Here is a 136357-nt window from a genome sequence, read left to right as displayed (position 1 = left end):
GTCCTAAAGATGATCTCATAGTTGCCGATGGTCAGGGAGTACTCGCCCGGCTTATACACGTGCAGCACCAGCCCATTGCTATGGGATCTGGTTGCGTAAGAGAAGAGACTATAGTCTCGCGGGAGGTCGGAGAAGGCCTTCATGCAGAGTGTGAAGCTGTTCAGCGGCTTCTGCCTTCTTGGTGTCAGCAACACGTAGTCGGTGACTGACGGCCGTGGGAAGAGGAGCGACCGCCCCCCCAGGTCTGCAGGAGACAAACAGAGGTGCCCGGTAGCGCCCCTGAGCCCTGGCTTGCACCCCACATCCTCTCCTCCCTGCACACTGCCTGGACTCTGTTTCTGAGGGGCCCACCCATCCCTGGAATCGCTGACCACGGGGGCCTCCTCTGAGGGCCATGAGAGAAGAAGCTGCGTATGAAATCTTGGGGGGAGGTCTTCCCTAGGAGGGTTAGTGCTCCCAGTCCTGACTCGAGAGAGTGCTCCCCCGGAGGGCGAGAACCCCCTAGAGGGCGCGTGCTCCCCAGGAAGGCAAGTGTTCCCAGTGCTGACTCAAGAGAGTGTTCCCTCAGAGGGGAGTGCTCCCTAGAGGGCGAGTTCTCCCTAGGAGGGTTATTGCTCCCAGGCCTGACTCCCTCGGAGAGCGAGTCCTCCCCAGAGGGCGAATGCTCCCCAGGAGGGCGAGTGCTCCTGGTCCTCACCCGGGGCGGGGGATGAGGCACTGTCGTCGACACCACACTAGCTGCTAAGTCGGAGGCGAGCGAGGGCTTGTGGGGTCCCGCTAGCCCCATCAGCGGCAACACACCCTGGGAGCCGCCCATCCCCAACTCAGCACCCACTTGTAGTCGCCGAGTCCACGGAAGGCAGGGGCAGCAGCAGGGTGGTCAGCAGCGGCCTCTCCATGGTGGCCTGGTCCGTCTTGGTCAGCCGCAGAGGGACAGCGTCGCCGTGGGCCGTGGCTGCGTGGCGTTGCTTAGATGGTCTCTCGGGCACAGCTGGCAGAGCCGGAGAGGGTGAACGTTAACAAGACCAGAAGTGCCCTCGAGGCAGGAGTGTTTGCTCCGGGGATGCGGTCTCTGACGCCACTCTGCGTCTGCCAGGCGACCCCCCAGGAAGGAGGGGAGCAGCACTGTGGGTCCCCTGGCCAAGGGAAGCCACCAGGGGAGAGTGGTGGCGCCCGGCACGGGACGGGGGTCTTACAGGGGTGTGTGTGTGCGAGCAGTCCCCTTGTCTGGGGGTCTGGGGCAGCACAGGCCTTGGGAGGGAAGCAGGCCAGGGCCAGTCTGCGGGTCCCCGAGGCCGAGAGAGAGACAGAGGGAGGCAGAGAGCCGTGTCACCAGCCGGAACCGAGGCTCCCCCTCCAGAAAGAAGGAAACTGAGGCCCGTCTCCTCTGCTCTGAAACCCTCCCTCCCTGGGGAGGTCACCGGGGCCAGCGGTGCCCGAGTTTCCAGTCCAGTATGTCCAGGAGAGACCCCCCACCCTGGGGAGAGGCATGCGCTGGCACCAGGGGCCTGTGTCTAGAATGGAATCTGCCTTGCTCTAGAATTAGCAGATCAGGGTGTGCGTGTGGGGCGAGAGCTCTCTTCTCACTGGAGATAAAAACAGGGAACTTGCTCGAGCCTTCCCAACGCTTTGCTCAGGGTCGAAAAAGAGGTGGCGTAGCCACCACGGGAAAAGCCAAGTCCCTTTGCCTCGGTGGCTGAGCGGGAGGTTGACTTTGAAAAAATATCATTAGTGGGGCTGGAGCGATAGCACAGCAGGTCGGGTGTTTGCCTTGCACGCGGCCAACCCGGGTGCGATTCCCAGCATCCTATAGGGTCCCCCGAGCACTGCCAGGAGTAATTGCCGAGTGTGTGAACCAGGAAGAAGTTCAGTACAACGCAGGGTGTGAGCCAAAAGCAATATGTATCTTTATCTGCATATATATGTTTATTTACAGATATAGACATATATCAATAGTAGCTTTGGGCTTGGGTTCACACTCAGTGGTGCTGGGAGCTTACATGTTTCAAACTGGGGTGAGACTCTTGCAAGTCATCTGCTTGCACCCATGTCTGGCATCTCCAGCTCGACAGAGACACGAAGGTCATATCAGAAGTGCCCTCTGCCCTTTGACCTGCACACATACATAGAAGGGGGGGCCGGGAACCTGCAGATGGGTGGGTGGAGGCCGGCAGCAGGTGGGGCAGGGTCCTTGCCTCCTGGGCACCAGGGGATGAGTTGGCTACCCTCGTCACTGTGTGGGTTCGAGCCCAGACTCACCGCTGAAGACGTCCAGGTGCACGGGGCCACTGGGCTCCGAGTCCTCCCCCCAACACCTGTACTCGCCGCTGTCCAGCTCTCTGGCGCTTGTGATGCTCAGACTGGACGTGCTTTCCTTCAGTGGGCGGCTGTTGTGTGTCCAGTGGGTGGTGCCAGCCAGCAGGGACCCGTTTCCATAATGACAGGTGAGGGTCACGTCCTCGCCCTGGAAGATTCTGTTCCACGGGGGGCTCAGGGAGACGCTCGGTCTTGGGGTGTCTTGCGGACGGTCAGATCGTGGCGAGAGAAACAGAAAATGCGGACTGAGAAACTATGTTCCACGTTCCCTGGCGTGCACCACCCTGGCCAGGGACAGCCCCCCAGAGAGAAGGTGGCAGGACACTGCCATGGTCGGGCGTGGCCACAGAGGCGGTCAGGGCCCTGAGCGGGAGACCCAGGGACGAGGGGGCATGGGCATGGGCGGTGTCTGGGCTTCTGGCTGGCCCCTGCCCAGCACCCAGCAGCTGCCAAGCTCCCCTGAGGGGAGGGAGGAAGGTGCAGGAGACGGGGGGGGGGGGGGGTTGTGGCCCAGCTCTACACTGTCACGACTCATGGTGGTGAGTGACGGGTTTGTCCTGCGGGGAGGGACCCCAGAGGCGGGCAAGGGGACAGCCCGGTCCAGGCCTCAGCAGCTGATGCCCTGGTCACCCGGGTTGGGCCAGCACCGTCCATGGGACGGAAGTGACAGGGAAGGGTGAGGACTCGCAGGCAGAGATGCTCCGCGTTCAGCTGACGTGGTGGATGGAGGGCTGGAGGGTGCGAGACGCTTGTGTGTGGGGGGAAGAGGACAGGAGCAGGCCACTGCCCTGGGCCACGGGGGCGGGACGGACACAGGGGAAGACGCACTGCCGGGCTGGAGAGTCACCTGCTGCCACGCTGCTCATGCCTGTGAAATGAAGAGAGGGGTCAGTGTGTCCACCTGCCGGGCCCTGGGAGGCTGGTGATGCCCCCGAGAGCTGCAGCCTCTCCCCTCGCCGCCCCTCCCTGCCCTGAGCACAGTCCTCCTGGGGCTGGTCCCCACTCCCCAGGTGCACGGTATAGTCACCCGGAATGGCCCCCTCTGCCCCGAGCCCATGGCGGCAGGGCTCCCCGACTCACAGAGGAGCAGCAGTGCCCGGCCGAGCAAGTTGTGTGTGTCCATGGCAGGAGCTGCTGGCCTGGAGCCACTGGCCTCCACGTCCACACCGAAGGTAATGAGGTGCAGAAAGAAGGAAGCTCAGCCTTTATCTGGGGGTTAAGCCTGGGCCTCTGATAAGGGCGGAGCCTCTCGGGGGCCTGACCCCCATGCCCACCCCCCACTCTCTCCAGGGCTCTGCCTGGCCTTTGTACCCCCTTCGGAGCTGCCCCACTCTGGGAGAGTGGCTCTCTTTGCAGGCGGCCGGTGGGGAACCTCCAAGAGGGGGGGCAGAGGTGGTGCCCTGTCCCCTCCTCCATCCCGGGACAGTGCTCAGGAGCAGGACTTGCTTCGGGGCTGTTCTGGGATAATGGGATTTGGGCGCCCAGACCGATGGTGGTAGTTTTGGGGGCCTTCTGACTGGAGAGGTCCAGCCTCTGCTCCCAAGGGGCCCAGTTTGGTCGGGGGGTCTCTTGGCTGGGGTGCTGTTCCAGAAACATTCTGTGGGCTGAAGAAACTTCGGCCACGACACGAGATGTCAGGAGGGGCAGTAAACTTCCCACCCCTGCGGCCGCATGGCCCGTGCTGGCTTCCGGCTTTGGGGCCACACTTGGTGGTGCTCAGCATTGCTCCTGGCTTAGTGCTCTTGCAGAAGGACCCCCAGACCAAGCCAGGCCGGGATTAAGTTTGAGACTTTCACGTGATCATCCCCTTCTCCGTTTTTGTAACAACAAGTCTCACAGACCCATGCCTCAACCGAGCTGACGTGTGTACATGCCTGATGGCCGGACGCCAGCTGGTGGCCCCCCACGTGGGTCCCCACGTCTGTTAGAGACAGAATTATCACCCAGCAGAACTGCTGGGCACGTTGCAGCACTCAGAATCAGGTGGGCCCTTTACAAACTCAATTTATTTCTCGACCACCAGGGAAATAAGAAGGGAAACCAGGGTCTTATTGAGTGAGTTCAGGTCACACCCTGAATTGAGAAACAAAAACTACTTATCCACGTTCGAGGGACGCAGCAACAGAAGCCATGATCAGAGGCAGAAGGGGATAAAAAGGCATGAGAAAGCCTGATGCCAGCTCTTAGGAACGTCCACCTCAGGAAACGGGAACGGGAGAAGGGGGAGAACAAACTATCCAGTGTAAATGGGCAGAAGGAAATACCAGTTAGAGGAGCTATCAATACAATGGGAAAGAAGGAATACATGTCTATCAAGTCAGATTGGTGCTTTGACAAGATCCATTAACTTGGTAAACCACTAACGAGGCTTCGTCCAGAAATCCCGGGCTCAGCTGCAGCCTCTGTGCACCCCCGGAGCGAATCACCCACAGGTCCTCCACACGACATCAATAGGATCCATTAGATCACGGCGATTGTCGATTGATCAGCCTCCGGCCCCGTCCTGCAGAGACTGGAGGCACTCGATCTTCCAGTGTTCGGAGCTCAGTTCCCGGATCTACGGCTTCTTGCCCTGCTGAGAACGGCTGTGGCCTCTTGGTCTGGGCTCTCTGTGCCGGAAGTCGCTTTTCAGAGCATCTGGGACTCTGCTGCAAGCTTTTAAAAATTTTTTAAATTTATTTAAGTCATGTAGGAGTACTGCTATTTGTTCAGCCATTGATGGAGCTGATTGAATTGGGCATGAGCTGCTCGTTACTTTTTTTTTTCTTAAATTGTATCACTGTGAGATAGAGTTACAAAGCTTTCAATTTTGAGATTCAGCCATACAAGGATGGAACACCCAGCCCTCCACCAGTGCTCATTTTCCACAACCCCCATCCCAGTCCTCACCCTGGCTCCATGCCAGATAATTTCCCCAATACCCTCTCTCTCATTTTGGGTATTATGTTCTTTTTTTTTTTTCATCTTGGGTCACACCCAGTGATGCTGAGGTGTTACTCCTTGCTCATGGACTCAGGAATTACTCCTGGCGGTGTTCGGGGGACCATATGGGAATCGAACCCGGGGCCGGCTGCATGCTAGGCAAACGCCCTACCCGCTGTGCTTCAGCCCCAAGCTCCCTGTGAAACAGGAGACTTCGCCTTCCTCTCTGAAAGCATCCCGCTGACTGCAGCTGTGGCTGGTGACCACACTGTCCCTCAGTCTAGCAGACGCTTGTGTCCACCCAGGCAGAGAAGCTGTGGATTCTAGATCGCTCAGCTCACTCAGAAGCAAGGTCAGACACGCAGAGCCTGATGTTCGCTGGCACTGATGTGACTCCGTTCAGGTGCTGCCGAGCATGGCTGTGAGGGCCTTGACGGCCTCTGCTTTTTTGGAGTTTATAGGATAGCACCTTTGTGTTCTGTGAGGGAGGTTGTTATGCCCAGGTTTTCGGATCTCGAGTAAAATGATGGACAGAGGCACACACAAGTCAATGCAAAAGCAAAGGAGTTTTATTCTAGTTAACTGGGGTCTACGGTCTCACCCATGGAGAGATCTCTTGCGGTTCATACAGGTTTCAAAGTTTCAAAGTTAAGCAAGCATCGTGGTAATAGTGGTCAGGCAACAGTTAAACAGTAGTTTCCGGTAACAGTTTAGGGTTCCATCAGCTACTCATTCTTTTTTTTCTTTTGCACTCATGAATGACCTCTGGCAGTGCTCAGGGGACCATATGGGACGCTGGGAATCGAACCCGGCTCGACCTCGTGCAAGGCAAATGCCCTACACACCATGCTGTCGCTCCAGCCAGCTTTTGAATTGTTTATTTCATTTGGTTTTGTGCTCAGGTGTTGTTCCTGCCTCTGCGCTCAGGAATGCCTCCTGGCAGTGCTCTGGAGACCAAAAGGGATGCTGAGACTCGAACCCAGCTTGGCCACCTGCAGGGCAAGTGCCCTCCCTGCTCTCCTGTTCCACAGGCCCCTGCCCTCCACCTTTTCAAAGCACCGTGGGTGCCTAGTTAGCAGACATAGAATGCAGGTAGGCAGAAGCGTTTAATTTGGAAGAGGGGGCTGGGGTGGGCTGGGGTCTATGACCAAAGATTGGGCTTGCTCACCACGTCGCCGTAGGACTGGAAGGTGAGCGACTGCCAGTTGATAAGGTTGCCACTTTGCCAGCTGAGCCCCATGTGCTCCACCGGGATAATCTTGTCCCAGAAGTGCACATCCCACACCTCGCCCACCAGGGACTGTCTCGCATCGAAGCCACCCCCGAATGAGTCCTGGTCCTGCCCCAGGATGATCTTGGCGTCCGCATCCAGAAGAAAGCCTTTGCGAACGCCTTTCCTCCCCTGGGGCCTCCCGTCCATCCAGAGGGTGGCGATGCCCGTGGCGGATTCCCAGCTGACACACACGTGGAAGTGGCCCTTTGAGGGCGGGGGTGTCTTGAAGATGATCGCATAGTTGCCGATGGTCAGGGAGTACTCGCCCGGCTTATACACGTACAGCAGCAGCGCATCGTTATAGGATCTGGTTGCGTAGGAGAAGAGACTGTAGTCTCGCGGGAGGTCGGAGAAGGCCTTCATGCAGAGTGTGAAGCTGTTCAGCGGCTTCTGCCTTCTTGGTATCAGCAACACGTAGTCGGTGACTGACGGCCGTGGGAAGAGGAGCGACCGCCCCCCCAGGTCTGCAGGAGACAAACAGAGGTGTCCGATAGCGCCCCTTGAGCCCTGGCCTGCACCCCACATCCTCTCCTCCCTGCACACTGCCTGGACTCTGTTTCTGAGGGGCCCACCCATCCCTGGAATCGCTGACCACGGGGGCCTCCTCTGAGGGCCATGAGAGAAGAAGCTGCGTATGAAATCTTGGGGGGAGGTCTTCCCTAGGAGGGTTAGTGCTCCCAGTCCTGACTCGAGAGAGTGCTCCCCCGGAGGGCGAGAACCCCCTAGAGGGCGCGTGCTCCCCAGGAAGGGAAGTGTTCCCAGTGCTGACTCAAGAGAGTGTTCCCTCGGAGGGGAGTACTCCCTAGAGGGCGAGTTCTCCCCAGGAGGGTTATTGCTCCCAGGTCTGACTCGAGAGAGTGCTCCCTCGGAGGTCGAGTCCTCCCTAGAGGGCGAGTGCTCCCCAGGAGAGCGAGTGCTCCTAGTCCTGACCCGGGGATGAGGCACTGTCGTCGACACCACACTAGCTGCTAAGTCGGAGCCGAGCGAGGGCTTGTGGGGTCCCGCTAGCCCCATCAGCGGCAACAGCACCCTGGGAGCCGCCCCTCCCCAACTCAGCACCCACTTGGAGTCGCCGAGTCCACGGAAGGCAGGGGCAGCAGCAGGGTGGTCAGCAGCGGCCTCTCCATGGTGGCCTGGTCCGTCTTGGTCAGCCGCAGAGGGACAGCGTCGCCGTGGGCCGTGGCTGCGTGGCGTTGCTTAGATGGTCTCTCGGGCACAGCTGGCAGAGCCGGAGAGGGTGAACGTTAACAAGACCAGAAGTGCCCTCGAGGCAGGAGTGTTTGCTCCGGGGCTGCGGTCTCTGACGCCACTCTGCGTCTGCCAGGCGACCCCCCAGGAAGGAGGGGAGCAGCACTGTGGGTCCCCTGGCCAAGGGAAGCCACCAGGGGAGAGTGGTGGCGCCCGGCACGGGACGGGGGTCTTACAGGGGTGTGTGTGTGCGAGCAGTCCCCTTGTCTGGGGGTCTGGGGCAGCACAGGCCTTGGGAGGGAAGCAGGCCAGGGCCAGTCTGCGGGTCCCCGAGGCCGACAGAGAGACAGAGGGAGGCAGAGAGCCGTGTCACCAGCCGGAACCGAGGCTCCCCCTCCAGAAAGAAGGAAACTGAGGCCCGTCTCCTCTGCTCTGAAACCCTCCCTCCCTGGGGAGGTCACCGGGGCCAGCGGTGCCCGAGTTTCCAGTCCAGTATGTCCAGGAGAGACCCCCCACCCTGGGGAGAGGCATGCGCTGGCATCAGGGGGCTGTGTCTAGAATGGACTCTGCCTTGCTCTAGAATTAGCAGATCAGGGTGTGCGTGTGGGGCATGAGCTCTCTTCTCACTGGAGATAAAAACAGGGAACTTGCTCGAGCCTTCCCAACGCTTTGCTCAGGGTCGAAAAAGAGGTGGCGTAGCCACCACGGGAAAAGCCAAGTCCCTTTGCCTCGGTGGCTGAGCGGGAGGTTGACTTTGAAAAAATATCATTAGTGGGGCTGGAGCGATAGCACAGCAGGTCGGGTGTTTGCCTTGCACGCGGCCAACCCGGGTGCGATTCCCAGCATCCTATAGGGTCCCCCGAGCACTGCCAGGAGTAATTGCCGAATGTGTGAACCAGGAAGAAGTTCAGTACAACGCAGGGTGTGAGCCAAAAGCAATATGTATCTTTACCTGTATATATATGTTTATTTACAGATATAGACATATATCAGTAGTAGCTTTGGGCTTGGGTTCACACTCAGTGGTGCTGGGAGCAGACATGTTTCAAACTGGGGTGAGACTATTGCAAGTCATCTGCTTGCACCCATGTCTGGCATCTCCAGCTCGACAGAGACACGAGGGTCATATCAGAAGTGCCCTCTGCCCTTTGACCTGCACACATACATAGAAGGGGGGGCCGGGAACCTGCAGATGGGTGGGTGGAGGCCGGCAGCAGGTGGGGCAGGGTCCTTGCCTCCTGGGCACCAGGGGATGAGTTGGCTACCCTCGTCACTGTGTGGGTTCGAGCCCAGACTCACCGCTGAAGACGCCCAGGTGCACGGGGCCACTGGGCTCCGAGTCCTCCCCCCAACACCTGTACTCGCCGCTGTCCAGCTCTCTGGCGCTTGTGATGCTCAGACTGGACGTGCTTTCCTTCAGTGGGCGGCTGTTGTGTGTCCAGTGGGTGGTGCCAGCCAGCAGGGACCCGTTTCCATAATGACAGGTGAGGGTCACGTCCTCGCCCTGGAAGATTCTGTTCCACGGGGGGCTCAGGGAGACGCTCGGTTTTGGGGTGTCTTGCGGACGGTCAGATCGTGACGAGAGAAACAGAAAATGCGGACTGAGAAACTATGTTCCACGTTCCCTGGCGTGCACCACCCTGGCCAGGGACAGCCCCCCAGAGAGAAGGTGGCAGGACACTGCCATGGTCGGGCGTGGCCACAGAGGCGGTCAGGGCCCTGAGCGGGAGACCCAGGGACGAGGGGGCATGGGCATGGGCGGTGTCTGGGCTTCTGGCTGGCCCCTGCCCAGCACCCAGCAGCTGCCAAGCTCCCCTGAGGGGAGGGAGGAAGGTGCAGGAGACGGGGGGGGGGGGGGTTGTGGCCCAGCTCTACACTGTCACGACTCATGGTGGTGAGTGACGGGTTTGTCCTGCGGGGAGGGACCCCAGAGGCGGGCAAGGGGACAGCCCGGTCCAGGCCTCAGCAACTGATGCCCTGGTCACCCGGGTTGGGCCAGCACCGTCCATGGGACGGAAGTGACAGGGAAGGGTGAGGACTCGCAGGCAGAGATGCTCCGCGTTCAGCTGACGTGGTGGATGGAGGGCTGGAGGGTGCGAGACACTTGTGTGTGTGGGGAAGAGGACAGGAGCCGGCCACTGCCCTGGGCCACGGGGGCGGGACGGACACAGGGGAAGACGCACTGCCGGGCTGGAGAGTCACCTGCTGCCACGCTGCTCATGCCTGTGAAATGAAGAGAGGGGTCAGTGTGTCCACCTGCCGGGCCCTGGGAGGCTGGTGATGCCCCCGAGAGCTGCAGCCTCTCCCCTCGCCGCCCCTCCCTGCCCTGAGCACAGTCCTCCTGGGGCTGGTCCCCACTCCTCAGGTGCATGGTATAGTCACCCGGAATGGCCCCCTCTGCCCCGAGCCCATGACGGCAGGGCTCCCCGACTCACAGAGGAGCAGCAGTGCCCGGCCGAGCAAGTTGTGTGTGTCCATGGCAGGAGCTGCTGGCCTGGAGCCACTGGCCTCCACGTCCACACCGAAGGTAATGAGGTGCAGAAAGAAGGAAGCTCAGCCTTTATCTGGGGGTCAAGCCTGGGCCTCTGATAAGGGCGGAGCCTCTCGGGGGCCTAACCCCCATGCCCACCCCCACTCTCTCCAGGGCTCTGCCTGGCCTTTGTACCCCCTTCGGAGCTGCCCCACTCTGGGAGGGTGGCTCCCATTGCAGGCGGCCGGTGGGGAACCTCCAAGAGGGGGGGGCAGAGGTGGTGCCCTGTCCCCTCCTCCATCCCGGGACAGTGCTCAGGAGCAGGACTTGCTTCGGGGCTGCTCTGGGATAATGGGATTTGGGCGCCCAGACCGATGGTGGTAGTTTTGGGGGCCTTCTGACTGGAGAGGTCCAGCCTCTGCTCCCAAGGGGCCCAGTTTGGTGGGGGGTCTCTTGGCTTGGGTGCTGTTCCAGGAACATTCTGTGGGCTGAAGAAACTTCGGCCACGACACGAGATGTCAGGAGGGGCAGTAAACTTCCCACCCCTGCGGCGGCATGGCCCGTGCTGGCTTCCGGCTTTGGGGCCACACTTGGTGGTGCTCAGCATTGCTCCTGGCTTAGTGCTCTTGCAGAAGGACCCCCAGACCAAGCCAGGCCGGGATTAAGTTTGAGACTTTCACGTGATCATCCCCTTCTCCTTTTTTGTAACAAGTCTCACAGACCCATGCCTCAACTGAGCTGACGTGTGTACATGCCTGATGGCCGGACGCCAGCTGGTGGCCCCCCACGTGGGTCCCCACGTCTGCTAGAGACAGAATTATCACCCAGCAGAACTGCTGGGCACATTGCAGCACTCAGAATCAGGTGGGCCCTTTACAAACTCAATTTATTTCTCGACCACCAGGGAAATAAGAAGGGAAACCAGGGTCTTATTGAGTGAGTTCAGGTCACACCCTGAATTGAGAAACAAAAACTACTTATGCATGTTCGAGGGACGCAGCAACAGAAGCCATGATCAGAGGCAAAAGGGGATAAAAAGGCATGAGAAAGCCTGATGCCAGCTCTTAGGAACGTCCACCTCAGGAAACGGGAACGGGAGAAGGGGGAGAACAAACTATCTAGTGTAAATGGGCAGAAGGAAATACCAGTTAGAGGAGCTATCAATACAATGGGAAAGAGGGAATACATGTCTATCAAGTCAGATTGGTGCTTTGACAAGATCCATTAACTTGGTAAACCACTAACGAGGCTTCGTCCAGAAAACCCGGGCTCAGCTGCAGCCTCTGTGCACCCCCGGAGTGAATCACCCACAGGTCCTCCACACGACATCAATAGGATCCATTAGATCACGGCGATTGGCGAATGATCAGCCTCCGGCCCCGTCCTGCAGAGACTGGAGGCACTCGATCTTCCAGTGTTCGGAGCTCAGTTCCCGGATCTACGGCTTCTTGCCCTGCTGAGAACGGCTGTGGCCTCTTGGTCTGGGCTCTCTGTGCCGGAAGTCGCTTTTCAGAGCATCTGGGACTCTGCTGCACGCTTTTAAAAATTTTTTAAATTTATTTAAGTCATGTAGGAGTACTGCTATTTGTTCAGCCATTGATGGAGCTGATTGAATTGGGCATGAGCTGCTCGTTACTTTTTTGTTTCTTAAATTGTATCACTGTGAGATAGAGTTACAAAGCTTTCAAGTTTGAGATTCAGCCATACAAGGATGGAACACCCAGCCCTCCACCAGTGCTCATTTTCCACAACCCCCATCCCAGTCCTCACCCTGGCTCCATGCCAGATAATTTCCCCAATACCCTCTCTCTCATTTTGGGTATTATGTTCTTTTTTTTTTTTCATCTTGGGTCACACCCAGTGATGCTGAGGTGTTACTCCTGGCTCATGGACTCAGGAATTACTCCTGGTGTTGATCGGGGGACCATATGGGATGCTGGGAATCGAACCCGGGGCCGGCTGCATGCTAGGCAAACGCCCTACCCTCTGTGCTCCAGCCCCAAGCTCCCTGTGAAACAGGAGACTTCGCCTTCCTCTCTGAAAGCATCCCGCTGACTGCAGCTGTGGCTGGTGACCACACTGTCCCTCAGTCTAGCAGACGCTTGTGTCCACCCAGGCAGAGAAGCTGTGGATTCTAGATCGCTCAGCTCACTCAGAAGCAAGGTCAGACACGCAGAGCCTGATGTTCGCTGGCACTAATGTGACTCCGTTCAGGTGCTGCCGAGCATGGCTGTGAGGGCCTTGACGGCCTCTGCTTTTTTGGAGTTCATAGGATAGCACCTTTGTGTTCTGTGAGGGAGGTTGTTATACCCAGGTTTTCGGATCTCGAGTCAAATGATGGACAGAGGCACACACAAGTCAATGCAAAAGCAAAGGAGTTTTATTCTAGTTAACTGGGGTCTACGGTCTCACCCATGGAGAGATCTCTTGCGGTTCATACAGGTTTCAAAGTTTCAAAGTTAAGCAAGCATCGTGGTAATAGTGGTCAGGCAACAGTTAAACAGTAGTTTCCGGTAACAGTTTAGGGTTCCATCAGCTACTCATTCTTTTTTTTCTTTTGCACTCAGGAATGACCTCTGGCAGTGCTCAGGGGACCATATGGGACGCTGGGAATCGAACCCGGCTCGGCTTCGTGCAAGGCAAACGCCCTACACACCATGCTGTCGCTCCAGCCCCCTTTTGAATTGTTTATTTCATTTGGTTTTGTGCTCAGGTGTTGTTCCTGCCTCTGCGCTCAGGAATGCCTCCTGGCAGTGCTCTGGAGACCAAAAGGGATGCTGAGACTCGAACCCAGCTTGGCCACCTGCAGGGCAAGTGCCCTCCCTGCTCTCCTGTTCCACAGGCCCCTGCCCTCCACCTTTTCAAAGCACCGTGGGTGCCTAGTTAGCAGACATAGAATGCAGGTAGGCAGAAGCGTTTAATTTGGAAGAGGGGGCTGGGGTGGGCTGGGGTCTAAGACCAAAGATTGGACTTGCTCACCACGTCGCCGTAGGACTGGAAGGTGAGCGACTGCCAGTTGATAAGGTTGCCATTTTGCCAGTTGAGCCCCATGTGCTCCACCGGGATAATCTTGTCCCAGAAGTGGACATCCCACACCTCCCCCACCAGGGACTGATTCGCATCGAAGCCACCCCCGAATGAGTCCTGGTCCTGCCCCAGGATGATCTTGGCATCTGCATCCAGAACAAAGCCTTTGCGAACGCCTTTCCTCCCCTGGGGCCTCCCGTCCATCCAGAGGGTGGCGATGCCCGTGGCGGATTCCCAGCTGACACACACGTGGAAGCGGCCATTTGAGGGCGGGGGTGTCTTGAAGATGATCGCATAGTTGCCGATGGTCAGGGAGTACTCGCCCGGCTTATACACGTACAGCAGCAGCGCATCGATATAGGATCTGGTAGCGTAAGAGAAGAGACTATAGTCTCGCGGGAGGTCGGAGAAGGCCTTCATGCAGAGTGTGAAGCTGGTCAGCGGCTTCTGCCTTCTTGGTGTCAGCAACACGTAGTCGGTGACTGACGGCCGTGGGAAGAGGAGCGACCGCCCCCCCAGGTCTGCAGGAGACAAACAGAGGTGTCCGATAGCGCCCCTTGAGCCCTGGCTTGCACCCCACATCCTCTCCTCCCTGCACACTGCCTGGACTCTGTTTCTGAGGGGCCCACCCATCTCTGGAATCGCTGACCACGGGGGCCTCCTCTGAGGGCCATGAGAGAAGAAGCTGCGTATGAAATCTTGGGGGGAGGTCTTCCCTAGGAGGGTTAGTGCTCCCAGTCCTGACTCGAGAGAGTGCTCCCCCGGAGGGCGAGAACCCCCTAGAGGGCGAGTGCTCCCTAGGAGGGCGAGTGCTCCTGGTCCTGACCCGGGGCGGGGGATGAGGCACTGTCGTCGACACCACACTAGCTGCTAAGTCGGAGGCGAGCGAGGGCTTGTGGGGTCCCGCTAGCCCCATCAGCGGCAACAGCACCCCGGGAGCCGCCCCTCCCCAACTCAGCACCCACTTGTAGTCGCCGAGTCCATGGAAGGCAGGGGCAGCAGCAGGGTGGTCAGCAGTGGCCTCTCCATGGTGGCCTGGTCCGTCTTGGTCAGCCACAGAGGGACAGCGTCGCCGTGGGCCGAGGCTGCGTGGGTTTGCTTAGATGGCCTCTCGGGCACAGCTGGCAGAGCCGGAGAGGGTGAACGTTAACAAGACCAGAAGTGCCCTCGAGGCAGGAGTGTTTGCTCCGGGGCTGCGGTCTCTGACGCCACTCTGCGTCTGCCAGGCGACCCCCCAGGAAGGAGGGGAGCGGCACTGTAGGTCCCCTGGCCAAGGGAAGCCACCAGGGGAGAGTGGTGGCGCCTGGCACGGGACGGGGGTCTTGCAGGGGTGTGTGTGTGTTTGAGCAGTCCGCTTGTCTGGGGGTCTGGGGCAGCACAGGCCTTGGGAGGGAAGCAGGCCAGGGCCAGTCTGCGGGTCCCCGAGGCCTACAGAGAGACAGAGGGAGGCAGAGAGCCGTGTCTCCAGCTGGAACCGAGGCTCCCCCTCCAGAAAGAAGGAAACTGAGGCCCGTCTCCTCTGCTCTGAAACCCTCCCTCCCTGGGGAGGTCACTGGGGCCAGCGGTGCCCGAGTTTCCAGTCCAGTATGTCCGGGAGAGACTCCCCCACCCTGGGGAGAGGCATGCGCTGGCATCAGGGGGCTGTGTCTAGAATGGACTCTGCCTTGCTCTAGAATTAGCAGATCAGAGTGTGCATGTGGGGCGAGAGCTCTCTTCTCACTGGAGATAAAAACAGGGAACTTGCTCGAGCCTTCCCAACGCTTTGCTCAGGGTCGAAAAAGAGGTGGCGTAGCCACCACGGGAAAAGCCAAGTCCCTTTGCCTCGGTGGCTGAGCGGGAGGTTGACTTTGAAAAAATATCATTAGTGGGGCTGGAGCGATAGCACAGCAGGTCGGGTGTTTGCCTTGCACGCGGCCAACCCGGGTGCGATTCCCAGCATCCTATAGGGTCCCCCGAGCACTGCCAGGAGCAATTGCCGAGTGTATGAACCAGGAAGAAGTTCAGTACAACGCAGGGTGTGAGCCAAAAGCAATATGTATCTTTACCTGTATATATATGTTTATTTACAGATATAGACATATATCAGTAGTAGCTTTGGGCTTGGGTTCACACTCAGTGGTGCTGGGAGCAGACATGTTTCAAACTGGGGTGAGACTCTTGCAAGTCATCTGCTTGCACCCATGTCTGGCATCTCCAGCTCGACAGAGACACGAGGGTCATATCAGAAGTGCCCTCTGCCCTTTGACCTGCACACATACATAGAAGGGGGGGCCGGGAACCTGCAGATGGGTGGGTGGAGGCTGGCAGCAGGTGGGGCAGGGTCCTTGCCTCCTGGGCACAAGGGGATGAGTTGGCTACCCTCGTCACTGTGTGGGTTCGAGCCCAGACTCACCGCTGAAGACGCCCAGGTGCACGGGGCCACTGGGCTCCGAGTCCTCCCCCCAACACCTGTACTCGCCGCTGTCCAGCTCTCTGGCGCTTGTGATGCTCAGACTGGACGTGCTTTCCTTCAGTGGGCGGCTGTTGTGTGTCCAGTGGGTGGTGCCAGCCAGCAGGGACCCGTTTCCATAATGACAGGTGAGGGTCACGTCCTCGCCCTGGAAGATTCTGTTCCACGGGGGGCTCAGGGAGACGCTCGGTTTTGGGGTGTCTTGCGGACGGTCAGATCGTGGCGAGAGAAACAGAAAATGCGGACTGAGAAACTATGTTCCACGTTCCCTGGCGTGCACCACCCTGGCCAGGGACAGCCCCCCAGAGAGAAGGTGGCAGGACACTGCCATGGTCGGGCGTGGCCACAGAGGCGGTCAGGGCCCTGAGCGGGAGACCCAGGGACGAGGGGGCATGGGCATGGGCGGTGTCTGGGCTTCTGGCTGGCCCCTGCCCAACACCCAGCCTCTGCCAAGCTCCCCTGAGGGGAGGGAGGAAGGTGCAGGAGACGGGGGGGGGGGGGGGTTGTGGCCCAGCTCTACACTGTCACGACTCATGGTGGTGAGTGACGGGTTTGTCCTGCGGGGAGGGACCCCAGAGGCGGGCAAGGGGACAGCCCGGTCCAGGCCTCAGCAGCTGATGCCCTGGTCACCCGGGTTGGGCCAGCATCGTCCATGGGACGGAAGTGACAGGGAAGGGTGAGGACTCGCAGGCAGAGATGCTCCGCGTTCAGCTGACGTGGTGGATGGAGGGCTGGAGGGTGCAAGACGCTTGTGTGTGTGGGGAAGAGGACAGGAGCCGGCCACTGCCCTGGGCCACGGGGGCGGGACGGACACAGGGGAAGACGCACTGCCGGGCTGGAGAGTCACCTGCTGCCACGCTGCTCATGCCTGTGAAATGAAGAGAGGGGTCAGTGTGTCCACCTGCTGGGCTCTGGGAGGCTGGTGATGCCCCCGAGAGCTGCAGCCTCTCCCCTCGCCGCCCCTCCCTGCCCTGAGCACAGTCCTCCTGGGGCTGGTCCCCACCCACTAGGTGCACGGTATAGTCACCCGGAATGGCCCCTTCTGCTCGGAGTCCTTGGGGGCAGGGCTCCCCGACTCACAGAGGAGCAGCAGTGCCCGGCCGAGCAAGTTGTGTGTGTCCATGGCAGGAGCTGCTGGCCTGGAGCCACTGGCCTCCACGTCCACACCGAAGGTAATGAGGTGCAGAAAGAAGAAGCTCAGCCTTTATCTGGGGGTTAAGCCTGGGCCTCTGATAAGGGCGGAGCCTCTCGGGGGCCTGACCCCCATGCCCACCCCCCACTCTCTCCAGGGCTCTGCCTGGCCTTTGTACCCCCTTCGGAGCTGCCCCACTCTGGGAGAGTGGCTCTCTTTGCAGGCGGCCGGTGGGGAACCTCCAAGAGGGGGGGCAGAGGTGGTGCCCTGTCCCCTCCTCCATCCCGGGACAGTGCTCAGGAGCAGGACTTGCTTCGGGGCTGTTCTGGGATAATGGGATTTGGGCCCCCAGACCGATGGTGGTAGTTTTGGGGGCCTTCTGACTGGAGAGGTCCAGCCTCTGCTCCCAAGGGGCCCAGTTTGGTCGGGGGGTCTCTTGGCTGGGGTGCTGTTCCAGGAACATTCCGTGGGCTGAAGAAACTTCGGCCACGACACGAGATGTCACGAGGGGCAGTAAACTTCCCACTCCTGCGGCCGTATGGCCCGTGATGGCTTCTGGCTTTGGGGCCACACTTGGTGGTGCTCAGCATTGCTCCCGGTTTAGTGCTCTTGCAGAAGGACCCCCAGACCAAGCCATGCCGGGATTAAGCTTGAGACTTTCACGTGATCATCCCCTTCTCCGTTTTTGTAACAACAAGTCTCACAGACCCATGCCTCAACCGAGCTGACGTGTGTACATACCTGTTGGTCGTCCAGAAAACCCGGCCTCAGCTGCAGGTTGTGCACCCACAGAGCCAATCACCCACAGGTCCTCCACACGACATCAATAGGATCAATTAGATCACGGCGATTGGTGATTGATCAGCCTCCGGCCCTGTCCTCCAGAGACTGGAGGCACTCGATCTTCCAGTGTTCGGAACTCAGTTCCCGGATCTACGGCTTCTTGCCCTGCTGAGAACGGCTGTGGCCTCTTGGTCTGGGCTCTCTGTGCCGGAAGTCGCTTTTCAGAGCATCTGGGACTCTGCTGCACGCTTTTTAAAAATTTTTAAATTTATTTAAGTCATGTAGGAGTACTGCTATTTGTTCAGCCATTGATTGAGCTGATTGAATTGGGCATGAGCTCCCCGTTACTTTTTTTTTTCTTAAATTGTTTCCCGGCGAGGGACACCCAGGCGCGGGGGCAGAAGACTGCACTGTTCTTGTCCGGGATCTGGATTTTATAGTCTCTGAGTCTTGGCCGCTGATGGGATTACACGGCGCCAGGGGGCCAGGTAGTGGGTGTTACCCCCGCCTGCTGGAATTTGGAGGATCTGGATGGAAGATGCTCGACTCCAATCCGAGTAGGCTTGGAGGTCTCGGCCCCGGAACCCGCGTGGCTTTGTCCCTCTTCCAGTACCTTCATGTGTGCGGAGAGTGGTCTCAGCATGGTGGTGGCTGGTCCTGGAGGTCTTCGGCTGCCGGAGCCCCGGTCGGGGCGAGGAGGAAAGCTCAACCCGCTCCCCTCCAAGGGGTCCTGGCGAGGGACACCCAGGCACGGGGCCAAAAGACTGCACTGTTCTTGTCCGGGATCTGGATTTTATAGTCTCTGAGTCTTGGCCGCTGATGGGATTACACGGCGCCAGGGGGCCAGGTGGTAGGTGTGACCCCCGCCTGCTGGAATTTGGAGGATCTGGATGGAAGATGCTCGACTCCAATCCCCGGACATCTTATCAGAACTTTTTTTTATGACATCTTATCATCTCATTCCTACTTTGGACAAACTTGCAGGCTATCGAATGTAGCCTGCCCACAGGGCAGAGTCTGGCAAACTCCCTGTGGCGTCCCCAATATGCCAAATACCAGTAACAATGATGGGTCTCATTCTCCTAAAGAGCCTTGAATATAATCTCAGGGCTAGGATGAAAGAGACGTTACTGGGGCCTGCTCGAGGCAATCGAGGATTAAATTGTATCACTGTGAGATAGAGTTACAAAGCTTTCAATTTTGAGATTCAGCCATACAAGGATGGAACACCCAGCCCTCCACCAGTGCTCATTTTCCACAACCCCCATCCCAGTCCTCACCCTGACTCCATGCCAGATAATTTCCCCAATACCCTCTCTCTCATTTTGGGCATTATGTTCTTTTTTTTTTTTTTGCATCTTGGGTCACACCCAGTGATGCTGAGGTGTTACTCCTGGCTCATGCACTCAGGAATTACTCCTGGCGGTGATCGGGGGACCATATAGGATGCTGGGAATCGAACCCGGGGCCGGCTGCATGCTAGGCAAACGCCCTACCCGCTGTGATTCAGCCCCAAGCTCCCTGTGAAACAGGAGACTTCGCCTTCCTCTCTGAAAGCATCCCGCTGACTGCAGCTGTGGCTGGTGACCACACTGTCCCTCAGTCTAGCAGACGCTTGTGTCCACCCAGGCAGAGAAGCTGTGGATTCTAGATCGCTCAGCTCACTCAGAAGCAAGGTCAGACACGCAGAGCCTGATGTTCGCTGGCACTGATGTGACTCCGTTCAGGTGCTGCCGAGCATGGCTGTGAGGGCCTTGACGGCCTCTGCTTTTTTGGAGTTCATAGGATAGCACCTTTGTGTTCTGTGAGGGAGGTTGTTATGCCCAGGTTTTCGGATCTCGAGTAAAATGACGGACAGAGGCACACACAAGTCAATGCAAAAGCAAAGGAGTTTTATTCTAGTTAACTGGGGTCTACGGTCTCACCCATGGAGAGATCTCTTGCGGTTCATACAGGTTTCAAAGTTTCAAAGTTAAGCAAGCATCGTGGTAATGGTGGGCAGGCAACAGTTAAACAGTAGTTTCCGGTAACAGTTTAGGGTTCCATCAGCTACTCATTCTTTTTTTTCTTTTGCACTCAGGAATGACCTCTGGCAGTGCTCAGGGGACCATATGGGACGCTGGGAATCGAACCTGGCTCGGCTTCGTGCAAGGCAAACGCCCTACACACCATGCTGTCGCTCCAGCCCCCTTTTGAATTGTTTATTTCATTTGGTTTTGTGCTCAGGTGTTGTTCCTGCCTCTGCGCTCAGGAATGCCTCCTGGCAGTGCTCTGGAGACCAAAAGGGATGCTGAGACTCGAACCCAGCTTGGCCACCTGCAGGGCAAGTGCCCTCCCTGCTCTCCTGTTCCACAGGCCCCTGCCCTCCACCTTTTCAAAGCACCGTGGGTGCCTAGTTAGCAGACATAGAATGCAGGTAGGCAGAAGCGTTTACTTTGGAAGAGGGGGCTGGGGTGGGCTGCACTCAGGAATAATTCCTTTTTGGTTCTCGGAGCACCATATGGGATGCTGGGAATCGACCTGGGGTTGGCCATGTCCAAGGTAAATGCCGTACCGGCTGTGCTATCACTCCTGCCCCTGGGCATCATGTTTTGCTTGAAATTTCCCACCACCATTCAAGCCTCCCTGTCAGGGGCAGACGTTAGATCATTTATTTTCCATGGCTCACTTTGAAGATGATGAGAGTTTGCATGGCTGCGATTATCAATATAAATTCCTAGACTGTAAATGGTTGGGTTCCAGAGCGATCTCTGTATGGCATTAATCCAATTTGGGGTTCAATTGGGAGTCTTTGGGCCAGGGCTGTTGGTGAGGTAAGATGGCACCTGGCGGCAAATTGTGGGCATGACTGTCAGTCTACTGGGTGGGCGGTTTCCTGGGAGGGGCAGCCCTGGTCCTGGAATCCCCATACCATGGGTGGGGGAGGGGGGCTTGCTTGTGAAAGCTCTTGGTTACTGGGATTCAATCTGGAGTAGGCGCTGCTCACTTTTAAAACATGCTTACTGAGGGGGTATGGTGCCACCATCAGGTCAATCTGTACCTGTGAGGCGAGTGCATCAGCAGCCTGATGGCGCCTTCAGACTTCCAGATACCCCAAAATTGCTGCTGTGCCTTTGGTCAGACCCCAAAACTTGGGACAAAGTTTACCAAGAAGTTAACGGCCAAGAGTTAGGTATGTGGGAAACACACCCACAAACCACCTCCGGCTCAGCTATATAATTGTTGGCAAGGCCTCTCTGGTTCCTGATCGAACTGCCTGTAATGGCCATGATCCCAGAGATTCAGAGACAAATCTCAGAATCCAGTGGCTTTTGACTGAGATGCATCCGGTCCCCTCAATGGGTTACTGGTACCAGGCCACTTCAGGGGGGAAGGGTGTTGTCCCTCCGTCTGCTCCCCCTTGGCAGTTGGTGGCCGCCATCTTCCAGAGGCCATTGCACAGTCAAGTTTGGGCCCAGAGTGACGAGACACGTGGGGCCTCACGAGATGGGTTGGAGCCGGCCCATTCCTACCTGCGCCAATGAGACCCCAAGTCACCACCCACAAACGGCCTCTCTGGCTCCTAATCAAGCTGCTTAATGGCCATGATCCCAGAGACTCAGGAACAAATCTCGAAACCTAACGGCTTTTGGCAAAAATGTGTCCAGTCCATGCAGTAGGTGACCAGTGCCGGGCACCCCAGGCGGGAATAGGTTTCGTGCCTTGGCCTGTTCCCCCGGTGAATTGGTTGTGCCATCCTCCAGAGTCCATTGGACAGTCAGGTTTGTGCTCTCAGTGATGAGACACGCAGGGCCTCACGGGATGGGTTGGAGCCGACCCTTTCCTCCCCGCCCCAACGAGACCCCGAGTCGCCACCCACGAACGGCTTCTCTGGCTCCTGATCCAACTGCTTAAAAGCCTTGATCCAAGAGACTCAGGAACAAACCTCGGAACAGAGGTTTTGGCAGAAATCCCTCCGGATTTAATTGTTAAAATTTCAGAATTCCAAAATTGTGCGGCCATTACTGTGGCTGCATGACAACATATGTTATTCATAACCAGCAATAGACAACAAATTGTCTCCTCTTGACTTTTCAGCAGATCTGAGTATTGGGGTAAAATCCCAAATTATAATGGCGGGTCTGGTGTTGAAATATTGAATGTATTCAAAGTAGAGAGAGAGAGAGAGTAATGTGAAAATCACCTGCCTCACAGGTAGGGGGAGGGTGTGGGATGGGGGTGATACTGGGCTTTTTGGAGGTGGAAAATGGGCACTGGTGGAGGGATGGGTGTGTCATTGTATGACCGAGACTTAACCCCTAAAGCTTTGTAACTGCTCTCCTGGTGATTCAATAAATAAATTTATAAAAAAGGAATTAAAAAAGTTAAAGTGGAGTTCATGCCCAATTCAATCAGCCTAATCAATTGCTGAATAAATAGCAATACTCCTACATAAAAAAAAAAATAAAACATGCCTGCTGGCCCGCGTGTCTCTGAGCAAGGTCTGGAGATGTACAGTGTGTTTGAAAGGTGATTACAACTTATTTCCTTCATTGTCAGTTTTGAGTCACGCCAGGCGGTGTTTAGGGGACCAAATGGGGTCAGGACTGGAACCAAGGCCTGCACTGGGCTCTTTGAGTCCCTGCCTGCCCTGCCTGGGTCCTTCCATCATAACTATTTTGTTCTTTTGGGAGTGAGATGCGTGTGGGTCCACACTATGGATGATGTTGAATCCACAGAATAATCAGGTCCCTCCCTGTACTCCCCAGGGCTGCCTCTGTGTCCACTACGTTTGAGGACCAGGCAGCTGCTTCCTGTGTCCTTGCCTGGCCAGGGGTAGGTGGACCTCTCTCTCTGCCTCGGGGTGCCTGTGGGAACCCTCCTTGTTGGTGTGGACACAAGGTGTCATCCTGACACCTTCACTGAGTCACATCTGAATGAAGGCAAAACGTGGGGCTCTGGGAGGGACACAAGAGGGGGGGCCCAGGATGGAGCTGGACCTTCGCGTTCTGTGAGGGAGGTTTTCGGATCTGGAGTAAAGAGACGGACAGAGGCCCACACAAGATGAACGAGGCTATGCACATAAGAGGGACAGAGGCACACACAAGTCAATGCAAAAGCAAAAGGAGTTTGATTCCAGTTAACTGGGGTCTACGGTCTCACCCATGGAGAGATCTCTTGCGGTTCATATACGTTTCAAAGTTTCAAAGTTAAGCAAACACCGTGGTAACTGTGGTCAGGCAATAGTTAAACAATAGTTTCCGGTAACAGTTTATGGTTCCATCAGCTAGTTCTTCTTTTTTTTTTCTTTTTGGGGTCACACCAGGTGATGCACAGGGGTTATTCCTGGCTCATGCACTCAGGAATGACTCCTGGCGGTGCTTGGGGGACCCTATGGGATGTTGGGAATCGAACCTGGGTTGGCTGCGTGCAAGGCAAATGCCCTCCCCGCTGTGCTATTGCTCCAGTCCGCTGCTCATTCTTTATGGTTAACAAAAGACAATTTCTGGGGCATTTTGATTGATTGAGCCCCCTCCCTGGGCCCAGGAACTTTCCAGGTGGGTTCAAGTTGGCTAGTTACACATTGTTTCATTGCTGGGAAACTGAAACTGAGGTCTATCTGATTTTTCTCATTTTTGCTTGTGATGGCGTCAGTTTGGCTCTTACAAGGTGGGTGAGGGGGCACTGTGACTGGTGTGTGTGCGTGTGTGTGTGTGTGTGTGTGTGTGGTCCAGGGTCCTCGGGATTCAGTGTCTGCGCAGAGACAGACGGGTCCTAGAACCATGCTCTTGAATTGAGAAGCAGGGCCCGAGTGATAGTACAGTGGGTAGGACGCTTGCCTTGCACGCAGCCGACCTGGGTTCGATCCTCAGCATCCTGTACGGTTTTCTGAATATCACCAGGAGTAATTCCTGAGTGCAGAGCCAGGAGGAGTCCCCAAGCATCACCAGGTGTGGCCCAAACAGAAAAAAAAAAAAAGGAAAAATGATGGGGCCAGAGAGATAGTGTATATAATGGGGAGGGCGTTTGCCTTGCATGTGACTGACCGGGGTTTGATCCCCGGCATTCCATATGGTCCCCCAAGCACTGCTAGGAGTCATTCCTGAGTGCAGAGCCAGGAGTCACCCTGAGCATCGCTGGGTGTGACCCAAAAAGCAAAAGACAAAACAAAACAGTATCTAGAGGCTTCTGGAGACACCTCAGGTTACTCTCTTGTTCATTCCCTGCTAGAAGCTTCTTTCAGGGAACACCCGGCTCCACAGGGCCCCTGCGACAGGCCTCACGCGCAGCGCATGGAGGCAGCCATGCATTTTGTGTATAAAAATACCTGCTATGTGCTGCACCACAGAATGTTTACATTGTAAACCAGCTAATCAGCTGTCTGTGACTCAGAGTCAGGCCCGGTGACTCCTGTGGCTGTTCTTTCCTGAGACGAGAGTGGGGAGACCGTGCCCATGACCGAGCCCCTTGCCACGAGGACCACAGGGCTCAGACGGGAACCCCACTCGCTGCTTGAACACTGTGTAGGTGCCAGCCCCATCCTCTGTCCTGGGGAGTCAGCACCCCAGCACCGGTGCCGCCCCGCTGCCCCTCGAAGCCTCTGACCGCCACCGCCGGCAGACGTCCAGTCGTCCTGGCCGGTCACTTCTCCTCAGCCCGGCAGGGCTTGGCGGGAAGCGCTGTGCTGCTTCCTCTTGTTCTGGGCTGGCGGGAGGAGGAGGAGCAGCGGATGCCGGTGTTAATGAGGAAGGAAAAGAAATGTTTTATTTCTTCCCTGATGAGGCCAGAGTGGAAATAAGGGGGGAAAGTCCTCATTATTCTCCACCAAGAAGTATTTGTTTGAACAAACGTTAGGAGAATAATTGCTCCGCAGTCAGCAGGACCTCAGCAGCCCAACACCCCCGGCAGCCCTCAAGGAGTCTGAAGTTGAAAGTCTCCTGTGAGAGAGAACAAAAGGGAATGCCCTGCCACAGAGGTAGGGTGGGATGGGGGGAAGGGGGGTGGGAGGGATACTCGGATCATTGATGGTGAAGAATGGGCACTGGTGGAGGGATGGCTCATTGTATAACTGAAACCCAAGCACAAAAATTTGTAAGTCTACAACTGTACCTCATGGTGTTTCACTAATAAAAATTTAAGAAAAAAATTTAAAAAAGTATCTAAAGAATAAAGCACAATAATAATAATAATAATAATAATAATAATAAAAGAAAGTCTCCTGCTCTGGCCCTGATCAGACGTGCTCCCTCCTTCCTCAGTGATCCTCCCTCTAACTTGCTTAGCCATGCTCCCTCTTCCCTAGGTGATCCTCCTGCACTGCTCATTTGTGCTCCCTCTTCCCTCGGTGGATCCTCCTCACACGTGCTCCCTCCTCCCTCTGTGATCCTCCTTCTCTGCTAGGCCGTGCTCTCTCCTCCCCGTGGGTCCTCCCCACCCTCAGGAGGAGCTGAGCAGGGCCTGGGGGGCACAGGTGTGAGTGAGGTTCCAGTTTCTGGATACCTTCACCCCATCTCATTCCTGCCAAAGCCCGTCTCTGACTGCAGACTTATTTTTATTCCAATCTTGGTGTCACGCCTCTGGCTGCCGTGACAAATGGCTGTTAACGCAAGCATTGAATGAGTCTCTGAGAACCGTGTCTGGCAATGGAGGTCTGCAGTCCTCCGGCTGTGACCCTTCCTGCCTCAGCATCCCTCCCCTTCTTGCCGGACCCCCGCCTCCCCCGAGCACTCAGTCTTGTGTGGCCTGAGCCTTTTCTTAACGGTTCATGCTCCAAAGAAAATGATTTCTTTTGAATAAATACAAAGTCTCCCTACGTGGAATTTTGAGAAACGTGATTCCTTTCGCTTCATCACACAGAATAAATTGAATAAATCTGAAAAGTAAAGGTTTTTACTGCTACGGAATTTGGTAAACGAATCAGGTGCTTTCCCTCACCCAGGCCAGGAACCTGGGGCCACAGCCCCACTCTTCCCGAGACCTGGGCCCTGTTCTGTGTGTCCACCCTCATTTTTTGGTGAAGAAACAGGTGGACACTAGCTGCCAGTTCCCATGAGATTCAGATCTGACTCTCGAGTCCTGGCTGCTCCCAGCCTGTCTTCTCTGAAGACTAAGGAAAGGGTCTTTTTTTTTGGGGGGGGGGTCACATCTGGCAATGCACAGGGATTACTCCTGGCTTTGCACTCAGGAATCACTCCTGGAAGTGCTCAGGGAACCATATGGGATGCTGGGAATCGAACCTGGGTCTGCCGTGTGCAAGGCAAATGCCCTCCTTGCTGTGCTATCGCTCCAGTCCCATGCATAGGCAAACTCAATATCGACGCGCTCACTTTAATTCACAAAAAAAGAAAATTGTGTAGGGTGTGAAAATTAGGTAAAGGTAAAGGTAAAGGCCCTCCCGTTGTTCATCGATTTGCTCGAGCAGGCCCAGTAACGTCTCCATTGGAGACTTTGTTGTTATTGTGTTTGGCATATCGAATACGTCACGGGGAGCTTGTCAGGCTCTGCCGTGCAGGCGAGATACTCTCGGTAGCTTGCCGGGCTCTCCGTTAGGGGCGGAGGAATCGAACTCGGGTTGGCCATGTTGGCTGCGTGCAAGGCAAACGCCCTACCGCTGTGCTATCGCTCCAACTTAAAATTCACAAACAGCATCTTCTCTGATGAGGGGATGCTGGGTCTGGCGGCCCGACGGTGGCAGCTGCTGGTCTCTGGTCTCAGAGAGGCTCGGGACGCAGCAGCTGGACTCCAAAGAGTCCACCCAAACCTGAGGCAGGTAGTCGATAGTTAAGAACGCGGGCTGGCTGGCTGGGGTGGGGGTGGGGGTGGCGGGGGCGGGGGTAGAGGCCGGGAATTAATGAGCGAAGAATCTCTCCTGAGAAGCTGCAAGGAACAAGCTGGGAGAAAAGAAATGAGAAGCCAGAAAACAAGAATCTGATGTTGGTGATAACAGCAGGATGAAGAAGAGACGGAGTCGAGGATCCTAACCTTGCAGGAAACGGCTGGGGAAGCTGACAGAGAGAAAACACAGTGACACATATAAATGGACTGAGAGTTCACAGTGGGGGAGGAAAAGCAGCATCAGGGCAGGGCTCTCCTTGGCGCCGCCATTTCAGTGAAGCGCCTACAACCCCAGGAAAGACGCGTCCTGCTCACTAGCGAGGAGGGTCCCGCAAGCAGCTTGGACCAGAAGGCACAGGAGTGATGCCCAGGGCTGCAAACCTTCACCCAAGTTGCCGGCGTGTGCCTTGGGGAAGGTGTGAGCTTCCAGGTCCAGAAAACCACCAGGTAGCCAGCAGGGGCAGGGTGGAAGCCCAGCGAGACAAAATCTGTTCCTGAGATTTTTTTTGCTGCGAGCAGTCCTGTCTTACAAAACTGGAGAAGGAGAGGGGAGACATTTTCAACATTGCTGCTGCATCTGAGACAAAAAAAAAAAACAAAAAAAAAAACGGAGCAACTGATGGGATTTTCCCTCCAAGAGGGAAGAGTCAGCAGGAAGCGTTTTGAACTCTCTCAGCATAGAGGGCGCACCCTCTCCCACCCCCAAGACCCCAGCCTAGCTCTGCGCGCTCCTGAGGGGGCCAGGTCCCTCTCTGCGCATAGGGGTTGCCTCTTGAGAGCCATCACAGGCCTCAAGGGTCAGGGAGGGGCGCTTGAGTCTGTCCCCAGGGCCTGCTGGGGGGCTCGGAGGCCCTTGGCTGCAGGTGCAGCTGGGATCACAACAGTGGACCCCAGAGGGATGTAGCGTGAGGAGTTCCCTGTTGTCTTGGTTCTTTTTTAAAAAAATTTTTTTCATTTTATTTATTTATTTTTTGCTTTTTGGGTCACACCCGGCGATGCTCAGGGATCACTCCTGGCTCATGCGCTCAGGAACTACTCCTGGCGGTGCTTGGGGGACCCTATGGGATGCTGGGAATCGAACCCGGGTCGCCCATGTTGGCTGCGTGCAAGGCAAACGCCCTACCTGCTGTGCTATCGCTCCAGCCCCTAATTTTTCATTTTAATGAATCATCAAGAGATACACTTACAGACTTAGAGACTTTCATGATTGCGTTTCAGTCAAACAATGTTCAATACCCATCCCTCCACCAAGTGCCCATTCTCCACCCCCCGTGTTTCCAGTATCCCTCCCCTCATCCCCACCCCTTCCCACCTCCTGCCTCTGTGGCAGGCACAATCCCTTACTCTCTCTGTCCCTTTGGGTGTTATGGTTTGCAATAGAGTCAACAAGCAGCCATCATGTTTGGTCCATAGTCTACTGTCAACATGCATCTACTATCCCGAGCGATCCCTCCAATCATCATTTATTTTTATTTATTTATTTATTTTTGCTTTTTGGGTCACACCCAGCGATGCTCAGGGGTTACTCCTGGCTCATGCACTCAGGAATTGCTCCTGGTGGTGCTCAGGGGACCCTATGGGATGCTGGGAACTGAACCAGTGTCGGCCATGTTGGCTGCATGCAAGGCAAACGCCCTACCTGCTGTGCTATCGCTCCAGCTCTCAATCATCATTTATTTAAGTGTGCCCCTCTCCATCCCAGCTACCTTTTCCCCCAGCGCATGAGATCGGCTATCAAGCCGTGGGGAAGTCCTCCTGACTCTTATTTTAACTGTCCTTAGGTGTTAGTCTCCTATTATGTGACTTTACATTCCACAAATGAGTGCAGTTCTTCTATATCTGTCCCTCTCTCTCTGACTCATTTTCACTTAACATGAAACTCTCCATGTTGACCTGTGGCCTTGGTTCATTTCTTTTGTTTGTTTGTTTGTTTTTCTTTTTGGGTCACACCCGGCGATGCACAGGGATTACTCCTGGTTCATGCACTCAGGAATTACTCCTGGCGGTGCTTGGGGGACCCTATGGGATGCTGGGAATCGAACCTGGGTCGGCCGCATGCAAGGCAAATGCCCTACCCGCTGTGCTGTTGCTCCAGCCCCCTCATGGTCTTGGTTCTCGGAGCAGCGATTCTCACCATCTCCGTGGAGGGCTGGCGGTAGGAGCATGAAAAGTCGCTGGGGTTTGCGCCCGGTGAACCCAAGCAGGTAGGTGGGGCCGGTGCACGGGGTCTGGGGCAGGGACGGTTTCTGCCCAGCCTATGTTTGTGCTCACCACGGGGCATCGCTGCCAGGGCAGATGGGCTCACTGCCAGGGTGTATGTTCCTGTGGCTGAGTTCAGCCTGGATCAGGAGGCAGTGCCCAGTGCTCAGACCAGGTGTCCTGGAGCAGTGCTCAACCCAAACACCTGGAATCCTTGTGCAATGCTCAGCCTGCACCCTAGGCAGGGTCAAGCAGAAATAATCTCACCCATCAATCAGTACAGCAGCACGAAGACCAGCAAACGCGACGGGAGCAATGCAGGGCGTTGTCGGAACTCCCGGGAGGTCGGGGCTACTTTTCGGGGCTGGAATGGCTCAGGCGGTTGTGGGCTGGGAGGGAAGTTTAGGAGGAGAACTTGGAGGTTGTGGGCGACTCCTGGCAGCGAGGATCTGGGAAAGGAAGGAGCTGTGTGGAGCAGGCCGTGCTGGGGAGCCCCACGCTTGGGGGGCACAGCTGCACCCCCAGGTCTGGCTGGAGCGGGCGGAGTGAGATGGAGAGGAACAGCACACCCGCACACCCCCCGCTCACGTGACCCCCGCTCGCCAGCCAGGATGACTCAGGCTGCGTTTCTCAGAATGTTTATCTGGAGATGTGGCTTTTCACAGAAACCCGAAGCGCTGCCTTGTGACTCCTGGCGCCTGCCACCCTCACCTTGATCTGTCCCCGGCCAAGTCTGGCCTCTCGCTGGTTCGCTGTCCCCACCCCCGCCCTGACCCCCTCCCCCCTCATGGGACACGAGTGTCAAACATCTCGCTCTGCAGATTTGAGCTCCTGGATATGACCCCCACCCTGGCCAGGTTCCCGGGGGACCCGCCTCACCTGGTACTCACGAGGCACCACGTCCCAGGTGACCAGGAAGTGGGCTCACGAGGAGGGCGGGCTCATGAGGATGAGCCCACTACAACCACAGCCCAGATGAAGAGACAGGGCCTGGGGGGAATAAGGACAAGCACAAGACAAGTCCAGCAGCTGGGACCTTCCTAGTGCCCCAGCCAGTGTCAGGTCTGAGGTGGGGCTGAGGGTCTCCCCCAAAGCCGAAACCCCCTTATACAGTCATCCCAGATGCCCGTAGGAATCAGGCATGTGGGTTTGAGCGATAGCACAGCGGGGAGGGCGTTTGCCTTGCACGCGGCCAGTCCCGGTTCGATTCGCAGCATCCCATAGGGTCTCCTGAGCACCGCCAGGAGTCATTCCTGAGTGCAGAGCCAGGAGTAGCCCCTGAGCATCGCCGGGTGTGACCCAAAAAGAAAAAAAAAGCATCAATATTATGGCCCTTGAGGATTCTGGGCCTGTGGATGTGGGCATGGATATGTCGGTTCTGGACTGTGGACTTTGGGGCTGTGGCCAGCACTAGACGGGGGTTGGCAGGAAAACCACGGTTCTGCTCATTGGCGGCTCATCACAAGTGTGAGATTTTCAGAAGAGCGTGAGACTGTTTGGTGTATTAGTGCCCTCTCTGTCTCTTCTCGGGCACCGCGGGACCAAGAGTTAGGCCTACAAGTGGGTCTGGTCACGCTCGTCCTTGGGGGAGTGAATCAATCCACGTGTCTGTGCGAAGCATGGAACCCTGCAGAGGGTGCAGGCCATGAAAGCTCGTGTTTGTGAATCCTGGGATGTTGGGGACAGTGATGCCCGAGGTCTCGACAGAAGCTTGTGTCCCGTCAGGAATGGCCAGTGGACCGCTGACATGGTGACCAGTGTGGATGGGTGTTACTACGTGGCTCTGTCCACAGTGTCGGGGAAGCCCCAGTTAGATGCAGCGCCCAGGGCTGGCCGATGGTCTACCTCGAGCGAGAGTCAGGTCTGGGGTCCTGCACTCTGGTGTGACCTGAGAGCCAAGGGGAGCGCGGCCGCCTGGACAAACTCTGAGGCCAGCCCTGCACCCTCGGTTCCCCCACTCTGCTGCTGAGCATCTGCAGGGGATAGGGAGGCGTGCGGGTGGGTAACGAGGTCCCCTGGCACCGTCTGCGCCCTCCTGCGGTCCCACAGGATGTGGGGGTGCCGCTGGGGCCGGGGCCCAGGAGCCTGGAGTAAACACGGCACCTTGTTAAGGAGCCTCTTTGGGGCCGGCTTGTCCCCCCGGAGGAGCGTCTTCCCCGGCAGGTGGGACGAAGCAGGCGGAGGCGTCTGCTCCGGTTCAAGCCCTTCCTCTCTTGAAGGTTTGACAGCGGAGCCGGCAGAACCTCAAGGCTGTTCCGCCAAACAGCAGGCACGTCACCAAGTGGGCCTGACCCATTGGAGGGCCCTGGCTGGTGGCAGCAGTCATCCAGGACTGCATTGGAGGCTACCTGCACACACATAGGGGCTACCCGTGAGTTTGTCTCTAGAAGATTCTAGAAGCGGCTCCTGGTGAGTTAGAGGAAGACTGGCCAATCCTGGCAGGCAGTGTGGGAGGCCGGGGGCAGCCCGTGCGGGGGCCATGGCCCTGTCCTCGAGCGGCCACCGGCCTGTACTGCAGTGGCTGAAGGACTGGGGGTCTGATCTAGGACTCACGGGGTCTGCAGAGACTCACTTCCTCCCTGTGAGGTGGGTCCAGTGGTCCCCACTCAGATCTGTCCTGCTGCTTCCTGACCCCCGACCAGCCATAGCTGAAAGTGCTGAAGGGAGCAGGCGAGACTCCCCTCTGAGGTGGAGGTTTCTGCCCGTCGGCATCTCCGCTCTCTCCTTCCTCCCCTTCAGCTCCTCCCCAGATGAGGGGCCCCCTCTCTGCTCCCCTCTTTACCTGCTCTGCCTCCTGAGAATGTTCCCCCAGAATGGGGCGGAGTGTGGAGCTCTGGCTGTGAACACTGACGCTGGCAGGGAGGGCAGGACGGAGGGGCTGGGGCACTCAGAAGTTGAGGTGGACACACACCAGGTGTGCAGGGGCCAGTTCCAGGTTGGCAGCGCCGGCTGGAACTAACCTGACATCACGCAATTGTTTACAGATGCCTTGGCTGAGGGGCAGCGGGAGCTCAGCTGGGGCATCTTGGGAAACTGAGGGTGCGGGAGGCCCTTGTTTCACACAAAGTGGGCGCAGCAGGTCATAATGGGGAGCACCAGGGGCAAGTGTCCCGAGAAGCCCCCAACATGATCTCCTTCTGGTTCCCTTGGCACCGATTTCCTCATCACAACTTGGAGATGCATTAGGAAGCAGCAGCTGGGATTCTGGGGGCTCTGAGCCCCCCACCTTGTCCAAGCGTCCCTGAATCCCCAGCCCTGCCTGAGGGGTCCAGAGCCCTGACCCTCTGTGAGGGGTCCAGAGTCCCCTGCCTTGGTGCTGGAGCACAGTACAGTGGGGCGGGGGTTCACCTGGCACATGGCCGAACCGGGTTCTATCCCGGGCATCCCATAGGGTTCCCTGGGCATCACCAGGAGAGATTCCTGAGTGCAAAGGCAGGAGTCAGTCCTGAGCATCGCCGGGGCTGACCGAACGTGTCAATAAAAGCAAACCAACCAACTAAACACAAAGAACCCCCCGCCCTGCCTTGTCTGAGGGTCAGTGAGCCCCCAGACCTGCCTGAGTGGTCCAGAGCCCTCACCCTCTGTGAGGGGTCGAGAGCCCCCTGCCTTGGGGCTGGAGCACAGTACAGTCGGGAGGGTGTTCACCTGGCATGCGGCCGACCCGGGTTTGATTCCCAGTATCCCATACGGTCCCCTGAGCACCACCAGGAGTGATTCCTGAGTGCAGAGCCAGGCGTCAGCCCTGAGCATCACCAAAATGCCAATAAAATCAAACCAACAAAACACAAACAACCCCCAGCCCCTGCCTTGTCTGAGGGTCCATGCCCTGCCAGAGTGGTCCTGAGCCCCCCTAAAGCTCGCCTCGTCTCCCTGGGGTGGTGACTCAGTGGGTTGTGCTCACAGAGCTTCTCCCAGCTTTGCTTCCTGGGCTGGGGCAAGGTTGAGGGGTTCTGGGGGACACAGCAGAAAGACCCCCGGGGTGGGGCAGTGCCTGGGGGTGCAGGCAGGTGTGCTGGGGAGGTGGCGGTCGGGGAAAGGGTCTGAGTGTCCCATGTGTTCTCAGAGCCTCGCCTCCTGGATCCGGGAGCTGGGCCAGTGACCGAGGCGTGGGGTAGAGTCGGCTCGTCTGCTCCGGATCCATGACCGGGTAACTGCCCCCTGAGGTTCCTAGTCCCCCTCGAGCCACTGTCTTCCTGCCCCCGGGGTGGGGGACTCATGCATGCCCCTGGGATCCCGGGTCACCGCCGTTGGGTGGTGACCCCGCTCCTCTCCGCCCTGCCCAGCCCTCTGTCCCCGGGCGCTCCCCCGCTGGCCACCCCCAACGGCAGCGCCCTGGCTGAGTTCCTGCTGGAGGGCTTCTCCAGCCTGGGCCCGCGGCCACGCATGCTGCTCTTTGCTGTCTTCCTCTCTCTCTACCTGCTGACGCTCTCGGGCAACGCGGTCATCGTGTGCATCATCCGCCGCGACCGCCACCTGCACACGCCCATGTACTTCTTTCTGAGCCTGCTGTCCGTGTCCGAGACCTGCTACAGCATGGCCGTCATCCCCCGCATGCTGCAGGGCCTGCTGTGGCCCCAGCTGCCCATCCCGCTGCCCGGCTGCGCCGCCCAGCTCTTCTTCTACCTCACCTTCGGCGTCAACAACTGCTTCCTGCTCACGGCCATGGGCTACGACCGCTACGTGGCCATCTGCAGCCCCCTGCGGTACTCGGTCATCATGAGCAGGGCCGCCTGCGCCCGGCTGGCTGCCGGCTGCCTGGGCATGGGCCTGGGCATGGCCATTGCGCAGGTCACCTCCGTGTTCGGGCTGCCCTACTGCCGCGACCGCGTCATCGCCCACTTCTTCTGTGACGTGACCCCCCTGCTGCGTCTGGCCTGCGCGGACACCAGCGCCAACGAGATCCTGACCCTGGTCATCAGCGTGCTGGTGCTGGTGGTGCCCATGGGCCTGGTCTTCTGCTCCTACGTTTTCATCATCGGCACCATTCTCAGGATCGCCTCGGCCGAGGGCCGGAAGAAGGCTTTCGCCACCTGCGCGTCCCACCTCACCGTGGTCATCGTCCACTACGGCTGCGCCTCCATCGTCTACCTCAAACCCAAGTCTCAGGCGTCACCGGTGCAGGACCGGCTGGTGTCGGTGACCTACACGGTCATAACACCGCTGCTGAACCCCGTGGTGTACAGCCTGCGGAACAAGGAGGTCAAGGATGCGCTGCTGCGGGCCACCGGCCGCAAGCCACTGTCTGACTGACCCCCCGGCCATTGCTCAGAAGCTTACAAGGCTGCAGATCCACAGCCGAGCCCTCGTTAGGCTGCAGGGGCCCTGGGCCACATGGTCAGGGACTAGAGCCAGCATCCACTGCCGGGACCAGCCTCCAACACCCCTGCCCCTCCCATCCCCACCCCCACCAGCCCTTCCCCTACCACCCTGCCCCTCCCATCCCCTAGACCCTGATGTGGATCCTCCATGGGGTTTAGTCACACGCAGCTCCGAAACAGCTGACTCGGCTGGGCTGACTCACCCGAAAGTCCCTCTGAGCTGGGCTTCTCTGTGGCCACTCAGAGGCCTTGTTTGCTGACACCAAGGCCATGGCCACAAGAGGCACTGGCAAATATCTCCCACTTCACCCCGTGTTCTCGCCAGGAGCTGAGTCAGAACAGGGTGGCCCTGGGGAGCCGCCTGGTAACATCTCAGTGTGTGGAACCGTGCAGACCCCCGGCCCAGAGGGGAGAGGCAGGTGGGCACGCCCTCCCATGGGCTGGGGGCAGGGGTGCACCCCTCGGGCAGAGCGCCGCTCAGGCCTGTCTGGTGCGGGGGTGGGGATCCAGAGCAGCGCCCACTTTCTGCGGGAGGAGCGGGCTGTCCCCTCTCAGGCCTGAGTGAGCAGCTTCGGGAACGTGGGTGCGGGTTGGGTGCCGGTTTTGGGCCATAGTCTGGGAGCTGGCGTTAAATAAAGGTTATTTCCGGGAAACCAATGCGTCTCCAGCCTCCTCTTCTGAAATTTCCTCTCGGGCCACCCCCGGTCGAATGAAAGGCTGAGCATTCTCAGAGCCCGGAAGACGCCCGTGAGCTTGCAGCCAGCCCCGAGCTGGGTGCCCCCTGCACCCCCCCTCACCTGTGGGTGTTGGTGCCCAATTCCCCAACTCCCAAAGTGCTGGTGAAGGAGTCCTCACACCTTGTGTCACTTAATGACATTTAGTTATTTCTTTTTTGTTTGTTTGTTTTTTGTTTTTCTTTTTTGGGTCACACCTAGCTCATGCACTCAGGAATTTCTCCTGACGGTACACCGGGAACCCATGGGATGCTAGGAATTGAACCTTGGTCGGCCGCGTGCAAGACAAGCATCCTACCCGCCGTACTATTGCTCCAGCTGCAAAATTTATTTTTAAAAAATTTTATTCTTTTTATTTTTTAAAATTGAATCACTGTGAGAAAGACCCTTACAAAGCTGTTCATGGTTGGGTTTCAGTCCTACAGGGCTCCAACACCCGTCCCTCCACCAGGCCACATTTCCCAGCATCAGTGACCCCAATTTCCCTCCCTTAACGACATTTACTGAGCACAGGGACACATGCCGAGCAGACGTCTCCCGGTGGTCTGAGCAGACCCCAGGTCCCCGAGCACCCGACACGAGACAGCAGGGACCTTGGCTGAGCTGGGGGGCATCAGCGGTGGGCGGGGTCTGTCTTGGCCTGTGGGGCCGAGCTCGTGGTTCTGCCCTTCCTGCCTCTCCGTGCTCTCTGCAGCATCGCGAGATCCTGTCGGGTGAGGACGAACAGGGCTGAGTCCATGGCGAACAGGGTCAGCAGCAGCGCGGGGACCAAGAGCCGCAGCCAAGGCAGCATGGTGCGGGGAGCTGCAGGGCGGAGAGTGAGAAGGAGCCAGTGTGAGGGACTGTGTTGGCCCGGACCCCCAAATCCTTCCAGGGCCCTGGGTTCAGGGGGCCGAAACTCTGAGAGCACAGTCCAGGTTCATGAGCTCCTCGTGCTGCTCCTCATAGAATGACCCAAAGGTCCCCGTGGCCCTGTCCAGCTGGTGCCAGCAGCCAGCGGGGTGGGAGGAGACAGAGGCACCCACTCCCTGAGCTCAGTGCCATCTCCCCTTGGGGTGGCACAGCTCAAGGAGCCAGACCACCTCGGCCACTGGCCGTCCCTCTGCGTCCTGGTCCAGACCAGCAGGGCTCGTCTCTCACTGACCTGCTCCCCCCATGGCCCTGGCCTGCTGTGGCCTTGGCCGCTGTGGATGGCAGATGTCATTTTGACCTGCAGCCTTTTTGAACAGCCTGGCGCCCACCATGACTAGATGGCCTGTGCTGAACTTTGCGAGGATTCCAGATTGTTCCATCACAGACACTGTGGACACCAGCCCTCCAGATGCAATTCCCACTGGGCTGAAGAGAGTCGACACCCAGACCCCACCCCTGAACCCAGTACTCTGAAAGCAGCCTGGACGCCCAGACCCCCACTGTCCAGCCTTTGGGCCCAGCCTAGACACCCAGAATCCTTCATCCAGCCTTTGGGCTCAACCTGACACCCAGACCCCCACTGTCCAGCCCTCCGGCCCGACAGGCCCAGCACTAGATGCCCGCAGTGACTCAGGACTGAGGCTGGGGCACACTTGACTGGAGGGGGTGCTGGGGGCTGTGTCTCCCTCTCCTGCTGTGCCCGCTGGGACCTGGGGCCCGGCCCTCTGCACACTCACCCTTTTGCACCAGGATGAGAACGGGCTCCGACACCTTCTCCACCTTGCGGACCCGACCCTCGCAATGGTAGCTGCCGTTGTCGTTCAGGGTGACTCTGTCCAGGGAGATGTTGTGGTTCTCGTACCAGTACTTGAGGGACACGTTGTCCTTATAGAAGGTGACCTTGTCCACTCTCCAGTTCTGCCAGCTGTGGCACTGCAGGAGGAGGGAGTCGCCCTCCGTCAGGTCCTCGGCGGTGGCCTGGAGCAGCAGCCAGTCTGTGGGTCCCCGAGGCCGACAGAGAGACAGAGGGAGGCAGAGAGCTGTGTCACCAGCCGAAACCAGAAAGAAGGAAACTGAGGCCCGTCTTCTCTGCGCTGAAACCCTCCCTCCCTGGGGAGGTCACTGGGGCCAGCGGTGCCCGAGCTTCCAGCCCAGGATGTCCAGAAGAGACCCCGTCCCCAGGGTAGAAGCACGCGCTGGCATCAGGGGGCTGTGTCTAGAATGGACTCTGCCTTGCTCTAGAATTAGCAGGTCAGAGTGTGCGCGTGGGGCGAAGCTCCTTCTCACTGGGATAAAAACAGGAAACTTGCTCGAGCCTTCCCAAGGCTTTGTTCAGGGTTGATAAAGACATGACATAGCCACCCCGGGAAGAGCCGAGTCTCTTTGGCTCTGCGTTTGAGAAGGAGGCTGAGTTTGAAAAAATTTATTAGTGGGGCTGGAGCGATAGCACAGCGGGTAGGGTGTTTGCCTTGCACGCATTCAACCTGGGTTCAATTCCAGGCATCCCATACGGTCCCTTGAGCACTTTGGAAGTGACCCAAAAGCAATATAAACGTATAGATATATATGGATATATATTATTAGTAGCTTGCCCGCCTGGCAAAGCCTGGCAAGCTACCCGTGACATATTTGATATCCAAACAGAGTAACAAGTCTCACAATGTTACTGGGCCCGCTCAAGCAAATTGATGAACAACGGGAGAAAAGTGACAGTGACAGGAACATTTTGTCGTGTTTTGGCTTGGGTCCACACTCAGTGGTGCTGGGAGCAGACCATGTTTCCAACTCGGGTCAGACTCATGCAAGTCATGTGCCTGCACCCATGTCTGGCATCTCCAGCTCGAAAGAGACACGAGGGTCGTATCAGAAGTGCCCTCTGCACGCATGCATAGAAGAAGGGGCGGGAAACCTGCAGATAGGTGGGTGGAGGCTGGCAGCAGGTAGGGCGGAGTCTTTGCCTCCCTGAGCACATGGGGATAGCCAGTTGCCCATGGACGCTTTGTGGGTCCGAGCCCAGACTCACCGCTGAAGACTCCCAGGCGCACGGGGTCACTGGGCTCTGAGTCCTCACCCTGACACCTGTACTCGCCACTGTCCAGCTCTCTGGCACTCGTGATGTTCAGACTGGACGTGCTTTCGTTCAGTGGGTGGCTGTTGTGTGTCCAGTTGGTGGTGCCGGCCATCAGGGAACCGTTCTCGTGTTGACAGGTGAGGATCACGTTCTCGCCCCGGAATATTCTGCTCCAGGGGCTCAGGGAGACGCTCGGTTTCGGGGTGACTTGCAGTCGATTTGATCGTGGAGAGAAACAGACAAGGCAGAGTGAGAAACTTTGTCCACGTTCCCTGGCGTGCACTGCCCTGGCCAGGGACATACCCTCAGAGAGAAGGTGGCAGGACCTTTCCATGGCCAGGAGCTGCCACAGAGGTGGTCAGGTAGCTGAGCGTGAGAACCGGGGGACGATTGGGAATGGCCATGGGCGGTGTCTGGGCTCCCGGCCGTCCCCTGCTCAGCACCCAGGGGCTGCCAAGGTCTCCCAGGAGAGGGAGGAAGGTGCAGGAGAGGGTGGGGTGGCCCAGCTCTACACTGTCACGGCTCATACTGGCGAGTGACGGGTTTGTCCTGGGGGAAGAGACCCCAGAGGCGGGCAACAGGACACCCCAGTCCAGGCCACGGTGACTGAGCCCTCCGACCGGGCTGGGCCAGCACCGTCCACGGGACAGAAGTGATAGGGAAGGGTGAGGACTCGCAGGCAGAGATGCTTCGCATCCAGCAGACGTGGCGGGTGGAGGGATGGAGGGTGCGAGACGCTTGTGTGTGTGTGGGGGGGTGAGGACAGGAGCAGGTCACTGCCCTGGGCCACGGGGGCAGAAGGGAAACAGGGGCAGACACACTGCCGGGCTGGAGAGTCACCTGCTGCCACGCTTCCAACACCTGCAAAATGAAGAGAAGGGGTCAGTGTGTCCACCCGCTGGGCCCTGGGAGGCAGGCGACGCGCCTGGGAGCTGCAGCCTCTCCCCTCGCCGCGCCTCCCTGCCCTGAGCACAGTCCTCCAGGACCTGCTCCCCACACTCCCAGGTGCCTGGCAAAGTCGCCACTGAACGGCCCTCTCAGCCCCGAGCCCTTGGGGGAAGGTGCCCACAACTCACAGAGGAGCAGCAGTGCCCGGACGAGCAGATTGTGTGTGTCCATGGCCGGAGCTGCTGCCTCGAGCCACTGCCCCCCACGTCCACGCCGAAGGCAATGAGGCGCAGAGAGAAGGAAGCTCAGCCTTTATCTGGGGAATCAAGACTGAGCCTCTGATAAGGGCGGAGCCTCTCGGTGGCTTGTCCCCCTAGGCCAACCCCCTGATCTCTCCAGGGCCCCGCCTGGCCTCTTGTCCACCAGGAGCTGACTCTTTCTGTGGGGGCAGCCCCTTCGCAGGCAGCTTGTGTGGAGCCTACGAGAGGAGGGGCAGAGGCGGTGCCCTGTTCCCTCCTCCATCCTGGGACCTGCTTCAGGGCCGTGCTGCGATGGCTGGGAGTCAGGCCCCCAGACCGCTGGGTGGTACTTTTGGGGGGCATCTGACTGGAGCAGTCCAGCCTCTGCTCCCGAGGGGACCAGCTTGTCGGGGGAGTCTAGGCTGGGGTGCTCTTCCAGGAACAGGCTGTGGGCTGATGAAGCCTTGGCCACGACACGAGATGTCACGAGGGCTAGCGAGCTTCCCGCCCCTGCGACCACACGGCCAGTATTGACTTCTGGCTTTGGGGTGACACTTACCAGTGCTCAGCATTGCTGCTGGCTCAGTGCTCTTGCAGAAGGACCCCAGACCAAGCCGGGCCAGGATTGAGCCTGAGATTCCCACGTGTTCACCCTTCCTTCTTTTTGATTTTTAAATTTTTATTTATTTATTTTTGAGGGGTTCACACCTAGCGGTGCTCAGGTGTGATTTCTGGCTCTGCACTCAGGAATATCCTCTGGCGGTGCTCATGGGAACATATGGGATGCTGGGAATCGAACCCGGGTTGGCCAAATGCCCTACTCCCTGTGCTATCACTCCAACCCCCTTTTGAATTTTTTATTTCATTTGGTTTTGTGAGAAACCACACGCATGAAGGTACTGGCAGAGGAACAAAGGCATGTGGGTCCCGGGGCTGAGATCTCCAAGCCTGCCTGGATCGGGGCTGAGCATCCTCCACCCAGATCCTCCAAATTCCAGTAGGCAGGGGTCACACCCACAAACTGGCCCCCTGGCGCCGCCGTGTAATCCCATCAACGGCCAAGACGCAGAGACTATAAAACCCAGCTCCCGGAAGACATCTTATTATCTCATTCCTACTTTGGACAAACTGGCAGGCTACTGATTGTAACCTGCCCACATGGCAGAGTCTGGCAAACTTCCTGTGGCATACCCAATATGCCAAATACCAGTAACAATGAAGGGTCTCATTCTCCTAACCCTGAAAGAGCCTTGAATATGGCACTTTTTAAAAAAATCTCAGGGCTAGGATGAAGGAGACGTTACTGGGGCCTGCTCGAGGCAATCGACGAATAACAGGATGGTCGTGATCGTGATCGTGGTTTTGTGCTCAGGGATTACTCCTGCCTCTGCGCTCAGTAATTGCTCCTGGCAGTCCTCTGGAGACCAAAAGGGATCCTAAGAATTAAACCCAGCTCGGCCACCTGCAGGGCAAGTGCCCTCCCTGCTGTCCTGTTCCAGAGGCCCCTGCCCTACACCTTTACAAAGCACTGTCGGTGCCAAGTTAGCAGACACGGAAAGCAGGTAGGAAGATGCGTTTAATTTGGAAGAGGGGGGTGGGGTGGTTGGGGTCTAACGCCAAAGCTTGGGCTTGATCACCACGTAGCCAGAGGACTGGAAGGTGAGCGAGTGCCAGTCGAGAAGGTTGCCGTTTTGCCAGCTGAGCCCCATGTGCTCCACGGGGATAATCCTGTCCCAGAGGTGGACATCCCACACCTCCCCCACCAGGGACTGATTCGCATCGAAGCCGCCCCCGAATGAGTCCTGCTCCTGCCCCAGGATGATCTTGGCGTCGGCGCCCACGACATAGCCTCGGTGAACGCCTTTCCTCCCCTGGGGCCTCCCGTCCACCCAGAGGGTGGCGATGCCCGTGGCGGATTCCCAGCTGACACACACGTGGGTGGGGCCCTTCGAGGACCGGGGAGCACTGAAGAAGATCTCGGAGTTGCCGATGGTCAGGGAGTAATCGCCTGACTTCATCATGAACAGCAGCAGCGCGTTGCTATGGGATCTGGTTGCGTAAGAGAGGAGGCTGTAGTCACGCTTGAGGTCGGTGGAGGCCTTCATGCAGAGTGTGAAGTTGTATAGCGGCTTCTGCTGTTGTGGCGTCAGCACCACGTAGTCGGTGGTCGACTCCCGGGGGAAGATGAGCGCCTGTGTCCTCAGGTCTGCAGGAGACAAGCAGAGGTTCCCTGTAGCACCCCCAAGCCCCAGCCTGGACCCTACACCCTCTTCTCCCAGCAATCTCTCTGGACTCTCTTACTAAGTGCCCCATCCAACCCTGGAATCGCTGACCGTGGGGGCCTCCTCTGAGGGCCATGAGAGAAGAGGCTGCGTATGAAAGATCTGGGGGAAAATCTTCCCTAGGAATGTGGGTGCTCCCCGTCCTGACTTGAGAGAGTGTTCCCCGTTGGGTGAGTGCTCTCCAGGAGGGCGAGTGCTCCTGGTTCTGACTCGAGAGTGTGCTCACTGAGAGGGTAAGTGCTCCCCAGGAGGATGAGTGCTCCTGGCTCTAACCCAGCGGGTGTGAGGGACAGTCGCAGTTGTCGTGTTAGCTGGTCAGTCAAAGGTGAGCTTGTGGGGTCTCACTGCCTCCAGCAGCAGCAGCACAACCCAGCACCACCCCTCCCTAACTCAGCACCCACTTGAAGTCGCCGAGTCCACGGACAGCAGGGGCAGCAGCAGGGTGGTCAGCAGCAGCCTCTCCATGGTGGCCTGCTCCGTCCTGGTCAGCCGCAGAGGGACAGTGTTGCTGTGGGCCAGTGTGGCCGTGGCTGCCCGGGGCTGCTTATATCGCCCCCCCGGGCACAGCTGGCAGAGCCGGAGAGGGTGAACATTAACAGGACCAGATGCGGCTCGAGGCAGGCGTGTTTGCGCTGGGGCTGCGGTCTCGTCTCTGATGCCACTTTGCGTCTGCCAGGTGACCCGCAGGTAAGGAGGGGAGGGGCGCTGCGGGTCCCGCTGGCCAAGGGAAGCAACCAGGGGAGAGTGGTGGGAGACGGGGGCGCTGGCAGTGGCCGGGGGCCTTGCTGGGGTGTGTGTGTGAGCAGTCCCCTTGTCGTCGGGGTCTGGGGGCAGCACAGGCTTTGGGAGGGAGCCAGGCGGTAGCTGTCTGTCCACACCCACCAACCCCCGACTGTTTCTGGGCTCACCGCGCCTATATGCAACTCTCTCATCTGAAGTCCCCGACTGACCTCAGATGTGGGCGTGCCCTAGTTTCACCTGCAGGCTGGATCACAGGGACCCACTTTGGGTGACCCCAACTCTTTAAAAATTAAAAAAATAGGGGCTGGAGCGATAGCACAATAGGTAGGGCGTTTTCTTTCCACGTGGCCGAGCCAGGTTCGATTCCCAGCATCCCTGAGCACTGTCAGGGATAGTTCCTGAGTGCAAGAGCCAGGAGTAACCCCTGTGCAATGCCAGGTGTGACCCAAAAAGCAAAGAATAAATAAATAAATTTGGGGTCATACCTGGCAATGCTCAGGGCTGACTCCTGGCTCTGCACTCAGGAATCACTCCTGGTGGTACTTGGGGGACCCTATGGGATGCTGGGGATCCAACCTGGGTCAGCTGTGTGCCAGGCCAATGCTGTCCCCACTGGACTGTCCTCCTCCCAGGAACTATCCAGGGTATCTTAGCATTCACAGCCTGGGACCACTGAGGCACGGCTCCACTTATCTGTCCCCCAAAGAAGCCGGTGGAGGACTTTTTTTTGCTTTTTTGGGGGGAGTCACACCTGCAGTTGCACAGGGGTTACTCCTGGCTCATTCACTCAGGGATTACTCCTGGCTGTGCTCGGGGGACCCTGTGGAATGCTGGAAATCGAACCCGGGTCTTCCGTGTGCAAGGCAAATGCCAACCTGCTGTGCTATTGCTCCAGTCTCCAGTGGAGGACATTCAAGATCTTTCTCCATCTGTGTGACATCACATTTGTCTCCTGAATCTCCCTCCTCTCACTCTTAAGTGGCTTATAAAATCAGGAACTTTATTTTATTTTATTTTATTTTATTTTTTGTTAGTGAAACCCCATGGGGTACAGTTGTAGATTTACAAATTTTTGTGCTTGGGTTTCGATTATACAATGATCAAATACCCATCCCTCCACCAGTGCCCATTTTCCACCACTATACATCCCAGTATCCCTCCCACACCCATCGCCCCATCCCCCCCCACCTCTGTGGCAGGGCATTCCCTTTTGTTCTCTCTCTCCTTTTGGGTCAGGAACTTTCTTTACATTTCTTCACACCATTTTTTTCTCAGCATATGCATGCCTACTATTAAATGAATAAGTTATTGCCCGCCCCACCGAGACCACGAGTTGCCCCACATCAGTGGCTCTCCGGCACGGCCATGGACCCAGAGGCACACAAACCAAACTCAGAACTATGTGGCTTTTGGCAGAAATCCCTCCAGACTCAATTAGTAAAATATCAGAAACCCAAAATTGCACAGCCGCTATCTCGGCCGTGCGACATCATATGGTCTTCATAACCAGCAATAGAAAACAAATTATTTCACGATGCCTTTTCAGCAGGTCTGATTGTTGGGGGGAAAATTCCAAATAACAATGGTGCATCTTTTCTCCAAATAATGAATGTAATGAAAATAGAGAATTACGTGGAAATCATCTGCCTCATAGGTATTGAGAGGGGTGGGATGAGGGGGAATTTGGGGTACTTGGTGGCCGAAAATATGCACCGGTGAAGAGATGGGTGTTTGATCATTGTATGACCGAGATTTAAACCTGAAAGCTTTGTAACTGCTCACGGCGATTCAATAAATAAATTAGAAATAATAAATGAATAAGTTATTTCCCATAAAATGTTCTACTTTAGGCCACTATATCACGACTGAATATACTGGGAATAACGTCAGTCAAGTCTTTCATACTTGATGTATGCTTGAAAAGACAGCTTGATTTAAATCCATTTAACAAGTGTGCCCTGTTACTGAGTCCGTTTTAAATTCATAATTAAAAGCCACGTTTATAAACCGTGTTTTATTGGAGATTGGGAAGCAAATGCATTAAGCACCAAACTCCAGCGGTGTTTTTTCTTTTTCTTTGCCAGATCAGAAACAAAATACAGTTTTGCTCCCCTTTAAGCTTTAACCTGGAGTGACCCTTGGATACCCCTGAAAAAAACAAACAAGTGAAGGCAATAACCTCCGAGCCTGATCTGATAAGATTCACCTGTCAGAACTCCCTGACGCTTCCAGCCTAAGAACCCAGCCTCTTCAAAGCCCTGCGCTCACTTTAGTGCTCAGGTAACACAGAGGATCATACTAACTTCATCACCAACACCTCCTTATCAAGGCAAACAAGCAGAGGGAACACCCAGGAAAATAGCCCCAGCACTTGTTCAACAATTTGCTTGAGCAGGCACCAGTAACGTCTTGTCAACTTGTGACTGTGTTTGGCATATCGAATACGCCAAGGGGAGCTTGCCAGGCTCTGCCATGCGGGCGGGAAACTCTCGGTAGCTTGGCGGGCTCTCCAAGAGGGGCAGAGGAATCGAATCTGGGTTGGCTGCATGCAAGGTAAGTGCCCTATCCGTTGTGTTATCACTCCGGCCTTCTTTTAAATTAGGAAGAAATATTATGAGAAATATTTTCTAAAAAATATTTGAGCTTTGCTGTGTGGGCAAGATACTGTCAATAGCTTGCTGGGCTGTACAAGGAGGGCAGAGGAATCCAACCCAGGTCGACTGCGTGCAAGCACTAACATTTCACTTGATCACTTGACATCCCGTTACTCATAGATTTACTCAAGTGGGCACCAGTAACGTCTCCATTTGTCCCTGTCGCATGGTAGTGTAGCCCAATGGCGTTTGCTCGTTATAAGAACACAAACAGCCTCAAACCGATCATTCAGGGTCTTGACAAAGAAGTCTGACCATCTCATAGGTTGGTGGCCACGTGATCTTTTGATATCCCATGGAATCCTGTCAGTAATGGCTCTAGTCCAGCAGTTGTCTCCAAATCACATTATGTGTCCAGCCTGTCTGATTTTCGACGCCTTGGCAAATGAGACAGTGTCCCTGACTCTTGATCGTTGATGGAGGTTGGAACTCTGGATTCTTTCTCTCCTTTGAGTGAAGCATGATACTCCAAGCATAGCTCTTTCGATTTCTCTTTGGGAGATCCGAATAGTGTTCTCATCCTGTTTTCGTAGGACCCAGGCCTCTGAGGCATATGTTCATGCAGGAAGAACAGTGGAATTGAAGAGATGTGCCCGGAGCTGAGGTTCTTCGTTCTCTTAGCTATTTCTTCGACGCTCTTGAAGGCATTCCAAGCTGCTCTCTTCCTTTTGTGCAACTCAGGTGCCAGGTCATTCATCATGTTGACTTCTCGACCTAGGTACACCTGTTGCATTCGGAGATATTCGTCCCATTGAGAACGAATGGAACGTCAGGAACGAGAGCGTTTCTTATAAACATTGTCTTTGTGAGATTCAGCTGTAGTCCAACCTTTCCACATTCACAGTCAAAGTAGGCCAGCATTTGTGCTGCTTAGCTGATGATTGCTATTATTAGAATGATGTCATCAGCGAAGCGGAGGTGGTGTATTTGCCGACCATCTATCTTCACTCCCATTCCTTCCCATTCCAGAAGTCCCATGATGTTCTCGAGGGTGGCACTGAAGAGATTCAGTGAAATGTTATCACCCTGCTGAACCCCTCTCTTGACATCAATAATCACCTCTGTGTAGAATGGTGAGATCCTGGTAGTGAATCTGCAATACAGCTCATGAGGATCCTGATGTATTGAGTTTGAACGCCCTGTTTGGCTAGGGCTTCGATGACCGCTTCAGTCTCAACAGAATCAAAGGCCTTCTTTAAATCAATGAACGTTAGACAGAGCGGCATCCTGAACTCCTGAAAAACCTCAATGAGATTGGTTATCGTGTGGATATGGTTGATTGTGCTGAATCCTTTTCGGAACTCAGCTTGCTTGCATGGTTATCCTGCATCTAGTGTTCTGCCAATCCTATTCAGGATGACTCGAGTGAACAGTTTGTAGACAACAGACAACAGGCAGACTGGGCAATAGTTGCCAGTGTCGTGGATGTCTCCCTGCTTGTACAGTAGTACAGTCCTGCTGGTTTTCCATTGGGATGGAAGCTTGCATTCAGACAGGTAGCGTGTGAAGAGCTGAGCCAGTGTATTGAAGAGTACTGATGGCAGGTTCTTCAGGTGTTCGGGTCTGACCTTGTCTGGGCTTGGTGCTGTTCGCTTCTTTACCGACGAAATGGCATGTTGGATTTCGGAAGGGAGCACATTGGGAATGACATATCCATCCTGCAGAATTTGGCATGTGGGCAGATGGACATGGCTATTGAAGAGAACCGAGTAGAAGTCATGGATAATCTTCTTCATTGCTCTTCTGGAAGATGTGATAGATCCATCAGGACGTCGAAGGGCAGTCATCTTGGTCTTGTAGTTGACGAAGAATAGGCGGGCGTTGCGAATGCTTTTCCCAGCTTCTGCCGCATCTGCCAGCACTGCTGCTCTTCTCTCTTTGAGGTCTTCCTTTATTGCGTCTGTGCACTGCTTTGCGAGCTCGGACATTCGCTTGCGGTTGCCTGAGATTTGCGCCAAGCCACATTGGTGAATGAGCTTGAGAGTTTTCCACAGAGAGTTTTGGTCCTATCTTGGCATTAAACAGGCGTCTTTTTGTGGCTATCTCTCTCTCAGTGTTCTTCACACAGTCATGGAGGTGCTGAGCCATTCGATTGTATTCCTCATCAATGTTGTCAATGACGGCATCTTCCCATGTTGCCGCAATAGTGCCAAAGAGCTCCCAGATGGTTGTCATTCTGGGAGTTCTCTTCTTATATTTTGCATCCTTTCCCCCCGCTCCATGAAGTAGAATTTTGCATGAAGGAGATGGTGGTCCGGTTCCATTTGGAATTTTGGGACAACAGTGACATTGGTCAGACAAAACCGTCGATTGAATATGATGTGGTCAATTTTGTTGTGGAACCGTCCACCGGGAGACTCCCATGTCCAATGTTTAGATTCGGCCTTCTGGAATTGTGAGTTAATGTGGGTAGTCTTGGTTGACATGGTGAACTCAGACAGTCTCACCCTGTTCGTTCCATTCTAGGGCATGGTTCCCGATGTGGAGTTCTTCGGCTGATCTTCTTGGTCCTATTTTGGCATTAAAATCACCGACAATGATCTTGTAGAAGGTGTGGTCTTCTTTCTAGAACTTCTCCAGTTCCATGTAGAACTTCTCAATTTCTCCTTCACCATAATTGGATGTTGGTGCATAGACAACAAAGATAGAAACTGCCGGCAGTGAGCCATATCTATTCACGTGTAATCATCCGATTCGGGTTTTTAGGCATTTGAATGAATCAATGTTTATGGCCAAGTTTGTGTTGACAAGGACACAGATACCACCGACACCACTTTTGTCACATGTTCCAAGGAACAATTCTTCTCCCATGTTGAAAACAGCATGATGTGATTGATGCCTTCTCGTCTCGGTCAGACCAATGATGTCGTACTTGATCTTTCACGCTTGCACCATCAGGTCCTCGATGGATGCATCCAATGCCAGTGTACGTGCATTGAAAGTACAGACAGACTCGTTTTTCACACCCGACTGAGGCCACAAGTTGCTCCCCATGAGAGCAACTTCCAGCACGGCCATGGCACCAGACTCACAGAAACCAATCTCGTAATTATCCGGCTCTTGGCAGAAATTCCTCCAGACTTAATTAGTAAAATATTATCACTTATCACTTAATCACTTAATCCCCGTTATTCATCGATTTATTCGAGCGGGTGCCAGTAACGTCTCCATTCATCCCGGTTGCGTGCTAGCGTAGCCCAATGGTATCTGTTCGTTTTAGGAACATGTAGAGCCTCAAACCGATCATTTAGGGTCTTGACGAAGAAGTCTGACCATCTTATAGGTGGGCGTCCACGTGATCTTTTGATGTCTCGTGGAATCCAATCAGTAATGGCTCTAGTCCAGCGGTTGTCTGTAAACCTCATTACATGTCCAGCCCATCTGATTTTTGATGTCTTGGCAAATGAGACAGCGTCTCTGATTCTTGAGCGTTGACGAAGATCAGAACTCCGGATTCTATCTCTCATTTGAGTGAATCGTGATATTCTAAGCATAGTTCTTTCGATTCCTCTTTGAGAGACCCGAATAGTGTTCTCATCCTGTTTTCGTAGGGTCCAGGTCTCTGAGGCATATGTTAATGCAGGAAGAATAGTGGAATCAAAGAGATGTGCTCGTAGCTGGAGGTTCTTTGTCCTTTTAGTTATTTCTTCAATGCTCTTGAAGGCATTCCAAGCCGCTCTCTTCCTCCTGCGTAACTCAGGTGCCAGGTCATTCATCATGTTGATTTCTCGACCTAAGTATATATAACTGTTGCATTCGGAGATGGTGGTTCCGTTGAGAGCGAATGGAGCGTCAGGAACAAGGCTGTTTCTCATAAACATTGTCTTCGTAAGATTCAGCTGTAGTCCGACCTTTCCACACTCACGGTCAAAGTCCGCAAGCATTTGTGCCGCTTGGCTGATGTTTGGTGTTATTAGAACGATGTCATCAGCAAAGCGGAGGTGCTTTTTGTAGTTGCCGACCATCTATCTTCACTCCCATGTTTTCCCATTCTAGTCATCGCATGATGTTCTCGAGGGTGGCACTGAAGAGTTTTGGTGAAATGGTATCACCCTGCCGAACCCCTCTCTTGATATGGACGATTACTTCTTTGTAGAATGGTGAGATCTTGGTAGTGAATCCGCAATAGAGCTCACGAAGGATCCTGATGTATTGAGTTTGTACGCCCTGATTGACTAGGGCTTCCATGACCGCTTCCGTCTCAACAGAATCAAAGGCCTTCTTTAAATCAATGAACGTTAGACAGAGTGGCATCTTGAACTCCCGAGATACCTCAATGAGCTTGGTTATTGTGTGGATATGGTCGATGGTACTGAATCCTTTTCGGAATCCAGCTTGTTCACATGGTTGTCCTTCATCTAGTGTTCTGCTAATCCTATTCAGGATGACTCGAGTGAATAGTTTGTAGATGACAGACAATAGGCAGATTGGGCGATAGTTGCCAATGTCGTGGATGTCTCCTTTCTTGTATAGTAGTACAGTTTTGCGGGTTTTCCATTGGGATGGAACCTTGCATTCAGACAGGTAGCGTGTGAAGAGTCGAGCTAATGTATTGATGAGTACTGATGGTAAGTTTTTCAGGTGTTCAGGTCTGATCTTGTCTGGGCCAGGTGCTTTTTGTTTCTTTACCGACGAGATGGCATGTTGGATTTCGGAAGGGAGAACATTGGGAACGACATATCCATCATGTGGTATGTGGTATGTGGGCAAGTGGATGTGGCTATTAAAGAGATCTGAGTAGAAGTCATGAATAATCTTCTCCATTGCCCTTCTGGAAGATGTGATAGATCCATCATGATGTCGGAGGGCAGTCATCTTGGTTTTGTAGTTGGTGAAGGACAGGCGGGCATTACGAATGTTTTTCCCAGCTTCTGCTGCATCTACCAGTACTGCTGCTCTCCTGTTTTTGAGGTCATCCTTGATGGCTTTTCTGCACTGTTTTGCCAGTTCGGACGTTTGCTTGTGGTTGCCTGAGGCACGTGCCACGCCACGTTGGCGAATAAGTTCAAGAGTGTTCGAAGAAAGACGGTTTTTTGTGGTTATCTCTCTCTTGGCATTCCTTGCACAATCATGGAGGTGCTGAATCATTCGATCGTATTCCTCATCAATGTTGTCAATGACGGCATCTTCCCATGTTGCTGCAACAGAGCCAAAGAGTTCCCAGTTGGTGGTTGTTCTGGGAGTCTTCTTCTTAAACCTTGCATTCTTTTCTCCTCGTTCTGTGAGGTAGAATTTTGCACGAAGAAGACGGTGGTCAGATCCCGTTTGGAATTTTGGGACAACAGCAACATCGGTTAGGCAAAACCGCCGATTGAATATGATGTGGTCTATTTCATTGTGGAACCGTCCATCGGGAGACTCCCATGTCCAACGTTTAGATTCAGCCTTTTGGAATTGTGAGTTACCATGGAAGGTTTTGGTTGACATGATGAACTCAGACAGTCTGTCACCTTGTTCGTTCCATTCCAGGCCATGGGTTCCGATGTGGAGTTCATCGACTGATCTTCTTGGTCCTATCTTGGCATTAAAATCACCGACAATGATCTTGTAGAAGGTGTGATCTTCTTTATAGAATTTCTCCAGCTCCATGTAGAATTTCTCAGTTTCTTTTTCACCATAACTGGATGTTGGTGCGTAGACAACAAAGATAGAAACTGCCGGTAGTGAGCCACATTTATTCAAGTGTAATCGTCCGATTCGGGTTGTTAGGCATTCAAATGAATCAATGCTTGTGACTAAGTTTGTGTTGACAAGGATACCGACACCACCGACGCCTCTTTTATCACATGTTCCAAGGAACAGTTCTTCTCCAGTGTCGAAAACAGCATGATGGGATTGATGTCTTCTCGTTTCGGTCAGACCAATGATGTCGTACTTGATCTTTCGTGCTTGTACCATAAGGTCTTCAATGGATGCAGCAGATGCCAGCGTACGAGCATTAAAAGTACAGACAATCATTTTTGTTTTTCTGCGTTTTGGCAGCCCATGTCTGCCTTGGTGTTTTATCAGCTTCTCCTTCCATATCCTTCTCGACTCTGCATAATCAGGGTTAGGGAAATGAGATCCATTTATTACTGGATTTGGCATATCAATTTGGTCTATTTGGCATAGATCACGGATAGCTTGCCAGGCTCTGCCGTGTGGGTTGGATATTTAAGGATATTTAAGGTATTCTGAAAATTATTAAATAAATAGTCGCGCGGCCGCAAATGCGGCCGCGTGCTCCCGGGAGCTTGTTGTGATAATCTTTGGATCCTGGCCTTTGTTGGGGTTACACGGCAGTTGGAGGGTGTAACTGTCTAGCTACTGACAGGTCCAGTCCCAAACCGTGCAGGCTTAGAGATCTCAGTCCCGGGTCCCACACACCTGGGTTTCTCTGCCAGTTTGGTTATGTCTGAGGCTTATCCAAGTGTGTGGAGAGTGGCTCCAGTAAGGCCTTGGTTGGGGCCTGGAAGTCTTCAGCTGTTGGGCCCTGGCGAGGATAGTCAGACACAGGGTAGGAGACTCTGCCTTGTGCTCTCCCGGGAGCTTGTTATGATAATCTTTGGATCCTGGCCTTTGTTGGGGTTACACGGCAGTTGGAGGGTGTAACTGTCTAGCTACTGACAGGTCCAGTCCCAAACCGTGCAGGCTTAGAGATCTCAGTCCCGGGTCCCACACACCTGGGTTTCTCTGCCAGTTTGGTTATGTCTGAGGCTTATCCAAGTGTGTGGAGAGTGGCTCCAGTAAGGCCTTGGTTGGGGCCTGGAAGTCTTCAGCTGTTGGGCCCTGGCGAGGATAGTCAGACACAGGGTAGGAGACTCTGCCTTGTGCTCTCCCGGGAGCTTGTTGTGATAATCTTTGGATCCTGGCCTTTGTTGGGGTTACACGGCAGTTGGAGGGTGTAACTGTCTAGCTACTGACAGGTCCAGTCCCAAACCATGCAGGCTTAGAGATCTCAGTCCCGGGTCCCACACACCTGGGTTTCTCTGCCAGTTCGGTTATGTCTGAGGCTTATCCAAGTGTGTGGAGAGTGGCTCCAGTAAGGCCTTGGTTGGGGCCTGGAAGTCTTCAGCTGTTGGGCCCTGGCGAGGATAGTCAGACACAGGGTAGGAGACTCTGCCTTGTGCTCTCCCGGGAGCTTGTTGTGATAATCTTTGGATCCTGGCCTTTGTTGGGGTTACACGGCAGTTGGAGGGTGTAACTGTCTAGCTACTGACAGGTCCAGTCCCAAACCGTGCAGGCTTAGAGATCTCAGTCCCGGGTCCCACACACCTGGGTTCCTCTGCCAGTTTGGTTATGTCTGAGGCTTATCCAAGTGTGTGGAGAGTGGCTCCAGTAAGGCCTTGGTTGGGGCCTGGAAGTCTTCAGCTGTTGGGCCCTGGCGAGGATAGTCAGACACAGGGTAGGAGACTCTGCCTTGTGCTCTCCCGGGAGCTTGTTGTGATAATCTTTGGATCCTGGCCTTTGTTGGGGTTACACGGCAGTTGGAGGGTGTAACTGTCTAGCTACTGACAGGTCCAGTCCCAAACCGTGCAGGCTTAGAGATCTCAGTCCCGGGTCCCACACACCTGGGTTCCTCTGCCAGTTCGGTTATGTCTGAGGCTTATCCAAGTGTGTGGAGAGTGGCTCCAGTAAGGCCTTGGTTGGGGCCTGGAAGTCTTCAGCTGTTGGGCCCTGGCGAGGATAGTCAGACACAGGGTAGGAGACTCTGCCTTGTGCTCTCCCGGGAGCTTGTTGTGATAATCTTTGGATCCTGGCCTTTGTTGGGGTTACACGGCAGTTGGAGGGTGTAACTGTCTAGATACTGACAGGTCCAGTCCCAAACCATGCAGGCTTAGAGATCTCAGTCCCGGGTCCCACACACCTGGGTTTCTCTGCCAGTTTGGTTATGTCTGAGGCTTATCCAAGTGTGTGGAGAGTGGCTCCAGTAAGGCCTTGGTTGGGGCCTGGAAGTCTTCAGCTGTTGGGCCCTGGCGAGGATAGTCAGACACAGGGTAGGAGACTCTGCCTTGTGCTCTCCCGGGAGCTTGTTGTGATAATCTTTGGATCCTGGCCTTTGTTGGGGTTACACGGCAGTTGGAGGGTGTAACTGTCTAGATACTGACAGGTCCAGTCCCAAACCGTGCAGGCTTAGAGATCTCAGTCCCGGGTCCCACACACCTGGGTTCCTCTGCCAGTTCGGTTATGTCTGAGGCTTATCCAAGTGTGTGGAGAGTGGCTCCAGTAAGGCCTTGGTTGGGGCCTGGAAGTCTTCAGCTGTTGGGCCCTGGCGAGGATAGTCAGACACAGGGTAGGAGACTCTGCCTTGTGCTCTCCCGGAGCTTGTTGTGATAATCTTTGGATCCTGGCCTTTGTTGGGGTTACACGGCAGTTGGAGGGTGTAACTGTCTAGCTACTGACAGGTCCAGTCCCAAACCGTGCAGGCTTAGAGATCTCAGTCCCGGGTCCCACACACCTGGGTTCCTCTGCCAGTTTGGTTATGTCTGAGGCTTATCCAAGTGTGTGGAGAGTGGCTCCAGTAAGGCCTTGGTTGGGGCCTGGAATTCTTCAGCTGTTGGGCCCTGGCGAGGATAGTCAGACACAGGGTACGAGACTCTGCCTTGTGCTCTCCCGGGAGCTTGTTGTGATAATCTTTGGATCCTGGCCTTTGTTGGGGTTACACGGCAGTTGGAGGGTGTAACTGTCTAGCTACTGACAGGTCCAGTCCCAAACCGTGCAGGCTTAGAGATCTCAGTCCCGGGTCCCACACACCTGGGTTCCTCTGCCAGTTTGGTTATGTCTGAGGCTTATCCAAGTGTGTGGAGAGTGGCTCCAGTAAGGCCTTGGTTGGGGCCTGGAAGTCTTCAGCTGTTGGGCCCTGGCGAGGATAGTCAGACACAGGGTAGGAGACTCTGCCTTGTGCTCTCCCGGGAGCTTGTTGTGATAATCTTTGGATCCTGGCCTTTGTTGGGGTTACACGGCAGTTGGAGGGTGTAACTGTCTAGCTACTGACAGGTCCAGTCCCAAACCGTGCAGGCTTAGAGATCTCAGTCCCGGGTCCCACACACCTGGGTTCCTCTGCCAGTTTGGTTATGTCTGAGGCTTATCCAAGTGTGTGGAGAGTGGCTCCAGTAAGGCCTTGGTTGGGGCCTGGAAGTCTTCAGCTGTTGGGCCCTGGCGAGGATAGTCAGACACAGGGTAGGAGACTCTGCCTTGTGCTCTCCCGGGAGCTTGTTGTGATAATCTTTGGATCCTGGCCTTTGTTGGGGTTACACGGCAGTTGGAGGGTGTAACTGTCTAGCTACTGACAGGTCCAGTCCCAAACCGTGCAGGCTTAGAGATCTCAGTCCCGGGTCCCACACACCTGGGTTTCTCTGCCAGTTTGGTTATGTCTGAGGCTTATCCAAGTGTGTGGAGAGTGGCTCCAGTAAGGCCTTGGTTGGGGCCTGGAAGTCTTCAGCTGTTGGGCCCTGGCGAGGATAGTCAGACACAGGGTAGGAGACTCTGCCTTGTGCTCTCCCGGGAGCTTGTTGTGATAATCTTTGGATCCTGGCCTTTGTTGGGGTTACACGGCAGTTGGAGGGTGTAACTGTCTAGCTACTGACAGGTCCAGTCCCAAACCGTGCAGGCTTAGAGATCTCAGTCCCGGGTCCCACACACCTGGGTTCCTCTGCCAGTTCGGTTATGTCTGAGGCTTATCCAAGTGTGTGGAGAGTGGCTCCAGTAAGGCCTTGGTTGGGGCCTGGAAGTCTTCAGCTGTTGGGCCCTGGCGAGGATAGTCAGACACAGGGTAGGAGACTCTGCCTTGTGCTCTCCCGGGAGCTTGTTGTGATAATCTTTGGATCCTGGCCTTTGTTGGGGTTACACGGCAGTTGGAGGGTGTAACTGTCTAGATACTGACAGGTCCAGTCCCAAACCGTGCAGGCTTAGAGATCTCAGTCCCGGGTCCCACACACCTGGGTTCCTCTGCCAGTTCGGTTATGTCTGAGGCTTATCCAAGTGTGTGGAGAGTGGCTCCAGTAAGGCCTTGGTTGGGGCCTGGAAGTCTTCAGCTGTTGGGCCCTGGCGAGGATAGTCAGACACAGGGTAGGAGACTCTGCCTTGTGCTCTCCCGGGAGCTTGTTGTGATAATCTTTGGATCCTGGCCTTTGTTGGGGTTACACGGCAGTTGGAGGGTGTAACTGTCTAGCTACTGACAGGTCCAGTCCCAAACCGTGCAGGCTTAGAGATCTCAGTCCCGGGTCCCACACACCTGGGTTCCTCTGCCAGTTTGGTTATGTCTGAGGCTTATCCAAGTGTGTGGAGAGTGGCTCCAGTAAGGCCTTGGTTGGGGCCTGGAAGTCTTCAGCTGTTGGGCCCTGGCGAGGATAGTCAGACACAGTAAAATATTAGAAATTGAAAATCGTGTGGCCGCTATTGTGGCTGCGTGACATCATATGATTTTCATAACCAGCAATAGAAAACAAATGATTTCACAATGCCTTTTCAGCAGTTCTGATTGTTGGGGGGAAATTCCAAACAATAATGGTGCATCGTTTTTAGAAATAATGAATGTAATCAAAGTAGAGAGAGAGTTAAGTAGAAATCATCTGCCTCATAGGCATCAGGAGGGGTTTGAGGGGGGTATATTGGGATTCTTGGTGGTGAAAAATAATTACTGGTGATGGGAAGGGTGTTTGATCATTGTATGACCGAGACTTAAACTTGAAAGCTTTGTAACTTTTCTCATGGTGATTCAATAAATAAATTTAAAAATTTTTTTTACTTAATGATAGTAAATTAAAATAAGAATCACACTATTATTTAAATAAGTATGTCTTAAAAATATTTGCCACTGATGAATTATTTCTTTGATTAGCTCAAAGAACTCCAAAAAAGGGTGAAAAATTATTTTAGTCCAACATAAACTTCTACCGTCAAAATATTAGCAAGCATTCATTAACAACTTTTTTTTAACCTGTTTATTTACAACAGTCCCATTCAAAATAAAACCCGTAAAGCAATTACTACAAAATTATTTTTTCTTCATGTTGAGGCAGAATATACTGCCATGTAAAAGTATAGAATAATCGTAGGAATTTATTGACATAAGAAACAATGCTGACTGAAAAGCTAAAATGATTCAAATGTATCTTATCATCTTTCATTCCTAAAACTCATACTAATTCTCTTAGGAAAAGGTGGTTCTGACAAGAGCCTAAATGATGTGGCAAAATGGAGAGTTAATTTTGTTTGAAGGAATTCAATCATAAATTACTTCTTTAAAATTAGTGAGAAATAAATAGATCCCTTCTAAAGTCAAATTAATGAATTTGTAAGAATTTTGCACAAAAATATTAGACCATAACATTCTAAGGGATTATACGAGAAAGTTAATAAAGAGCCTCACCATTCTTATCCAGAAACTAATTTAGAAAATAGATGACTGGAATTTCAAAGATGTTTAAGAACTTATATTCTAATATATTTATAGTTTTCACAATAACTAAGTGCTGAGACCACTCTCCGCACACATGAAAGTACCAGCAGAGGAAGAAAGGCACACGGGTCCCGGGGCTGAGATCTCCAAGCCTAGTCGGATCGGGGCTGAGCATCCTCCACCCAGATCCTCCAAATTCCAGTAGGCGGGGGTCACACCCACCAACTGGCCCCCTGGGGCCGTGTAATCCCATCAACGGCCAAGACTCAGAGACTATAAAACCCAGCTCCCGGAAGACATCTTATCTCATTGCTACTTTGGACAAACTGGCAGGCTACCGAATGAACCTGCCCACATGGCAGAGTCTGGCAAACTCCCCGTGGCGTACCCAATATGCCAAATACCAGTAACAATGAAGGGTCTCATTCTCCTAACTCTGAAAGAGCCTTGAATATGACACTTTTTTTTAAAAGTCTCAGGGCTAGGACGAAGGAGACATTACTGGAGCCTGCTTGAGGCAATCGACCATAACAGGCTGGTTGTGATCGTGATTGATTGTGATTCACAATCAAGATTTTAAAAGAATTATCTATTAGATGTTCATTATTATTTATTATGTATTGAACAATATTGGGCTGGAGCAATAGCACGGCGGTAGGGCGTTCACCTTACAAGCGGCCAACATGGCTGACCTGAGTTCGATTCCTCCGCCCCTCTCGGAGAGCCCGGCAAGCTACCGAGAGTATTCGATATGCCAAACACAGTAACAACAAAGTATCCAATGGAGACGTTACTGGGCCCGCTCGAACAATATTATTAAATAATTTCCAGATTTTCTGCACTAACATATACCTCAAAGACCTGGGCCCAATGAAAACAGGATGAGAAGGCTATTCGGGTCTCCCAAAGAGGAATCAAAAGAGCTATGCTTGGAATATCACATTTCACTCAAGTGAGAGAGGGAATCTGGAGTTCCAACATCAATGATCGAGAATCAGGGACGCCTTCTCGTTTGCCAAGGCGTCGAAAATCAGATGGGCTGGACATGTAAAGCGATTTAGAGATGACCACTGGACTAGAGCTGTTACTGACTGGATTCCACGGGACGTCACCTATACCCACCTACGAGATGGTCAGACTTCTTTGTCAAAAGCCTGAACAAACGATTTGAGGCTCTTCGTGTTCCTGGAGAGAGCAGATGCCATTGGGCTACAGTAGCATGTGACAGGGACGAGTCCAGATGTTACTGGTGCCTGCTAGAGCAGATCGAAGATTAACAGGATGACAAGAGATACAAGTGAATTGACAAATTATAAATGTTCCCTATTGTGTATTTATTGGGAATTCGGGGAAATGGTCCATACCTGATAGTGCTGAGGGGCAGGGGCTACTCTTGCTGTATGCTCAGGGTTCATCCCCACTCTACCCCACCCACCGAGTGTGTTGCTCAGGGGGGATAACTGGGATTATACTGGGATTATCCCAGCAGGTTCCAGGGATTGAATCCAGATTGGCTACATTCATGGCAAGTGGATTAACCCTTATACTACTTCTCCAGCTTTTAAAATGTTCTCTTAAAAAACATGCTTTCAAATAAAAATGGATAATTTTCTCAAAAAAAAAAAAAGAAAGTACAGTTATTTTTGTCCTTCTTCGTTTTGGCAGCCTAGTTCGGCCCTGAGATTTTATCAGCCTCTCCTTCCTCATTCCTCTTTTTTTAATTTTTTATTATTTAAAAAATTTATTTATTTATTGAATCACTGTCGGAAAAGTTACAAAGCTTTCAGGTTTAAGTCTCGGTCATGCACTCATCAAACACATTTTCCTTCACCAGTACTTATTTTTCTCGACCAAGAACCCCAATATAACCCCTCTCCCAACCCTCTCAATGCCTGTGAGGCAGATGAACTCTAGTTAACACTCTAGCTACTTTGATTAGATTTACTGTTTCGACAAAAGATGCACCACTATTATTTAGAGTTTACACCCCAAAATCAGACCTGCTGAAAAGGCATTGAGAAATTGTTCTCTACAGCTGGTTACAAGAAGCAGATGATGTCGTGCGGCCACTATTATAGCTGTGAGATTTTGGATTTCTGATATTTTACTTATTAAGCCTGGAAGTATTTCTGCCGAGAGGCAGATAATTATAAGATTGGTCTCTGTGGCTCTAGAGCCATGGCCGCGCTGTAGAGCCGCTCGTAGGGGGCAACTTGTAACCTCAGTAGGGTGTGAAGGATGAGCCGGGAACCCCCCCTTCCCATGAGGATTCGGTCGCCCCATCACGACCGGCTCATACCTGGCTTTCCAAAAAGCTCTGAGGCATCCCCAGCTTGCTGTCCAGAAGGAAAAAGGCAGAATGGAAAAACACCCTTTCTCTTCCGGGCACGCATGGTGGCGTGGATCAACGCATAGTCCATTCACTTTTCTGCCACAAGCTGCCGGGCTCTGCATTAAGTCCTTGTGCTTCTGGAGCCATGGCTGTGCCTGAGAGCCGCTCGTGGGGGGCAGCTTGTGACCTTGGTAGGGTGTGAAGGACGAGCCGGGAACGCCCCCTTCCCACCTCATCCTTCTTAATGCTTTCGTATTGGTGGCTCTTTCAGGGTCAGGGGAATGAGACCCATTGTATTTACTGGTTTTGGCATATTGAATACACAACAGATAGCTTGCCACACTCTGCCATGTGGGCGGAAAACTCTCGGTAGCTTGCCAGGCTCTCCGAGAGGGATCGAGGCTTTTAGGGCGGTCTCTAATCCTTCTTGCAGGTGTTCCCATGGTTCAAATCATATTTGAACTTCATCAAATATGGTGCGGTAATCTGGTATTAAGTGTTTTATGATGTGTTGTGTGGCCGCTTTGTGGCCGCGTGGTCCGGAAAGCATCCTGGAGCGTGGAGTTGACTGGGTAGTGGAGGTAGTGGAGGTTTGCCGGGCTGCTGGAAGCAGGCAGAGGTCCATCCCTCTGCGTCCTGGTCCAGACCTCCAGCTAAAATTCCCTCTGGACTGAAAAAAGTGGACGCCCACACCCCACCACTGAACCCAGTACTCTGAAACCAGCCTGGACACCCATACCCCCATCGTCCAACTCTCAGGCCCAGCCTGAGGGAGGGAGGGTTTCAACACAGAGAAGACGGGCCTCAGTTTCCTTCTTTCTTGTTCAGGCTGGTGACACAGCTCTCTGCCTCCCTCTGTCTCTCTGTCGGCCTCTGGGACCCACAGACTGGCTGCTGCTCCAGGCCACCACTGAGGACCTGACGGAGAGCGACCCCCTCCTCCTGCAGTGCCACAGCTGGCAGAACTGGAGAGTGGACAAGGTCACCTTCTATAAGGACAACGTGTCCCTCAAGTACTGGTATGAGAACCACAACATCTCCCTGGACAGAGTCACCCTGAACGACAATGGCAGCTACCACTGCGTGGTTCGGGTCCGAAAGGTGGAGAAGGTGCCGGAGCCGGTGCTTATCCTGGTGCACGAGGGTGAGTGTGCAGAGGGCCGGGCCCCGGGTCCCAGCGGGCACAGCAGGAGAGGGAGACACAGCCCCCAGCACCCCTTCCAGTCAAGTGTGCTCCAGCCTCAGTCCTGAGTCACTGTGGGCATCTAGTACTGGGCCTGCCATGCCGGAGGGCTGGACAATGGGGGTCTGGGTGTCAGGTTGAGCCCAAAGGCTGCATGAAGGGGTCTGGGTGTCCAGTCTGGGCCCAAGGGCTGGAGAGTGGGTGTCTGGGCCGGAGAGTTGGACAGTGGGGGTCTGGGCATCCAGGCTGGGCGCTAGAGCTGGACAGTAGGGGTCTTGGCCAGAGAGTTGGACAGTGGGGGTCTGGGCATCCAGGGAGGGTGCTAGAGATGGACAGTGGGGGTCTGGTCGTCCAGGCTGCTTTAAGAGTACTGGGTTCAGGGTTGGGGTCTGGGTGTCGACTCTCATCAGCCCAGTGGGAATTGCATCTGGAAGGCTGGTGTCTGCATGACTCTGCTGCATTGTCTGTGATGGAACATTCTGGAATCATCGCAAAGTTCAGCACAGGTCATCTAGTCATGGTGGGTGCCAGGCTGTTCCAAAAGGCTGCTGGTCAAAATGACATCTGCCATCCACAGCGGCCAAGGCCACAGCAGGCCAGGGCCATGAGGGGAGCAGGTCAGGGAGAGGCGAGCCCTGCTGGTCTGGACCAGGACGCAGAGGAACGGCCAGTGGCCAAGGTGGTCTGACTACTTGAGCTGTGCCACCTCGAAGGGAGATGGTGCTGAGCTTGTGGAGCGGGTGCCTCTGTCCCCTCCCACCCCGCAGGCTGATGGTACCAGCTGGACAGGGCCACGGGAACCTTTGGGACATTCTATGAGGAGCAGCACGAGGAGCTCATGAACCTGGACTGTGCTTTCAGAGTTTCAGCCCCCCAAGCCTGCGGCCCTGAAGGGATTCGGGGGTCCAGGCCAACATAGCCCCTCACACTGGCTCCTTCTCACTCTCTGCCCTGCAGCTCCCCACACCATGCTGCCTTGGCTGTGGCTCTTGGTCCCCGCGCTGCTGCTGACCCTGTTTGCCGTGGACTCAGGCCTGTTGGTCCTCACCCGGCAGGATCTCGCGATGCTGCAGAGAACACAGAGAGGCAGGAAGGGCGGAACCATGAGCTTGGCCTCACAGCCCAGGACAGAGTCTGCCAACTGCTGACGCCGCCTGGCTCAGCCAAGGTCCTAGCTCACTCGTGCTGGGTGCTCGGGGACCTGGGGTCTGCTCAGACCACCGGGAGACGTCTGCTCGGCATGTGTCCCTGGGTTCAGTGGCCAGTAAATGTCGTTAAGGGAGGGAAATTGGGGTCACTGATGCTGGGAAATGTGGCCTGGTGGAGGGACAGGTGTTGGAACCCCTTAGGATGGAAACCCAACCATGAGCAGCTTTGTAAGGGTCTATCTCACAGTGGTTCAATTTTTAAAAAATAAAAAGAACATTAAGAAAAAAATAAATAAAATTAAGAAAAAAAAAGTTGGAGCTGGAATGAAAGCACAGCGGGTAGGGAGTTTGCATTGCATGCGGCCGACCCAGGTGTGATCCCCAGCATCCCATAGGGTCCCCCAGGCATCACCAGGTATAATTCCTGACTGCATGAGCCAAGAGTAACCCCTGTGCATAGCTGGGTGTGACTCAAAAAAAGCAAAACAAAAACAAACAAACAATAAATACATTTCATTGAGCGACACAAGATGTTAGGACTCTTTCACCAGACCTGGGGGAGACGGTGAATCTGAGTACCACCGCCCACAGGTGAGGGTGGTGGTGTAGGGGGCACGCGGATTGTGGCTGGCTTCAAGCTCACAGGCGTCTTCCGAGATCTGAGATTCGACCGAGGGAGGCCTGAGAGGAAATCTCAGAAGAGGAGGCTGGAGACGCAGAGGCTCCGTCAAAAATCCTTTATTTAAAGCCAGCTCCCAGACTGCACCCCAAAGCTGGCACCCAACCCGCACCCACGTTCCCACGGCTCCTCAATCAGGCCTAAGGGGGGATGGCCCACTCCTCCCGCAGGAAGTGGGCGCTGCTCTGGCTGCTCACCCCCCCCCCCACAGGCCTGAGTGGGGCTCTGCCCGCGGGGTGCACCCCTGCCCACAGCCCCTGGGTGGGCATGCGCACCTGCTTCTCCGTCTGTGCTGGAGGTCTGCACAGTTCCACAGACCGAGAGGTTCCCAGGCGGCTCCCCAAGGCCACCCTGTTCTGACTCAGCTCTTGGCGAGAAAACGGAATAATAACCACTGCTTGTGCCTCTTGTGCCTGTGGCCCTGATGCCAGCAAACAAGGCCTCTGGGTGGGCACAGAGAAGTCCAGCTCAGAGGGACCTTGGGGTGAGTCAACCCAGCCGAGTCAGCTGTTTCTGAGCTGCGGAAGCCAAAGTGACGAGGATCCACATCAGACCAGGGATGGTAGGAGCGGGGATGGTATGGGTAGGGGTGGCTGGGAAGGGTGTCAGGGGCGGGGATGGGAGAAGCAGGGCCGGTAGCAGCAGGGAAAGTGGGGACAGGGATAGGAGGGACAGAGGTAGTGCAGGGTGGTCCCAGCAGCAAATGTTGGTTCTAGTCCCTGAACCATGTGGCCCTGGGGCTCTGCACTGCTCCCTGCAGTCTGGTGAGGCCCCAGCCATGGGTCTGCAGCCCTGTAAGCAGCCAAGAAAAGGCCTGGTGGTCAGTCAGACTGAGGCTTCCGGCCTGTGGCCCGCAGCAGCGCATCCTTGACCTCCTTGTTCCGCAGGCTGTACACCACGGGGTTCAGCAGCGGCGTGATGACCGTGTAGGTCACCGACACCAGCCGGTCCTGCACAGGTGACACCTGAGACTTGGGCTTGAGGTAGACGATGGAGGCGCAGCCGTAGTGGACGATGACCACGGTGAGGTGGGACGCGCAGGTGGAGAAGGCCTTCTTCCGGCCCTCAGCCGAGGCGATCCTGAGGATGGTGGCGATGATGAAGACGTAGGAGCAGAAGACCAGGCCCATGGGCACCACCAGCACCAGCACGCAGAGGACCAGGGTCAGGATCTCGTTGGCGGTGGTGTCTGCACAGGCCAGCCGCAGCAGCGGGGACACGTCACAGAAGAAGTGGGCGATGACGCGGTCGTGACAGTAGGGCAGCCCGAACACAGAGGTGACATGTGCGATGGCCGTGCAGAGCCCCACACCCAGGCAGCCGGCGGCCAGCCGGTTGCAGGCGGCCCTGCTCATGATGACCGAGTACCGCAGGGGCCGGCAGATGGCCACGTAGCGGTCGTAGCCCATGGCCGTGAGCAGGAAGCAGTTGTTGACGCCGAAGGTGAGGTAGAAGAAGAGCTGGGCGGCGCAGCCGGGCAGCGGGATGGGCAGCTGGGGCCACAGCAGGCCCTGCAGCATGCGGGGGATGACGGCCATGCTGTAGCAGGTCTCGGACACGGACAGCAGGCTCAGGAAGAAGTACATGGGCGTGTGCAGGTGGCGGTCGCGGCGGATGATGCACACGATGACCGCGTTGCCCGAGAGCGTCAGCAGGTAGAGCCCCAGGAAGATGGAGAAGAGCAGCACGCGCGGCCGCGGGCCCAGGCTGGAGAAGCCCTCCAGCAGGAACTCGGCCAGGGCACTGCTGTTGGGGGTGGCCGGCGGGGGAGCGCCCAGGGACAGAGGGCTGGGCAGGGCGGAGAGGAGCGGGGTCACCACCCAACGGCGGTGACCCGGGATCCCAGGGGCATGCACGAGCCCCCCACCCCGGGGGCAGGAAGACAGCGGCTAGGGGGCGGGGCTGGGAATGCCAGGGGACAGTTACCCGGTCATGGATCTGGAGCAGACGAGCCGACTCTACCCCACGCCTCGGTCACTGGCCCAGTTCCCGGATCCAGGAGGCAAGGCTCTGAGAACACACGGGACACTCGGACCCTTTCCCCGACCGCCACCTCCCCAGCACACCTGCCTGTACCCCCAGGCACTGCCCCACCCCGGGGGTCTTTCTGCTGTGTCCCCCAGAACCCCTCAACCTCATGCCAGCCCAGGAAGCAAAGCCGGGAGAAGCTCTGTGAGCACAACCCACTGAGTCACCACCCCAGGGAGACGAGGCGAGCTTTAGGGGGGCTCAGGACCACTCTGGCAAGGGCATGGACCCTCAGACAAGACAGGGGCTGGGGGTTGTTTGTGTTTTGTTGGTTTGATTTTATTGGCATTTTGGTGATGCTCAAGGCTGACGCCTGGCTCTGCACTCAGGAATCACTCCTGGTGGTGCTCAGGGGACCCTATGGGATACTGGGAATCAAACCCGGGTCGGCCACATGCCAGTTGAACACCCTCCCGACTGTACTGTGCTCCAGCCCCAAGGCAGGGGGCTCTTGACCCCTCACAAAGGGTGAGGGCTCTGGACCACTCAGGCAGGTCTGGGGGCTCACTGACCCTCAGACAAGGCAGGGCGGAGGGTTGTTTGTGTTTTGTTGGTTGGTTTGCTTTTATTGGCACTTTCGGTCAGCCCCGGTGATGCTCAGGACTGACTCCTGCCTTTGCACTCAGGAATCTCTCCTGGTGATGCCCAGGGAACCCTATGGGATGCCCGGGATAGAACCCGGTTCGGCCATGTGCCAGGTGAACCCCCGCCCCACTGTACTGTGCTCCAGCCCCAAGGAAGGGGGCTCTGGACCCCTCACAGAGGGTCAGGACTCTGGACCCCTCAGGCAGGGATTAAGACTCAGGGATGCTTGGACAGGGCAGGGGGCTCAGAGCCCCCCGAATTCTGGCTGCTGCTTCCTTTTGCTTCTCCAAGTAGTTATGAGGAAATCGGTTGCGAGGGAACCAGAGGGAGATCATGTTGGGGGCTTCTCCGGGACACTTGCTCCCAGTGCTCCCCCTTATGACCTGCTGCGCCCACTTTGTGTGAAACAAGGGCCTCCCGTACCCTCAGTTTCCCAAGATGCCCCAGCTGAGCTCCCGCTGCCCCTCAGCCAAGGCATCTGTAAACAATTGCGTGATGACAGGTTAGTTCCAGCCGGCGCTGCCAACCTGGAACTGCCCCCTGCCCTTCCTGCCAGCCTCGGTTTTCACAGCCAGAGCTCCACGCCCCACCCCGTTCTGGGGGGGGGAACATTCTCGGGAGGCAGAGTAGGTAAAGAGGGGAGCAGAGAGGGGGCCCCCCCGTCCGGGGAGGAGCTGAAGGGGAGGAAGGAGAGAGCGGAGATGCTGACGGGCTGAAACCTCAGAGGGGCGTCTCGCCTGCTCCCTTCTGCACCTTCAGCTACGGCTGGTCAAGGGTCAGGAAGCAACAGGACAGATCCGAGTGGGGACCACTGGGAGGAAGCGAGTGTCCGCAGACCCGCTGAGTCCTGGATCAGACCCCCAGTCCTTCAGCCTCTGCAGTACAGGCCGGTGGCCGCTCGAGAACAGGGCCATGGCCCCCGCACGGGCTGCCCCCGGCCTCCCACACTGCCTGTCAGGATTGGCCAGTCTTCCTCTAACTCACCAGGAGTCGCTTCTAGAATCTTCCAGAGACAAACTCACGGGTAGCCCCTACGTGTGTGCAGGTAGCCTCCAATGCAGTCCTGGATGACTGCTGCCACCAGCCAGGGCCCTCCAATGGGTCAGGGCCACTTGGTGACGTGCCTGTTTGGCGGAACAGCCTTGAGGTTCTGCCGGCTCCGCTGTCAAACCTTCAGGAGAGAGGAAGGGCTTGGACCGGAGCAGACGCCTCCGCCTGCTTCGTCCCACCTGCCGGGGAAGACGCTCCTCCGGGGGGACAAGCCGGCCCCAAAGAGGCTCCTTAACAAGGTGCCGTGTTTACTCCAGGCTCCTGGGCCCCGGCCCCAGCGGTACCCCCACATCCTGTGGGACCGCAGGAGGGCGCAGACGGTGCCAGGGGACCTCGTTACCCACCCGCACGCCTCCCTGTTCCCTGCGGATGCTCAGCAGCAGAGTGGGGGAACCGAGGGTGCAGGGTTGGCCTCAGAGTTTGTCCAGGCGGCCGCGCTCCCCTTGGCTCTCAGGTCACACCAGAGTGCAGGACCCCAGACCTGACTCTCCCTCAAGGTAGACCATCGGCCAGCCCTGGGCTCTGTATCTAGCTGGGGCTTCCTCGGCACCGTGGACTGAGCCACAGAGCAATACCCATCCACACTGGTCACCGTGTCAGTGGTCCACTGGCCATTTCTGACGGGACACAAGCTTCTGTCGAGGCCTCGGGCATCACTGTCCCCAACATCCCAGGATTCACAAACACGAGCATTCGTGGCCTGCACCCTCTGCAGGGTACCACGCTCTGCACAGACACGTGGATTAATTCACTCCCCCAAGGACGAGCATGACCAGACCCACTTGTAGGCCTAATTCTTGGCCCTGCGGTGCCAGAGATTAGGCAGAGCGAGCACTGATACACCAAACAGTCTCACGCTCTTCTATAAATCTCACAGTTGTGATGAGCCACCACCAAGCAGAACCGTGGTTTCCCTGCCAATCTCAGTCCGGTGCTGGCCACAACCCCAAAGTCCACAGCCCAGAACCCACATATCCAGAGCCCACATTCCAGATTCCACGAGGCCATAATTCTGAAGGACATGCCTGATTCTTTTTTTTTAAATTTTTTTTTTAGCTCACACCTGATGATGCACATGGATTACTCCTGGCAGTGCTTGGGGAACCATATGGGATGCTGGGAATCGAACCCAGCTTAGTTGCGTGCAAACTAAACACCCTACCAGCCGTGCTATCACTCCAGCCCCACCAGATTTTTTTTGATACTGAACAAAGCATTCAGAAGGCTTGAGCAATTTTCAAGTTTTTATCTCCAGTGAGAAGAGAGCTTTCACCCCACATGCAAACTCTGACCTGCAAATTCTAGAGCAACGCAGAGTCCATTCTAGACACATCACAGCAGGCAGAGGGAGACAGAGCCCCCAGCACCCGCAGCTGTCAACTGTGCCTCAGCCTCAGTCCTGAGTCACTTGGGCAAGCAGGGCCCAAGGGTTGGACAGCGGAGGTCTGGGTGTCCAGTCTGGGCCTGAGAGTTGGACAGTGGGGGTCTGGGTGTCCAAGCTGGTTTCAGAGTACTGGGTTCAGTAGTGGGGTCTGGGAGTCCACTCTCTTCAGCCCCGTGGGAATTGTAGCTGGAGGTCTGGTGTCTGCACGGCTCTGCCGCAGTGTCTGTGCTGGAACATTCTGGAATCATCGCAAAATTCATCTGGTCTCAGTGGGCTCTAGGCTGATCCAAGAAGGCTGCTGGTCAAAATGACATCTGCCATTCACAGCGATCATGGCCACAGCAGCAACGGCCATGGCGGGGGGTGGGGGGGAGCAGGTCAGTGAGAGGATAGCCCTATTGGTCTGAACCAGGACGCAGAGGGATGGTCAGTGGCAGAGGTGGTCTGGTTCCTTGAGCTGTGCCACCCCAAGGGGAGATGCCACTGAGCTTGGGGAGCGGGTGCTTCGGTCCCCTCCCACCCTGCTAGCTTCTGGCACCAGCTGGACAGGGCCACGGGGACCTTTGGGATATTCTGAGGAGCAGCATAAGGAACCCGCGAGCCTGGACTGTGCTCTCAGAGTTCACAGTCCCCTGAACCCGGGCCTGGAGGGTCAGGGGTCCAGCCACACAGCCTCTCACACTGGTTCCTTTTCACCCTCCGCCCGGCAGCTCCCCATGCCACCCTACCCTGGCTGCAGCTGCTAGTCCCCACGCTGCTGCTGCTGACCTGTTGGCCGTGGACTCAGCCCCGTTCGTCCTCACCCGACAGGATCTCGCGATGCTGCAGAGAACAGGGAGAGGCAGGAAGGGCAGAACCACGAGCTCGGCCCCACAGCCCAGGACAGTGCCCACCAATCGCTGATGTCCCGTGGCTCATCCAAGGTCCCTGCTGACTCATGCTTGGTGCTATGGGACCTGGGGTCTGCTCAGATCACTGGGAAGTGTCTGCTTGGCATGTGATCCCTGGGCTCACTTAATCACTTAACTTCCCGTTAATCGTCGATTTGCTCGAGCAGACGCCAGTAATGTCTCCATTTGTCCCTCTCGCGTGCTAGTGTAGCCCAATGGCGTCTGTTCGCTCTAGGAACATGAAGAGTCTCAAACAGTTCGTTCATGATCTTGATGAAGAAGTCTGACCATCTGGTAGGTGGGCGGCCACGCGGTCTTTTGACATCCCATGGAATCCAGTCGGTAACAGCTCTAGTCCAGCGGTTGTCTCTAAATCTCATTACGTGACCAGCCCATCTGACTTTTGATGCCGTGGCATACGAGACAGTGTCCCTGATTCTTGATTGTCAACGGAGGTCGGAACTCCGGATTCTTTCTCTCATTTGAGTGAAACGTGATATTCCAAGCATAGCTCTTTCAATTCTTCTTTGCGAGACCTGAATAGTGTTCTCATCCTGTTTGCGTAGGGCCCAGGTCTCTGAGGCATATGTTAATGCAGGAAGAACAGTGGAATCAAAGAGATGTGCCCGGAGCCGTAGGTTCTCCGTCCTCTTAGCTATTTCTTTGACCCTCTTGAAGGCGTTCCAAGCCGCTCTCTTCCTCCTGTGCAGCTCGGGTGCCAGGTCATTTGTCATGTTGACTTCTCGACCTAGGTACACATAGCTGTTGCATTCAGAGATGGTCGTTCCGTTGAGAGCGAATGGGGCGTCAGGAACGAGGCTGTTTCTCATAAACATTGTCTTCATAAGATTCAGCTGTAGTCCTACCTTTCCACACTCATGGTCAAAGTCGGCCAGCATTTGTGCCGCTTGGCTGATGTTTGGTGTTATTAAAACAATCACTTAATCACTTAATCCCCGTTATTCATCGATTTATTCGAGCGGGTGCCAGTAACATCTCCATTCATCCCGGTTGCGTGCCAGTGTAGCCCAATGGTATCTGTTCGTTCTAGGAACATGCAGAGCCTCAAACCGATCATTTAGTGTCTTGATGAAGAAGTCTGACCATCTAATAGGTGGGCGTCCACGTGATCTTTTGATGTCCCGTGGAATCCAATCAGTAATGGCTCTAGTCCAGCGGTTGTCTGTAAACCTCATTACATGTCCAGCCCATCTGATTTTTGATGTCTTGGCAAATGAGACAACGTCCCTGATTCTTGAGCGTTGACGAAGATCAGAACTCCGGATTCTATCTCTCATTTGAGTGAATCGTGACATTCCAAGCATAGTTCTTTTGATTCCTCTTTGAGAGACCCGAATATCGTTCTCATCCCGTTTTCGTAGGGTCCAGGTCTCTGAGGCATATGTCAATGCAGGAAGAACAGTGGAATTAAAGAGATGTGCTCGTAGCTGGAGGTTCTTTGTCCTTTTAGTTATTTCTTCAATGCTCTTGAAGGCATTCCAAGCCGCTCTCTTCCTCCTGCGCAACTCAGGTACCAGGTCATTCATCATGTTGATTTCTCGACCTAGGTATATATAACTGTTGCATTCGGAGATGGTGGTTCCGTTGAGAGCGAATGGAGCATCAGGAACAAGGCTGTTTCTCATAAACATTGTCTTCGTAAGATTCAGCTGTAGTCCGACCTTTCCACATTCACGGTCAAAGTCGTTCAGCATTTGTGCTGCTTGGCTGATGTTTGGTGTTATTAGAATGATGTCATCAGCAAAGCAGAGGTGGTGTAGTTGCCGACCATCTATCTTCACTCCCATGCTTTCCCATTCCAGTCGTCGCATGATGTTCTCGAGGGTGGCACTGAAGAGTTTTGGTGAAATGGTATCATCCTGCCGAACCCCTCTCTTGATATGGATGATTACTTCTTTGTAGAATGATGAGATTTTGGTAGTGAATCCGCAATAGAGCTCACGAAGGATCCTGATGTATTGAGTTTGTATGCCCTGATTGGCTAGGGCTTCTATGACCGCTTCTGTCTCAACAGAATCAAAGGCCTTCTTTAAATCAATGAACGTTAGACAGAGCGGCATCTTGAACTCCCGAGAAACCTCAATGAGCTTAGTAATCGTGTGGATATGGTCAATGGTGCTGAATCCTTTGCGGAACCCGGCTTGCTCGCATGGTTGTCCTTCATCTAGTGTTCTGCCAATCCTATTTAGGATGACTCGAGTGAACAACTTGTAGATGACAGACAATAGGCAGATTGGGTGATAGTTGCCAATGTCATGGATGTCTCCCTTCTTGAACAGTAGTACGGTCCTGCTGGTTTTCTATTGGGACGAAGCCTTGCATTCAGACAGGTGGCGTGTGAAGAGCTGAGCCAGAGTATTGATGAGTACTGACGGCAGGTTCTTCAGGTGTTCAGGTCTGACCTTGTCTGGGCCGGGTGCTGTTTGTTTCTTTACTGACGAAATGGCGTGTCGGATTTCGGAAGGGAGAATGTTGGGAACGACATATCCATCCTGTGAAATTTGGTATGTCAGCAAGTGGACATGGCTATCGAAGAGATTTGAGTAGAAGTCATGGATAATCTTCTCCATTGCCATTCTGGAGGATGTGATAGATCCATCAGGACATCGGAGGGCAGTCATCTTGGTCTTGTAGTTGGTGAAGGACAGGCGGGCATTACGAATACTTTTCCTGGCTTCTGCCGCATCTACCAGCACTTCTGCTCTTCTCTCTTTGAGGTCTTCCTTCATCACATCTCTGCACTGCTTTGCGAGCTCGGACGTTAGCTTGCGGTTGCCTGAGGCATGTGCCAAACCACGTTGACGAATAAGCTCAAGAGTTTTCGAAGACAGGCGTTTTTTTGTGGCTATCTCTCTCTTGGCGTTCCTCGCACAATCATGGAGGTGCTGAACCAGTCGATTGTATTCCTCGTCAATGTTGTCAACAATGGCATCTTCCCATGTTGCCGCAATAGTGCTAAAGAGCTCCCAGTTGGTGGTCATTCTGGGAGTTCTCTTTTTAAACTTTGCAGCCCTTTCTCCCCGTTCTGTGAAGTAGAATTTTGCACGAAGGAGACGGTGGTCTGATCCTGTTCGGAATTTTGGGACAACAGCGACATCGGTCAGGCAAAACCGTCAATTGATGTGGTCTATTTCGTTGTGGAATCGTCCACTGGGAGACTCCCATGTCCAACGTTTAGATTCAGCCTTCTGGAACTGTGAATTACCATGGATGGTCTTGGTCGACATGATGAACTCAGACAGTCTCTCACCCTGTTCGTTCCATTCTAGGCCATGGGTTCCGATGTGAAGTTCTTCAGCTGATCTTCTCGGTCCTATCTTGACATTAAAATCACTGTCCCTGGGCTCAGCGGCCAGTAAATGTCATTCAGGGAGGAAACCTGGGATCACAGGTGCTGGGAAATGTGCCCTGGTGGAGGGACAGGTGTTAGAACCCGTAGGATTGAAACCCAAACATGAGCAGCTTTGTTGGGGTCTATCTCACAGTGATTCAATTTTAAAAAAGAAAAATAATAAGATTGAAAAAAATGTTGGTGGCATCCAGCTGACGCCACGCTCCAGGACTCTTTCTGGACCCTCAGGCCAAGACTCATGCATGGGTGAAGCCCCACAGAGCCGGCAAAATGGAACACTCTGACCTTGGACACCAGACTCAGCTCACCCCGGGAGCAGAGACCCTCTGCCTGCTTCCAGCAGCCCAGCAGACCTCCACTACCTCCACTACCCAGTCAATTCCACGCGCTAGGATGCTTTCTGGACCACGTGGCCACAAAGCAGCCACACAACACATCATAAAATAGTTAATACCAGATTACCGCACCATTTTGATGAGGTTCAAATATGGTTTGAACCATGGGAACACCTGCAAGGACAATTAGAGGCCACTCTAAAAGCCTCAATCCCTCTCGGAGAGTCTCGCAAGCTACCGGGAGTTTTCCGCCCACACGGCAGAGCATGGCAAGCTATCTGTTGTGTATTCAATATGCCAAAACCAGTAAATACAATGGGTCTCATTCCCCTGACTCTGAAAGAACCACCAATACGGAAGCATTAAGAAGGATGAGGTGGGAAGGGGGCGTTCCCGGCTCATCCTTCACACTTACCAAGGTCACGAGTTGCCCCCTACGAGTGGCTCTCAGGCATGCCATGGCTCCAGAACCACAGGGACTTAATGCAGAGCCCGGCAGCTTGCGGCAGAAAAGTGAATGGCATGCGTTGATCCATGCCACCATGCCTGACCGGAAGGGAATGGTTGTTTCTCCCTTCTGCCTTTTTCCTTCTGGACAGCAATGAGGCAGCCGCTTTGGAGCTTTTTGGAAATCCAGGTACAAGCCTGTCATGACAGGGCGACTGAAACCTCATGGGAAGGGGGATGTTCCCGGCTCATCTTTCACGCCCTACCGAGGTCACAAGTTGCCCCCTCCGAGTGGCTCCACAGCATGGCTATGGCTCTAGAGTCACGGAGACCGATTTTATAATTATCTGACTGTCAGCAGAAATGCTTCAAAGCTTAATAAGTAAAATATCAGAAATGCAAAATTGCGCGGCCGCAACAGTGGCCACATGACATCATCTGCTTCTTGTAACCAGCTGTAGAAAACAAATTATTTCACAATGCCTTTGCAGTTGGTCTGATTTTGGGGTGTAAACTGTAAATAATAGTGGTGCATCTTTTGTCGAAACAGTGAATCTAATCAAAGTAGCTAGAGTGTTGACTAGAATTCATCTGCGTCACAGGCATTGGGAGTGTTGGGAGGGGCGGTATATTGGGGTTCTTGGTGGTGAAAAATAAGTACTGGTGAAGGGAAATGTGTTTGATGATTTCATGACCGAGACTTAAACCTGAAAACATTGTAACTTTTCCCAGAGTGATTCAATAAATAAATAATTTTTTTCAAAAATAAAAAAATAGATAAAAAAAGAAGGATGAGGAAAGAGAGACTGATAAAATCTCAGGGTCGAACTAGTCTGCCAAAATGAAGTAGGACAAAAATCACTGTCTGTACTTTCTTTCTTTTTTTTTTTGAGAAAATTATCCATTTCTGTTTGAAAGCATGTTTTTTAAAATAAAACATTTTAAAGCTGGAGAAGCAGTGCCAGCAGTCAGCCCTGTACATTGCCTGGGGTGACCCAAAGTGACAATAACACCAAATCGTAAAAAACAAAACACAAACAACCCCCTGTCCCTGCCTAGTCTGAGGGTCCATGCCCTGGCAGAGTGATCCTGAGCTCCCCTAAAGCTTGCCTCGTCTCCCTGGGGTGGTGACTCAGTGGGTTGTGCTCACAGAACTTTTCCCGGCTTTACTTCCTGGGCTGGCGCAAGGTTGAGGGGTTCTAGGGGACACAGCAGAGAGACCTCCCGGAGTGGGGCAGAGCCCTGGGGTGCAGGCAGGCGTGCTGGGGAGGTGGTGGTCAGGGAAAGGGTCCGAGTGTCCCATGTGTTCTCAGAGTCTCGCCTCCTGGATCCGGGAGCTGGGCCAGTGACCGAGGCGTGGGGTAGAGCCAGCTCGTGTGCTCCGGATCCATGACCGGGTAACTGTCCCCTGACGTTCCCGGCCCCCAACCCCCTCCCCAGCCGCTATCTTCCTGCCTCCAGGGTGGGGGGCTCGTGCACGCCCCTGGTGTCGATGACCTACACGGTCATCACGCCACTGCTGAACCCCGTGGTGTACAGCCTGCGGAACAAGGAGGTCAAGGATGGTCACCGGCCGGAAGCCGCAGTCTGACTGACCACCCAGCCTTTGCTCAGCTGCTTACAGGGCTGCAGACCCCTGGCTGGGGCCTCACCAGACTGCAGGGAGCAGTGCAGAGCCCCAGGGCCACATGGTTCAGGGACTAGACCCAGCATGCGCTGCTGAGACCACCCTGCACCACCCCTGTCCCTCCTATTCCTGTTCAAACTACCCCAATTCCTACCGGCCCTGCGTCTCCCATCCCCGTCCCTGCCACCCTTCCCAGACACCCCTACCCATACCATCCCCACCACTACCACCCCTGACCTGATGTGGATCCTCATCACCTCGGCTCTCGCAGCTCTGAAACAGCTGACTCGGCTGGGCTGACTCACCCCAAGGTCCCCCTGAGCTGAGCTTCTCTGTGCCCACCCAGACGCCTTGTTTGCTGGCATCAGAGCTATGGGCACAAGAGGCAAAAGCAGTGGTCATTATCCCGTTTTCTCACCAAGAGCTGAATCAGAACAGGGTGGCCCTGGGGAGCCGCCTGGGAACCTCTCAGTCTGTGGAACTGTGCAGACCCCCGGCACAGATGGAGTGGCAGGTGCGCACGCCCACCTGGGGGCTGTGGGCAGGGGTGCACCCTGCGGACAGAGCCCCTTTCAGGCCTGTGTGGGGGGTGGGGTGAGCAGCCAGAGCAGCGCCCCCTTCCTGCGGGAGGAGCGGGCCGTCCCCCCTCAGGCCGAAGTGAGGAGCCTCGGGGTGTGGGTTACATGCCGGCTTTGGGGTGCCGTCTGGGAGCTGGCTTTAAATAAAGGATTTTTGACGGAGCCACTGCGTCTCCAGCCTCCTCTTCTGAGATTTCCTCTCAGGCCTCCTCGGGTAGAATCTCAGATCCCGGAAGACGCCTGTGAGCTTGCAGCCAGCCACAATCCGCGTGCCTCCTACACAACCCCTCACCAGTGGGCAGTGGTACTCAGATTCCCCGTCTCCCCCATGGCTGGTGAAGGAGTCTTCACATCTTGTGTCGCTCAGTGACATGTATTTATTTTTCTATTTATTGTTTGTTTGCTTTTTGTTTTGCTTTTTTTGAGTCACACCCGGCGATGCACAGGGGTTACTCTTGGCTCATGCAGTCAGGAATTACTCCTGGCGGTGCCTGGGGTACCCTATGGGATGCTGGGGATCACACCTGGGTAGGCCACATGCAATGCAAACTCCCTACCCGCTGTGCTTTCATTCTAGCTCCAATGTTTTTTTTTTCTTAATTTTATTTATTTTTTTCTTAATTTTCTTAATTTCATTTTTGTAAAATTGAACCACTGTGAGATAGACCCTTACAAAGCTGCTCATGGTTGAGTTTCCATTCTAAGGGTTTCCAACACCCGTCCCTCCATCAGGACACATTTCCCAGTACCTGTGACCCCGGATTTCCTCCCTTTATGACATTTACTGGCCGCTGAGCCCAGGGACCACATGCCGAGCAGATGCCTCTGGTGGTCTGAGCAAAAACCAGGTCCCCGAGCACCTGGCACGAGTCAGCAGGGACCTTGGCTGAGCCGGGAGGCATCAGCGGTTGCCAGGCTCTGTCCTGGGCTGTGAGTACAAGCTCGTGGTTCTGCCCTTCCTTCCTCTCAGTGTTCTCTGCAGCATCGCGAGATCCTGCCGGGTGAGGACGAACAGGACTGAGTCCACGGCAAACATGATCAGCAGCAGGGCGGGGACCAATAGCCGCAGCCAGGGCAGCATGCTATGGGGAGCTGCAGGTCGGAGAATGAGAAGGAGCCAGTGTGAGGGGCTGTGTTGGCCCGGACCCCCTAATCCCTCCAGGGCCCCGGGCTTGGGGGCCGAAACACTGAGAGCACAGTCCACGCTTGTGGGCTCCTTGTGCTGATCCTCATAGAATGTCCCAAAGGTCCACGTGGCCCTGTCCAGCTGGTGTCAGAGGCTGCGGGGTGGGAGGGGACAGAGGCACCCGCTCCATGAGCTCAGTGCCGTCTCCCCTTGGGGTGGCACAGCTCAAGGAGCAAGACCACCTAGGCCATTGGCCGTCCCTCTGCATCCTGGTCCAGACCAGCAGGGCTCGCCTCTCACTGACCTGCTCCCCTCATGGCCCTGGCCTGCTGTGGCCTTGGCTTCTGTGGATGGCAGATGTCATTTTGACCTGCAGCCTTTTGCAACAGCCTGGCGCCCACCATGACCAGATGGCCGGTGCTGAACTTTGCGATGATTCCAGAATGTTCCATCACAGACAATGTGGCAGAGCCGTACAGACACCAGCCCTCCTGATGTAATTCCCACTGGGCTGAAGAGAGTTGACACCCAGACCCCACCAATGAACCCAGTACTCTGAAAGCAGCCTGGACGCCCAGACCCCCACTGTCCAGCTCTAGCACCCAGCCTGGATGCTCGGACCCCCACTGTCCAACTCTCCAGCCCAGACTCCCACTGTCCAGCCCTTGGGCCCAGCCTGGACACCCAGACCTCTTCATCCAGCCTTTGGGCTCAACCTGACTCCCAGACCCCCACTGTCCAGCCCTCCGGCCCTCAGGCCCAGCACTAGATGCCCGCAGTGACTCAGGACTGAGTCTGGGGCACACTGACTGGAGGAGGTGCTGGAGGCTTTGTCTCTCTCCTGCTGTGCCCGCTGGGCCCCGGGGCCCAGCCCACTGCACACTTACCCATGTGCACGAGAATGAGCACCGGCTCTGACACCTTCTCCACCTTGCAGACCCAACCCACGCAGTGGTAGCTGCCATTGTCATTCAGGGTGATTCTGTCCAAGGAGATGTTGTGGTTCTCGTACCAGTACTTGAGGGACACGTTGTCCTTATAGAAGGTGACCTTGTCCACTCTCCAGTTCTTCCAGTTGTGGTACTGCAGGATGAGTGGGTCGCCCTCCGTCAGGTCCTCGGCGGTAGCCTGGAGCAGCAGCCAGTCTGCGGGTCCCCAAGGCCGACAGAGAGATAGAGGGAGGCAGAGAGCCATGTCACCAGGCTGAACCAGAAAGAAGGAAACTGAGGCCCGTCTTCTCTGCGTTGAAACCCTCCCTCCCTGAGGAGGTCACTGGGCCAGTGGTGCCTGAGCTTCCAGCCCAGCATGTCCAGGAGAGACCCCCCCTGCCTTGGGGAGAAGCACAAGCTGGCATCAGGGGGCTGTGTCTAGAATTGACTCTGCGTTGCTCTAGAATTAGTAGGTCAGAGTGTGTGCGTGGGTGAAGTTCCTTCTCACTGGGATTAAAAACAGGAAACTTGCTCGAGCCTTCCCAAGGCTTTTTTCAGGGTCAAAAAAGACATGATGTAGCTACCACAGAAAAAGCCGAGTCCCTTTGCCTATGCTTTTGAGCGGGAGTCTGATTTTCAAAAAATATTATTAGTGGGCTGGAGCAATAGCACAGCAGGTAGGATGTTTACCTTGCACGCGTTTGACCTGGGTTCGATTCCCGGCATCCCATAGTGTCCTCTGAGCACTGCCAGGAGTAATTCCCGAGTGCATGAACCAGGAGTAACTCCTGTACACTGGTGGGTATGACTCCAAAGATATATATATATATATATATATATATATAAATATATATGGATATATATTATTAGTATCTCCCCCGCTTGGCAAAGCCATGACGTATTTGATATCCAAACAGAGTAACAACAAGTCTCACAATGTTACTGGGCCCGCTCGAGCAAATTGATGAACAATGGGAGAAAAGTGACAGTGACTGTAACATTTTTCGTGTTTTGGCTTGGGTCCACACTCAGTGGTGCTGGGAGCAGACCATGTTTCCAACTCGGGTCAGACTCATGCAAGTCATGTGCCTGCACCCATGTCTGGCATCTCCAGCTCGAAAGAGACACGAGGGTCGTATCAGAAGTGCCCTCTGCACGCATGCATAGAAGAAGGGGCGGGAAACCTGCAGATAGGTGGGTGGAGGCTGGCAGCAGGTAGGGCGGAGTCTTTGCCTCCCGGAGCACATGGGGATAGCCGGCTGCCCGTGGACGCTTTGTGGGTCCGAGCCCAGACTCACCGCTGAAGACTCCCAGGCGCACGGGGTCACTGGGCTCTGAGTCCTCACCCTGACACCTGTACTCGCCACTGTCCAGCTCTCTGGCACTCGTGATGTTCAGACTGGACGTGCTTTCATTCAGTGGGTGGCTGTTGTGTGTCCAGTTGGTGGTGCCGGCCATCAGGGAACCGTTCTCGTGTTGACAGGTGAGGATCACGTTCTCGCCCCGGAATATTCTGCTCCACTGGGGGCTCAGGGAGACGCTCGGTTTCAGGGTAACTTGAAGTCGATCTGATCATGGAGAGAAACAGACAATGCAGAGTGAGAAACTTTGTCCACGTTCCCTGGCGTGCACTGCCCTGGCCAGGGACACGCCCCCAGAGAGAAGGTGGCAGGACCTTGCCATAGCCAGGAGCTGCCACAGAGGCGGTCAGGGAGCTGAGCGTGAGAACCGGGGGACGAGTGGGAATGGCTATGGGTGGTGTCTGGGCTCCCGGCCGTCCCCTGCTCAGCACCCAGGGGTTGCCAAGCTCGCCCAGGAGAGGGAGGAAGGTGCAGGAGAGGGTGGGGTGGCCCAGCTCTACACTGTCACGGCTCATGGTGGTGAGTGACGGGTTTGTCCTGGGGGGAGGGACCCCAGAGGCGGGCGAGGGGACAGCCCGGTCCAGGTCACAGTGGCTGAGACCTCCAGTCACCCGGGCTGGGCCAGCACCATCCACGGGACAAAAGTGACAGGGAAGGGTGAGAACTCGCAGACAGAGATGCTCCATGTTCAGCAGATGTGGCGGATGGAGGAATGGAGGGTGCAAGACGCTTGTGTGTGGGGGGACGAGGACAGGAGCAGGCCACTGGCCTGGGCCACTGAGGCAGGGGGGACATAAGGGCAGACACACTGCTGGTCTGGAGAGTCACCTGCTGCCATGCTTCCCACGCCTGCAAAATGAAGAGAGGGTCAGTGTGTCCACCTGCCGGGCCCTGGGAGGCAGGCAACATCCCTGGGAGCTTCAGTCTCTCCCCTCACTGCCCCTCCCTGCCTTGAGCACAGTCCTCCAGGATCTGGTCCCCACACTCCCACGTGCCTGGCAAAGTCACCCCTGAACATCCCTCTCAGCCCCGAGCTCTCGGGGGAAGGGTGCCCAAAACTCACAGAGGAGCAGCAGTGCCGGGATGAGCAGATTGTGTGTGTCCATGGCCGGAGCTGCTGCCTCGAGCCACTGCCCCCCACGTCCACGCCGAAGGCAACGAGGCGCAGAAAGGAGGAAGCTCAGCCTTTATCTGGGGGATCAAGCCTGAGCCTCTGATAAGGGCGGAGCCTCTTGGGGACCTGTCCCCCTAGGCCAACCCCCTGATCTCTCCAGGGCCCCTCCTGGCCTCATGCACACCAGGAGCTGACTCTTTCTGTGGGGGCAGCCCCTTTGCAGGCAGCTTGTGTGGAGCCTACGAGAGGAGGGGCAGAGGTGGTGCCCTGTCCCCTCCTCCATCCTGGGACTTGCTTCAGGGCTGTGCTGCGATGGCTGGGAGTCAGGCCCCCCGACCGCTGGGTGGTACTTTTGGGGGACCTCTGACTGGAGCGGTCCAGCCTCTGCTCCCGAGAGGATCAGCTTGGTGGGGGGAGTCTAGGCTGGGGTGCTCTTCCAGGAACAGGCTGTGGGATGATGAAGCCTCAGCCACGACACGAGATGTCACGAGGGCCAGCGAGCTTCCCGCCCCTGCGGCTGCATGACCCTTGCTGGCTTCTGGCTTTAGGGCGACACTTACCAGTGCTCAGCATTGCTGCTGGCTCAGTGCTCTTGCAGAAGGACCCCAGACCAAGCCGGGCCAGGATTGAGCCTGAGACTCCCATATGTTCATCCTTCCTCCTTTTTGAGTTTTCAATTTCTATTTATTTATTTTTTTTCGGGGTCACACCTAGCGGTGCTCAGGGGTTGTTCCTGGCTCTGCACTCAGGAATTCCCTCTGGCGGTGCTCATGGAAACATATGGGATGCTGGGAATCGAACCCGGTCAGCCGCGTGCAGGACAAGTGCCCTCCCTGCTCTCCTGTTCCCCAGTCCCCTGCCCTTCACCTTTTGAAAGCACCGTGGGTGCCAAGTTAGCAGACACAGAAAGCAGGTAGGCAGATGCGTTTAATTTGGAAGAGGGGGCTGGGGTGGGGTGGGGTCTAAAGCCAAAGCTTGGGCTTGATCACCACGTCGCCGAAGGACCGGAAGGTGAGCGAGTGCCAGTCGAGAAGGTTGCTGTTTTCGTGGGTAAACAACACGTCTGTTATGTTCATAACCCTGTCCCAGAGGCGCACATCCCACACCTCCCCCACCAGGGACTGTTTCGCTTCGAAGCCGCCCCCGAATGAGTCCTGGTCCTGCCCCAGGATGATACTGGCCTCCCCTTCCAGGACATAGCCTTTGTTAACGCCTTTCCTCCCCAGGATCCACCCGTTCATCCAGAGGGTGGCAATGCCAGTGGCAGATTCCCAGGAGACACAAACGTGGGAGGGGCCCTGCCAGGACTGGGGGGTCCTGAAGACGATCTCGGAGTCGCCGATGGACAGGGAGAACTCGCCCGGCCTATTCACGTGCAGCAGCAGCGCGTTGCTATGGGATCTGGTTGCGTAAGAGAGGAGGCTGTAGCCACGCGTGAGGTCGGAGAAGGCCTTCATGCAGAGCGTGAAGTTGTGCAGCGGCTTCTGCTGTTGTGGCGTCAGCAACACGTAGTCGGTGGCCGACTCCCAGGGGAAGAGGAGCGACTGCCCCTCCAGGTCTGCAGGAGACGAGCAGAGGTGCCATGTAGCGCCCCCGAGCCCTGGCCTGCACCCCACACCCTCTCCTCCCTGCACACTGCCTGGACTCTGGTCCTGAGGGGCTCATCTAAGCCTGGAATCGCTGAGCACGGGGGCGTCCTCTGAGAGCCATGAGAGAAGAAGCTGCATATGAAGTCCCTGGGGGAAAGTCTTCCCTAGGAGGGTGAGTGCTCTCAATCCTGACTTGGCTTACTCCAGAGAGTGCTCACAAGGAGGGTGAGTGCTCCTGCAGAGGGTGAGTGCTCCCCGGGAGGGTGAGTGCTCCTGGCCCTGACCCAGCAGGGGTCAGGCACAATGGCAGTTCCCGTGTTAGCTGCTCAGTCAGAGGTGAGCGAGGGCTTGAGGGGTCCCACCGCCCCCAGCAGCAGCAGCAGCAGCAGCAGCAGAACCCAGCGCTGCCCCTCCCCACCTCAGCACCCACTTGAAGTCGCCGAGTCCACTGCCAGCAGGGGCAGCAGCAGGGTGGTCAGCAGCAGCCTCTCCATGGTGGCCTGCTCCGTCCTGGTCAGCTGCAGAGGGACAGCGTCGCCGTGGCCAGTGTGGCCGTGGCTGCCCAGGGCTGCTTATATCGTCCCCGGGCACAACTGGCAGAGCTGGGCAGGGTGAACATTAACAGGACCAGAAGTGCCCTCGAGGCAGGAGTGTTTGCTCCGGAGCTGGGTCTCTGATGCCACTCTTCGTCTGCCAGGCGACCCCCCAGGACGAGGGGAGGGGTGCTGCGGTCCCCCTGCCGACGGAAGCCACCAGGGGAGAGTGGTGTCACCGGTGATGGGACGGGGGTCTTGCAGGGGAGTGTGTGTGTGAGCAGTCCCCTGGTCCGGGGGTCTGGGGCAACACAGGCTTTGGGAGGGAAGCAGGCCAGCAGCCAGTCTTCGGGTCCTCAAGGCACTGCTGCCACAAGAGGTGTCAGGCGCTGAGCAGGAGACCCAGGGGATGTTGGGCATGGCCATGGGCGGTGTCTGGGCATCCGGCCGGGCCCTGCTTAGCACCCAGGGGTTTCCAAGCTTGCCCAGGAGAGGGAGGAAGGTGCAGGAGAGGGTGGGGTGGCCCAGGTCTACACTGTCACGGTTCATGGTGGCGAGTGACAGGGATTGTCCTGGGGGAAGGACCCCAGAGGCAGGCGAGGGGACTTCCTGATCCATGCCACAGCGGCTGAGACTTCTGGTCACCTGGGCTGGGCCAGCACCGTCCTCAGGACAGAAGTGAAAGAACGGGTGAGGACTTGCATGCAGAGTCGCTTTACGTCCAGCAGACGTGGAGGATGGAGGGATGGAGGGTACGAGATGCTTGTGTGTGGGGGGACGAGGACAAGAGCCGGCCACTGTCCTGGGCCAAGGGTGCGGGAGGGACACAGGGGCAGAAGCACTGCCGGGCTGGAGAGTCACCTGCTGCTACACTGTCCACTGCCTGCAAAAAGAAGAGAAGGGTCAGTCTGTCCACCCACGGGGCCCTGGGAGGCCAGCAACGCCCCCGAGAGCTGCAGCTTCTCCCCTCGCCTTGAATTCAGAGACAAAAACTACTTATCTTGGGCTGGAGCTATAGCACAGTGGGTAGGGCGTTTGCCTTGCACACGGCTCTCCCTGGTTCGATTCCCAGCATCCCATAGGGTCCCCCGAGCACCGCTAGGAGAAGATTCCTGAGTGTAAAATCCAGGAGTAACCACTGTGCAACGCCGAGTGTGACCCAAAGGCAAAAAAAAAAAAAAAAAGACCAACTTATCCATGTTTGAGGGACGCAGGAACAGAAGCCATGATCAGAGGCAGAAGGGGATAAAAACGCACGAGAACGTCTGATGCCTGCTCTTAGAACGTCCACGTCAGGAAACGGGGGTGGGAGAAGGAGGAGAGCAAAGTATCCAGTGTAAGCAGACAGAAGGAAATGCCAATTAAAGGAGCTATGAAATATGACGGAAAAGCGGAAATAAATATCTCTAAAGTCAAGGACTGGTGCTCTGACAAGATCCATAAACTTGATAAGCCGATATAGAGGCTTCGTCCAGAAAGCCACAGGCTCAGCTGCAGCCTCTGTGCACCCACGGAGCGAGTCACCCACAGGTCCTCCACACGACATCAATAGGATCAATTAGATCATGGAGATTGGCGATTGATCAGCCTCCGGTCCTGCTCTCAGAGACCTTCCAGTGTTCGGAGCTCAGTTCCCGGATCGACAGCTTCCTTGGCTTCACTTCTTGCTCAGGGCGCTCTGTGCCCGAAGTTGCTTTTCAGAGCACCTGGGACATTGCTGAACACTTTTATTTATTTATTTATTTATTTATTTATTTATTTATATAATGTAGGAGTACTGCTATTTGTTCAGCCATTGATTAAGCTGATTGAATTGGGGATGAGCTCCACATTACTTATGGGTACTCGATCATTGTATAACTGAAACCCAAGCACAAAAATTTGTAAGTCTACAACTGTTACCTCATGGTGTTTCACTAATAAATCATGATCTTGATCACAAACATCCTGTTGTTCATCGATTGCCTCGAGCAGGCCCCAGTAACGTCTCCTTCGTCCTAGCCCTGAGATTTTAAAAGCTGCCATATTCAAGGCTCTTTCAGGGTTAGGAGAATGAAACCCAGCATTGTTACTGGTATTTGGCATATTGGGTACGTCACGGGGAGTTTGCCAGACTCTGCCTTGTGGGCAGGTTACATTTGGTAGCCTGCCAGGTTGTCCAAAGTAAGAATGAGATAATGAGATGTTGTGTGGCCACAAATGCGGCTGCGTGCTTCCGGGAGCTGGGTTTTATAGTCTCTGGGTCTTGGCCGTTGATGGGATTACACGGTGCCAGGGGGTCAGGTGGTTGGTGTGACCCCTGTCTACTGGAAGATGAAGAATCTAGGTGGAGGATGCTCAGCCCCGATCAGAGCAGGCTTGGAGATCTTAGCCCCGGGACCCACATGCCTTTGTTCCTCTGCCGGTACCTTCATGAGGACTAATAAAAATTTAAAAAAATTATATCACCGTGAGATAGCGTTACAAAGTTTTCACGTTTGAGATTCAACCATACAATGATGGAACACCCATCCATCCACCAGTGCACATTCTCCACCACCCACATCCCAGTCCTCACCCGGCCTCGATGGCAGATAATTTCCCTCTCGTTTTGGCCATTAGGTTTTGCTCGAAATTTCCCACTACCACTCAAGCCTACCTGCCAGGGCAGACGCTAGATCATTTATTTTCCATTGCTCACTTTGAAGATCACGAGAGCACGCACGGTCGCGATTGTAAATATACATTTCTAGACTGTAAATGGTTCTAGAGGCATCTCTGTATGGCACTAATCCATTTTGGGATTCAACAGGGAATCTCTGGGCCGGGGCTGTTGGTGCCCTCAGATGGCACATGGAGGGAAATTGTGGGCATGACAGCCCGTCAGCTGGACAGGTGGGTGCAGGGGGTCCCCGCCAGACCACTCCTCCACCCCGCTGAGGTGGCCCTAAGGTCCATAGGTGCAAGGAGAGACCAACCGAATGAACACAAGACACAAGAGACATAATGCAGTTTAGAAGCAGAGAGAAAAAGGGACAGGACAGAGCAGACAGGACAGCAGACAGGACAGACAGGACAGGACAGCACTTTATTCAGGGCAGCAGGGGTATTATATACCTTGTGACGCAGAAAACTATGCTTACTTCACAGAAGGCAATTACATCACTAGGTCATATCATATATGGTTAGGAGAGTTACAAAGTCTACATGTTTTATATGCTTGGTTAGTCAGTGTCAGTTACTTCTTATTCTTGGGCTAGCTGTGACAAATGTTTTCTTTTAGATAACCATACATAGCTCAAGAAATGCATAGGCTGCAGTCAGAGCAGACAGAGCATCAGATTTGCGCAAGTCAGGACCCGCTTATTCAGGGTCACGTAGGCCAAGATAACCATACATAGCATAGGCACGTAGGCCCTTGGTCAGCTTCCCACAGGTGGGTTTCCTGGGAAGGCCAGCCCGGGTCCTAGAAGCCCCATACCTCGGGGTGGGGGGCTTTCTTGTGGAAGCTCTTGGTCACTGGGATTCCATTTGGTGTAGGCACTGTACACTTTTAAAACATTCCTGCTGAGGGGGTGTGGTGCCGCCAGCAGATCAATCTGTACCTGTGAGGCGAGTGCATCAGCAGCCCGATGGCACCTTCAGACTTCCAGATACACCAAAATTGCTGCTGTGCCTTTGGCCAGAACCCAAAAACTTGGGACAAAGTTTACCAAGAAAGTTAACAGCCAAAATTTAGGTATGTGGGAGACACACCCACAAACGACCTCTGGCTCAGCTATATAATTGGCGGCAAGGTCTCTCTGGTTCTTGATCAAACTGCTTAACAGCCATGATCCCAGAGACTCAGAGACAAATCTCGGAACCCAGTGGTTTTTGGCAGAGATGGAATGGCACCGGACCACGTCAGAAGGGAAAGGGTTTTATCCCTTCACCTGCTCCCCCTTGGCAGCTCAGTGGCTGCCGACTTCCAGGGGCCATTGACAGTCAGGTTTGGGCCTGCAGAGATGAGACATGAGGGGTCTCATGGGAGGGGAGTGGAGCTGACCCTTTCCTCCCCACCCCAACGAGGCCCTGAGTAGCCACCCACAGACGGCCTCTCTGGCCCCTGATCAAGCTGCTTAATGGCCATGATCCCAGAGACTCAGAAACAAATCCCGGGAACCAGTGGCTTTTGGCAGAAATGCATCCAGTCCCTGCAGTCGGTGACCGGCGCCGGGTCACCCTAGGTGGGAGGTTTCGTGCCTTGGCCTGTTCCCTCTGGCAGCTCGGTGGCCGCCATCCTCCAGAGGCCATAGGATGATCAGGTTTGGGCCCACAGTGATGACACACACGGGGTCACATGGGATGGGGAGACCACACGGGATGGGGCCACATGGGATGGGGCCACACTGCATGGGGAGCCTTTTCCTCCACTCCTTAACGAGATTCCTGAGTTGCAGCCCACAGAAGGCTTCTCTTGGCTCCTGATAAACCTGCTTAACAGCCATGATCCAAGAGACTCAGGAACAAATCTCAGAACATAGCAGGTTTTGGCAGAAATCCTTCTGGGTTTAATTGCTAAAATTTCTGAATCCCAAAACTACATGGCCACCACTGCGGCCGCATGACATCATATGTTATTTATGATCATCAAAAGAAAACAAATAGTCTACTCTTGCCTTTTCAGCAGATCTGAGTGATGGGGTAGGTAAAGGTAAAGGCCCTCCCGTTGATCGTCAATTTGCTCGAGCGGGCCCAGTAACGTCTCCATTGGAGACTTTGTTGTTACTGTGTTTGGCATATCGAATACTCTCGGTAGCTTGCCGGGCTCTCCAAGAGGGGCGGAGGAATCGAACTCGGGTCGGCCATGTTGGCCGCTTGTAAGGCGAACGCCCTGAGTGATGGGGTAGAATTCCAAATTATAATGGTGGGTCTGGTGTCAAAATATTGAATGTAATCAAAGTAGAGAGAGAGAGTCATGTGGAAATCATCTGCCCCACAGGTAGGGGGAGGGTGTGGGGTGGGAGGTATCCTGGGGTCTTTGGTAGTGTAAAATGGGCACTGGGGAAGGGACGGGTGTTTCATTGCATGACCGAGACTTAAACCCAAAAGCTTTGTAACTCTCCCAGTTATACAATAAATAAATTTATAAAAAAGGAATAAAAAAATAAGGTGGAGTTCATGCCCAATTCAATCAGCCTAATCAATGGATGAATAAATAGCAATACTCCTACATAAAAAAAAATAAAACATGCTGGCTGGCCCGCGTGTCTCTGAGCAATGTGTTTGAAAGGTGATTGCAGCTTATTTCCTTCATTGTCAGTTTTGAGTCATGCCAGGCGGTGTTTAGCGGACCAATCGGAGTTGGAACTGGAACCAAGGCCTGCGCTGGGCGCTTTGAGCTCCTGCCTGCCCTGCCTGGGTCCTTCCATCGTAAATATTTTTGTTCTTCTGGGGAGTGAGATGCGTGTGGGTCCACACTATGGATGGTGTTGAACCCACAGAATAATCAGGCCCCACACTGTACTCCCCAGGGCTGCCTCTGTGTCCACTACGTCCGAGGACCAGGTAGCTGCTTCCTGTATCCTTTCCTGGCCGGGGGCATCCTGACACCTTCACTGAGTCACATCTGAATGAAGGCAAAACGTGGGGCTCTGGGTGGGACACAGGAGGGGTCCCCAGGAAGGAGCTGGACCTTTGCGTTCTGTGAGGGAGATTTTCGGATCTGGAGTAAAGAGACGGACAGAGGCCCACACAAGATGGACGAGGCTATACACATAAGAGGGACAGAGGCACACACAAGTCAATGCAAACGCAAAAGGAGTTTGATTCCAGTTAACTGGGGTCTACGGTCTCACCCATGGAGAGATCTCTTGCGGTTCATATACGTTTCAAAGTTTCAAAGTTAAGAAAGCACCTTGGTAACAGTGATGAGGCAACAGTTAAACAGTAGTTTCTAGTAACAGTTTATGGTTCCATCAGCTAGTAGTTCTTTATTTTTTGGGGGGGGGGGTCACATCAGGCATTGCACAGGGGTTACTCCTGGCTTATGCACACTCAGGAATGACTCCTGGCGGTGCTTGGGGGACCCTATGGGATGCTGGGAATCGAACCTGGGTTGGCTGCGTGCAAGGCAAACGCCCTACCAGCTGTGCTATTGCTCCAGTCCTATGCTAATTCTTTATGGTTAACAAAAGACAATTTCTGGGGCATTTTGATTGATTCAGCCTCCTTCCTGGGCCCAGGAACTTTCCAGGTGGGCTCAAGTTGGCTGGTTACACATAGTTTCATTGCTGGGAAACCGAAACTGAGGTCTATCTGATTTTTCTCACTTTTGCTTGTGATGGCATCAGTTTGGCCCTTACAAGGTGGGTGAGGGGGCACTGTGACTGGTGTGTGTGTGTGTGTGTGTGTGTGTGTGTGTGTGTGTATGGTCCAGGTCCTCGGGATCCAGTGTCTGCGCAGACAGAGGGTCCTGGAACCATGGTCTTGTCAAGAATTCAGAAGCAGGCCAGAGCGATCGTACAGTGGGTAGGACGATTGCCTTGCACGCAGCCCACCTGGTTTCGATCCTCAGCATCTGTATGGTTTTCTGAGCACCACTAGGAGTAATTCCTGAGTACAGAGCCAGAAGGAATCCCTGAGCATCACCGGATATGGCCCAAACAGCAAAAGTAATAATAATAATAATAAAAGAAAAAGAGAAAACAGATGGGGCTGGAGAGATAGGATAATGGGGAGGGCATTGTCTTCCACTAGGCCTACCCTGGTTCATTCCCTGGGATCCCATGTGGTCCCCCGAGCACTGCCAGGTGTAATTCCTGAGTGCAGAGCCAGGAGTTGCCCTGAGCATCACTGTGTGTGACCCAAAAAGCAAAAGACAAAATAAAACAAAACAGTACCTAGAGGCTTCTGGAGACACCTCAGGTCTTGCCTATTCCCTGCTAGAAGCTTCTTCCAGGGAACGCCCCCGGCTTCCACAGGGTCCCCTGCAACAGGCCTCACCCCCAGTGCCTGTGGGCAGCTGTGCATTTTGTGTATAAAAATACCTGCTACGTGCTGCACCACAGAATGTTTACATTGTAAACGAACTAATCAGCTGTCTGTGACTCAGAGTCAGGCCTGGTGACTCCTGTGGCTGTTCTTTCCTGAGACCAGAGAGGGGAGACCGTGCCCGTGACCGAGCCCCTTGCCACGAGGACCACAGGGCTGAGACCCAGACGGGGACCCCACTCGCTGCTTGGGCACCGTGTAGGAGACCGTGAGCATCCCAGGCGCCAGCCCTGCCCGCTGTCCTGGGGAGTCAGCACCCCAGCACTGGTGCCGTCCCGCTGCCCCTCAAAGCCCCTGATGGCCACCACTGGCAGACGTCCAGTCATCCTGGCTGGTCACTTCTCCTCAGCCTGGCAGGGCTTGGCGGGAAGTGCAGTGCTGCTTCATCTTGTGCTGGGGTGACGGGAGAAGGAGCAGCGGATGTTGGTGTTAATGAGGAAGGAAAAGAAATGTTTTATTTCTTCCCTGATGAGGCCAGAGTGGAAATAAGAGGGGAAAGTCCTCATCATTCTCCACCAAGAAGTATTTATTTGAACAAACATTAGAAGCATGATTGCTCCACAGTCAGCAGGACCTCAGCAGCCCAACCCCCCGGCAGCCCTCAAGGCGTCTGAGGCCAAAAGTCTCTGTCTCTGGCCCTGCTCAGCCGTGCTCTCTCCTCTCTGTGGGTCCTCCCCCCACCCGCAGGAGGAGCTGAGCAGAGCTGGGGGCACCGGTGTGAGTGAGATTCCGCTTCCGAGATTCCTTCGCCTTGTCTCATTCCTGCCGAAGCCCATCCCTGACTACAGACCTTTTTTTTTTCCTTTTTGGGTCACACCTGGCGATACACAGGGTTTACTTCTGTCTCTTCCCTCAAGAGGTACAACTGGCGGCGTGCAGGGGACCATACAGGAAGCTGGGAATCAGACCCGGGTCGGCCGCATGTAAGGCAAATGCCCTCCCTGCTGTGATTTTGTGCTCAGGGTTTACTCCTGCCTCTGCGCTCAGGAATTCCTCCTGCCAGTGCTCTGGAGGCCAAAAGGGATGCTGAGAATTGAACCCTGGTCACCACCTGCAGGGCAAGTGCCCTCCCTGCTGGCCTGTTCCTCAGGCCCCCGTATCCTCCACCTTTTCAAAGCACCTTGGTTGGCAGACACAGAAAGCAGGTAGGCAGATGCGTTTAATTTGGAAGAGGGGGGTGGGGTGGTTGGGGTCTAAAGCCAAAGCTTGGGCTTGATCACCACGTCGCCGAAGGACTGGAAGGTGAGCGAGTGCCAGTCGAGAAGGTTGCCGTTTTGCAAGCTGGGCCCAGTGCGCTTCATGGGAATAATCCTGTCCCAAAGGTGCACATCCCACACCTCCCCCACCAGGGACTGTTTTGCATTGAAGCCGCCCCCGAATGAGTCCTGGTCCTGCCCCAGGATGATACTGGCCTCCCCTTCCAGGACATAGCCTTTGCTAACGCCTTTCCTCCCCTGGGGCCTCCCGTCCACCCAGAGGGTGGCGATGCCCGTGGAGGATTCCCAGCTGACACACACGTGGAAGGCGCCCAGCCAGGACTGGGTGGTCCTGAAGACGATCTCGGAGTCGCCGATGGACAGGGAGAACTCGCCCGGCCTATTCACGTGCAGCAGCAGCGCGTTGCTATGGGATCTGGTTGCGTAAGAGAAGAGGCTGTAGCCACGCGGGAGGTCGGAGAAGGCCTTCATGCAGAGCGTGAAGTTGTGCAGCGGCTTCTGCTGTTGTGGCGTCAGCAACACGTAGTCGGTGGCCGACTCCCGGGGGAAGAGGAGCGACTGCCCCTCCAGGTCTGCAGGAGACGAGCAGAGGTGCCCTGTAGCGCCCCCGAGCCCTGGCCTGCACCCCACACCCTCTCTCCTTCCTGCACACTGCCTGGACTCTGATCCTGAGGGGCTCATCTAACCCTGGAATCGCTGATTATGGGGGAGTCCTCTGAGGGCCATGAGAAAAGAATCTGCGTATAAAATCTTGGGGGGAGGTCTTCCCTAGGAGGGTGAGTGCTCCCAGTCCTGAGTGGCTGAATCGAGAGAGTGCTCCCCCAGAGTGTGAGTGCTCCCCACGAGGGTGAGTGTTCCTGGTCTTAGCTTGAGAGAGTGCTCCCTCGGAGGGTGAGTGTTCCTTGTTATGACTCGAGGGTGCTCCCTAGGAGGGCGAGTGCTCCCCAGGAGAGTTTGTGCTCCCCGGGAAGGTGAGTGCTCCTGGCCCTGACCCAGCGGGGGTGAGGGACAGTCACAGTTGCCGTGTTAGCTGCTCAGTCAGAGGCGAGCGGGGGCTTGTGGGGTCCCACCGACCCCAGCAGCAGCAGCAGCAGAACCCAGCGCCGCCCCTCCCCACCTCAGCACCCACTTGAAGTCGCCGAGTCCACGGACAGCAGGGGCAGCAGCAGGGTGGTCAGCAGCAGCCTCTCCATGGTGGCCTGCTCCATCCTGGTCAGCCGCAGAGGAACAGCGTTGCTGTGGCCAGTGTGGCCGTGGCTGCCCGGGGCTGCTTATATCACCCCCGGGCACAGCTGGCAGAGCCGGAGAGGGTGAACATTAACAGGACCAGAAGTGCCCTCGAGGCAGGAGTGTTTGCTCTGGGTCTGCGGTCTCTGACGCCACTCTGAGTTCAGATCACACCCTGATTTGAGAAATAAAAACGACTTATCCACGTCTGAGGGACGCAGCAACAGAAGCCATGGTCAGAGGCAGAAGGGGATAAAAAGGCATGAGAAATCCTGATGTCAGCTTAGGAACGTCCACCGCAGGAAACGGGGGTGGGAGAAGGGGGAGAACAAACCACCCAGTCTAAGGGGACGGAAGGAAATACCAATTAGAGGAGCTATCAATACAATGGGAAAGAAGGAATACATATCTATAAAGTCAAAGACTGGTGCTTTGACAAGGTCCAGTAACTTGGTAAACCACTAACGAGGCTTCGTCCAGAAAACCCGGGCTCAGCTGCAGCCTCTGTGCACCCACGGAGCGAGTCACCCACAGGTCCTCCACACGACATCAGTAGGATCCATTAGATCACGGCGATTGGCGATTGATCAGCCTCCGGCCCCGTCCTGCAGAGACTGGAGGCACTCGATCTTCCAGTGTTCAGAGCTCAGTTCCCGGAGTGACAGCTTCTTTCGCCTGCTGAGAACGGGTGTCGCTTCTTGCTCCAAACGCTCTGTGCCAGAAGTCGCTTTTCAGAGCAGCTGGGACATTGCTGAACACTTTATTTCATTTATTTATTTACTTATATATTTATTTAAATCATGTAGGAGTCCTGCTATTTGTTCAGCCATTGATTGAGCTGATTGAATTGGGCATGAGCTCCACACTACTTGTCCCCCTTCAATTCTATCACCGTGAGATAGTGTTACAAAGCTTTCACGTTTGAGATTCAGCCATGCAATGATGGAACACCCATCCCTCCACCAGTGCCCATTCTCCACCACCCACATTCCAGTCTTCACCCTGCCTCGATGGCAGACAATTTCCCTCCCGTTTTGGGCATTAAGGTTTTTTTTTTTTGTAGGAGTACTGCTATTTATTCAGCCACTGACTAGCTGATTGAATTCGGCATGAACTCCACCTTAATTAATTAATTAATTAATTAATTTTCTTATAGCACAGTGGTGGGGTGTTTGCCTTGCACGCAGCCAACATGGTCGACCCAAGTTCGATTCCTCTGCCCCTCTCGGAGAGCCTGGCAAGCTACTGAGAGTATCTCTCCCGCATGGCAGAGCCTGGCAAGCTCCCCGTGACGTATTCGAGATGCCAGACACAGTAACAACAAAGTCTCCAATGGAGACATTACTGGGCCCGCTCGAGCAAATCGATGATCAACGGGAGGGCCTTTACTTATTTTACTTACTTATTTATTTATTGAATCACTATGGGCAAATTTACTAAGCTTTCAGGTTTAAGTCTCGGTCATACAATGATCAAACACCTTTCCCTTCACTAGTACTCATTTTTCACCACCATGAACCCCAGTATACCCCCCTCCCACCCCTTCAAATGCCTGTGAGGCAGGTGATTTCTACTTAACTCTTCTCTCCATTGATTACATTCATTATTTTGAGAAAAGATGCACCATTATTGTTTAGAATTTCCCCCCAAACAATCAGAATTGCTGAACAGGCATTGTGAAATATTTCGTTTTCTATAGCTGGTTATGAGAATCATATAATGTCATTTGGCCACGATTTTGGATTTCTGCAAGGAGTCAGATAATTACAAGATTGGTCTCTGTGTGTCTGGTGTTATGGCCGTGCTGGAGAGCCACTCACGGGGGGCAAAGGGCATAAGGATGTGCTGGTACCGCCCCCCCTTCCTATGAGACTGCAGTTGCCATGTCACTGCCAGCTCGTACCTGGCTTTCCTATAAGCTCTGAGGTGGTGGCCACCTTGCTGCCACGGGGGGGGGGAAAGGCGGAAGGGAGCAACACCTTTTCCCTCTTGGGGAGGCAAAGTGCCGTAGTTTAACTCATGGTCCATTCACTTTTCTTCTGCAATCTGCTGGGCTCTGGACTAAGTCCTTTTGCCTCTGGAGCCATGGCCGTGCCAGAGAGCCGCTTGTGGGGGGCAACTCGTGGCCTCAGTAGGGCGTGAAGGACGAGCCGGTACCGTCCCCCTTTCCATGAGACTGCAGTTGCCCCTTCACCACTGGTTCATACCTGGCTTTCCAATAAGCTCTGAGGTGGTGGCCACCTTGCTGTCGGGGGGGAAAAGGCGGAAGGGAGCAACACCCTTTCCCTCCTGGAGAGGCAAGGCGCCGTAGTTTAACGCATGGTCCATGCACTTTTCTGCTGCAAGCTTCCGGGCTCTGGATTCAGTTCTTTTTCCTCTGGAGCCATGGCCATGCCAGAGAGCCGCTTGTGGGGGGCAACTCGTGACCTCAGTAGGGCGTGAAGGACGAGCCAGTACCGCCCCCCTTCCCATGAGACTGCAGTTGCCCTGTCACTGCCGGCTCATACCTGGCTTTCCAATAAGCTCTGAGCCAGCGGCCACTTGTATGCAGTCCAGATGCATTTCTGCCAAAAGCCACTGGGTTTCAAGATTTGTTTCTGAGTCTCCGGTATCGTCGTTATTAATCAGCTTGATCAGGAGCCAGAGAGGCCGTTTGTAGGTAGCGACACGGGGTCTCGTTGGGATGGGGAGAAAGAGTCGGCTCCACCCCCGTGGGGTGAGGCCCAGTGTGTCTCGTCACTGCAGGCCCAAACCTGACTATCCAGTGGCCTCTGGAGGATGGTGGTCACCAGGCCGCCAGGGGGAACAGGTCAAGGCACGAAACCTATTCCCACCTGGAGTGGCCCAGCGCCAGGAATCTACTGCAGGAACAGGACGCATTTCTGCCAAAAGCCTTTGGGTTCCGAGATTCGTTTCTGAGACTCTGGGATCATGGCCATTAAGCAGTTCGATCAGGAACCGGAGAGGCCATGCCTCCAATTATATAGCTGAGCCGGAGGTGGTTTGTGGGTGTGTCTCCCACATACCTAACATTTGGCCGTTTACTTTCTTGGTAAACTTTGCCCCAAGTTTTTGGGGTCTGGCCAAAGGCACAGTAGCAATTTTGGGGTATCTGAAAGGCTGCTGATGCACTCACCTCACAGGTACAGACTAACCTACTGGCGGCACCATACCCCATTGGGAGATAGATTTTGCTCAAAATTTCCCACTACCACTCAAGCCTACCTGCCAGGGGCAGACGCTAGATCATTTATTTTCCATGGCTCACTTTGAAGATCACGAGAGCACGCACGGTCGCGATTGTGAACATACATTTCTAGATTGTAAATGGTTCTAGAGGCATCTCTGTATGGCACTAATCCATTTTGGGATTGAACTGGGAGTCTCTGGGCCGGGGCTGTTGGCGCGCTCAGATGGAACCTGGAAACAACTTGTGGGCATGACAGCCAGTCAGCTGGGCAGGCGGGTTTCCTGGGAGAGCCAGCCCGGGTCCTGGAAGCCCCATACTAGGGGTGGGGTGGAGGGCTTGCTTGTGGAAGCTCTTGGTCACTGGGATTCCATATGTAGTAGGCACTGCACACTTTGCAAACATGCCTGCTGGCCCGCGTGTCACTGAGCAAGGTCTGGAGATGTACAATGTGTTTGAAAGGTGATTGCAGCTTATTTCCTTCATTGTTAGCTTTGAAGGTCACAACAGGTGGTGTTTAAGGGACCAAATGGGGTCGGGACTGGAACCAAGGCCTTCGCTGGGCACTTTGAGCCCCTGCCTGACTTGCCCGGGCAATTACAACGTAAATATTTTTGTTCTTCAGGGGAGTGAAATGCGTGTAGGTACACACTATGGATGGTGTTGAACCCACAGAATAATCAGGGCCCTCCCTGTACCCCCCAGGGCTGCCTCTGTGTCCCCTATGTTCGAGGACAGGGAAGCGGCTTCCTGTGTCTTTGCCTGGCCGGGGGCAGGTGGACCCCTCCCTTTGCCTCGGGGTGCCTGTGGAAACCCTCGTTGGTGTGGACACAAGGTGTCATCCTGACACCTTCACTGAGTCACATCTGAATGAAGGCAAAACGTGGGGCTCTGGGAGGGACACAAGAGGGGGCCCCAGGATGCAGCTGGACTTTTGCGTTCTGTAAGGGAGGTTTTCGGATCTGGAGTAAAGAGACGGACAGAGGCCCACACAAGATGGACGAGGCTATGCACATAAGAGGGACAGAGGCACACACAAGTCAATGCAAACGCAAAAGGAGTTTGATTCCAGTTAACTGGGGTCTACGGCCTCACCCATGGAGAGGTCTCTTGCGGTTTATATAGGTTTCATAGTTTCAAAGTTAAGCAAGCACCTTGGTAACAGTGATGAGGCAACAGTTAAACAGTAGTTTCCAGTAACAGCTTATGGTTTCATAAGCCACTCATTCTTTCTTTTTTTCTTTTTGTGTCACACCCAGATTTACACAGGGGTTACACAGGGTTACTCCTGGCTCATGCATGCAGGAATTACCTCTGGCAGTGCTCAGGGACCATATGGCATGCTGGGAATCGAACACGGTCGGTCGCGTGCAATGCTAGTGCTCTACTCGCTGTGCTATGACTCCAGCCCCCTTTTGAATTTTTTATTTCGTTTGGTTGTGTGCTCAGGAGTTATTCCTGCCTCTGCACTAGGAATTGCTCCTGGCAGTGCTCTGGAGACCAAAAGGGACGCTGAGAATTGAACCCCGCTCACCACCTGCAGGGCAAGTGCCCTCCCTGCTGGCCTATAACTCAGGCCCCTGTACCCTCCACCTTTCCAAAGCACCGTGGGTGCGAGGTTAGCAGACACGGAAAGCAGGTAGGCAGAGGCATTTAGTTTGGAAGAGGGCGGTGGGTTGGGCTGGGGTCTAAAGCCAATGCTTGGGCTTGATCACCACGTCGCCGGAGGACTGGAAGGTGAGCGAGTGCCAGTTGAGAAGGTTGCCGTTTTGGCAGCTGGGCCCAGTGCGCTTCATGGAAATAATCCTGTCCCAGAAGTGCAAATCCCACACCTCCCCCACCAGGGACTGTTTCTCATCGAAGCCGCCCCCGAATGCGTCCTGCTCCTGCCCCAGGATGATCTTGGCCTCGGCACCCAGGACATAGCCTTTGCTAACGCCTTTCCTCCCCTGGGGCCTCCCGTCCACCCAGAGGGTGGCGATGCCCGTGGAGGATTCCCAGGTGACACACACGTGGAAGGGGCCCTGCGAGGGCTGGGGGGTCCTGAAGACGATCTCGGAGTGGCCAACGGTCAGGGAGAACTCGCCCGGCCTATACATGTACAGCACCAGCGCGTCGCTATGGGTTTTGGTGCTGTAGGAGAAGAGGCTGTAGTCACGTGTGAGGTCGGAGAAGGCCTTCATGCAGAGCGTGAAGTTGTGCAGCGGCTTCTGCTGTTGTGGCGTCAGCAACATGAAGTCAGTGGCCGACTCCCAGGGGAAGAGGAGCGACTGCCCCTCCAGGTCTGCAGGAGACGAGCAGATGTGCCCGGGAGCGCCCCTGAGCCCTGGCCTGCCCCCCACACCCTGCACTCTCCCTGGACTCTGTTTCTGAGGGCCCCACCCATCGCTGGAATCGCTGACCATGGGGGCCTCCTCTGAGGGCCATGAGAGAAGAGGCTGCACATGAAATCTTGGGGGGAAGGTCTTCCCTAGGAGGGTAAGTGCTCCCAATCCTGACTTGAGAGAGTGCACCCAGGTGGGTGAGTGCTCCTGAGGAGGGCGAGTGCTCCCCTGGAGGGCGAGAACCTCCAAGAGGGCAAGTGATCCCCAGGAGGGCGAGTGCTCCTGGTCCTGACCCGAGGGGGGGGTGAGGCACTGTCACCATTGCCACGTTAGCTGCTAAGTCGGAGGCGAGCGAGGGCTTGTGGGGTCCCACTACACCATCAGCGGCAACAGCACCCCGAGAGCCGCCCCTCCCCAACTCAGCATCTACTTGAAGTCGCCGAGTCCATGGAAGGCAGGGGCAGCAGCAGGGCGGTCAGCGGCCTCTCCATGGTGGCCTGCTGCGTCTTGGTCAGCCGCAGAGGGACAGCGTCGCCGTGGGCCATGGCTGCCCAGGGCAGTTTAGATCAGACCCCTGTCCCCGGGCACAGCTGGCAGAGCTGGAGAGGGTGAACATTAACAGGACCAGAAGTGCCCTCGAGGCAGGAGTGTTTGCTCTGTGGCTGGGTCTCTGACCCCACTCTGCGTGAGCCAGGCGACCGATCCCCCAGGAAGGAGGGGAGGGGCGCTGAAGGTCCCTGGCCGAGGGAAGCCACCAGGGGAGAGTGGCGTCACTGGGGATGCCACGGGGGTCTTGCAGGGGAGTGTGTGCGTGAGCAGTCCCCTCGTCCGGGGGTCTGGGGCAACACAGGCCTTGGGAGGGAAGCAGTCCAGACCCATGGGACGTTGGGCATGGCCACAGGTGGTGTCAGGGCTCCTGGCCAGCACCCAGAGGCTGCCAAGCTCCCATGAGGAGAGGGAGGACGGTGCAGCAGAGGTGGGGGGTGGCCCGGCTCTACACTGTCACGGCTCATGGTGGTGAGTGACGGGTTTGTCCTGAGGGGAGGGACCCCAGAGGCGGGCGACAGGACACCCCAGTCCAGGCCATGGTGACTGAGACCTCCGGTCACCCGGGCTGGGCCAGCACCATCCACGGGACAGAAGTAATAGGGAAGGGTGAGGACTCGCAGGCAGAGTTGCTTCGCGTCCAGCAGACGTGACAGATGGAGGGATGGAGGGTGCGAGATGCTTGTGTGTGGGGGGACGAGGTCAGGAGCAGGCCACTGCCCTGGGCCAAGGGGGCGGGAAGGACACAGGGGCAGACACACTGCTGGCCCGGAGAGTCACCTGCTGCCACACTGCCCATGCCTACAAAATGCAGAGAAGGGTCAGTGTGTCCACCCGCCGGGCCCTGGGAGGCCGGCGATGCCCCTGGGAGCTGCAGCCTCTCCCCTCGCCGCCCCTCTCTGCCTGGGCACAGTCCTCCAGGAACTGGTCCCCACACCCCCAGGTGCCCAGCAAAGTCACCCCGGAAGGGCCGCTTCTGGCCCTAGCCCTTGGGGTAGGGCGCCCCCGACTCACAAAGGAGCAGCAGTACCCGGCCGAGCAGGTGCGTGTGTCCATGGCAGGAGCTGCTGGCCTTGAGCCACTGGCCCCCACGTCCACACCGAGGGCAACGAGGTGCAGAAAGAAGGAAGCTCAGCCTCTATCGGGGTGTCACGCCTGGGCCTCTGATAAGGGCGGAGACTCTCAAGGGCCTGTCCCCCCATGCCCACCCCCTCCTCGTTTCAGGTCTCCACCCGGCTTCGTGCCTTCGGGACCTGGCCTTCTCTGGGGGGGGGAGGTAGCCCCCTTTGCAGGCAGCTTGTGGGGAGTCTCCAAGAGGAGGGGCAGAGGCGGTGCCCCATCCCCTCCTCCATCTCGGGACATGCTCAGGAGCAAGACTTGCTTCAGGGCTGGTCTGCGATGGCTGGAAGTTAGGCCCCCAGACCGCTGGGTGGTACCTTTGGGGATCTTCTGACTGGAGAGGTCCAGCCTCTGCTCCCAAGGGGACCAGCTTGGTGGGGGGTGTCTCGGCTGGGGGGCTCTTCCAGGAACAGGCTGTGGGCTGAAGAAGCCTCGGCCACAACACGGGATGTCAGGAGGACCAGCGAGCTTCCTGCCCCTGTGGCCGCATGGCCTGTGCTGGCTTCCGGCTTTGGGGCCACACTTGCCGGTGTTCGGCATTGCTCCTGGCTCAGTGCTCTTGCAGAAGGACCCCAGACCAAGCCGGGCCAGAATTGAGCCTGAGACTCCCATATGTTCACCCTTCCTCCTTTTTGAGTTTTTGATTTATATTTATTTTTTTTGGGGGGGGGGAATCACACCTAGCAGTGCTCAGGGGTTATTCTGGGCTCTGCACTCAGGAATTCCTCCTGACAGTGCTCATGGGACCATATGGGATGCTGGGGATTGAACTCGGGTCGGCAGTCACTGTCCTCCTGTTGTTCATCAATTTTCTCCAGTGGGCCCAGTAAGTCTCCATCGTGAGACTTGTTGTTACTGTGTTTGGCATATTGAGTACATCATGGGGAGCTTGCCAGGCTTTGCCGTGTGGGCGAAATACTCTAGGTAGCTTGCCGGGCCCTCTGAGAGGGGCAGAGGAATCAAACTCGGGTCGGCCATGGTGGCTGCATGCAAGGCAGACATGCTACTCGCTGTGCTATCACTCCAGCCCCGTTTTGAATTTTTTATTTCATTTGGCTTGGTGCTCAGGGGTTACTCCTGCCTCTGCGCTCAGGAATTCCTCCTGTCAGTGCTCTGGAGACCAAAAGGGGTGCTGAGAATTGAACCCCGCTCACCACCTGCAGGGCAAGTGCCCTCCCTGCTGGCCTGTTCCTCAGGCCCCAGTACCCTCCACCTTTTCAAAGCACCGTGGGTGCGAGGTTAGCAGACACAGAAAGCAGGTAGGCAGATGCGTTTAATTTGGAAGAGGGGGGTGGGGTGGTTGGGGTCTAACGCCAAAGCTTGGGCTTGATCACCACGTCGCCGGAGGACTGGAAGGTGAGCGAGTGCCAGTCGAGAAGGTTGCCGTTTTGGCAGCTGGGCCCAGTGCGCTTCATGGAAATAATCCTGTCCCAGAAGTGCACATCCCACACCTCCCCCACCAGGGACTGTTTCTCATCGAAGCCGCCCCCGAATGCGTCCTGCTCCTGCCCCAGGATGATCTTGGCCTCGGCACCCAGGACATAGCCTTTGTTAACGCCTTTCCTCCCCTGGGGCCTCCCGTCCACCCAGAGGGTGGCGATGCCCGTGGAGGATTCCCAGCTGACACACACGTGGAAGGGGCCCTGCGAGGGCTGGGGGGTCCTGAAGACGATCTCAGAGTGGCCAATGGTCAGGGAGAACTCGCCCGGCCTATTCACGTGCAGCACCAGCGCATTGCTATGGGATCTGGTTGCATAAGAGAAGAGACTATAGTCTCGCGGGAGGTCGGAGAAGGCCTTCATGCAGAGCGTGAAGTTGTGCAGCGGCTTCTGCTGTTGTGGCGTCAGCAACACGTAGTCGGTGGCCGACTCCCGGGGAAAGAGGAGCGACTGCCCCTCCAGGTCTGCAGGAGACAAGCAGAGGTTCCCTGTAGCGCCCCAAGCCCCAACCTGCACCCCACACCCTCTCTCTTCCCTGCACACTGCCTGGACTCTGGTCCTGAGGGGCTCATCTAACCCTGGAATCGCTGATTATGGGGGCGTCCTCTGAGGGCCACGAGAGAAGAAACCGCATATGAAATCCCTGGGGGAAAGTCTTCCCTAGGAGGGTGAGTGCTCCCAGTCCTGATTGGCTGAATTGACAGAGTGCTCCCCAGGAGGGTGAGTGTTCCCTAGGAGGGTGAGTGCTCCCCGGTGTTTAAACTCAAAAAGGGGCTGCAGTGGCGGCTCTATCTCTCCCTCCGCCCATGTTCGGTAGTCTCACACTGGTTCCCCCACCCCGGGGAGGTCGATGGTGATGGGCAGGTGAAGAAAGGAATGAGGGCCAGGCTGGTTGGTCTTAGTTGCAGTTTATTCCATTCCCATCTCCATCCTCTTCTGATTCTCCTCCTGCTTCTCCCTCCCCCGTGCTCCTTCGTTCTCCTCCTCAATCCCCTTTTATTCTCCTCTGGCTCTGGAATCTGGATCCCCTTTCTCCTTCTCCTTCTGAAGTCTGGATCCTGATCCCCCAGCCCACTCTTACAGTCTAGTCAAATCCCAAAACCATGAGGGGTTGGGGTAACAACTACACATAGGTGTGGTCACAATCAATGGGGGTGAATTTCTTTCCCTCGGGGAAATCCACTTCTAGGACAGATACTCTCTCAGCAGGACGACCCACCCTAGAACGGAATCGCTAGGTGTGTTTCTCCTCTCCTTGTCCAACAAACATATAAGCATACATAATATAAATCATTTTCTATGGACACAGTAAGAAATACTTAAGCTGTTAGAATTGCTCTTCTGGGGCCATCTTGATCTCAGACTACAGTGCTCCGGCCAGATAGTCTTTCCTATCCCTAGCAGGGTCCTAGTCTTGTCGTTACTTTTGGATCATGACAGCATTGGTCTGTGATCAAACTCTTGACTTATAGTTAAAATTCGTGGCACTTTGGCCTGGCCCATTTCGATGCCAGGGTAGCTCACCGCTTGCCCTGGGGGTGCTAGGAAGTAAGGGCAACTGAGGCTTAAGTTGAGAAAGCAGATGCCCGGGAGTGAATAATATTCAAAGCCAATTAAATCCTAAGTTACAAAGCATAATATTAACAGTCTTCCTGTATCTATACAAAAAGGGCATTTCTTTAAACTATTCAAAAGACATAAGGAGAGGAGAAAGGCAATATTAACTTACAACACAATTTCAGTGTCCTAGAAGGATCTGACCTTACAAATGAACAGATACTGATTAGGGGTGGGAAAGCTGATTAACTGGTTGGGGAGGAGAGCACAGGGAAGAGTTTACAGACGAACACCATGGAATGGAAGTGCCTCAGGAGCACTGTAATAAACCTGGGTTCCTTGTGGCAAGGGAGGAAGGACAAACCAATGTCATCCTACGCCCAGGAGGGTGAGTGTTCCTGGTCTTGACTCAAGATAGTGCTCCCCCGGAGTGTGAGTGAGTGCTCCCTCAGAGGGTGAGTGCTCCCCAGGAGAGTTTGTGCTCCCCAGGAAGGTGAGTGCTCCTGGCCCTGACCCAGCAGGTGTGAGGGACAGTCGCAGTTGTTGTGTTAGCTGCTCAGTCAGAGGTGAGCTTGTGGGGTCCCACCGCCCCCAGCAGCAGCAGCAGCACAACCGAGCGCAGCCCCTCCCCACCTCAGCACCCACTTGAAGTCGCCGAGTCCACAGACAGCAGGGGCAGCAGCAGGGTGGTCAGCAGCAGCCTCTCCATGGTGGCCTGCTCCGTCCTGGTCAGCCGCAGAGGGACAGTGTCGCCGTGGCCAGCGTGGCTGTGGCTGCCCGGGGCTGCTTATATCGCCCCCGGGCACAGCTGGCAGAGCCGGAGAGGGTGAACATTAACAGGACCAGATGCGGCTCGAGGCAGGCGTGTTTGCTCTGGGGCTGCGGTCTCGTCCCTGATGCCACTTTGTGTCTGCCAGGTGACCCCCAGGTAAGGAGGGGAGGGGTGCTGCGGGTCCCGCTGGCCAAGGGAAGCAACTAAGGGAGAGTGGTGGGAGACGGGGGCACTGGCAGGGGCCGGGGGCCTTGCGGGGGTGTGTGTGTGAGCAGTTTCCTTATCGTCGGGGTCTGGGGGCAGCACAGGCTTGGGAGGGAGCCAGGCGGTAGCTGTCTGTCCACACCCACCAACCCCCGACTGTTTCTGGGCTCACCGCGCCTATGTGCAGCTCTTTCGTCTGAAGTCCCCGACTGACCACAGGTGTGGGTGTGCCCCAGTTTCACCTGCAGGCTGGATTACAGGAACACATTTAGGGTGATCCCCACTCTTTAAAAATAAAAAAAAATAGGGACTGGAGGAATAGCACAGTTGGTAGGGTGTTTGCCTTGAATGCGGTCAACCTGGGTTTGATTCCTAGCATCCCATAAGGTCCCCTGAGCACTGCCAGGGGTAATTCCTGAGTGCAGAGCCAGGAGTAACCCCTGTGCATCGCTGGGTGTGACCCAAAAAAACAATAAAAATAAATCAATAAATAAATTTGGGGTCATACCTGGCGATGCTCAGGGCTGACTCCTGGCTCTGCACTCAGGAATCACTCCTGGTAGTGCTTGGGGGACCCTATGGGATGCCGGGGATCCAACCTGGGTCAGCTGTGTGCCAGGCCAATGCTGCCCCCACTGCACTATGCTCCTCCCAGGAACCATCCAGGGGGTCTTAGCATTCTCAGCCTGGGGCCACTGAGGCACGGCTCTGCTCAGCTGCCTCCTGCCCTCCGCAAAGAAACCCCCAAAGAAACTGGTGGAGAACAATTTTTTTTGCTTTGTTTTTGGGGGGGGTCACACCCGGCATTGCACAGGGGTTACTCCTGGCTCATACACTCAGGAATTACTCTTGGCGGTGCTCGGGGGACCCTATGGGATGCTGGGAATCGAACCCGGGTTGGCCGCATGCCAGGCAAACGCTCCCAGCCCCCACTACAGGACATTTAAGATCCTGCTCCATCTGTGTGACATCGCATTTGTCTCCTGAATCTCCCTCCTCTCACTCTTAAGTGGCTTATAACATCAGGAACTTTCTTTACGTTTCTTCACACCAGTTTTTTTCTCAGTATATGCATGCCTACCATTAAATGAATAAGTTATTTCCCTTAAAAAGTTCTACTGTAGGCCAAAATATCACGACTGAATATACTGGGAATAATTTCAGTCCAGTCTTTCACACTGTGATGTGTGTGTGAAAAGACAGCTTGACTTATATCCATTTGACAAGTGCGCCCGTTACTGAGTCAGTTTTAAATTCATAATTAAAAGCCACATTTTATAAACCGTGTTTTATTGGAGAGTGGGAAGCAAATGCATTAAGCACCAAACTCCAGCGGTGTTTTTTATTTTTTTTTTCCAGATCAGAAACAAAATACAGCTTTGCTCCTCTTTAAGCTTTAACCTGGAGTGACCCTTGGATGCCCCCGAAAAAACAAACAAGTGAAGGCAATAACCTCCGAGCCTGATCTGATAAGACTCACCTGTCAGAGCTCCCTGAAACTTCCAGCCTAAGAGCCCAGCCTCTTCAAAGACCCCGCGCTCACTTTAGTGCTCAGGTAACACTGATGAGCATATTAGCTTTGTCACCAACACCTCCTTATCTAGGCAAACAAGCAGAGGGACCGCCCAGGGGGAATAGCCCAGGGGGATAGACATGTGGTCAGTCCCTGCTTTCTCTTCCGCATGCCTGGGAGGGTGTTGGCTTCAAGTGGATCAGAGAATTCCTGGGAATGGGTGCTCACTGCCCCCACCCCCGCTGAGCTGAGCTCCCCACCCCAGAGCTGGGGTTTTGTCTCTGAGGTGGGCCCTGTCCTGGAGGGAGAGAGCAGGAGGGAGAAGCCAGAGTGAGGGGCTGGAGAAGGTCCCACCGGGATGGGGCGAGGGAGACGTTGGCGAGGAGCAGGGAGCACTGGGGGGCTGAGCCTCAGACCTCAGTGAAACAGGGCCCAGGAGAGAGACTTTGGGAGTCTCAGGTACGGGACAAGGACTACACGTTGCTGCTTGGGCCTTCCTTCAGGTACCAGAACCGAACTGCCGGGAGAGGCTTAAGGACACTGCACAGACCTTGATATCGCTTTGCAAGGTAGTGCAGACGTGCGGGACGGGATCTTTGGTGAAACCTAAGTGTTCTGTGATGACACCGCAGCTCTGCCCAGCCTGCTGCGGTGTTGGAACACCAGCTGCCAAACTCAGAGCTGGCTTCCATGAGGCCTTGGGCGGTGTCTCTCTCACCTGCTGGTGCCTAATGGTCTAACTGCGCATCACTCTAGCTGGAGGTGGGGTCTGCGGGCGCGTGGGTGGAAGGTTCTGGAGTGAAGGCGAGAACCAAACAAGCATGGAGGGCAGTCCTGTGCAAACAGCCTGGTGCCCGCCGAGCCCACAGCTGGCCCTGGCATCTGCTCACTGGGGGGCTTCCTTTCTGTTTTTGTGGGGGGCTATAGACTTTTGCCTGCCAGGCAGCGCTCAGGAGGCCCCATAGGTGTCTCAGTGACCCTGAGCACGCCGGGTCCCCTGGGCCTGCAAGGGTGTGTCCAGAGCTGCATCCAACAGCGCTCAGGGCACCAGGTGGTGCCAGGGTGGAGCCAGGGTCCGCCTTGAGCAGGGCCAGTGCCCCACCCTCTGCTGCTCTCTTTGTGCCCCCATTTTTCGTTGTGTGTTTTAATTGATGTCTCTTTTGAATTTGGAAAAACGTCTTCTTTTAAATTGGGAAGAAAAATTATGAGAAACATTTCTTTAAAAATATTTGATATTGGTGGTGGTGGTGGTCATAAGCTTTTGTCGACATCAGTAAAGGTAAAGGTAAAGGCCCTCCCGTTGATCGTCGATTTGCTCGAGCGGGCCCAGTAACGTCTCCATTGGAGACTTTGTTGTTACTGTGTCTGGCATATCGAATACTCTCGGTAGCTTGCCGGGCTCTCCGAGAGGGGCGGAGGAATCGAACTCGGGTCGGCCATGTTGGCCGCGTGCAAGGCAAACGCCCTACCGCTGTGCTATTACTCCAGCCCAGTAGCAAGTAACAATAGCTGGAACAATAGCACAGTGGGGAGGGCATTTGCCTTGCATGTGCCCACCCAGGTTCACCCCTGGCATCCCATAGGGTCCCCCAGGCACCGCCAGGCCAGGAGTAATTCCTGAATGCAGAGCCGGGAGGAACCACTGAATATCGCTGGATGTGACCCCAAAAGAAAAAAAGCAAGTAATTCTTCCTAGCAGAACTATAGATAACACAAAATCAATTTTATTTTCCACCCAAGATCATGATTTTTTAAAGAATTTTTTGTTCCAGGGGCTGGAGAGATAGCACAGCAGGTAGGACGTTTGCCTTGCATGCGGCTGACCTGGGTTCGATTCCCAGCATCCCATATGGTCCCCTGAGCACTGCCAGGAGTAATTCCTGAGTACAAAGCCAGGAGTAACCCCGGTGCATCGCCGGGTGTGACCCAAAAAGCAAAAAAAAAAAAAATTCTGTTCCACCTACTTTTTCTAATGCCTTGTTAACTAAGATATTGTTTTAACAACAGCAATGGTGAGTAAGATCAATTTGATAAGCCTCCCGTGCAGATATGGAATCTCTAGCAGATGAGAAAATATGGCGGAATCTGTTGACATATCTGAAGGCATATTTTCTAGTGACCAATTTATTCCTTTTTAGTGAATCACTGTGAGATACACAGTTACAAAGTTGTTCCTGATTGGTTTCAGTTGTACAGTATCCTAAAACTAGTTCTTTACTAGTATACATGTATACAATGTATACTACATCTCATGTATACTATGTATACATGTATACATGTATACTATGTATACTATGTTCCATGTATACACCAATGTCCCCCAGTTACCTTTCAGCACCCCCCAGGCAGACATATTCTCTCTCTCTCTCTCTCTCTCTCTCTCTCTCTCTCTCTCTCTCTCTCTCTCTCTCTCCCCCTCCTTTTCTCTCCTCTCCTCTCTCCTCCCCCCTCTTGCATTGTGGTTTGCAATACAGGTACTGAAAGGTTATCATGTATTCCCTTTACCTACTTTTAGCATTCAGCTCTTGTCCAGAGTGACCATTTCCAACTATCATTGTCATAATGGTCCCTTCTCTGTCCTAACTCCCCTGCCCTTCACTTGTAGCATTGATCCTACCATGGACCAATCCTCTTGGTTCTCATTTCTACTCACTTTGGGTATTAATTTTATACTGTGGTTTTAAAAAATATATTCCCCCCAAAATGAGTGTAATCATTCAGCTTGTCCCTCTCCTTCTGACTCATTTCACTCAACATGATACTCTCCAGATTCATCCATTCATTTTTCCCTGTGGCTGCATAGTATTCCATTATGTAGATGGAATTTTTTTTTTTTATCCAGTAGTCTGTTCTTGGGAATGTGGGTTGTTTACAGATTCTGGTTATTTTGAATAGTGCTGCAATAAATATTGAAGTGCAGATGGCATTTCTGCTGCGTTTTTGGGCTCCTAGAGTAATTCTAGGAGCAGTATCGCTGGGTCATAGGGAAGCTCAATTTCTAGTATTTTGAGGAATGCCCACATTGTTTTCCAAGAAGGCTGGACCAGTCGGCATTCCCACCAGCAGTTAATGAGTCGGTTTCTCCCCTCATCTGTGCCAGTACTGGTTGTTCTTGTTCTTTTTTGACGTGTGCCAGTCTCTGAGGTGTGAGAGGATATCCCATGGTTGTTTTCATTTGCATCCCCCTGATGGTTCATGACATAGAGCATTTTTTATGTGCCTTTTGTTCATTTTTATGTCTTCTCTGAGAAAGTTTGTTTTTTCTTCTTTTTTTTTCTTTTTTGCTTTTTGGGTCACACCCAGTGATGCTCAGGGGTTCCTCTTGGCTCTGCACTCAGGAATTACTCCTGGTGGTGCTCGGGGGACCAATGGGATGCTGGGAATCGAACCCGGGTTTGCCACGAGCAAGACAAACGCCCTTTCCTCTGTACTATTGCTCCAGCCCCTCCCATATTTTGATTGGGATTTTTTTTTCTGGTAAAGTTCTCCCAGTTCTAGTGGCCAATTTAAATGTTGCAACTTTGCTTTGGTGACTCTGCATCTTTGGACAATGAGAATTGCCTGGCGTCATGCAGCAGGAACAAATATGGACCATCCAGTCCTCCAGACCCAGGGCTGTGTGTGTATCTCTTCCCCACGGAACTGCACAGCAGAATGAAGGGCATCCTCCGCACACTCGGTTATCACAGAGGACACCTTTGACAAGTGAATTAATTTGCTTTTTTCTGCCTGTAGAGCCTCCACCATTGAGTCTGTGTCCCCTCCCGGGCAGTATCCGCCCCACGCGCCGTGGCCCGGGAGCCCACAGGCATTAGGGCATAATCGCTCTTTGTTCGGTGGACAAAGGCTGGAGGCGCAGGGTCGTGGTTCTCGGAGGAAGGCACTGTGTCGGGCAGGAGAACAGATTGTCCGTGTCACCTGCCCAGGGACGGGGGCGGGAAGTTGAGCACAGCATTTGTGAATCAACGTGCTTTTGGTCATGCCTCTCTGGGAGCCCCCCAGCTGCAGTCTCACAAGCTCGGGTGGGGTTGAGGGTGGTTCTCTGGGTCCCAGCCACCTTCCTGCCTTCTACTTTGTTACTTTCTGCCTCCATGACTCCTTCTCTCGGAGCTGGGCTGTGTTCCGTGTGGAGGGCAGGGGGAAAGGACTGGGGAGAAGGGGGGGGGGGGCGTGGAGAAGGACTCGGCCACAGCTGGCCAGCCAGCGCAGAGGCGGGCGCGTGGCTCCCTGGGGCTGGTTCTCTCTGCAGTTTCTTTCTTACAACGTGGGTCTGGGAGCCATGGTCTGCCCTACCGTCAGCAGAGGGGCCATAGCACCCACACTGGTCACAGGGGCACCTGTGGGGTCTCTCTCGTCCCCCCCCCGATTTGAGTTGGGTGTGACCGCCCCAAACCATGTGCATGCTCCTGGCTTTCTGCGTTGTGTGCTGAGGTACCTCACCCAAGTTGGGGATCCTGGGGGGAAGCGGGAAGGTCCCCTCCACTCTCTGGCTGTGACATCTTGTGCCAGGTCACGGGGTGGGGGGGCAATGTGGGCAGAGGGAGCCCTGTGGCACCAGACACAGGGGGAGTTCCTGAGATGAGCACCAACCCCTTCGACCCACCTGCAGTTCCGGACATAGGCTGGGGTGCCCGGCAGTGACTACCTCAGGGCTGCGGGAACCGGCTCCCACTGTCCCAGGGAACTCCGGCAGGACCCGACCCACCCCTGCAAGGCGGCGGGCTCCATCTCAGGTCCTGCTTGGTCCTAGGGGGTCTCCGCTGGGTGTGGCGAGCATGCAGTGGCAGGGCATGGCCACGAGGCGGAGCTCTTGCTCCAGAACTGGGTGGAGTCCGCAGAGCAGCCGCCCCCCCTCCCCCGCACCCCGCCCCGGGGTTTGGGGGGTGACTTTCTGCCATCGCCCCCCACCCTGGGGCCCCAGCACAGGTGTGGGGCGGGAGGACGGGGCTGCCCCGAGGCTGTTTCTGTGCCCAGCTCGGAGGGAAGAGAGGGAAGCCCAGGGTCCCGCCCCATCATGCAAGATTCAGCAGGGACACACCTGCTGCCCACACCTGCTGCCCGGCCTGCCCCGGAGGCCACATCCTGGCTCTCTGAGCTCTGGGCCGGGGGCAGTGACGGGTAGAACAGTACCAGCATGGACGCAGGATGCCTGCTGGGCTTGCAGATGAGCTGACATGCCCTGAGTTGCAGGGTCAGTCAGTGATGAGGGCGCTGGAGGGGGGTCTCCGAGACCCCAGGATGGAGGTGGTGGTCGCCAGTGGTGGCCCCGAGACTCCGGGAGGAAGAGTCCTGTGGGGCGGCAGGTGCTGAGACCACAGGTCGGGTGCAGGATAGCCTATAATTACCCCTGGCACGGAGCCCCAGGGAAGTGGAGGCGTCGGGGTCTGGGGCTGGAACTGCCCCGTGGAGAGGACTTGGAGCAGGTGACCACTGGAGGGGGGATTAGGGGCACAGCTCAGCTGGGGTGCGGTTCTTTCTCTGAGACAAGCCAGCTAACAAAAAACAGTGGGGGACAGCACCCCTGGGTGTGAAAGGCAGAGCCCACCCAGGACGCCCTACAGCGAGTCCCTGCTGTCCAAAGGCCTTTGGCTGGAGACGCCTCTACTGACCAATTAGTACCTGCCCCTGCACCCTGAAGAGCCCCAGAGCTGAGCTGGGTCACCCATGCTATACCCATCCATGGGCAGCACTGCTGGGAGTGGGGTTGAGTCTGACTGGGCCGTGGGGTGGCGTCCATCTGCATGCAATCACTGACCACGCGTGGGTTTAGGCTGCGGGGCAGGGGGTGGGGGTGGGGGTGTGAGTCCTCTGAAGGAAGGCGGGGGAGAGTGCGTGTGTGTGGGGGGGGGGGTCACAGGGCCAGCTCTGTGTCCCCCACATTCCCTGAGTGTCTTCCCCAGGGTGTCTTGGCCGCTGGACACTCTGCCCTGCTCCACATAGCGGCTGTGCCGGGCGCTGGTTTTGTTCCTGGAGCTGCTCCCAGGACGCCCCGTCCAGGCTCTCGGGAAGGGGTGGGTGGAGGCTGGGTGGGGTGGGAGAGGGCCAGGGACCCGGGATGCCCTGGCGTTCATTCATTCCCCAGCTTGGGGAGAGAGGGAAACGAGATAAGGCCTGAGAGCTGGGGCAGGAGGGGGTGGGAGGGGACGGCCCCCCTTTCCTTATCAGCAGCCTGCCTCTGCCGGCTCCCTCCCCCCCAGAGGGGTGAGCTGCCCTGCCGTGGGGCGGATAACATCACGGAGCAGGGGAAGGCCCTCTCCTCCCTCCGGGGCCAGCTCCAATCCAGCCGCTCCGGGAGCCTTAGACCCTCAGGCACCACAAAAGAGGTCCAGAGCGGCCCCGCTCCTTCTCTCTAATTGGATCCGCTCGCGTTCCCCAGGTCCCTGCCTCCCGCTCGGAAGCACCAATCAGAGCTGGCCTACTGGTTGCTAGGAGACGGGAGATGGGCGGAGGCGCCGGGTCTTTGTCACTCCACCTGCTAAGCCCAGGGCAGAGCAGACGGTTCAGGGCTCAGGCGCAGAAGGCCTGGGGGCTCCGGGGACCAGCTCGGGGCCGGGGTGGGCAATAAAAAGCTCCCGGAGGGCCCGGGACCGCGAGGTTGGGCGTGATGTTTGCGATTGTGGGGGTCACCCCAGAACGGGACATTCTGAGCAGAAACGCCCCTCGCCTGGAGGCTGTCGCGTCCCTCTCGTGGGACACGCTGGTGGGGCAGCTGGAGCCCCAGCCCACAGCCCTGGCACCAGGGTCCTCTGGGCCAGCCTCGAGGTGGTGCCTGGAGGTGGCTTTGCAGGGTCCCGTGACTCAGGAACCCAGGAGGGGCCCAGGACCCCGGGTGTCAGCATGATCACGGCAGCAGGGCCTGGGGCTTGGGGAGGTCCTCAGTGCCGCTTCCCGCTGCTCCTCCCGGAGAGGCTGGGCCCTGGCACCACGTCCCTGAGACTGAGGGGCAGCAGCGCTGAGCCCTGGTCACCTGTCAGGCTCGACAGGGACAGCGCCGGCATTCAGGATGGCCTCTCCCCCCCCCCCCCCCCCCCCCCCCCATCGCGCGTGAAAGACCAGGAGGAGAGCAGTCCTGGGAAGCAGGACAGACTTTATTGGGTTAGGCTTTGCCTACAAGGGCGTCCGGGCGGGGAGCTGGAGCCGGCGGCAACGGTGGGGTGGCAAGGTGGGAAGCCCGGTGGCAGGCCAGGGCCAGCAGCAAGGGGGTGGCCACACAGTGCACCATGGCCAGGCCTTCGGCCAGCTGCAGCAGCAGGTCCTGGGCCTGCTGGGCCTGGCATAACCGTATAACCACCACCTGGGACCTCACCAGGTCGTCCACTCCCAGCATCACCCCATACGGCCACCAGAAAATGAACCAGATCCACAGCACGTCCACCCGCGGGCACGGCCCCTTGCCCAGGGCCTTCTTCAGTCCCTTGGCGCCCAGCAGGCCCAGAGGCAGCAGGACGAAGAGACCCCAGCAGGAGGAGACGTGGAGCTTGTGAAGCAGCCCCCAGCCCTGGCCCGGGGGGCAGGAGCCCTCGGAGGAGTCACTGGTCAGGGCACTGGGCAGCCCCAGCACGATGGCCGCAGCCCAGACAGCCGCCGGGATCAGGCGCAGGAACCAGCCTGCGCCCAGCCGGGGCCCCAGACAGGCCCGGCTGGTGATCAGCAGCGCCTGGGCAAAGGCCGAGCTGTGCCAAGCCAGGTGGGCGAACTGGCACAGGGGGGCCGGGCGGGCACCGCCCAGCCCTGGTGCGAGCAGGGCCAGTGCCAGGCTGAAGAGGGCGCTGCCCGCGGCCAGTTGCGCCAGGATGGGCCGGTCAGCACAGCGCCGCCAGCGGAAGAGGGGCCGGAGGAGGGCGGAGAGGACAGCAGCGTTGGCCAGGAGGCCCAGGACGCTGAGCAGGAGGAAGAAGGGCAGCGAGGACGCGTCCAGCAGGTTGCAGGAGTGGCAGGGCGCAGCCGCGGCGACGTCGCTGTCGTTCACGCTGTCCTCGTAGTCGTAGATGAGCTGGTCCAGCTCCTCCGTTGTGAAGAACCCTCCCCAGTCCTGCTGGCTGGAGTTGTCGGCCAGGGTCAGGGACACCTGCAGGACGGGCACCAGGCAGGGCATGGCAGGTGCCCGGGAGTGAGGAACGGGTCGGGGCTGAGGAGTCGTGCGAGGGCAGCTGCGGGGCGGGGTGGGAGCACAAGGGAGGGAGGCGGTGCAGGGAGGGGAGAGGGGGAGAGGGCAGGGCTGTGGCAGGGTCTGGGGGTGCAGGGCTGAGTACAGGGTCTGGGGGGGCAGGCTTGAGGGGCACAGGGTTGGGAAGATCCAGGGTTGAGGGCAGAGGCTAGGGGTCAGGGTCTGGACAGGCTTGGGGCACAGGGTTGGGGCAGGGTCTGGGGTTAGGGTCCGGCAGGGTCAGGGTGCAAGGTCGGGCAGGGTCTGGGGGCACAGTGTTGGGGCAGGGTTCGGGGCGCAGGGTCCCGTAGGGTCGGGGGCACAGGGTCTGGATGGTAGGGTCGGGGGCGCAGAGTCGGGCAGGGTCTGGGGCACAGGATAGGGGCGCAGGGTCGGGCAGGATCCGGGCGCAGTGTCGGGGTCGCAGGGTCCGGGGCGCAGGGTCGGGCAGGGTAGGGGCGCAGGGTCGGGGGCGCAGAGTTGGGCAGGGTATGGGCACAGAGTCGGGCAGGGTAGGGGCGCAGGGTTGGGGGCGCAGAGTCGGGCAGGGTAGGGGCGCAGGGTCTGGGACGCAGAGTCGGGCAGGGTAGGGGCACAGGGTCGGGGGCGCAGGGTCTGGGACGCAGAGTCAGGTAGGGTAGGGGCGCAGGGTCGGGGGCGCAGAGTCGGGCAGGGTAGGGGCGCAGGGTCGGGGGCGCAGAGTCGGGCAGGGTAGGGGCGCAGGGTCGGGGGCGCAGAGTCGGGCAGGTTAGGGGCGTAGGGTCGGGGGCGCAGGGTTGGAGCAGGGTCTGGGGTTAGGGTCCAGCAGGGTCAGGGTGCAAGGTCGGGCAGGGTCTGGGGGCACAGGGTTGGGGCAGGGTTCGGGCCGCAGGGTCCCACAGGGTTGGAGGCAGAGGGTCTGGGTCATGGGGTCGGGGGCGCAGAATTGGGCAGTGTTGGGGTGCAGGGTAGGGGCGCAGGGTCGGGGTCGCAGAGTCGGGCAGGGTTGGGTCGCAGGGTAGGGGCGCAGGGTCGGGCAGGGTAGGGGCGCAGAGTTGGGCAGGGTAGGGGCGCAGGGTAGGGTCGCAGAGTCGGGCAGGGTTGGGGCGCAGTGTCGAGGCGCAGGGTCGGGCAGGGTCTCTGCTTACCGGCTGCAGGCAGTTCCCCATGTGTCTGCTCCGGCCCGGGCTGTGTCTGTGGCTGCGGCTGGGAGATAAGTGCGGACCCCGAGGGGGGGGTCCGGGAGGGCTGAGGAGCTGGCGGGAGGGGTTCCGGGAGTCATCCCCACGCCCTCGGTGCCCGCCCGCCCAGAGGGCAGGACTGGCTTCCTGTTCGGAGGCTGCAGGTCAGCCCGGGTGGGCCTGCTCTCAGGAAGGAAGAAGGGGGGCCCAGAAAGTGAGTTTCCCCAAACCTGGGGGGGGTGTCCAGGGGCTTCCCAGACCCAGCACGGGAGGAGCAGGAAGGGGGGGAAGGGGGCTGAGCGCCAGGTGTGGGGACAGATAAGGCTTATGGGGGGCACAGCAGGCCCTTGTGGGGGTCCCTGGGGGACAGTTACCCCAGGCACTGGCAGGACTGGGGGGGGGCGGGGGGCAGGCCATGGTGGAGGGTCCCTGACCCAGGGAGGGTCTAGTTCAGTCTAAGGGTCTCTGACCCAGGGGAGATCATGGCCCATCTGAGGGTCCCTGACCCAGGGAGGGTCTATGGCCAGTCTGAGAGTCCCTGACCCGGGGAGGGTCTATGGCCAGTCTGAGGGTCCCTGACCCAGGTAGAGTCTATGGCCCGTCTGAGGGTCCCTGACCCGGGGAGGGTCTACGGCCAGTCTGAGAGTGCCTGACCCAGGGGAGGTCATGGCCCATCTGAGGGTTCCTGACCCAGGGAGGGTCTATGACCAGTCTGAGGGTCCCTGATCCAGGGAGAATCTACGGCCCATCTGAGGGTCCCTGATTAGGGGAAGGGTCAGCCACTCAGTGCCAGTTGCGTGGGGTGGGAGGGACCAGCCCCGGTGTTTCTGCTCAGCCCATGGCCCCTCGGGGTGGAGGAAAGGCCCCCCCACCCCCGTGCTTGCTCTGCCCCTTGGGAGAGGACCCCCGTAACTCCGCCTCTCAGGCGTGGAGACCAGGCTAGGAAGGGCCGTCACGGGTCATGAGCTGGCAGCAGTGCCCGTGCCCGGGTGTAGGGTGTGGGAGGGGCAGACCCAGCACCACGTGGGGCTGGGAGGCGAGTTTGGAGTCCGCGTGCCCACCTTGGCCGTGTCCCTCCACTCCTGTCTGTGGGGCCCGGGCCCACAGGGTGAAGCCCCCACCCAGGGGTGAGACCTTCCTTTCCCGGATCCCTCCTGGGGATGCCCACGGGATGTCACGGCCAGTCACAGGGCCTGGGTGTGAGTGGACGCGGCAGGACCCCCCCCTTGATGGACAGGGGAGGACCTCTGGTGTGAGTGAACAGGGGAGGACCCCCGGGTGAGTGGACAGGATCCCCGGTGTGAATAGACAGGGAAGGACCCCCAGTGTGAGTGGACAGGGGAGGACCCCCGATGTGAGTGGATGGGGGAGGACCACTAGGTGAGTGGACAGGGGAGGACCCCGATGTGAGTGGACAGGGGAGAACCAGGTGAGTGGACAGGGGAGGACCCCTGGGTGAGTGGAAAGGGAAGGACCCCCGGGTAAGTGGACAGGGGAGGACCCCCAGTGTGAGTGGACAGGGGAGGACCCCCGATGTGAGTGGACGGGGGAGGACCACTAGGTGAGTGGACAGGGGAGGACCCCCGATATGAGTGGACAGGGGAGAACCACCAGGTGAGTGGACAGGGGAGGACCCTCAGGTGAGTGGAAAGGGAAGGACCCCCGGGTGAGTGGACAGGGGAGGACCCCCGGGTGAGTGGACAGGGGAGGACCCCCGGGTGAGTGGACAGGAGAGGACCCCTGGGTGATGGACAGGGGAGGGCCCCCGGTGTGAGTGGACATGGGAGGACCCCCGAGTGAGTGGACAGGGGAGGACCCCCGGGTGAGTGGACAGGAGAGGACCCCTGGGTGATGGACAGGGGAGGGCCCCCGGGTGAGTGGACATGGGAGGACCCCCGGGTGAGTGGACATGGGAGGACCCCCGGGTGAGTGGACATGGGAGGACCCCCGGGTGAGTGGACAGGGGAGGACCCCCGGGTGAGTGGACAGGGCAGTGTTCCCGGGTGTGAGTGGGCAGGGCAGGGCCCCCGGGGCTGTTGGCCCCGCACACGCACAGAAGGACGAGGCCCGAGGACACGGTGACCAGATATATTGAGGGAGGCCCCTCGAGATTAGCACAGGGTTAGAAAGATTATAAAGATACACAACCCTCCCGCACCCCACGACAGACACGCACAGCACAGACCCCCCGCCCGTACAAATATGGCTTCTGTGTAATATGGACAGAGTGTGTTTCAGCTCAAGGGAAAGTCCGTTCCCGAAGCGGGTGCTGGAGCCGGCGGGGCCCCCCGCCCGCCGCTGGAGAGGGTCCGGTGCCCGGCGTGCAGGGCAGTACCTGAAGGGGAGGGCGGAGCTGAGAGGTAGCCCCCACGGGCGCCCCCCGGGGTTGCGGGGACACACGGGGGACGACGGGGAGAGCAGCCTGCGGCCGCGGCCCCCACTCCCCCGCCTGGAAGACAGGACAGGATGGAGGGCAGCGGCCCCCGCACAGGCCGGGGGGTGCGCGATGGTCATTCTAGGTCAGGGGCCGCGGGAGCCTGGGCTGCCTAGCAAAGGACACGTCTCCCGCCACGTCGGGCCGAGCGCCCTGCTCAGGGAGGGACGGCCAGCGGCCGAGGGGCAGCGGGGCCCCCTCCCCTTCCGTGACACGGTCACCTCGGCCGGCCCTCCCACGGGCGCGTGGCACGGACAGGCACGCGCCAGCCTCTCACGCGCACACACGGGACTGCATGTTCCATGCACACACACACACGCGGGCACAGGTGTCCGCACCCTCCCTGGGGGGTGGGGGCAGAAAACCGCGCTGAGCACAAAGCCTTGAGTATTCTTGTTGCAGCTGCCTCTGGACGCGGAGTTTGCGCAGGGGGAAGCGGGCGGGACCGTGCATCAGGCCAGGGCTGGGCGGGCTGGGTGCTGCCTCTCTCCCGCGGCTGGCCCTGAGTGGCTTCCTCCGCGTGCACGGGCGGGTGGTACCCGGGAGCCCCCGTGGGGCTGCACCGTCCCGTCCCCCCACTGCGCGGCCCAGGGCTCGGGCGGGCCTCCCTGTCCAGTCCGAGGGGCGGCAGCTCCTACCTCCCCCGCCTCCGCCCAGGGCCCCTGCTCCAGCCCGGAGTTGGATCGGATTTGGGATTGTTACAAAAATAAGAAGAACCCAAACGCAGAGAAGCCATGGAAAGGGCTGAGGGCACCCTCCCCCCGCCCTCCTCCCTCCCCATTCCAAACCGAGTACAAAACCGTCCCCCCAAAGCAGACATTCTGTACAGGGGTGGGGGCCGGGGAGCAAGCGGGAGGGCGGCCGAGGTCGCTCTGTACAAGTCCCGTTGGTGGAGGCCTGGCAGTGCCCCGGGCCCGGGCGGGCACAGCTCTAGATGAAATACTCCTTCTTGTCCTCGCCGCCTGCCTGCCCGCCCTCTGCGTTGATGATGGCCGTGTCTGCGTCCGGGGCGTCGTCGGAGCCCTTCGCCTCGTGAGTCAGGTAGGTACCTGCCGAGAGGCCGCAGTCAGGAGGGTGCCCGCCTCAGCGTCCCCCCAGCCACAGGCCCAGCCCCGCTGTAAGAGGAGACAGGCCACGGAAGGGCACTCTCTCCCCGCGTGCTCTGCTGTGCACACTCATGCATCTGCAGGGCACACGTGTGTGCATGTCGTGTGGGACTGCGTGTCCCCTGTGAGGATATCTGCGTGTTGTGTGTGGGCACGGGTGTGCGTGTGACCACGTGGGCGTGAGCCCATCGCTACACACTCTCGTGGCTGCGTGTTCCGGTCTGGACCGTGAGCGAGCATGTGTGTGTGTGGCGTGCGCACGTGTGGGAGCAGTGTGACTCTCCCGGTCAGCTCCGGGGGCCGCCCAGGAGACTGGGGTGGGCAGCACGGTGGGGGGAGCAGGAGGGGGCGCTGAGCCCAGGCCTGGCCCTGGCCCGGGAGGGGGGTGCTGTCCTCCCTGCAGGCTGCTGCCACCGTCCCCTGCGCCCGCGTACCCACCTTTGTGCCGGATCAGGTAGTGGCCAAGGAAGATAAGCAGGATGAGCATCAGGAAGACGACGAACGCCACGATCCCGCCGATGATGGCGTGGTAGTTGTTAGGGGACGAGGGCAGCGGGCTGGGGTCTGTGGGAGGGGCACAGGGTCAGGGCAGGCCCTGAGGAGCCAGACTCAGACCCCGGGCGTGGGGGGGAGGCGGCCTCTCCGAGAAGGCGCTTCTCTGGGGTGGGGGTGAGGGTGGCTCTGGGCTGCACCCTGGTCTCTGAGCAGCGTCAGGGGACGGGTGTGTTCGTGGATGAAGGGATAAACCCATCCGCTCCCCTCAGCCCTCCCGCCGAGCCCCTAAGCCTGACCCTGGGCGTGGAGGGTCAGACCAGGGTGCGGGAAGGCGCCTCTCGTTCCCCGTCTGCTCCTGCTCCTCCAGCTCGGTCAGGGCCACACCGAAACAGCGACCTGTCCCCCATGTCTGCAGGAGCAACGCCTCAGGCAGGGAGTCCTGGTCTGCTACCCCCTGCCCACGTCCTCTTGCACTGGCCAGCTGGGCAGGGATGAGGAGGGACCGCGTGCTTTCAGCATGGCCAGAGTGTCAGGAACTCTGGGGAATGCCTGCCTCAGCCCCTTGCTTGGGCGCCCTCCTGTGGCCACGGTGTGATAGAGTGGGATAGAGTGGGCCCCGGGTGCCATGTGGGCTCTGGCACTGTGTGGGCCCTGGGTGCCATATGGGTCCCAGGTTCCGTGTGGGTCCCGGGTTCCATGTGGTACCCAGAGCGGTGCCCGTGCTCCATACCACAGAAGCTCCCACTGGCCCCACCAGGCTGTGTTTCCCTCACTCAGATGCCTCCATGTCCCCCTGTTTCTGCACGTGGACTAGAAACTGGACGCTGACCCGGGAGTGGACCGGTGTGGGGCTCACGCACCCACTTCTTCAGGGAGCTCGAAATGCAGACCCCAGGAAACCAACCCGGGGTCACACAGAGGCTGTGGGGGGGGGCACCCCTGGAGAAGCAAACGGTTCCAGGGCCGGGAGACCTCTGGGGTCCTCATTGTCGCTCCCAGGCCCCAGGGAGATGGCCTAGGTCAGGGTTCAGGTACCCTGCAGGACGGGCTGCAGTAACTCATGGCTCCACCAGGTGTCAGCACTGAGCAGCCACACGTGGAGGGGGTCGGGGGAGGGGCGGGATGGGCAGGAGGACGGTCGTGGGAGGACAGGGGCAGGGCGCCACCTACCGTTGACGTTGAGCGTGTAGTAGGCCTTGAAGCTGCCCATGTTGCTGGTGGCCGTGCAGCCGTAGGTGCCGCTGTCGCTCTTGTTCAGCAGCTGGAAGACCAGGGCGCGCTCCTGCGTCATCTTCAGGGGCGGCAGGCTGCCCTCCTTCTCCCACAGGAACTGCTGGGGGCTGCGGGCGGGGGCGGCAGCTCAGCACCACCCACCTCCGCCCGCCCCCCGCCAGGCCGCCCACCGTGGGTCCTGTTGGGGCTAGAGGGCGCGCTCCCGGCATGCTCTGGCTTCACGTGGCCCCCAGGGGCCTGAGCGGGTGGGTCCTGGGGAAGGTGGGTCCCCAGGCAGGTGGGCCCACAGGTAGGTGAGTCCTGGGCAGGTGGGTTCCCAGCAGGTGGGCCCCAGGCAGGTGGGTCCCCAGGTAGGTGGGCCCCAGGCAGGTGAGTGAGCCCCAGGTAGGGAATCCTGGGCAGGTGGGCCCTGGGCAGGTGAGTCCTGGGCAGGTGAGTCCCAGGCAGGTGGGCCCCAGGCAGGTGAGTCCCTGGGCAGGTGGACCCCGGGGCAGGTGGGCCCTGGGCAGGTGGGCCCCAGGCAGGTGAATCCCCAGGTAGGGAATCCTGGGCAGGTGGGTTCCCGCAGGTGGGCCCCGGGGCAGGTGAGTCCCAGGAAAGGTGGGTCCCCAGTTAGGTGGGCCCCAGGCAGGTGAGTGAGCCCCAGGTAGGTGAATCCTGGGCAGGTGGGTCCCCAGATAGGTGGGGCCCAGGCAGGTGAGTCCCGGGGAAGGTGGGCCCCCAGGTGGGTTAGTCCTGGGGCAGGTGGGACCCAGGGCAGGTGAGTGCCGGGGCAGGTGGGGCCCAGGGCAACTGAGCCCTGGGCAGGTGGGTCCCGGGGCAGGTGAGTCCCCAGGTAGGGAATCCTGGGCAGGTGGGCTTCGGGCAGGTGGGCCCTGGGCAGGTGAGTCCCAGGCAGGTGGCCCCGGGCAGGTGGGCCCTGGGCAGGTGAGTCCCAGGCAGGTGGGCCCCGGGCAGGTGGGCCTGAGCAGGTGGGCCCCAGGCAGGTGGGCCCCAGGCAGGTGGGCCAGCACGGGCAGGCGGTAGGTCCTCACGCGGGGTTGCCTCGGCCTTCGCAGTGCAGCAGCAGCTTCTGGCCCTCGCGGGGGTGCGGGGGGTCCGGCCTGATCATGGCAGTGGGTGTGTCTGGAGGGAGAGGCGGCCCCTGAGTCCAGGCACCAGCGGGCAGCTGCCCCTGGCCATGGGCCCCCCTCCGTCATGCCCGCAGCCCTGACGTACACAGGACTTCAATGCGCTGCGTCGTGAAGCGGTCGGCGCCCTTGAGGGACTCATGCTTCACGGCGCACACGATGTCCACCCCGTCATCCTCCCGCGACACCTGGAAGGTCACGGAGCTGCTGACGGTGAAGGTCTTCCCGTTGGGGTCCTCCTGGATCCGGGTCGGTTCTCCTGAGGGGCAGGCACAGAACAGGTGAGCCCTGCGGCCTGCAGACTGCGAGTGCCTGAGACGTTCTGAAGCAGGGGGCGATGGGCACGCGTGCACGCACACACGCATGCACGCACAGCCTTGCACACACGCAGGAGAGAGCACACTGACACCAGCAGCACACGTGCTCAGACATGGCACACACGTGCAAGCACATGTGAGCACACACGAGTGTCCCCAGGTGACCTGCTGCCCTCCTGCTCTCTACTCTTGTCTGATGCGCAGAGAGTAGACAGACACACGGGGAGTAGGCAGACAGAGACAGACAGACAGACAGGACTGACAGACAGGGCAGACACAGAAAGACAGACAGACAGACAGGGCAGACACACAGACACACAGACGGCAGACAGACAGGACAGACAGGACAGACAGGGCAGACAGACACACAGATGACTGACACAGAGACAGATGGACACACAGACAGGGTAGACACAGAGAGACACACAGACAGGGCAGACAAGACAGACAGACAGGACAGACAGACAGGGCAGACACACAGACAGGCACACAGAGAGGGCAGACAGAGACACAGAGACAGACATACCAAGAGGGCAGCACAGAGACAGGACAGACAGACACACAGACAGGGTAGACACAGAGACAGACACACAGACAGGGCAGGCAGAGACAGACGGACAGACAGACAGGACACAGAGACAGGGCAGATAGAGACAGACAGACACATAGACAGGGTAGACACAGAGAGAGACACACAGACAGGGCAGATAGACAGGGCAGACAGACACACAGACGACAGACACAGACAGGCACACAGACAGGGCAGACAGAGATAGATGGACAGACAGGACAGACACAGAGACAGGACAGACAGGGCAGACAGAGACAGAGACAGACAGACAGGACAGACACAGAGACAGACACAGAGACAGGGCAGACAGAGACAGATGGACACATAGACAGGGTAGACACAGGAGACACACAGACAGGGCAGACAGAGACAGACGGACACATAGACAGAGTAGACACAGAGAGAGACACAGGGCAGACAGGACAGACAGACAGGACAGACAGGGCAGACACACAGACAGACACACAGAGAGGGCAGACACAGACACAGACACACTGAGAGGGCAGCACAGAGACAGGACAGACAGACAAGGCAGAGAGAGAGAGAGAGACAGACACACAGAGAGGGTAGACACAGAGACAGACACACAGACAGGGCAGACAGAGACAGACGGACACATAGACAGAGTAGACACAGAGAGAGAGACACAGACAGGGCAGACAGGACAGACAGACAGGGAAGACACACAGACAGACAGACAAGGCAGACACATAGACAGACACACAGACAGGGCAGACAGACAGACAGACACAGACAGGGTAGACACAGAAACAGGGCAGACAGAGACAGACGGACAGACAGGACAGACAGACAGGACAGACACATAGACACACAGACAGGGCAGACAGACAGACAGACAGACACACAGGGCAGACAAAGACAGACGGACAGACAGACAGGACACAGAGACAGGGCAGACAGAGACAGACAGACACATAGACAGGGTAGACACAGAGAGAGACACACAGACAGGGCAGACAGACAGGGCAGACGACAGACACAGAGACAGGCACACAGACAGGGCAGACAGAGACAGACGGACAGACAGACAGGACAGACACAGAGACAGGACAGACAGGGCAGGCAGAGACAGACAGACACATAGGGTAGACACAGAGACAGACACAGAGACAGGGCAGACAGAGACAGACGCACAGACAGGGCAGACAGACACACAGATGGCAGACACAGACGGACGGACAGGGCTCCCGCCCCGGCAGCAGCACGTACCCTGCAACAGCTGACCCCCCTTCCTCCAGCTGAGCTGGGCCGCGGGTTTGCTTCCGGAAGAGCGGCAGTTGAGCGTGATGGTCTCGTCCTCTCGCAGCGGGGACTTGTACCCAGTGATGACGGGCTTCTGGGGGATTCCTGTCCAACAGGCCGGCGGAGGGACGTCACGCCCGTCTCCCCACCCGGGACCCCCGTGCTCTGGGGTTCACGCAGGAGGGCGGCCGTGACCCCGTCAGGGGGCTGAGAGGGAGACCCTGGGCAGGGCCCCTCGAGGGCCAAGGGTGCAGCTCACGGTGCCGAAACGGGTGGGCACGGCACCTGGGAGGGTCGAGGAGGGGTGGGAGGTGCTTCCCTCTGTACTGCACGGGGCCCCGGGGGTGGCCACTCACCCAGCACGGTGACCAGGGACTTGGCGGTGCGCACGGGCATGGTGAAGATGGAGCAGGTGTACTCGCCCTCGTCCGCCAGCGCCACGCTGCTGATGCTGATGCTGAGCTCGTGGGGCGTCGACTTCACCAGCTGGATCCGGTTGTCTCGGAGGGCTGGGCCGGGCACGCGGCGTCACACACCGTCCACCCAGCCCCGCCCCCGGCCCTGGGTGCAGGACTGTCCTGCACTCCCTTCCCGGGCCTCCCTCGGCACCGGGGCTGGACCTGGCCTGAGGGCCCTGCGCAGGGGCGGGAGGGTGGGACCTCCTGACCTCACGAGGGGAGGTCACCTGGGACCCCGGACCACCCACGTTCCGGTCCCCTCCCTCCCGGAGGACGTGCTGGGTTACCTCTCTTCTCCCCGAAGTACAGCGTCTGCTGGGCGGGGTTGGACCACTGCAGGGAGGAGTCCTCGTGCTCCCGTACCTGGCACTTGAGTACCACGGTGCCCCCAGCCACTACCGTCTCGTCGGACGTCCAGGGTTGACTGTCTGCAGGAGCAGAGCAGGCTAAGTCCTGGAAACGCGCCCTCCACCCCTCCCCGTTCCGCTTCATCCACAGTCCAGACGCTGTCTCTGAGCTTGCAGGCAGGACAGAGGTGGGGGCTGCCTGGTCTCCTGGCCGACCCCAGAAACGCAGCCCAGGAGCAGTGCGGCCTGGGTGCAGTGCGACCTGGGTGCAGCGTGGCCGGGTGCGGTGTGACCTAGGTGCAATGTGGCCTGGCCTGGGTGCAGCGTGGGCCAGGTTCAGTGCGGCCTGGGTTTCGAGTGGCCTGGTTGCAGCGTGATGTGGAAGTGGTGTGTCTCAGGTGTGGCGTGGCCTGATATAGAGTGGCTCAGGAGCCGCGTGGCCTGGTACAGATCGGCACGGGGGGCAGTGTGGCTCTGCCCAGTGCTGCAGCCCCACTTTCTGCTAACCCTGAGCACCCCAGGCTGCCCCCAGCGCAGGCTGTCTGGTGCCCAGTTCCGCAGGCAAACCAGCTGGACACTCGCTGCAGGAAAACAACTGCTCAGACACACACAGGCAGGACGCAGAGAAGCAGTTTCCCCGGACTCTCGACGTTTTCCCCCCCGACCACCACCTCCCGCCCCTCAGCACCGGGTCCCCTCTGGCCGCTCCCCACCCAGTGTAGCCTCGTGCCCACGGCCGGTCTCAACTCAGTGTCCCACGCGCACACCGAGGGCGCCTACCGCAGGAGGTCTGGGCTGAAGGAAGCCAGACACCGACCCCACTCAGCCCCCTCGTCGCAGGGTCAGAGACGGGGCCTCGGGGCTGGGGTGCGGCTGCCCGGTGAGACGCGGCTGGACACTGCAGCACTTCCAACAGGTCTGGCCCCAGGTGCCCTGGGGGCCCCTCACGGGCAAGGGCACCTTGGAGCCTCACTGCAGGTGTGGGCGTTCTAGATGCCAGGACCCCGCTCCCCTCCCCCAAGACAGATGTTCAGAAAACCGTGGAAACGTGGAAAGTGAAACATGAAGTTCCCAGGCCCCGACTGACCGGAGGGGCTTGGGGCCGGCGGGCAGCGGGCGGCGGGCCCCGCACCTACGTCCCGGCCCGCTCTGCTCTCGGGGCGAAGACCCCAAGTCCACACGAAGCCTCTCTGCATAAAAGCGCACGTCCTCCCTGGACCTCTGCGTCGGTGACTCCGTGCCCGGGCAGGTGGGCTCCTGAGGGCGTGGTCCCTCGTGCAGGCGGGCCCCCTCTGTGTCCACACCAGGGGTCTGTCCTGCGCTCACGCCAGCGGCTGTCTGGCCGGCGTGTCTCGGTGCGGGGCGGACGAGCATGGAGGTGGGTGAGATGTGGCGGAGGGGGGTGGGATGGTGTGGATGGGTGAGGTTGCTGCGGTCTGGCGGGCTGTGATGGACCCTGCGTCTCACCTTGGCTGTCGGGGCTGCTCCAGCCTGTGGAGCCCACGGCCTCATCCACGGGAGCCAGGGTTCCCGGCTCCACGTCCTGCTCCTGCCAGACGCCTGGGGAGAGAGTCTCTATCAAGCAGGAGCCCTGCACGCTGCCGCCGGGGGCGGTGGGCCGGGCGCCGTGTGGGCCGGTGCTGTGTGGGCTGGGGGCTGTGTGTGTCGGGCACTGTGTGGGTCGAGGGCCGTGTGTGCTGGGCTGTTGTGTGCTGGGGGCTTGTGTGTGTGCGGGTCGGAGGTTTGCGTGGCAGGGCTGTGCGTGCCGGGGGCTGCGTGTGTGGGCGCCGTGTGTGCTGGGGGCTGTAGGCTGTGAGTCTGGTGGGGGGGGGGCTGTGATCCCTGAGGGGTGGAAGGAAGTGGGCGTTCATGGTGGTGGTGGTTCTGTGGAGACTTGGAGATGTGGTACAAGTTGGTGGTGATGGGGAGATGGAGAGCCGGGGGGGGGGGGGGACTCAGCTTGTGCTGGATGGCCACGGGGAAGTTCGGTCCCCAGGACCCTGAATACTGATAGCGGCCACGGAGCAGGGAAGGGGCCGCGGCTGCCCTGTTGCACTGTCCCCGCGGGGGCCACGGGTGGGCAGGAGCACGGATGCTGCAGCGAATGGGGAAGGGACGAGAAGGCAAGGTGTGACCCCAGGACGAGGGGTTTCTAACGGGTCTGTCTGCTGCTGTCGGGAGCTCCGACCCCCGTGTCCCCCTGGGCTGGGCTCAGAGAGACTGGCCCTTGCCCTCAGTGAAGAACTGCCCGGCCACTCTGTGGCGCCTGCCAAGGTCAGAGTCCCTGTGAGGTGGCCCAGCGTCCCACCCCGGGGAGGAACGAGGCAGAGAGCGGGGACAAGGGATGGGGACTCGGCCAGGGCCAGTCGGGGCCACAAGAGTCGCTGTCTCCCTGGGGTTGGGGACACCCTGTCCTTAGCTGGGGGTGCAGAGGGGCACCTAGGGGAGACGGGGTGATGTGGGGGTCACGGACCGAGGGGCACGGAGGGTTGAGGGCAGGAGGAACCCATACCCAAGCAGCACCGCTGGCCATGATGCCCCATGCTCTGGACATGGCACAGTGTCCTCTGCACATGGCTGACGGCCCTCCCCTCTGCACATGGCCTAGGACCTCCCCTCGGCCCATGCCCTGACCCCAAGGCCAGCTTCTCTGGGGGTGTCATGGGACACATGTGGGATGGGACGGTGGTGGTGGGGCCCAGGGCTGGGGGACGCCCCTCTAGCTCTGCTGGATGGGCAGTGATGAGCTGGTTCCAAGAGGTTCCGTCCCTGAGTCTGTGCTACTTCAGAAGGCCCAGGGACCCCTGGGGGATGGCTGGGTGGCTTCACGGAGGGAACAGCCAGCACGGAGCAGGCAGGGTGCAGGGATCCGTCCCTCTCGCCGGCCAGCCTCACTGCCCATCCCCCCACCCCCGCCCTGCTGGCATCTCTGCAGACGGCGGCTCAGGGGGGATGGTGCCGCCCCTTCACCTGGACACAGGTCACAGTGAGGGCCCCAAGCAGCCACGCCCAGGGAGCCAGACACGGCGCCCCCCGGTGTTCTGGAAGGTGCTGGTGACCCCTCTTGGGAGGACGATTCTCCCTGGTCCTGCAAAAGGCCCCTAGGCTCCTGGTCTCCTGCCCGAGGGTCCCTATACTCTGCCCAGTGGGCGCCCAGGATGGTAAACCCGGGAGCAGACAGGCAGAGCTCACCCCTGGCCTCGCGCCTTCCGTGGATTCCCACCCATGGCAGCCTGGGGTCCCACGGGCAGTCTGGATGCGGGGCAGGTGGGCACTGGGTGTGGACGGTTCCTCACGGCTGCCCTCTGTCCTCTCTGGGGATCCCTGTGGGCCCGTGATCCCTGTGAGAATACACACGCCTTCGGCCCTCACACTCTGGGACAGCACCTCCTGGAGGGAGGACGGGGACTGCCTAGTTGGAGTCTCCGTCCTCGGCCCCTCAGAGCCCTCTGCTGGGCACTTCTGGGCTGGCTGCTCCCGGCTGCCAAGGGCTGGGCTTGGAGCAGACCACGGCTGTCTCCTGTGGCCGCAGCACCTGCGGGAAGACGCCTGGTCAGTCACGGGAGGTGGACAGCAACCGTACTGGGCGCCAGGCAAGGGACAGGGCGGCACCCGCCCGTGATGGGAGGGACGTCCAGGCTGAGCTGAGGAGAGTGGACAGAGAAGCCATGGTTAGGGAGCACCAGAGCAGGAGTTTCTGGGTTCTATGGTGCTCTGGGCTGTGTGTATGCTGCGAATTGTGTGTCTGGGTTGTGTGCGTGTAACTGGTCTGTGTGTCTGGCCTGTGTGTGTGTCTGGGCTTTGTGTATGGGCTGTGTGTGTCTGGGCTGTGTGTCTGGGCTGTGTATGTCTGGGTTGTGTGCATGTAACTGGGCTGTGTGTGTAACTGGGTTGTGTGTCTGGCTGTGTGTGTGTATCTGGGCTGCGTGTGTCTGGCCTGTGTGTGTGTCTGGGTTGTGTGCATGTAACTGGTCTGTGTGTATCTGGGCCGTGTATCTGGGCTGTGTGTGTAACTGGGTTGTGTGTGTAACTGGGCTGTGTCTGGCTGTGTGTGTGTATCTGGGCTGTGTGTCTGGGCTGTGTGTATGTGTATGTCTGGCTTGTGTGTATATCTGGGTTGTGTGCGTGTAACTGGTCTGTGTGTGTCTGGGCCGTGTGTCTGGGCTATGTGTGTGTCTGGGCTGTGTGTGTGTCTGGGCTGCGTGTGTGTAGCTGGGCCGTGTGTCTGGGCTGCGCCTGCCCTGGGCTGAGTGCCCCGGCCCTGTGGGTGCGGGGACCCAGCTGGAGCCGGCAGCCCTGTTCTGACGGTGACTCAGCTGCGGCTCCAGGCTCCGGGGCCTCCTCCAGTCGGGTGGGTGGGACTGTGGCTCTTGGGAATCTGGGGGCGGCAGAGCACAGGCCCCCACGAACCACCCACCCCGTCCTTCACTGCCTGTCCTCCTGCCCTGCCCCTCGGTCCCCCACTCTCTTGTCCGCTGTCGTCTGCCCGAGTCGGGGCCGCTGACCTGGCAAGGGGCCTTCTCGCCCCGTCCCCGTCCCCTCCCCGGTCCCGCCTGGCTTGTTTACCGCCGTGCTGCTTGCGGCCCCCTGGGCCCGGCACGTCTCTGCTTGCTCTGCCCTCCCTGGAGACCCTGGGACGAGCAGACCAGGGACACAGACGCCAGCAACTCCCAGTGCCCGGGGCCAGTCTTCCGGTGCCCAGGGCCAGGCTTGTGTCCACCAGAGAAACCAGAGATGAGGCTGACAGAGGGTGTGTGTTGTGTGTGTGTACCTGAGCACGCATGTGTGTGTGCATGTGTATGTGTGTGTGTGTGTGTGTGGCTGTGGGGGTCAGGCCATGGGCAGGATTGTGCTTGTATGTGAATGTGTGTGTGCATATGTGTGTATATGTTACTGTGGCTGTGGGGGTCAGGCCATGGGTGGGATTGTGTGTGTATATGAATGTGTGTGCATATATGAGTGTGGCTGTGGGGGTCAGGCTGCGGGTGAAATTGTGCGTGTGTATGAGTGTGTGTGTACCCATGCACGCGTGTGTGTGCATGTGTAGAAGTGTGTGTGTGTGGCTGTGGGTGTCAGGATTGTGCTTGTATATGAATGTGTGTGTGCATATGTGTGTATATGTGACTGTGGCTGTGGGGGTCAGGCCATGGGTGCGATTGTGTGTGTATATGAATGTGTGTGTGCATATGTGTGTATATGTGAGTGTGGCTGTGCGGGTCAGGCTGCGGGTGGGACTGTGCGTGTGTATGAGTGTGTGTGTGTGTGCGCATGTGTGTGCGTCTGCATGTGTGTGCATATGTGAGTCTGTGGAGGTCAGGCTGTGGCCGGGATTGTGCATGTGTGTGAGCATGTGTGTGCATGTGTGTGCATCTGTGTGCGTGTGTGGCTTGAAGGGTCAGGCTGTGTGGGGGAGGGTGGGGGTCACTCTGGGGTTGGTGAGGGGGGGAATGGGCGGTGGGCACTTCCTGCCCATCTGAAGAGGCTGCTGAAACGAAGGCTGGTTTTCTGGCCTGGGACGGTGTGTGGAGAGGAGGGTCCGTGTCTGAGCAGGCCGGGTGGGCACCAGGGGGCCGAGCGGGAGTCGCCCCGCCACTGTGGGGGACAGTCCAGGTGTCCCAGGCGCTAGAGGGGCCTCTGACCACACAGATGACCGTTTTCCCTGTCCCCAGACCTGCCCTCGCAGCCTGGGTCTGGCCATCCTGGCTCTCAGGACCCCTCCCCCCAGCCTGCTGCTCGAGATGGGTCCGGGATGGGTCCCTGCAGCCCGTGGGTGTTGGGGCCGGTGCCTCGGGCGTGACCTCACTTCCGGTCCCTGATCTCGGAACCCTGCAGGGGGCATGCCCTGGTGCAGTGGACTGCTGGGGGGAATGGGGACCCTGAGGACAGACAGAACAGCCTGTTCCCAACTGCCCGCTGAGTTTAGGGACTGCAGGGGCACGAGACACAGGGGTGGGCCAGGGGCCCCGCGGGTGACCCTGACTCACGGACACGGCAGGCACAGTGCTGTCCATAGAGAGGGAACTGCCCTCCCAGGGCCCCCTGCTGACCCCTCCATCTCTGCCCTGCCACCCTACCACACTCCTCACACCGCACTGTCCCCTCCTGCCCTGGCTGGTGGCCGGCGGGCTGGCTGTGGGGAGGACACGGGTGGCGTCCTGTGCTGGGCAGAGCAGCAGCCCTCGTGTCCGGCTGTCCATCCCGCCCTCCTGTCCACCCATGGCGGGTAAACCCCACCCCAGCCCCTTCCGACTCATACTGCACGTCACTGGGCACCAGGGCTCGAGACGGGGTGGGGGGGCAGGCATGTGCCCCGCTCATCAACAGGCCACCTGCACCGCACATCCGGCCTCTGCCTGGAGGGATGCTCAGGGCCCTTTTCTGGGCGTCCACGACCCACACGCCACACTCTTCTCCTGCTGCTGCTTTTTATCCCTGACACCAGCACGGCTTTCCCCGTGACCCAGATAGGCCGCCCTTCCCGCGGACCCAGCCCAGTCAGAACCGTCCTTCCTTCCAGAAAACCATATGGCCTCGCTCCGACTTCCTCCCCAAAGCAGGAGACAGCCCCTCTCTGCAGCACGCCCCCTGGGAGGGGCCGAATCCTCACCCGCCTGGTGAAGGCTCTGCCCATCTGTCGCTGAAACCAGAGAGGACCAGTGTGGAGCCACGGCCCACAAAGGTTTGCGGTTACAGGGCAGGGATTAGCGGGGACGAGGAGGAACGGGGGGTGGGGGGGGGTGGGTGGGGGGGGGGGGTGGGGGGGGTGGGGGGTGGGGGGGCTGGAAAGACGGAATCTCAAGAGCCAGAGAGGGGACTTGGGGCCGGGGTCAGGTGCTCACCTTGCACGCAGCCTACTTGGGCGTGGGATGACACTACGGCCCCCGAATGCCAACAGGTGTGACCCTGGAGAGGCGCAAGCTCTGCCAGGTGTGGCCCTGGTAGGGCCATCCCTGCTGGGCCCCAATCACGCCCCGCTTGTGGGTCCAGCTATGGAACTGCTGTGCGTGTGGCCGGGAGGAGGGGTGGGGCCGGGCCCTGGAGCCCCGCCCAGAGCCCTAGAGTAGGCCCAGGTAGATGTCTGCAGGGCTGGAGCCCCAGCACCACGTACAGAAATAGCTCCTGAGCACAGACCAAAGGACTGGGGAAGGAACTGCAGGGCTGAGGCAGTCTGGGCTGTGTCCGGGCAGGGGGAGGCTGGGAGGGAGGCAGCCTGGTCCCGGGGCTCCCAGAGCTGCACACGGGCTGCCAAGCCCTGGGCACTGACGGGCTTCTCGGAGCCCCCAGGTTTTCCCCGAGACATGGCCAGCCCCTCCCCAGGCTCTGCCCTGCTGGAGTCCGTGGGCGAGATTCTGGGTTGGAAGCACAGAACCAGGTGGCAAAGCAGCCGGGCCTGCCTGTGCCGTGGCCTGGGCCACCCGCCTTCCCATCGCTCCTTGGGCCCGTGGGCAGAGAGTGGACGGTCAGTCCCCAGATGAGCAAGCTGATACCCGCCCTGCTCACCTCTCCACAAGGCAGTGAGATCTGGGGGCCTGGCGGGACGCAGGTGAACCCCAGCTCCAGTGTGGATGGGGGAAGGGCCGGCCCAGAGTGGAGAGGGGATGCAGTCATGCTTCTGTGCACGGTCCTTGGCCTCCCTGCCTGTCCTTCTTCAGGAGTAGGGGAGGCAGATGGAGGGGGCATCCCTGCAGTGAGCCTGCGGAGGGGACCGAGGCCCAGAGAGGCCGAAGGAGAGGAGGCCTGGGGCCTGCACTCTTGGCAGGGGAACTCGCGCCCGGAACTGCTGGCCTTGAGGGATGAGGCTTCCCCTCGCAGCCAGTGGGAGCAGAGGCGGGTCCCCGGCACTCAGCCTGCTGTGGGCTGAGCGGACTCGGATTGTGGACACCAGCATTTGGGCAAGGACGCTTGTGTGGTTCTTGTTGGGGGAGGTGCGGCCCTCAGCCCCGAAGGGCAGCGGAGTCCAACTCAGAGGCGTCCTCGGGACCCAGCTCGGCCCTGGAGCGAGTGTACCCAAGACCACCAGGTGCTGAGTCAGTGGGGGAAGCCAGGCGTCACGCCTGGTGACACTCCCCCACTGCCCGACGTCCCCCAACAGAGGTGGCCGGCAACCCATTTACATGAAGAAAGAAAAGCCACTCATGCCCCCTGGAACCCACCTCCTCCCAGCGAAGAAAGCACCCAGTAGCCCCTGCTGATTCTGGTTTTTTGGGTGTTTTTTTGTTGGGTTTTTTTTTTTTTTTTGCTTTTTGGGTCACACCCGGCAATGCTCAGGGCTGACTCCTGGCTCTGCATTCAGGAATTACTCCTGGCGGTGCTCGGGGGACCCTAGGGGATGCTGGGAATTGAACCCGGGTCAGCCGCATGCCAGGCAAACGCCCTCCCCGCTGTGCTATCACTCCAGTCCTGCCCCTGCCGATTCTGATGCCCCCAGAGCCTCAGCAGTGCTTTGCCCACTCTGAGGGAGCACTAGCTCATGAGACCCCCCTCAGCAGGGGCTGCCTGGGCCGAAGGAAGCAGCACTCTGGGGTGCTGGGAGGCTCAGCGTGAGGCCAAGGGCCCGCGAGCGACCCGTCCCCTCCCACGGCACAGTCTGGGGGGCTGTGGGCTCGGGGCCCACCTTTGAAGGCTGCTTGAGCCCACACAGAGGAGCAGATTCTGAGCACAGAGATGTGCTGCTTTTCCTGTCTCTGAACCGAGGTGGGCGTCGGGGACCCGCCCGCCACGCTCTGCCTTAGCCTCTGTGCCCGGGCTGGGGCGCGTTTACCCAAGTGTATAGGGTGTGTTGGCACACATGTGCCCGTTTGCCCGGGCGTGTGTGTATGCAGCTACGTGTGCGTGGACGTGCCTGTGTGCGGGGGGCCCGCCCGAGACTGCACAGGTGGAGTGATGGCCTGCAGGACCTCGGAGAGAGGCAGGGAGCAGGCCAGCACCATGGAGAGCTCAGAGGGCAGGTAGCCCTGGGGCCTTCGGGACCGGAGCTCAGGCGCTGCGGGCGGGTACGGCCCCGCCCTCAGAGCCAGGGTGTCCTAAGCTGACCCCACATCCAGACGCCGTCCCCACCTCGGGGGGCCTCCGGGGGACCCATGGCCCTGGTGTGTCCAGGAGCGGACCACCAGTCCGGGTGCTGCAAGTTGCAGTAATTAGGAGAGTTTTGTAACAATCAGTGGTGCTGGAGGGGTTTAATTTGCTACAACCAATTAGGGATAAATTACGGTTCTCTCTGGTGTGGGAAACACGTTTCCACCCGCTGAGGGGCTGCACCCATCGGCCCTGGTGGTGCGCGGGCTGGGAGTCCCCTTGGGGAGTGGCCGTGTCCAGGGCAGGCCTCGGCATCCTCTCTGGCCCGGGAACTTCTCCCGTCATTTCTAGTCGCTTCAGGGCAGAGCCTGTTGGCGAGCTGAGTCTGCTGGGAAAACTGCCCACTGCTCCGAGTCAGGGCTCCTGAGGGGACTGGCAGGAGGGACCCCCGGGCCTTAGCACCAGCTGCTGCCTCTCACAGCCCTCACGGGGGCGGCCCTGAGGGCCAGCAGGGTTTGGCCGCTGATGGCCCGGCTTGGGCTGCCTGTGGCTCTCCTCATCTCAGCGGCATCCCCTGGGAGAGGCCGCCTCTGAGGTCACGCCAGGGCCAGCCTCACATTCTTACAGCCTGAGTTTTCATTCAGCACCTGGGGTTGGGGGGAGGCTGTCTGTGGCTTTGAGGGGCCCCGGAGTCAGTCAGCAGGACAGTCCATGGCCCAAGGCACGGCCTGTGCCAGGAGCAGTGAGGCCAGCTGAGGTCTCTCCCAGGAACAGGTGGGCGGCCCGGGAGGGGGCACCCACCACCCTCCTGTCTGCACCCGGGGCTCGGAGTGACCCCTCAGATAGTCCCCAAATTACCCTAACCGGCCCTCCTGGTTCCGGGACCTTCAAAGGGGTCCAGACCCCAAAGGCTGCCCGGTGAGTGCTGGCTCAGGGCACTGTGTCAGACGGGCAGCCCCAGCACTGGGTTCAAGTACACGGAGGGGTCTCGAGCACAGAGAGCCCAGCAAAGAGGGGCTGCTTCTCACCCTGCCTGTGTCTTATACGAAGGGAGATGTTGCCTGGACGGCTGCCCAGCCCAGCCTGCCTGGGGGGCGGGCTCTGGGTCCCCAGGCCTGGGTGGGTGTGCAGGGCAGACCCCCCCACCCCACCCGTCTGCTGGGGCAGAGCCGAGAGCAGCTTCTCGGGTGCTGCCGGGCGCATCGGTGACTGGGCCTGAGCTCTACTGGGCACCTGGCCAGGGGGCTGCAGCATGGACGGCACTGGACAGAAGGTCATCAGGGAGGGCTGGGGACGCTGCTGCCATCTGTCTCAGTGCTGAGGGCCATGGCCAGCTCAGTCGTGCCCCCGAGGTGGGGTGTCCAGCTCTGACGCCTGCGTTCAGAGGTCACCTGCGCTCTTGGGGTTCTCCTGACCCCAGTGTGCAGATCACCAGCACTGCCTCCCATGCCTCCTACCGGTGATCCCACCCAGCCAAGTCAGAGCTCCCCACATCTGCCTGAGGACCCCAACCAAATCAGAGACCCCTCATGTCTGGCTGGAGACCCAAGCCAAGTCAGGGGAACCCCACATCTGCTTGGGGATACCAACCAAGTCAGGGACACCCCACATCTACCTGGCGACCCCAACCAAGTCAGAGACCCCCATGTCTGACTGGGAACCCCAACCAAGTCAGGGGAACCCCACGGGTACCTGGGGACACCACCAAGTCAGAGACCCTCACGTCTGGCTGGGGAGCCCAGCCAAGTCGGGGGCACCCCAGGTCTGCACGCTGTGTGGGACCCCTGGCCTCCAGCACTGCATCTCTGCACCCCCTACCCAGGCCCACCCACCCAGAATCACTGAGACAGAAGGGCTGGTCCTCACAGGCCCCTCCAGGCTTGGATGCTTCTCGACCCCCCCGCCCCAGACCCACTCCCCGCAGAACCTCCCCTCCAAAGTCTCCTCTGCAAGGGGGTCCCAGGAGGGCTGGCCTGGGGGACAAGGCCCCAGGGTCGACACCTCTGCTGGGGCTGCAGGGCCCCTTTCTGGTCCCAGACTGGGCCACTGAAGGGGTGTGGCTGGGTCTGCCTAGGGGAGGGTCGGGGCCTGGGGCCTGGGGGGTTCCCCGCGGCCCAGGGGGAGGGGGCTGGGGTGTGGGCCAGGCTCCCGGGCAAAACCCAGCAGAGCAGGTCAGGGCTGTCCACCGCGCCGGTCGGGCCTGGCTCCCCGCCTGTTTGCTTCTGATGAAATCCTCTACATCATCCTCCCGCCGCCGCCCCGCCCTGCGCCCAGCCCCGCTGGCCCGTCCACCGCCCTGGGCCTCCGTTTCTCCTCCCCTGCGGCTCGCTCTGTCTTGGCATCTGGCCGGGCACGGCCACCACCCTCCTCTGCCCTGCACCCCCCTCCCGCGCCCCTCCCTCCGCAGGGCCCCCGGGGCCCCTCCTGCCCGGGATGGATTCCTCCAGTCCCTCCTGGTCAGCCCAGCCCCCTCCGGGCTGCGCCGTGGCCCCCTGGGGCCCGCCGCCCCGCCCCCACACCGGGCACTACCCGCCCAGACGCCCCCACAGCGCTGACCTACATAGCCCAGCCCGGGGGAGGGGCTGCGAGCCCCCCCGCCCTCCCCGCCGCCCCTCGCCCGTGGCCAACCCCGGAAGGTGAATTCCGGCGGCGGCGGGCCGGCTCGCGCCCCCACCCCAAATTCTGGGGGATGGAGCGAGCCCCAAGGCGCGGCTGCGGCGGCCTCCCCGGGTCCCCGCCGGCTCCGCGACCTCCCCCGCCGCCCCCGCCTCTGTCTGGGCTTCTCCGAGCCCGACTGCGGCCGTCAGGCCTCTCCGCCCGGTGTTGTTGTTTTGCTCCACCGAGAAGCCCCCTACCCACGCCCCCTGCGCTGCCGCCCTCCGCCCGCCCGGCCCAGGGCGGCTCCGCCGGCGGCGGGTGGGGCGCGGCGCTGTTTGCATGCAGCAGTTTGGGGGTGCGCTGGCGCCGACCCCCGCGCGCACGCACAGACACACAGACGCACGGACACACAGGCAGCCAGATGGACACACAGACACAGACACAGACACACGCGCACACGCGCGCGCGCGCAACCCCCCACCCTCCCCAACGCCCTGCCGGGAGCGGCGACAACCGCTCCCCGCCCGCCCCCGGCGCACGGGGACACGGGGGGACCCGGACGGACCCGGACGGACCCGGACGCGCGGACACGGCCCGGCGCCGCGGGGCCCTTCCCCGGGGGCCACGCAGACCCGCGCCTGCGCCCCCCGCGCGCGGCGGAGACGCCCCCCGCGCGCGGAGAGCCCCTGCCCGCGGGAACGCCCGCCCCCGGAGAGCCCCGGTCCGCGGAGACGCCCGGTCCCCGGAGACCCCCGCCCCCGGAGACCCCCAGTCCGCGGACGCCCCCGCCCCCGCCCCCGGAGACGTGCCCCCGCGCAACAAAGCGCGCGCCCGCGCGCCCTCCCGCCCGCGGGAACCCCCGCCCGCGGAGCCCCCCGCCCGCCCGCCCGCGGACCCCCGTCCCCGGAGCCCGCGCCCGCCCGCCCGCCGCCCGCGCGCACTCACCGTCCTGCGTGGGGGTGGCCCCGCCGGGCGCCCCGCACGCCAGGAGCAGCAGCAGCGGCAGCGGCAGCGCGCGCGGGGCCCCCATGGCTCGGGCGGCCGCTCTCGGGCCGCTGTCCGGCCGCTGTCCGGCCGCTGTCCGGCCGCGGGGAGCCCGGCCGGGGACGCAGGAGCCGCGGGCGGCGGGCGCGCCGGCTAAATAGGACGCGGAGCGAACCATTCCGGGCGGCGGGGGGACGCGGGGGCCGCGCCGCCGCAGCCCCGCGCGTGGACGCGCCCGCCGCTCCCGGGGGACCCCGCTGCGGGGCGCCGCCCTCCCGTCCCCGCCGCCGGGGACCCGGGCGGCCGGGCGCGGCGACCCCCGGGGCGGGCGCCCCGCGCGCTGCCCCGGAAGCCCCCCGCCCCGCCCGGGGCGGTCTCTGCGCGTCCTGCCCGCGGCCCGGGTCCGCGCCAGCCCCTTCCCGGGGCCCGCGACCCCCGCCGGGGCCCCGGGCCCGGTGCCGCGCTGTCCCCTCCGGGGTAGAGGGGTCGATCCCGCACCCCGGCTGGGACGCTCAGCACCGGGGGCGCTGCCTCCCGGAGCTGGAAGGTTCTGGGAGGGAGTGGGTCCCACCCGTCCCAGCCAGGCCAAGGGGGTCCCGGGGGCCTCCACCCGGGGAGCACCAGGTGCCTTCCACGCCGGGACCTGGGTCGGGTCTGAACTGCGGAACCCCCGGGGCCCCCCCACTCCTGGACTGGTTTCTCCTCCTCTCCCGCACCCCTCCCCGCGCGCCCTCCCCGCCTCTCCTCTTCAGGTCTCTGTGGCGGCCTGTGACCTAGGAATTGCCAGGGAAGCAAGAGGAAAGGAGGAAAAGTTCTGCGCAGATGGTGGTGGTGGGGGGGGGGGGGGGGGGGGAGGCCGGAGAATGATTCCTGGAGGGTCCTCGGGAGCCAGAAGGCTGCCCGCTGGTGCTCTCTCCCTCCCTCCCTCCTCTCCTCTCTCCCTCCCTCCTCCCTCCCTCCCTCTCTTCTCTCTCTCCCTCCCTCCTCCCTCCCTCCCTCTCTTCCCTCTCTCCCTCCCTCCTCCCTCCCTCCCTCTCTTCTCTCTCTCCCTCCCTCCTCCCTCCCTCCCTCTCTTTTCTCTCTCCCTCCCTCCTCCCTCCCTCCCTCTCTTCTCTCTCCCTCCCTCCTTCCCTCCCTCTCCTCCCTTTCTCTCTCTCCCTTCCTCCCTCCATCTCTCCCTCCCTCCCCTCTCTCCTTCCCTCCCTCCCTCTCCCCTCTCTCCTTCCCTCTCTCCTGCCCTCTCCCTCCCTCTCACCTTCCCTCCCTCCCTCCTCTCTCTCCCTTTCTCTCCCCCTCCCTCTCTCCTAACCTCCCTCCCTCTCTCTCTCTCCCTCTCCCTTTCTCTCCCCCCTTTCCTCCTGCCCTCTCTCAATTCTTCTCTCCCTCCCTCCCTCCCTCCCCTCTCTCCCTCCCTCCCTCCCTCTCCCCTCTCTCCTTCCCTCTCTCCTGCCCTCTCCCTCCCTCTCACCTTCCCTCCCTCCCTCCTCTCCCTCCCTTTCTCTCCCCCTCCCTCTCTCCTAACCTCTCTCCCTCTCTCTCTCTCCCTCTCCCTTTCTCTCCCCCCTTTCCTCCTGCCCTCTCTCAATTCTTCTCTCCCTCCCTCCCTCCCTCCCTCTCTCCTGAAAAGCCTGGGTGACACCTACTCACGCCCTTTCCACTGGCATTCAGCCCACTTCCAGGGACCTGCCCGGGGAACAGTTTCCACCAGCCCCCTCCTCCGGGGCTTGTGAGGGTGAGATGGAGGGTCCAGGGAGGTGAGGGTGGGCCTTGTGCACTCAGCGCTCGAGAGGGCAGGAGGCCAGGGCTCTGGATGGGCAGCGGGGAGGAGGGACTGGGTGGTCTTGGCCAGGATGGGCCCTGGTGCTGTGCGTCTGAGGCCGCAGGGCCAGTGCAGGGGAGCAGAGCTCTTCGGGACAGGCTGGCAGGAAGAAGCTGGTCCTCCCCTGCCTCCTCTTGCCACCTCCGCCATCAGCATCCGCTCTGCCCTGCTCGAGGACCTGGGAAGTGGAGGCTGAGATTAGCCTTGTGGGCTCAAGGGGCGTCCGCTGGGAGGGACCCCTGTGGCAATGGCCGTGGTGGGGTGCCCTGGAGCTCACCTTGCAGAAGAACTCCTCACCTGTGCAGGCGCTCTGAGCTGGGGCTCCCCCTGGGAAGGCCGGCCCAGGCCAGCGTGGGTCCCTGTGAGGAGAGTTGCTGTAGCAGGGGCCGTGCTGGGGTCTCTATGGTTACGTGGCTCTGAAAGGCCATGGCCTCAGCTGTGCTCCCCAGAGTGGGCTGAGGGGGGGGCGCGCTTGGCTCCTGGGCAGCCCGGGCCGGGGGTGTGGAATGTGAGGTTGGCACGGTGCTGGCTGGGTGTGCATTCCTGTCCCCACTCCCGGGCCACGTGAGGGACGCGCCCTATTCATGGGGCAGCGGGTGGCGGGTGCGAGCTGGCCTGGCCTCTGCCGACCCTTGGGCTCCCGGGGGCTTTTTCTTCCCCGGCAAACTCGCGTGGGCTCCGCTTTAATTTTCCACCCAACTAACCAGCCGTCTCCTGCTGCCGCTCACTCCCGCCATCCAGTTTTAATTAACCCCATCCTAATAATAGTCTCGGTGTACTTTTCACACTAACCTTAATTGAATTCTAATTCACATCCCAGCCCTACTGCAGCACGGACTCGAACGCTGACTCCGCTTGAGCCTGCAGCCGCCCCTCGCCAGGCCCCCCGGGATGGGCTTGAGAGGCTCAGGCCGAGTGATGGGATCTTCCCGGCCCTACAGCTGTGGCAAGAAGAGGGTCCCTCGGGCTCTGCCGTCTGTAAACAGTGGACTCCGATCCACTCCCCTGGCCTGGAGGCTGGAGCGGTCTCTCCAAACTTGGGCACTGCTGCCTCTAGAGTGCTTTATGCCCAGAGATGC

The 136357-nt window shown here is 57.6% G+C and overlaps 11 protein-coding genes across 12 annotated transcripts; 1 reads left to right on the top strand and 10 right to left on the bottom strand.

Annotated features, from left to right (window-relative positions):
• Window positions 1–32788: 32788 nt before the first annotated feature.
• Window positions 32789–33823, top strand: LOC130018901 (olfactory receptor 10J4-like). Its single transcript, XM_056109581.1, has one exon. The coding sequence runs from the start codon at window positions 32789–32791 to the stop codon at window positions 33821–33823; it is 1035 nt and encodes a 344-aa protein (XP_055965556.1).
• Window positions 33824–35238: 1415 nt separating this feature from the next.
• On the bottom strand, window positions 35239–38012 carry LOC130018900 (high affinity immunoglobulin epsilon receptor subunit alpha-like). Its single transcript, XM_056109580.1, has 4 exons — window positions 37935–38012; window positions 37561–37732; window positions 36275–36532; window positions 35239–35429 (listed from the first exon to the last, which is right to left on the bottom strand). Exons 1-4 carry the CDS (start codon window positions 38010–38012, stop codon window positions 35239–35241), a joined length of 699 nt encoding a protein of 232 aa, XP_055965555.1.
• A 2333-nt stretch (window positions 38013–40345) lies between these two features.
• On the bottom strand, window positions 40346–41482 carry LOC130018899 (mucosal pentraxin). Its single transcript, XM_056109579.1, has 2 exons — window positions 41419–41482; window positions 40346–40941 (listed from the first exon to the last, which is right to left on the bottom strand). The coding sequence occupies exons 1-2, from the start codon at window positions 41480–41482 to the stop codon at window positions 40346–40348; spliced, it is 660 nt and encodes a 219-aa protein (XP_055965554.1).
• A 20473-nt stretch (window positions 41483–61955) lies between these two features.
• On the bottom strand, window positions 61956–63068 carry LOC130018898 (olfactory receptor 10J4-like). The gene is made up of 2 exons (XM_056109578.1): window positions 63061–63068; window positions 61956–62922 (listed from the first exon to the last, which is right to left on the bottom strand). Exons 1-2 carry the CDS (start codon window positions 63066–63068, stop codon window positions 61956–61958), a joined length of 975 nt encoding a protein of 324 aa, XP_055965553.1.
• Window positions 63069–74332: 11264 nt separating this feature from the next.
• LOC130018897 (high affinity immunoglobulin epsilon receptor subunit alpha-like) lies at window positions 74333–77953 on the bottom strand. The gene is made up of 4 exons (XM_056109577.1): window positions 77911–77953; window positions 76785–77054; window positions 75445–75702; window positions 74333–74523 (listed from the first exon to the last, which is right to left on the bottom strand). Exons 1-4 carry the CDS (start codon window positions 77951–77953, stop codon window positions 74333–74335), a joined length of 762 nt encoding a protein of 253 aa, XP_055965552.1.
• A 970-nt stretch (window positions 77954–78923) lies between these two features.
• On the bottom strand, window positions 78924–80632 carry LOC130018896 (mucosal pentraxin-like). The gene is made up of 3 exons (XM_056109576.1): window positions 80486–80632; window positions 79981–80068; window positions 78924–79519 (listed from the first exon to the last, which is right to left on the bottom strand). Exons 1-3 carry the CDS (start codon window positions 80630–80632, stop codon window positions 78924–78926), a joined length of 831 nt encoding a protein of 276 aa, XP_055965551.1.
• A 7658-nt stretch (window positions 80633–88290) lies between these two features.
• LOC130018895 (mucosal pentraxin-like) lies at window positions 88291–89522 on the bottom strand. The gene is made up of 2 exons (XM_056109574.1): window positions 89444–89522; window positions 88291–88886 (listed from the first exon to the last, which is right to left on the bottom strand). Exons 1-2 carry the CDS (start codon window positions 89520–89522, stop codon window positions 88291–88293), a joined length of 675 nt encoding a protein of 224 aa, XP_055965549.1.
• A 4894-nt stretch (window positions 89523–94416) lies between these two features.
• LOC130018894 (mucosal pentraxin-like) lies at window positions 94417–95597 on the bottom strand. The gene is made up of 2 exons (XM_056109573.1): window positions 95483–95597; window positions 94417–95012 (listed from the first exon to the last, which is right to left on the bottom strand). The coding sequence occupies exons 1-2, from the start codon at window positions 95595–95597 to the stop codon at window positions 94417–94419; spliced, it is 711 nt and encodes a 236-aa protein (XP_055965548.1).
• A 2427-nt stretch (window positions 95598–98024) lies between these two features.
• On the bottom strand, window positions 98025–100422 carry LOC130018893 (mucosal pentraxin-like). Its single transcript, XM_056109572.1, has 2 exons — window positions 100359–100422; window positions 98025–98620 (listed from the first exon to the last, which is right to left on the bottom strand). Exons 1-2 carry the CDS (start codon window positions 100420–100422, stop codon window positions 98025–98027), a joined length of 660 nt encoding a protein of 219 aa, XP_055965547.1.
• Window positions 100423–109270: 8848 nt separating this feature from the next.
• On the bottom strand, window positions 109271–111541 carry ACKR1 (atypical chemokine receptor 1 (Duffy blood group)). The gene is made up of 2 exons (XM_056109565.1): window positions 111476–111541; window positions 109271–110270 (listed from the first exon to the last, which is right to left on the bottom strand). The coding sequence occupies exons 1-2, from the start codon at window positions 111494–111496 to the stop codon at window positions 109299–109301; spliced, it is 993 nt and encodes a 330-aa protein (XP_055965540.1). The 5' UTR covers window positions 111497–111541; the 3' UTR covers window positions 109271–109298.
• A 3028-nt stretch (window positions 111542–114569) lies between these two features.
• On the bottom strand, window positions 114570–133652 carry CADM3 (cell adhesion molecule 3). Of its 2 annotated transcripts, XM_056109562.1 has the most exons (10): window positions 133421–133652; window positions 122330–122422; window positions 120803–120943; window positions 120414–120566; window positions 120025–120162; window positions 117995–118165; window positions 117811–117901; window positions 116714–116883; window positions 115487–115612; window positions 114570–114991 (listed from the first exon to the last, which is right to left on the bottom strand). In XM_056109562.1, the coding sequence occupies exons 1-10, from the start codon at window positions 133635–133637 to the stop codon at window positions 114873–114875; spliced, it is 1419 nt and encodes a 472-aa protein (XP_055965537.1). In that variant the 5' UTR covers window positions 133638–133652; the 3' UTR covers window positions 114570–114872. The 2 variants fall into 2 exon arrangements, with proteins under 2 accessions (XP_055965537.1, XP_055965538.1); XM_056109563.1 differs by lacking the exon at window positions 122330–122422.
• Between the last annotated feature and the right edge of the window lie 2705 nt (window positions 133653–136357).

The sequence above is a fragment of the Sorex fumeus genome, unplaced genomic scaffold (assembly GCF_029834395.1).
Source record: "Sorex fumeus unplaced genomic scaffold, SorFum_2.1 ptg000316l, whole genome shotgun sequence".
Taxonomy (NCBI): domain Eukaryota; kingdom Metazoa; phylum Chordata; class Mammalia; order Eulipotyphla; family Soricidae; genus Sorex; species Sorex fumeus.
This window is presented reverse-complemented; position numbering and strand designations above follow the sequence as displayed.

Coding starts and splice junctions, on each gene's coding strand:
- LOC130018901 (XM_056109581.1), top strand. CDS start 32,789: ATGCATGCCCCTGGGATCCCGGGTCACCGCCGTTGGGTGGTGACCCCG.
- LOC130018900 (XM_056109580.1), bottom strand. CDS start 38,012: ATGGCCATTCCCAATCGTCCCCCGGTTCTCACGCTCAGCTACCTGACC. Junction 37,733..37,934: donor CAGCTCCTGGCCATGGAAAG/GTCCTGCCACCT, acceptor TGTCAACACGAG/AACGGTTCCCTGATGGCCGG. Junction 36,533..37,560: donor GCGCCTGGGAGTCTTCAGCG/GTGAGTCTGGGC, acceptor GGGGACCCACAG/ACTGGCTGCTGCTCCAGGCC.
- LOC130018899 (XM_056109579.1), bottom strand. CDS start 41,482: ATGGAGAGGCTGCTGCTGACCACCCTGCTGCTGCCCCTGCTGTCCGTG. Junction 40,942..41,418: donor CGTGGACTCGGCGACTTCAA/GTGGGTGCTGAG, acceptor TGTCTCCTGCAG/ACCTGAGGACACAGGCGCTC.
- LOC130018897 (XM_056109577.1), bottom strand. CDS start 77,953: ATGGACACACACAATCTGCTCATCCCGGCACTGCTGCTCCTCT. Junction 77,055..77,910: donor CCCGGCACTGCTGCTCCTCT/GTGAGTTTTGGG, acceptor CTCCATGATCAG/ATCGACTTCAAGTTACCCTG. Junction 75,703..76,784: donor GCGCCTGGGAGTCTTCAGCG/GTGAGTCTGGGC, acceptor GGGGACCCGCAG/ACTGGCTGCTGCTCCAGGCT.
- LOC130018896 (XM_056109576.1), bottom strand. CDS start 80,632: ATGAACCGTGACAGTGTAGACCTGGGCCACCCCACCCTCTCCTGCACC. Junction 80,069..80,485: donor CCATGCCCAACATCCCCTGG/GTCTCCTGCTCA, acceptor GTCCCTCTGCAG/CTGACCAGGACGGAGCAGGC. Junction 79,520..79,980: donor AGTGGACTCGGCGACTTCAA/GTGGGTGCTGAG, acceptor CGTCTCCTGCAG/ACCTGGAGGGGCAGTCGCTC.
- LOC130018895 (XM_056109574.1), bottom strand. CDS start 89,522: ATGGAGCAGGCCACCATGGAGAGGCTGCTGCTGACCACCCTGCTGCTG. Junction 88,887..89,443: donor CGTGGACTCGGCGACTTCAA/GTGGGTGCTGAG, acceptor CGTCTCCTGCAG/ACCTGGAGGGGCAGTCGCTC.
- LOC130018894 (XM_056109573.1), bottom strand. CDS start 95,597: ATGGCCCACGGCGACGCTGTCCCTCTGCGGCTGACCAAGACGCAGCAG. Junction 95,013..95,482: donor CATGGACTCGGCGACTTCAA/GTAGATGCTGAG, acceptor CGTCTCCTGCAG/ACCTGGAGGGGCAGTCGCTC.
- LOC130018893 (XM_056109572.1), bottom strand. CDS start 100,422: ATGGAGAGGCTGCTGCTGACCACCCTGCTGCTGCCCCTGCTGTCTGTG. Junction 98,621..100,358: donor TGTGGACTCGGCGACTTCAA/GTGGGTGCTGAG, acceptor TGTCTCCTGCAG/ACCTGGAGGGGCAGTCGCTC.
- ACKR1 (XM_056109565.1), bottom strand. CDS start 111,496: ATGGGGAACTGCCTGCAGCCG. Junction 110,271..111,475: donor TGGGGAACTGCCTGCAGCCG/GTAAGCAGAGAC, acceptor CCCGTCCTGCAG/GTGTCCCTGACCCTGGCCGA.
- CADM3 (XM_056109562.1), bottom strand. CDS start 133,637: ATGGTTCGCTCCGCGTCCTATTTAGCCGGCGCGCCCGCCGCCCGCGGC. Junction 122,423..133,420: donor GGCCACCCCCACGCAGGACG/GTGAGTGCGCGC, acceptor CTCTCTCCCCAG/GCGTCTGGCAGGAGCAGGAC. Junction 120,567..120,802: donor GTACTTCGGGGAGAAGAGAG/GTAACCCAGCAC, acceptor TGCCCGGCCCAG/CCCTCCGAGACAACCGGATC.